The sequence below is a fragment of the Tauraco erythrolophus genome, chromosome Z, assembly GCF_009769465.1.
Source record: "Tauraco erythrolophus isolate bTauEry1 chromosome Z, bTauEry1.pri, whole genome shotgun sequence".
Classification (NCBI taxonomy): Eukaryota; Metazoa; Chordata; class Aves; order Musophagiformes; family Musophagidae; genus Tauraco; species Tauraco erythrolophus.
This window is the reverse complement of record NC_141496.1, coordinates 53,185,737-53,329,915: the sequence shown is the minus strand read 5'-3', so window position 1 is coordinate 53,329,915 and position 144,179 is coordinate 53,185,737. Positions and strand designations below refer to the sequence as shown.

The following is a 144,179-nucleotide window of genomic DNA, read 5'->3' as shown; positions in this document are numbered from 1 at the left end:
CCATGAAACATCAATTCTGTCCTAAGAAATCCAGTGTATAACCCCACTACTGCCCTGTTCCCTCTTCTGTATAAATGCTCTTTTGTATATAGGCACTTTCAGGAAATTGCCCTCCTCCTCCCCCGCTTGCTCCCTACTGTCCTGCTCTGGCTCGCACCCCCTCCCAATCAACACTAATGAATAATTTTATTTTTGTTGGAGCACTTCCAGCTCCTCCACGCGTTCCACTCTAGAAACAGTAAATGAAACCCTGTAGCTCTGGCACACTCCTCTGAGCTTTAACACACACACACACACACACGCACACACACGCGCACTCATTCAGACAGGGAAGTAAGCAACATCAAGCTTATTCCCAAAATAATGACCTTTCACTTCTCCCCCACACAACTTCCTCTTTCGCTGAAAAATACAGTGCTTCCAAATTAAAAAAAAATCTTCCTCTTTCGATATTCTACCACTAGTGTTTTAAAACATCGTTTCTTCCACCTATCAGTGTTTCGAGTCTGAGTAAATTACCATTGCCCAGCCAGATAGACATCCCTGGATGCCAACACTGCGGTCATTTCATATCCAGCGAAATCGGCAGCACTTTGGATGATTTTGCCAAGGCATTTTTCCCTCCCCTTTGAATACCCGAAAGCTAAAGCGACCAGAAACTCTCCTCTGCGCTCACGAAAGCGGCACTGGCAACGCAAGCACGCACATCTTCTGTCCTGTGAAAACAGTTAAAGATCATACCTTCCTTGGGTTCATCAGCCTCCGAACTCATGGTCTCAGCACAAGGCAACGGGGACCAGACTACAGCTGACGTGCGCGCTGAGAAGCAGCCGCAAGTCAACTTCTCTGAAAAAAAAAAAAAAAGGAAAAAGCGGGGGGGGGGGGGGGGGGGGGGGGGGAAGGAGAGAGAGGGTTGGGATTTTAAGGGGAAAACTCTATGAATTCAGCAAATCACAACCAAGCTACTTGAAAAGGATCCGCCCCTTTCTCAGCTGCACACCAGAAACCGTCTGGAAAACCAACCAGCACCTTCAGTGAAACTCTCATTTCACTCGCCAGCCGTTGCCGTTTATGCATTTTATTCTCCCCAGTCTGTAGGAAGGGTGGAGTTTCACTTGTTGCAGCTTGCCAACGTGGTATGAGAAAGCAAGCTGGGGAGACCAAAAAAGCCCTGAGCGCAGAGCAGTGTCTGACTGCGGTAACTGACAATCAGATTGGGGCTCTCTCAACTTGCAGGGAAATCTAATTTAAGTAAATTATTTTTTAAGCCTAAATGGTACATTTCAACACTGGTTACTATCTGGAATTAGTTCTGTAGGCTCCATAATTACAGTGACTAATACAGGATGACTAAATACATGCTTAAAGGACGAAAAGCAGCAGCTTTCTTTCAGGTAGTTTAAGCTAAGTAGTTTTTTTTTCCTCATGTGCATGGTACCGTCTACCCTGAAAGAAGCAATTCACCTTTTCATCTTGGAAAGACTATCTGATTTCTATGTGCTACAGAACCCCCTGCATCCTAGCAAAGATCATTATTTTTAACTATTACACGACATTGTTTTACAGCACAGTAAGAGAAGTGGGGTTTTTGTAGCCACTTCTCAACTCGCCAAGCATCATACATGCCTTTGGAGCAAAATCAGGGGGAATTATTTGGAAGTCTGTTTTCTGATTGGTACAGCCTTCAGTAAAATCACAGCCTGAAGGAACTGTCTTTTCCTGCTTATTCATTTAATATATTTTTAGTACAGCGAACAGGACAAAACCTCAGTGGAAACATGACTGCTCTGACAAAAGGAGAGGCGTGATCTCTCAGAAGTCCCGATGGCACTGCCAGCTCTGACACGCAACCAAATTCCCACCTAACTCCCCCTCACCAGGTTAAACATGCATGCCTGAAGGGCTGTCAGGGTCGTGGTGGGAGTACGGCTATTAAGTTAGCGAGCACGGTACTGCAGTCAAGTAGAAATAAGTTTATTTCAAGATGAAGTCAGAAAGTGCCAAAGCAGTCAGCTGTACAAAACTGGAGCACATAGGAAAAAAAATTAAGCATTTCAGATTGTAACATTCGGCCTTATTAATTAAAGTTTTTGGGAAGACTGTAAGTAGGTAGGATGGTCCTGTGAGTAAAAAGCAAGCACAGAGTCCGGAAGGGCAGTACGAATTCTTCAGCCATGGCAAAGTTGCTTTGTGCGCTAGGGTAAACACTGCTTCAGAAGATGAGTGAGTAACTTTTGTCCTATTTTGAGTGATTCTATCGACGATAAGGATTGTCCTTTACCAGGCACTTCTCCCATGCCTAAGAAAGACAGATCTCATTTTAGTTAAAGGCTCTCAGGGACACTGGCAATTTTTTATTTTGCAATGCACACAACTCCACGGGTCCCTTAAGGACATTCCTCAAGAAGTTAACTGTCTTCCATAGGCTACATTTTCTCTGGCAGTGTGGCAAAGCACAGCAGCTGCATCGTTTAAAGCACAGAGAATCAAAGAAAATATTACTCTAAGCAGTATCACAGAGAAAAAGGAATGACAACACTAGACTAATTAAAGAAGCCACATTTTCAAGGCAAAAAAAAAAAACCAACAAAAAACACCTGGTTTGGGGTAACTACTGGATAGTAGATTGAAACCATTCAAAAAACCCCCACAGAGAATAGAGGAGGAACAGGAAGAAACACGGTGTCAGTCTGGATGAACTGCAATAGCCTTTGGGGTCCTTTAATCAAAGGGAGTGTTGGTAGAGAGATAAAATAGCCAGAATATAACCCACTATCAAGAGAGCCCTGCGTGAACAAGATTTACACAATAGATGGATGTCTTGTTATTTTAGACGACAGATGGACACGGAGAGATAGTGATCCTTGTGGTTAAACGACAGTAAGTTCTGCAAATTAAGATTTCTCAAATCTCTCAGAAACTTCAGACCTCTCTGGACAGATTACAAAAACCCAGTGATTTTGTTTTGTTTCTTTCCTACAGGGTCAAGATCGTATCTCCTTACTCAGCCCTGTTCCTCCTGCATACAGGGTCTCAATTCGGATTTCGGAAGTGGTTTTTTATGTTTTATTTTGGTTGTTATGCTTCTTAAAAACACATCTCTCTGCCAAAAAGACCCCAACCCGATGAAAGAGAGTTTAGGTAGGTAATTTTCTGATTTTAGGTTAAGCAGTGACATGTAATAGCACTCGATCACAGGGACATTATCACCTTCTTCAGAGTCTGCACCTAATGAACTCCAGTAATTTACGTAGAAGGCCAATAAAAGTAACAAAATAAGGCTGGCAGAAATTAAAGAGAGTCCGTGGACAACATCAGTGCCCAGATAAGAGATGACACTACCTCACCTGCAGGGAAGAGCCAGTTATCGATGCACCCAGACTGATTTTTGGATCCCATGATGAGTTAACAGCTTGGAAGCTTGAAAAATCTCTTTTCATTGTATGAAAATCTCTTTTCATTGTGCATGTGCTATAGAGTAGGAAGGACAAAACAAAGAATGACAAAAAGTCTAAGAATACAATTAGTAAACATGGCTAAATTTCATAGGGCAGATTCTCTTAGGGGAAAAAAAAAAAACAAAAACAAAAAAGGAACTTCTTAAAATGAAGGCCTTAAGGCCTGTCACACATTTGGACAGATGCTGTCTCAGAGGGGAGGCCAGAACACCCAGAGGAAAATTAAACCTTTTGTGTGGTGCATACACAAATAACCAGATTTACATACTAAGTTTCAGTGACTGAAAGTCTAAAAGCCACGAAGCTGGGTAAGACAAGGGGGTAGAGTGAAGTGTGGTCCTTTACACTCTCTCTGCTGAAACAAAAAAAAACTTCTGGTTTTACTTTACAGAAAACTTTTTGTTTTGGTTTGGTTTTTAGCTCACCGTTTGGGAATTGTTCCTATTTCTGCTAACACTAAGGCAAAGTTACGATACAAAGAACAGGCTGTAGCCAGGCCTTGGCTTACGACAGCAATGTGCAGGGCATTGTGAAAGGATGAGTAGATGTGTCAGCACATCCCCAGCCCCAGCTAAAAACCTTTGTCATGTTTTGTGTCTCAGCGCATGCTGAGACAGCTCTGTGTACAGAAGCTTTTTCTTACTAGACATACAGGTGACAAATCCTATTACATCTGTTCTAAATATTTGAAATAAATAATAAAAATTATAGTACCCCAAAATGGTGCTATAATTACTGCCAAGAAGATTCAGAGGCTGAAGTGTCAAAAAAGACTGTAGTGTTTTGGTTCACAAAAAAGAAGCAGCGCTACTACACGAAAAGTATCAGTAAGAAGCTTTCAAGAGGAGGCAGCTGCCATGGAAGCAAGAACACATCTCCTGGTGCAAAAAAAAATCCTACACAGCCCTACAACAGTTCTAGAGAAGGAAGTGGTAACACTTCAGACATTATGTATTAATGGTGTTTTTTAAAAAAGTCCTCCCATGTTTGGTTAACTTAATTAAAGCTGTCTGATGATAACTTCTGCTCTTCCAGAATGCCACATTCAATGGATTGCAAACCTTTGAAGAATAAAAATAAGGTCCGTGCCCCACTTCAACTCCTGCTACAGAAGATAGCTACCATTTCCTCTTTCTAAGCCAACTCCATGTCTTTTGCCAGCTGCAACTACACTGAGTTATCTGAAGCCACATGAGAGAACTCCAACGGTCGCTGAGGAAATCTGGGTTTCCCACTCTACTCCCAACTGTGAAACGAAAGAGGTGTACAAGTACCCTGAAAGACCATAATACACATAACTGCAGGTACGGTTTCTTTACGCTATGTCAACAGCCATGCTGTAGAGATTTTCCTTCCAACAAATTAGCAAGGATGGAGAATGTTGTGTGGATCAGTGCTGAGAAAGTAGAAGTGTTGCACTACACTGTCCCATGTAAGACTGTATAGTTAAACAAAGCATTGGTTTTTACAGTTGTCCTGGTTTCAGCTGGGATAGAGTTAGTTTTCTTCTGATTAGCTAGAATAGCGCTGTGTTTTGGATTTAGTATGGGATTTGGTATGAGAAGAATGTTGATAACACACTGACATTTTTAGTTGTTGCTAAGAAATCAAGGACTTTCCAACTTCCCATGCTTTGCTAGCATGCAGGTGCACAAGAAGCTGGGAGGGAGCACAGCCGGAGCAAGCCACCCCGACTGACCAAAGGGACACCATATGTCACACCATATGACATCATGCTCAGCATATAAAGATGAGGGAAGACGAAGGAAGCGGGGGACATTTGGAGTGACGGTGTTTGTCTTCCCAAGTAACTGTTACTCATGATAGAGCCCTGCTTTCCTGGAGGCGGCTGAACTTCCATGGGAAGTAGTGAAGGAATTCTTTGTTTTGCTTTGCTTGTGTGCACGGCTTTTGCTTTACTTACTAAACTATCTTTATCTCAACCCATGAGTTTTCTCAGTTTTACTATTCTGATTCTCTTCCCCCATCTCACTGGTGGGGAGTGAGTGAGGGGCTGTGTGGTGCTTAGATGCCAGCTGGGGTTAAACCACGACAGTCCTTTTCGGTGCCCAATGTGGGGCTCAAAGGGTTGAGATAACAACAGATTTTACCATAGCGTTAAAACAAATTTACTATAAGCATTCTTTACATTTCCTTGATATTGCTAGCCGGAATGTTGTTTTATTTGCTTTCAGAGTTGTTTTCACAGTTGTATTATATAGCACCTTATTGGCTGTATATGCTGCCCGGCAGTGCAGCTGCCATCTCGAGATGTTGGATTAGGATTAGTGATACCATTTTTTTGATTAAGGGAATCACTGTGTTGTGATGTGTGGTGCTTAGTTGCCGGCTAGGGTTAGAACCACGACAACAGTACTACTACAAAGAAGCTTTTCAACCAGCTGTTTTCATGGCGTAAACTCAAAGATACCATACTGAGATGTATAAACTAGGGGTTAAGTAAACTTTGCCATTTAGCAATCATGCAGTAATATAAGGAAAGCTTACACCATCTCTCTTCTGTAGCCCCAACAAGTTGTACCTATTTGTGATACAAGAGGTTTGGGTTGACAAAGTTGCAACCTCTTATGCTCTTTAATGGGTGTGGATTACAGGCATGTAACACAAGTTTTCACACAGGACAAGGAGAACATTGGATACTGTCCTGAAGCACTCACACGTATTATTTCTTCACATGTATCATTTGCAAAATGTAATGAGAAACGATGTGATACACCTGTCACTGTAAATGCATTTCACCAATTCTCAAATGTTTGAGTTCTTCTCTAAGTAAAGTTCTGAAAGGGAACAAGATGCAAGATTGCTGTATTTCAATCCAAAATCTCCCTAGCAGTAATAAGGGCAACAGGTCTGGTCTGCGCACGTTTATGGAATCTCCAAATGCGCTGCCCTATCAGAAGGGCCACAAGACATTTAAACAGTATATAAGAAAAAAGGTACGAGATAATACTTCATCGAAAAAAGAGGACAAATTGTTAAATTCAAAACCCTGGAAGACACAGTGAGATATCATTAGGAAATTAACTGCAGCTACCTCACTTGCAAGTGGTGCCTTGTTAACTTGTAGGTTTTACCAGAAAAATCTTTTTATAGAAGTTACTGATTGAGTAAGCAGTCAAAGACAACGCAGAAGTGTGTCCTTGACTTGCTCCATTAGTCCTTTTCTGCACCTCTTCCAGTACCACTACGACCTTTTTTTCAGGCATGCAGATGCACAGGGAGAAGAAAGATGTGGAGAGAGCAGCACAGAGTCACAGAACAAAAGTGGAATTTCAGTTTTCTTGCACTGTATCTAAGTTGTTCTGCTTTCAGTTATGCACTTAAACAGTTACACACAGACATTCGAACTAGCAAACCAATAAGCTATTTTAAAGTTATTTCCTAACCTAGAGGTAGAGCAACACCATCTGTAGTTGTGTTACTTCTATTATTGCAAAACAGAGTGCAACATGCACTGTCTGTGTATTGTGAGCACAACAAAAACAAATTCCAACTCTTACACAATTTTGTTAATTTGGGGTTTAATGTTATTTTACAGTAAAAAGAGGACTTTTGCTTAGCTGTGTGATTTTAATAGCACTGCTTACACAGTTCTGACACTAAAAGGATTAGGTACAGTAGCCCATCTGCTGTTGCTGTAGCAACAGACTTTACTCCAGTCTGTTGCTGCAGCCAGACTTTACTACTGATTTCTATTTGTTTTATGACCTTCTACCATAAACCACACAAATATCAAGATAATCTAGACAGTGCTTAGCTTTTGTCTGATGTCAGAAATACTGTTTTCAGCATACAGCATTCGATATTTTCACAACTTCAACATCCCAGTTATCTACAGCACAGAATTTTTAAGCAACTTATCTTCACAGGCATAAACTACGTACCAGGTACTCTTTTAATCTTAGGCAAATTCAGTCCACTGAAAGCTAGAGAGACAAAATAAATCAAGACATTAGCAGCTTGATCTGTAAGCCAGATCTGGAAAATATGGGTAGTCTTGGTTTTGGCCTGATCGTCAACGCTTGCTATTCCTTATCATTAACTCGTTTTTTCCCCTTTGCACCACAGACTTCAGAGCAGGTCAGGTGATAATGCTTGTGGCACTTGCTGAAGCACTGACAATACTTTCCACCTGTTGGGTAGATCCATGACTGACACTCTGGTGTATGTTTCTACCATGTGGTTAACGGAGCTCAAAGGGATGAGGTGATCCCTCAACAGCTTCTGCACTATGCTTCCCATCCAGAACTTCATCCTCTTCTCTCCCCTCCTCTGTGCTGCCCTTCTTGCCTATTTTGGTACCCTCCTGCTCAGCACCCATTCTCCACACTGCTGGTGGTTTTTCTGAGGCCTGTCTATTCTTTCATTTCCAAACAGCAAAGGCAATATATGCTAAACCTAGTGTCATACAAACTCACACCACACTGCTGGTGCATCCTTCAGTCAAAGTAAGCAAAACCTAGGGCTTCACCATACTGTAAGCTGTACAAAACTATGTCTGAAGACCTCCTTTCTGATAACGAAGTGGCAGAATAAGCAGCAGTATGGGATGACAAATGAATTCACAATGACCTCATCAAGTTAGGGATAGGAAGAAGCAGCATGTAGGGGATAGATCTTCGTTTCCATGTGAATGCAGTAAAACTTGCCTTACAGAGGCTCCTCACCTCAGCTCTTCTCCCTCAGACAGAAAATGGACAGAGAGAGGGTAGGAAGATACAAGCACAAAAGGCTTCATAAAGTTGAACCTGCTTAATATTGAACGTAACTTTGCTATAAAATTTCGAAGTCCCATTAATCTCATCTGTAGAGTTTACAGTGCCCATCTGTACAATCCCCACAATCATGTCTTTGTATTTGCAGTGCTGACAGCCCAAGAAGACAACATAACAGTAACCACCTTGCAAACTGTCAAGACTACTGTGCAGTGTGCATCTTCCAAACCCGTGTCTCAGTTACAAACATGTGGAGACTGTTGGTTTCCAAATAGCGACAACAGTTGTTTTTAAGCTGCTGTTACCTCTACTCAAAAGCTTTGTCGTTAAGAGGTGAGGAAACATGTTCATTAGCCTCAAAATGCACCTTTCTTCATCAGCTTTATCTCCATCTGCCACTAAACATCAGGCATTCAGCCACAGCACAGCCTCAGCACAGCACTGGAACACTGTCTTATGCTGATCCACACCTTTTGGCCTCAAGAGGAGCATCACTTGTCACAGAACAGCACACTGCCAGGGTACAAGACTGCGCTCAGCTCAGAACAGGTTTCACTGGCTTACCCTTTTCCTTTCACAACAACTCTGCAAATTCACACACAGAGCAACACCATGACTTCTGAGATGTGAACTCTGTTGCCTTCACTATAGGTATCACGCTGTACAAAACCACTAATAGTAACAATAGTTATTGTAGCAAAATGGATATCGTGCACTGAGAGGTGCTTACTTATCCAGCAGTCACCAAGTACCGAAGACAAGGTTTCAGTGCAGGAGCAAGTATAAAACAATTTCTCAAGGGCAAACATGCCAAATAATGGGGAATGACTTGGTTGCTATCCGCAAATAGGTGGTAATCGATGGTGATTGCTGAATGTTCAGGAGTTCATGGAGGACGTGGCAAAAGTTAAAGACAGATAGCCCATGGCAGGGGGGTTGGAGCTAGATGATCTTTAAGGTCCCTTCCAACCCTAACCATTCCATGATTCTATGATTCTATAGTCAAGGTTAGCTGTCTTTTGAGGGCCTTTCACCAAGGACTGCCACAGGTACTGATACAGGCTTATAGCACTGTTTCTCCAGATACCAAAAATTTTACTCTTGATTTTAATTTTTCCTTTAAAGGGAACACACACAGATTGCTACTGCCAACACAGCTATGCCAAGCCAAGGGCAGCACTGGAGAGAATGAGGCAGTGATGAAGAGACCTGCATGAGCAGAGGTAGGAAGGTGCAATCCTCCAGTTTGGTAAAGAGTACAGCAGACCTGAGCTAGTTTTGTCACACAGGAAAATAAGCTTCTCAGCGGCAGTTTGATAAAATTCTTACGAAATGGTTGTGTTATTATATGACACTGCAGCCTTCACAAAAATGAAAGAAAGGTGTAAGAAAAAATCTGAGGGGCAGAAGGCCAAAAAACATAAACATGAAAAAACCCTGTACCAGAAACAGAAATCACACAATAGTGTCACAGATTTCCCAGATGAGCGGGAAGTCAATGTGCTATATAGAGACTGACAGCGTCTCCACAGGCCATGAGCAGAACACCAGATCTCCTCTCAGTAAGACATAAGAAAAGCGGTATTGCCAGATACTTACGCATCTAAACACAGTGTTGGAACAATTTTTATTGAAATGGGATATTTTAATTAAAAGCAGAAAATCTAATATCACATAGCCAAAAGTAAAAAAGAGCTTGAAAACAAAGAGCCTGATCTGGAGTTAAATACAGCATGTTTTAAACAGTGCAATGCTGGAGTGTATGGCTAATGGCATACTATGGCAGTGATGCTGACAGAACAGAAAATTGAGTATTACCTTAGAAAAGGAAAGTTTTTGTTTGTATAGAAGTACTGCACATATGGGAAAACACATGTGTCTGGTTTTGTGAGGGCTGTGTTCCAGTCCCAAGCTAAGGATCCAAGTGTTCTGCTGATGTGTAACAATGAAACTATGCCCTTTTTCTTTCAGACGCCACAGCCACTGATCAAGCAAACAGTCAAAACACCACTTACATATCAAATGCAATCTTATCTAGATAAAATTCCAAATCAAACAAAACTAAAAAATACAAAGCTATGAGAATCTCCTTTTAGTTCAAATTTATTGTAGAGCGATTTAAATGCATATTAAACGTAGACAGAGTTTGCTCTTTAAAAATTCAGTTTAGCTATAGTTTACATTCACAAGCCAGATGTACCTAATTATGTGGTGTTCATTCAAAGAACCATATTGATTTCTGCATGTTCCAAATCGGTTTTAAATCAGTTTATTATTTGCCTAAATGGTAGACTGGAGCCACATTAAGAATCTGGAAAAGTACAGGGAAGAACTTGATTTCTTTGGGGAGAATATTAACTAAGACTATGCTGAACAAGTGCTGAAAAGTCAGTTCCCAATACCTAAACAAATTTAAAACCTCATCATTTATAGAAGCTTTGGAGGGAATATTTTCAGCACTTGCTTCCCCTAGCCTATGGTGACATTTTCGTAACTAAAGCACACCTGGCAGATTGACACTTTTAGGGTGGTCCAGGTAAGACTGACTGTCTAACAGAGTAGCAGCATCATCCTGCTCTCCTTTTCCACCTACTATGCCATCACAGGCATGTGGTATCGACTTAAGGAAAATCCCAGTTATAGATAACCTTTAATACTTGAGTGCTCTCTTCAACTCCGCTCTCTTGAGACCTCACCTGCAGTACTGCATCCAGCTCTGGGGCCCCCAACATAAGAAGGACATGGAGCTGTTGGAGCAGGTCCAGAGGAGGGCCACGAAGATGATCCAAGGGCTGGAACACCTCTGCTATGAAGACAGGCTGACAGAATTGGGGTTGTTCAGCCTGGAGAAGAGAAGGCTCTGAGGACACCTTCCAGCAGCCTTCCAGTACCTAAAGGGGGCTACAAGAAAGCTGGAGAGGGACTTTTTGCAAGGGCATGTGGCGATAGGACAAGAAGCAATGGCTTTAAAGTGAAAGAGGGGAGATTTAGATTAGATCTAAGGAAGAAATTCTTCACTCTGAGGGTGCAGCACTGGATCAGGTTGTACTCAATGTTGTATTTTTATTGATTGCTGTGAGTTCTAATAAAAATAAAAATCAGAATTTTTGCTGGAACCCAATCGAGTTTGTTTAGTAGAAGCATGTCTAACCTTTCCAGTATTTTATGTACTTTACAGGAAATTCATACTTTAGCTCTTAGAACACTTTAGCAACAATAACAACAGTTTGTACTCTGGGGCTAGGCCAAACTGAATACCACTTCACAGGGTTATTGCAAGACTTTCATGAACTATTTCAAGTACTCAGTTTCAAAAAAAAAAAAAAAAAAAGAAAAAAAGAAATGTTGATAACAAGATCTGAAAAAGACTTCCTAGTCTTTTTGCTCAACATCTCGTTTGCTGAAAGCTGAATTATGGCACATATTTAAGATGATTTACTGTTCAGGTGGCTGGTCTGTTGGGGCCATGCTACCACAATTCTTCCTAAAGGCCGAAGACTTTACAGCGTGTTTCCAAAATCTGAGACTTAGTATGGGAAACAGTTACTATCTTTGTCTGCTTTAGAAAATAAATGGAGCAAGATAAAGAATGAAGACTACCACTGACTGTGCCACTGCTGGCGCACAAGGGATGGGGCACTTTTATCAGAAATCCCACATAAACTTTTCAGTGTTGCACAGAAGTAAAGCCTCAAAAGAGGCTCACCCGCTCCCCTCTGCGCATCCCACACCCATCTCACTCGTGACATCTGTCGGCCACTGGTGTAGGTCACAGAGCATTTGTTGCTGGTTTTGGCCAAGGCCACGAGGTGGCAACAGCGTCCTGAGAAGAAACAAGCAGGTCTTCAGGATTGTGTTTTGCTCCAGTGTAGGGAACAGAGCAGGACGAGCAGCAAAGGGCTGGTAAAAAAGTCAACGCGTAGCCCGGCGTTAACATTTCACATTGCAACTCACACAAAAAGGCTGAAATGTTTCGTCTGTACATGCTGGAATGGAAAATCTGGAGTACTAAACGCTTCTGACGCAGTGGCCGTCGCCTGAAATCAGTTGTCAACACACCAGGTGGCAGGAGAAAATGTCATTTTTTCCTACCCCAAATCTCAGATATGTTTGAAAAAAGACTTAAATCTATCTAGAGGACGTTTATACGAAGACATAGTGGATATACAGCGGTAACAACTTGGCTCCATGAATTTAAAACCATGTGAAAATTTCAAGTAAGACTTCAAGGCAAGGCCAGAACTGTGCTACTGTCCTGGTTTCAGCTATGACAGAGTTAGTTCTCCTTTTTAGCAGCTAGAAGAGCTCTGTGTTTTGGTTTTAGTCTGAGACTTGCTCTGAGAAGAATGCTGACAGCGCACTGATGTTTATAGTTGGCACTGAGGTCTCCAGGACTTTTCAGCTGCCGTGTTCTTGCCAGTGTGCAGGAGCAAAACAGGATAGGGGGTGCACGGCCGGGACAGAGGGTCCACGACTCTCCTCATGATTTGTACTTAGACTCAGGATTGAGGGCCAAACTGGCCAATAGAGTATTCCATATAATGCAGAGTCATGCCCAGTATAAAGATGAGGGTTAACAAGAAAGAAGGGCCTTTGCTCTTCCAGAGCTCTCATTCTCGGAGTGCTCTGTCTCGCTCTATTTTTGGGCCTCTCACTTGTCCATGATTGTAGTGTCGGTACATACCTCTTTTGGGATCGTTAGTCCATGACAGGACGGGTCTTGGACATTGGGTGGTGGGCATTACACTGTGCATCACTTGTTTGTACATATTATTATTATTATACATGTATATATTCATATATTAGCAGTAGTAGTATTAAATTGTTCTTATCTCAACTGAGGGGTCTCTTTCCCTTTTCCCCTTTAATTCTCTTCCCCATCCCCTGGGGGTGGGGAAAGGTGAGCGAGCAGCTGGGTGATGTTTAGTTGGCAGCCAGGCTAAACCACAGCAGATACTCATGATGCTCATCTCTTGCCCTCAATTTCTGCCTGTAACGACTCGGTTCAGCTCAGCTCTGCCTGGATGTTTTTCCTTTCCCTATCCTGCCTTGCCTTTCCAGAAATGGGATAATGCGGCCTTTTTTTTTAACTCCCTCAGAGTAAAGGTTTTGAGATATCTACAACTCACCTTCCCAGTTCCAAAGTCAGTGGCAGCCTTTCCTCTCTCCAGACACACAGAATTGTTTCACGTGCAGAGACGGGATAAATTGGGGGTACAGTGAATGAAAGAAGGGTCTGGACTAGAGTAGGTCTCCCCTATTTCAGGAATTGAAACAGGAAGAGAGAGATTGTTCACACTGTAGTCATCTCTGTGAAGAAAATGTCACGCTGAAACAGGACCTAGGTGTCCAGCAAGGTACAGACGGGGTGAAAGAGCAGTGGAGATGTTGGTGTGGGAAGGGAGAGATGAGCCCCAGCCCTCATCTGACCATCAGGAATCCTGACGGCCTCTTGCCTAACGTGTAGAAGTGATACAAGGTCTGATGCCAAGAAGTCACAAATATCACCGCTATGAAGAATTAAAATGCCCACCATAACCAAGGAATGCCATGGATAAAGATTGCACATACAACTCTCACGAAGCCTGCAAACCACTCGCAAGTGTTACGTTTTTCTTTGTGTCACTTCCAGGAAAAGACAAAGTCTCAGTAATTCTACAAGAATTCAGAAGAATTTTTTTGTTTTGAAAATTAAGAGCAACTCAAATGGTGGAGAAAGGATGGTTACCTAAAATTAGATAACAGTAGTCATTTCTGTCTACACTGTAAAACCATAATTACCTGGGGACCATCCCCCATAATCTTTTTATCTCAAGTATTAGTCACTTTTATTTTTTATGCATGTCAATTAAAAACTTAGCAGACATTTTAAAAAAATCCAATTAATTTATAGTAACAGAAGCACAATAAAACAATTAGGATATGCTAGTTTAATCAGTGTTGGGCTGAGACACCTGCCTATCATGTTTTCAGAAATCTAAGAAAACAAAACAAATAGTAAATCTACGTTTTTTCCTTCCTGGTTGCCTTAAAGCACTTCATCCTAAAGGTATGTACAAATGCATTCACATTCCCCATGAAAAAAGATGAAGCAGGAATTGCCACCACTTAAAACATTCCCATTATTCTAAACAATCTAAGCAGTTAAGATTTTCCCCAACATCTTGATCGATGTTTTAAGTCAATGTAGAGTTACCAAGTTTTTCACCTCTGTAAGTGAAATTAAAAAAATAAATCTCCATTCTCTATCAAATGCCAGACGTCCTGCTTGTCTTAACAGTTAAACTAGAAGAATGGTCCTAAAGAACATATTAACTGAAAGCAATAAAACATCATCTATTCAGCAGAAAGCTCATATTCTATTCAAATTGGATTTTTATATCCAAACAGACTTACTTATCTCAGTGCAGTTGACTGCAGGTAGAAAACAGTAGCAAGTCTAGCCGATGAACAGAAAAGCAGAAGCGAAATGTAGCATTATGAGGCCAGGCTACAAATATATTTGGCTCAGAGCTAATGCAATGTGTTCCCAAAACACATCATTCCAACACCTACATAATGCAACTTATTTTTGACATCAGGAAAAAGCCAGCAGAAGCTTACCTGACAGTAAACAGTGAACGTGTTTGGGCAACATAATGCTAAAGCCATCACATCTCCTCGTTTCACAGAACCATAGAATCACAGAATGGTTTGGATTGGGAAAGACCTTAAAGATCAGCTATTTCCAATCCCCCTGCCACAATCCTCTGTGGTTTTTACTCCACAGTTTATACTGTAAAAGCAGACTGATCTTCAAGCTTGTGACCAATTCAAGATAGCTCTTCAACAGTCACCGCACAAATAATCTAATTTCTTCACAAAATTCCTATGGAATTTAAACACAGCGGTCTTTACATGTAGATAAACTGCAAATCTAGAAGTAAATGTATCAGTTTATCAAACAAAGTGAATCAGGGTGTAAAAAAGAGAAAAACTTTACTGCAAAAATCACAGGCATAACAAAAACCAGAAGGATAGCCAACTCATCAGTAGTTACAGAGTTTTGACTCTGATGACTGCAAAGGAAGAAACAGAAATTCCTATTTGTCATAATGGATTTCTGGCATTTATTCCAATACTAATCAGAAATAGGTGAAATACAAAGACTTAATAGTGAACAAATAGGGAAGTAATGAAAAGAAAAAAAGAACATACTGCACTAAAATATACAACATCAATAAAAAAAATCTGTCTCAATATAGTGTTAGGAGAAAAACATTGTCAAAAAGTTTTTTAAGAAATTGCTAATCAAAACTCGTATTTTGTGACGATTGATTTCTGACAAACACTGCTGCTTTGGCTTAAGAGTTGTGAACTGGATGCATTTTCTTATTTTTCTAGTTTTTAAGAAGCATGCAAGTACACTCAGCACGAAATGCTGCATTTTTAAGTGATAAGGTATAGCAAATGTCAGTATCCCCCATGTGACTTTGGGTGACACAGGTTTCTGCGGAGTCTTGACTGATGATGCATGTATATGCACACATGGACACAGCGCCTGTGGGGTACCTATTGTCTATCTATTTTTCCAGATCCTTTGAAATATTATATCTATTAATATTTATTTTTCAAAAAGTGTTACACATCAATGTCGCCTCCTTCCTTTACATACAGCTTAAAAATTCTTTGCAGAATTATCATGCACACAGGCCAATGTGCACAACAAAACCCAGGAACCACTCATAGTCAACAGCGTTTGTGCAACAAAGATCTGAAAGAAAGTAATGCATTTGATGACCACAATAATTTATGCTCATCTTATCTGATCTCCAACTCAGAGCTACTTATGGCTCTTCACCAAATGGTTTCTAAATTAAATCAGAACTGAAATGGGTTTGAGATGCTGAACCTTGACCGAGACTTGAAATAAGAATTTTTTATCATTTTGAAACTGTACCTAATCTCAGTATATAAAGAAAAAAAACAAATCCCACAACTAGTATTTAGACTGAATTCATGTATTAGCAACCTCCATGTATCAAAAGGCCTTGCTTCAGAGATGATAGCTCCAGGAGAAGAATTGTTGGGCGAAACAGGCACTGCCTTTCCGTTCAAAGTAGAGTGCCTCTCTCCAGAGAGAAGCTAGGATCTCATGCATATCAACTTCTCCTACTGATCCTCAGGCAAGCCCCTACCTAACCTACTAGTGGTTGTGAATCCCACGTAAGCTGGCGAGCTCCCTTCAGGGGTCCTGACATCCGACCCAGGGCTGTGTGCTGAAATTCCTCAGTGAACAAGACAGCAGCTTTTTCCTCCCCAAATCTCCCCTGAGGTATAAAGCAACAGATTTCTGATTTCACACAGTAAAAACACTGTAACTAGAAATGCCTACTCTAAAATTGGCTGTACAGGGAAGTTAATTATTCACAGGTGTTTTACACTAAAACTCCAACTAGACATAAATGTTATTTTGACTAAATAAGAAAAACGAAACCACGTCTTCTGTATCTGAGCAGAACTGCCAACCCCCAACAAATAAATGCTACCTGTTTCTGCACTGAACCGGAGAGTAGCTATTGATCAAAGTGTCTGATAGGCTTCCACCAAAAACAAAGTTAGCAGCATTAGGAAAGATAAAGTTCATGTAGTAACAAAAAACATGACAGTTAGCATCTGTGAAGGCACTTGCAAGGCTCTTGTTTAACCGTATTTGTAATGCCTCATATTCCCTCAAAAAGATACATGTATTTCTATTTTTACATGCATTTTAGTGATTACAAAGTTTTGGGGACCAGTTTCATTACAAAACTAGGGATGAGGACAAGGCTGAGGTCGTTAATGCCTTCTTTGCCTCAGTCTTTAATAATAAGGTTAGTAGTTCCCAGGTGAGCCGGCCTATGGTGTCTGAGAGCAGGGAGGGAGAGCAAATCGAAGCTCCTGTGATCCAAGAGGAACAGGTCAAGGATCTGTTTCACCAGCTGGATATCCACAAGTCTATGGGGCCTGACGGTATCCACCCGAGAGTCCTGATAGAGCTGGCGGATGTCATTGCCAAACCCCTGTCCATTATCTTTGGGCAGTCTTGGCTCACTGGGGAAGTTCCGCTGGACTGGAGGCTGGCGGATGTTACCCCCATTTACCAAAAAGGGCGGAAGGAGGATCCGGGGAACTACAGGCCTGTCTACAGTCTGACCTTGGTGACGGGCAAAGTCATGGAACAGGTTATCTTGAGTGCTATTAATGAGCACATACAGGTTAACCGGGTGATCAGGCCCAGTCAACATGGGTTTATGAAAGGCAGGTCTTGCCAATCAAACCTGATCACCTTCTATGATGGGGTGACCTGCCTGGTTGACAAGGGAAGGGCTGTGGATGTAGTTTTCCTTGACCTCAGTAAAGTCTTCAATACAGTCTCTCATAGTGTTCTGGTTGAGAAACTGATAACTGCTGGCCTGGATAGGCACACCCTCCTTTGGGTTAAAAACTGGCTGGATGGCCGGGCCCAAAGAGTCACCACTGTTAAATGGGGCTAAATCCAGCTGGAGGCTGGTCACCAGTGGGGTTCCCCAAGGCTCAGTGCTGGGTCCGGTTCTGTTCAACATCTTTATCAATGACCTGGATGAGGGGATTGAATGCACCCTCAGTAAGTTTGCGGACGACACCAAGCTGGGAGGCTGTGTCGATCTGCTCGAGGGTAGGGAGGCCCTTCAGAGGGATTTGAACAGACTGGATAAACGTTGGGCTGAGGCCAATGGCATGAGCTTTAATAAGGCCAAGTGCAGAGTCCTTCACTTGGGGTATAAAAACCCCAAGCATCGCTATAGGCTCGGGGAAGAGTGGCTGGAGAGCTGCCTGGCGGAGAAGGACCTGGGGGTGTTGGTTGACTACCGGCTTGATATGAGCCAGCAGTGTGCTCAGGTGGCCAAGAAGGCCAATGGGATACTGGCGTGTATCAAGAACAGTGTGACCAGCAGGAGCAGGGAAGTGATCCTGCCCCTGTACTCGGCACTGGTGAGGCCGCACCTGGAATATTGTGTCCAGTTTTGGGCCCCTCGCTTTAAGAGAGATATTGAGCTCCTGGAGCGAGTCCAAAGAAGGGCGACTAAACTGGTCAAGGGGCTGGAAAATAAAACTTATGAGGAGCTGCTGAGGGAGTTGGGGCTCTTTAGCCTGGAGAAGAGGAGGCTGAGGGGAGACCTGATTACAGCCTACAAATACTTGAGAAGGGATGGTGGGGAGGTGGGGGAAGGGCTCTTTACATTAGTGATGGGTGATAGAACAAGAGGAAATGGGTATAAGCTTAGTCAGGGGAGATTCAGGTTGGATGTTAGAAAGTATTTCTTCTCTGAAAGGGTTGTCAGCCACTGGAATAGGCTGCCCAGGGAGCTGGTTGAGTCCCCATTCCTGGATGTGTTTAAGAAAAGGGTGGATGTACTGGTTAGGGATATGGTTTAATGGGAGATTAGGGACGGTTGGACTGGATGATCTCTAAGGTCTTTTCCAATCTAGAAAATCTATGAAATCTATGAAAAACTATGGAATTTATTTTTAGATCAAATGCTTGTTTTGAATGTTAATCCTCAAGGAATATATTCAGCATCCTACCCCAAGGCTGTGGTATCATTCTGGTGTGGATAAACTTTCACTTATGATGAGAAAGCAACATTAAACAACCGCCTACCTGGTATACAGTTCAGAAATATTCCTAAAACGTGCATGCTATCCACAAACCACAGTGCTTTTCAAATCCAACTCTGCTATATTCCTAAATGTGTATGTTACCAGCAACCAATACCTTCTAGAGATACTGTCCACTCACATCGCGACTAAGCATGACTGGAGCTGCTGGGACAGGAGATGTGCACACATCTCCTCTCTCCAGGAGGACACAACGAGCTGGAACATGCTGCTGCATTCTCACTTTCTTGACAGTCTTTCAATCTCAAAATCAGATGACAGCACTTGAGGCAGAAAGACAGGAGGCTGTGAATGTGAATAAGGAATATATCTGGAATAACCTCTAGTGATTAACGAACAGCCTCACGTCTCCCTCAGGCGAGTGCTCATTCATGTTCACCCTCTTTTTCCTCCAAAAGAAACAGCAGACTGCTCATGGTTGCAGCCTTGAAAGGCTCCTCTGCAAAAGACATCAGTGCCCGATTAAGGTGCCCTTAGGTGAAAAGCTATCCCTGATAAAGGAAAATAGTAAGGAACCCAAGTGAGGCCTGACAGGAAGACACAGGATATTGTTTGCATAGACTAACACTGCATTTAAAATTGACAAGTGCACCTCATGAGGCTGAGAAACCCAGACTGAAAAGGTGGCTGAAAGTCTGTAAGAGAAAAGAGGAAGGATTCAGGAGGGGAAGCTGTCCCAGCACTCCAGGGATTCCTGAGCTTTTTTGAAGAGACCAAAACGCATACCTCAGGCTGAGCAGGGAAGGGTATCCAACTGCAATCAATAGGGAATCAATAGGCTCAGAAACATAAAAGCCATTGCTTCTTAAAGTAAAAAGAAAGGTAAATCTTAGGAATTCAAAATGTGTTGTCTTGAACCTTTGGCCTGGGTCTCTAGCAGCCCAGATTTTTAACTAAACTGAGTTATCTTGTAAGATAACATCCCAGAAGTCAATGACTTCCTTACACAGGAGAAAGATCTCGTACTTCTGTTTATGTGATACATTATGGCTGTTAACTGTCAACAGTAAAGCATGTCAGCTGTTGAGTTGGAGGGAAAAACGCTAGACTGCTGGAGCTGCTGTGCAGAGCTATACAGAAATGCCGTGCTCCAACCATCCAAGTGTGCTACCATCCTGAGGAGAGTGACTTCCATGTTATCTGAATCTGGATGGATAGTTCCCCAAAAACCTTGTCTAACTTTGCATCATTCAGAAAGAATTTAAAATTCTCAGAAGGGCAGCGATCACAGTTATCTTCAGGGACTGTTGATGCCTTGCATCAATTTATGTGGAATACGGCATGAGATATTGTGTCAGCTGATGACATCACATATTCCACTATAGTTAGGAAGGATGTCATAAACGTAAAAAGCGATGTTCACGATGAAACTGCTGCAAGTAAAATGGAAAACGTATAACCTGTGTCCAAATGCAGAAAAGAGGAAGAAGAAAAAGAAAAACACACCACATCTGGCAGGTGTTCAAAGATGTAGTGGTGAGACACAGATGGAGGCAAAGACAGGAAGAGAGCTGCTATCAGAAACAGCACTGCTTCCTTTTCTGAATACATGGATGAGTACAACTGGTCACGACGTTAAATAACAGAGGCAGAGTTTGTGGTTCTAGAGAAGGTTAACTTCTGGTGTAGCTTCTTTCAGAGATGGTGCAGAAAATGAAGAACAACTCCTCAATGGCAGAGAACGTTTGTCAGATTCCTCAGTGTGCAAACTGCCAGGCCTCGTGGACTTTTGTACACCCAGTTTAAGTGCTCCCTAACCCTAAGCCTGGAGCAAGGGCAGAGTACCTCAGTCTTTGTCACCAGTTCCCCTGCCCCATTCAGCAGCAGGCTCACATTTTCCCTAACCCTCTTTTTGCTGTTTATGTACTTGTAAAAGCCTTTCCTGTTGCCTTTCCCACCCCTAGATAGACTTAACTCCAGGTCAACCTTGGCTTTCAAGGTTTTCAGCTATCCCGGCATGCTCAGACAGGAGCTCTGTATTCCTCCTGGGTTACCTGTCCCTGCTTCCAACTCATGTACATTTCTTTTATACGTCTGAGTTCAGTCAGAAGCTCCTGGCTCATCCATGCTCCTGTTGTCTCTGCTCATTTCTTGCTTGCTGGGATAGGTCTTTCTTGAGCTCAGAGGAGGTGATCCTTGACTATCAGTCAGCTCTCCTGGACTCTTCTCTCTGAGGCCACATCCCATGGAATTCTTCCAAGCGGAGAGGTTGAAGTCTGCTCTCCAGAAATAGAGGTCGACGGTCCTTCTTTTTGCTCTGCTCTTTCTCCTTAGGATCCTGAACTCCACTGTCTTATGGTCACTGCAGCCAAAGCTGCCCCTTACTGTAAAGGGAGAATGCCAAATACCCTGAGGTTAGTCAGAATCTCAGGGACCTTTGGTTGCACACACTTTTCCAATTTCTCAGTTAGTTCTTTTCTACCACCACGATCTGTGGGACTGCCAGGATTTCTAAGGAGATACTACACTACACTATTCTATACTATAGTCTGTGACATGGGACAAGTCAGGGTACTCTGCTATTTGAGCTAATCTTACCATCCTTTGAAGGAATCGGAGAATTTTCTCACACGGCATAGGTGTTTTTTTTTTTCTCCTCATGTTAGTAAAAGATCCAGTGGTCACAACAGTGTCAGTCATCATCTGTCTGGCAACAAAGAAGAAATCTGCCAGGAGGCAGGCTTTCCTTTGCACTGTTTCCTTAGCCTACCTTTAAACCTCAGAACACATTAGGCTCTTCGTTAGGAAGAACACACATTGCCTACAACACTAGAAACGTCCCGGTTCATACAGTTTCAAACTTGAAGGTCTGGCTGGCTGACAGCAAAGTAAAGCCTACCAGTGAAGGATATGCACTAGCAGCTTTTGCTGCTGTGAAACTAACACTTTTTTTAAAACGCAGCTAAAAGTTTTCCTCACTTCAAGGAATCACTTGTGAACATAAAGAGCAGCTGCACCAAACCACGCCAAAGGTCTGCTTGTCCCAGAACTCTACCTTCAACTCCCAGAACTCTGCCTTCAACAACAGCCAAAAGGAGAAAGAGCGTAAGAAAACTACATCCACCCTCCTGACCACCCACAGCTCAGGATCCATCAGAGGCAGAGATGGCTTGTAGATAATCACTTGCAACACAAAAGAATTTGAGAAAGCACTGGAGTTAATAAATAAAAATAGATAAAAATATAAACAGGAAGGATCAGGAACACATTTAAGAGTTCATGGATCTGTAACTTGGGAAATACATTTCGTAACTCATTAGGTTTAAGCTTTTAGTTTGCATAGCTAATGTGTAAATAACAGAAGACATCATCATATTAATCACTATGCATTATGACAGCATTTACTTAAAGGATTTACATGGGAACTACTCGTATACTCAAACATCAGTGCAACTTTTTCATGTTTTAAAGTTATAAATGCTTTATTTGTTATTTGCTGGATCCAGTCCCAGTATCAACCTATTGTTGTGGCTTAACCCCAGCTGGGAACAAAACACCACGCAGCCCTGGGGGGTAGAGAAGAGACTTAAAGGGGAAAAGGCAAGGAGACTTGTGGGTTGAGATAAGAACAATTTAATAATTGAAATAAAACAAAAGTGGTAATGACAATAATAAAAATAAGAATAGAATATGCAAACAAATGATGCACCGTGCAATTGCTCCCCACTAACTTGACCAATGCCTCTCCCATCCCCAATTAGCGATCACAGAGAAATCCTGAAACCACAATCCCAAAAAAGAGAGCAAGCTTCCTAGCCAGCCCTCATCTATATACTGAGCATGACATTGCATAATATGGAATATTCCATTGGCCAACATGGGCCTAAGCCCAGAGGTTGTGGGTCTGTTGCTCTGGCTCTGCTCCCTCCCAGCTTGTGCACCTGCACACTGGCAAAACATGGGAAGTTGAAAAGTCCTCGATTTCTTAGCAACAACTAAAAACATCAGTGTGTTATCAACATTCTTCTCATACCAAATCCTATACTAAATTCAAAACACAGTGTTATTCTAGCTACTAAGAAGAAAATTAACTCTATCCCAGCTGAAACCAGGACACCTAGCTACATGTCCTTAATATTACTCCTCTGTGGAATTAATCAGAACTACCTATTAGGATCCTAGACCAAATTTATTCTTAGTCTTTAAGGACTAACACTTAATAATTTGTTTTAATTTACAGTAATTAAAGGTCCTAAAAAATAGGATTTATCTGTTTGTACTGTAAAAGTAAACCTGAAATTAGAACAAAAGTTATATTAATTTGTAAAGCATTCAAAAGGTCTACTTTTGTTCATTTATGTCAGGCAAAAGAAAAGGAAGCTACTGAAACTACTATGGTCTTGTCTGTTTTTCCACTTTAAAAAGAAAACTGGTCCAGACACTATCATGACATTATATATTAACTCAGTTTGTCCAAGGACTGTGCCGCAATTGTTCTATCTATTCAGCTGGGATCTACTTTTTAGAAATAGCATTGCGAAACAATGCCAGGTCTCAAGGGATTTGAGGTAATTCAGTGACTTTCTACAAATCTTCTGGGATCTCCAAAGGGCTTTCTGATTCCGTGGAACAGATACGTAGATGCCCAACCACTCTATCCCGCAAGTGCGGTGAAGAAGCACCATAGACACTCCAACTAAATCTTCAATCTTCAATTGCTAAAAATGACAAACAAAAGATTTTTCACTGAGTAACTTGAAGCTTCTGTTTGCCATGAGTTTGTAGGTGTTTTGGTGGACAGCAAGGACATCATCAGATTTCTTATGAATCTGACTTGGTGCTTCAGCTAGCTCTGTGACTGAGGACTCAAAAATGCACGTATCTGTAGACAAAGTTGTGCTGGTTTACACAGTCTGTTCCTGAGGGGCAGCTGTTAATCTCAAAAATCTGTCAACAGCGCATGAAAAAAAATCTGCCTGTACTATTGGAGGACACTTCTTGCAGAGCTTATTAATTCGATCTTTGGAGTCAAACCAAGCTCACATCCTGTCAGTTTGGAGCATGGCACATGCCTGTTTGCTTACAACTGAATCTATCTATGGAAATCCTTCACAACAATAGACAGGGGTAAGAGCTGTTTTTCTGAGGTTTTATATGTAACGACACGATCAGCATTAAAACTGCGGGGGTTAAGTTTTTCCAAACTAGACATTGTTCTGCGACTGGCTGAGCATTGGTCTGGTGGTGGTAAAAGATTACTTTTACATTACTTGTTTCTTCCTCTCTGCCCCATCTCCACCTTCACCTACTAAACTGTGTTTATCTTGACTCATGAGGGACTTTTTACCCCCTCACTTTTGTCCTTCTAATCCTCTCCCCTACCTGCTGTGGCGAAAATGAGCGAGTGACTCGGTGGTGACTTCGCTGCTGGCCAGGGTCACCCCACCACAAGCAGGAAAGACTGAAAAAGCTCCATTAGTTGGTACTTACTTTACTACTTCTATCTCCATCCACTTTGGCTGCCACAGATAAGCTCTGCGAGGCTCTGTGTTCTAAACCAAAATTCATCCAACAGAGATCCCCACCACTTCCCAGCACCTACTTTCTCCTGGGTATTCGTCCTAGACAAATACGTTTGGGGCAGGTCAGATCAGGATTGTTAAAACAAACTAAGCTTACATAAAAAAGGGAGAAATTCTTCAGCACTATATTATGTACTACTAGATAATCGTTCTTAAGAATTAGGAAGAAAAAATCCACAGGAAAACACCTCAAATAAGCAGACTGTTTTAATCACCCAAAATAACTCCTGCTACAGCATTTATTTTTTCATTTTACCTGAGTGGTCACAGATGAGGAAACTAGCAGTGTGAGTGTATGCAGCGGCATGAAAAAGCATGTACGTTAATCCCAATTCTTATTCTGTATCCCAGCAACTACATTAGACACTTTCTTTTTTCTTTTCTATCTGAGGATATCAGGCCAGAAAACATTTGAGTTTGAGTACAGATTACATGATCTAGATATTCATTGCTAGTTACAGCTGTGTACACAGTCCCCTTATTTTTTTTTTTTAAAACTATCATCAGTAAACACTTTAGCCTGCTCAATAAAGACATGTTACAAATCCCTAAACAATTTACTCTTCAGCTGCCTCTTGAAGAAGCTGGGAAAAAACCTAAACAGTAAAATCAGACATCTATGTCTACCAAACCTTCAACACTCTGGTTCAGCAGATAATAAAATGCAACTGCAATAGGGAAGCAAGTCACAGCATCTTCACTTCCGTGTATTGTCCTGATTTGTTCAAGTATTTGTCACAACTAATGCTATTTTAAGTGATCTTCTGTATTACAGCTTTTTGAGAAGCAGAGAACTGCAGCAAATAACTCAGTATTCAGTCTAACCAGTTCAAGAAATAATATAATTCTAACTTTTGCATAGATTTTGAAACAAAGACAGCAAATCAGGATTAAATACTACCCGTTTTCCTCCCTTAGTTAATATTTTAAATATTTTTAAAATTCTCGTGCTTCCTTCGCATGCACTGACTTACCATTTGCATTGCAAAGCTACACAGAAACAACTAAGCAACTGCTAAAGCAGCGTATTTTTAAAACTCTACATGGTTACTAGCATAAACATATTCTGACGTACACATGTATGTTAGCTACACATTTATATACTGAGATGAACAGACATTCCTAAGAGCTAACTACAAAATTGTATCACTGGACATAGCTAAATAAAGGCTGATTAATGAAAAAATCTCAGTGTCCGGCACTTTTTATTTTTCTGTGCATCTACTGTGCTTACACATTCCTGGGACAAATCTCCCTGCATTCCAAGGCAAATCTTCCCTTTACTGTGGCAAGCTGCACTAATAAATGTCAAACACTACAATGGCACAACATACACGTTACGGGTCATAAGTGTTACTCAAAGGCAGTTCTGATATGCAAGTTTACATATAAGAAACAAAGTCAAGCTGTATTCAAATACTCAATGACCCAAGAAAAAAAAAAAATAAAAATTGGCTTAAAAAGAATGAAACACTTTCTTAAAAATATTTCAGAATTCAAACACTCTACAAAATTCCCTAAAAATTTCTTATGCACAGATGTTGATTATAATGATTTAGGGCTGAATAATTCAGATCTGTGATTTAGGAAAACTACAAAACAGCAAACAACAAAGGGGAACAGAATAAAAAAGTGACCTGACCAACTACAAGCCTGTTAGTTTACAGCAGCATTCCAGGTGATGGAAACCTTTTTAAAGAAAGAGAGGTTAATGAAACTGAAACATAATTCAGAAATGGTTATCTCAAAAGTAGGTCACATGAAAATAGCCTACTCTTTCCTGATCTAGACTTGTTACATGGAAAGTTACTACTGAACAATAGATGACTATTAGTGCATAGTTGGACAGTGGATTTGCTAAAGGAGAAATGGCAACAAGGAGTACTGGAAAGGTGACTATCAGGTTAAAAGGTGGTTTCTTCCACAGTTTACGTAAGGCTAAACCTTGCAACATATTTAACCAAAACTTCAGTAACAAAACTTGGCTTAAAAGAACCTGAGAGTTTGTGCGATGCCTCCCACAAAGCTGAGAGACATCCTTAGCACAGAAAGACGAAACATGCAGGAAAAAGAGAACAAATTCAAGCTGGGATAGTTTCAGTGAAACGGGATACAGATCAGTATTTCTAAGTGCAAAGTCAGACTGAGAGGCTTTTATGAACATGAACTCTTAAGTATTGCCTCCAAATGAGATGGTTGCGCAATTCCCAGCCCTCAGAATTGTTACACCAACTCTGTCTTCTCCTCCCACCCCAGCCTGAGAGCTGCTTGTGGTGGCATAATACTCTGTTTAGCTGTACAGCACACCGGATTGCAGAACTGATACACAGAAAAAAAACTGCTGGGGCGGGGCGGGAAAGGCTAACAGATCTCGTGATTGCGTTCCTCAGTCTGATGAACACGAATGTTTCTGCTGACACAAGGAAGGAAATAATACGAGCACAGGAGCAGGACTGAATGACATTTTTGGCAGCCAAAGATACGGGTGAAATTAGTGCTTACTCGCTTGAATCCCTCAGCCAAGCAAGGATATCATTAACTGGAAACAAGAAGAAAAGGTCCTGTGCCACAAATCATGACAAATCCACCAATCTGTTACTGCTCCGAAAAAGATAAGACAACAATGACAGCATGCAGACTCTCATCTGCACACAAACGATGACACAGACACTTGGTATGCAATTAAACAATAAACCACAGCTTCAGCTCTTCCATGGAAACTCTAAAAAGGCACGAACTGTGTGGGCTTAAGAAGGCCTTGTTTCTTATCCTATACCCAATGGTAAGTGAATATTGTAATCCTTTTAAAAAATTAAGAGACCAGATAGTTAAAAAAAAAGTTCCAGTCACCTCTTTTCTGTTCTGAGGTTAAAAATTTATTAGCTCGCATTACAGTATTTCCCGCAGTCATTCAGCCCTTGACCACAGATACCAGTCCAGTGCTCCAGCTGCATCTGCCACGCCTAATCCTTCACTGCTTGATTACACAGGGACTCCTGCATTTGAAGTAACACTCACACGTCTTCCCAAAAAATACTACTCTCAGAAAGCCTATTTCTCAGCCCAAGTTTCTATTACATTCACTCAGACATTAAGTGTGCTTGGTAAGTGTGGGACATTGCCAGCCCCCAATGGCTTTTCCTAGGTGCACCACATTTCTTCTGTCTACTCGCCCTGCACCCAACCTGCCAGCGCTTTGACCGTCTCAAGACCCAAACTCAGGCCTGCCGCGACAACGTCCCTAGCTTGGCTGTCATTGCATCACACCTGCCTCGTCAGCATCAGTGACTGATTCCATTCATTTCAGCAACCACTCCTGTTCCTGCACAGCACCGAATTCTCCTGGTGGAGGCGGGCAAGGAGACAACACCAGAATCAAGCCCCACAACAGGCTGGGATCGCGCCAGCGCAATGCTCACCCCACAGGCTTCCTTAGAGGCTCACATACTCACATCCTATTGATGCTTGAAATGTTGTATTTTTCAATATGAACAAACATCACTGAGCTTCTCTCCCGCTGACTGGCTATTTATCTTATTAAACCAGGCCTTCTTCACCCTCAAGCCAACTCTAGATGAGCAGCTACCTCGGCAGCACATGCTGAGAATAAACACTGCTTAGCCTTCTTCGCTTGGAAATCAGGATAACTTGACCTGTCCGCAGGTTTCTCACCATTCTTGCATTAGCTCAAACAGATGAATCCTGCCAATGACGGCTAACGAAGCAGTCCGTACCGCTTCTCACATGCAGAAAGTGAAGGGGCCAAAGACGCTGCATCTCTTTTTGCTTCAGTCAGGACTTCGCAGCCTTGAGCACGCATCTGGGCTCAATCCACACAGAACCTCGCAGCCCCATATGCCCTCAAGCTCCAAAAGCATCTGCTACACCATGACACACATTGCTCAGAGCAGCTTTCACAGCTAAGCACAAAGAAAAACGCGTCCTGCCGTATGTTTGCTAATAATGTGCACAACAAGCCGACGGTAACGCAGCCATGTGCACCTGCGTGTTGATAATTAGTCTTCCAAGTTGTACCAGAAATGCTGCCGCAACACAACAACAGTTAACACCAAGGTGTGTCTATGCCTGTGGCACCACGAAACCCTTAGCAGACGAGCCCACCAGGCTCTTTTTTCACTAAAAAGAAAAGAGAAAAAAATCACAAGAAGTAATTCCAGTAGAGACAGAACTCTTATCTAGAGATGCTGTTTATGACACAAGTACATGTTTGTACGTAAACAAAAGTATCTATGTACCTACACTGTTCAGGAGAGCAGAATTCAAACCAGAGGAAACGCAAAGGAAGAGCACAGCCGTTGAGGGGAGGGAGTGCTCATTCCGTGGCAGCAGGCAGAAGAGTTTGGTTTATTTACTCTTTCAACAAGCAAGCTCATTACAGACCTCAGTATAAAAACATCCAGGGGCTGAGCAGCAGGCAATGGAAAGAATTATTCCAGCCCATAGGCTGATATGAAAACAGGTGAGAACAGACCAGCCACAAAACAAGTAAGACTTCAAACAACAGACGCCTCCAGTGCTAGAGCAATTCTCCACCTTGCACAGAGGGTGCAAGTGCCTGCACAGATTAAAATGAAGTTTGACCGCAACATGAGACACGGTTGCTTGCTACAGGGGGACCTGAAGCCTGTGATTCACAAGACAGGCTTCTTCCAGTTACTTCTTCCTAAAACACAGCCACCACCAGCCTGACGAAATCGGTATGAGTGTAGACAGGACCAGGACAAAAGCAGAAGACCTCTTTCTTATAAACCTTCTCTTATCAAGAATTAGGGGATGTCTTTAGAATTAAGGCAAAAATTGTGGCAAGTGTCATCTGATTTCCAGTTAACAGCATAAAAATTAGCAAAACATATTTAGCGTGCCTCCCAAGGTGATTAGCGATAAAACATTAGAAAAGATTCTCTATGAATCGAAGTGGATAGTATTCAATATTTTTTGAAGAACAGCACTGACTGAAATTCATGTCCGGAGACATAATATTATTTTTTAAAAATGCACAGCCAGTGGAAATAACAAAATTGCCCATCATTAGTTTGATTCTCATTTACTTGATATTATTAATATCACTTTTTAAGTTAAATTTCTTTAAATTTATCTTCCTACTAAACTACAACCAAAAAACCCTACAGTTAATAAATCATAGACACTTCTCTACTCCTGCCATGTCAAAAATTATTTTAACAGGCTTCAAATATTATAAATATAGTTTCTCTTTCAGGAAATAAGTTTGAGAAGTTACTTTTTTTTACAGTTTCTATCTGAAAAACAGTGCAAGAGAAGAATCTGAGTGAAAGTGGCAGATGACTGCAGCATGAGAGCTGGTTTCAGTCTATGACTGGAAAAGTTGTGCTGGTTTTAACACGCATTGGCTGAAGCAGTTTCTTAACAGTTCAGATTCCTGACTTCAGGTCTCCAGTAAGAAAAGCAGTATCAGTCACCAGGAGAATCATCTCCTTGCATAGTCTCTACAACAAACATATTCATTATTTTGCAAGAGGGCAAACAGCTGCACGTCCTGGAATGTGCCTTAACTAGTCATCTTCACCGTCAGGTAACGTTAGCAAAGCTCAATGCATTTGAAACCAAAACTGACATTATCCAAAGAACACCCTGTAAAATTTTCTTATTATATGGCTATTGAAAAGTATGCTTCCTTACAGCTATGCTGTGCCAGATGCAGTTAACACAAGGAGGTGCTTTAATTGCTGTTCTGAGTTACTCTTAGAATTTCATTCTAGGCTATGCAAATAACTTGTCAGCAAGGTTACAAATTTCCATAATTTTACCTCTGAAAAACAGGTTTCCAATCTACATATGCTACCCAAACAAGCGTGAAAGGGCTGAAAGTGCTCGCTTCCCATGGCTGACAAACACGAAAACGGCGTTCTCGCAGGACAGGAGAGGTGCATTCCCTGAAGCAGCACCTTCCTATCCAGCCTATAAAGTGGAACCTGTGAATGTCATACTCCAGGAGTCAAGTCTGCATTTCTGCAGTCAAGCTTGGCTTTACACATAAACAAGGACTGTAGGAAAAAACTCACCAAAATAAGAAATACTTATAAAAACACACAGAATCTATTCTCAACCCACGTTTTCTGAACATACATGTAAAAACCAATCCCTTTAAAAGGTGCAGTACTCTGCACTAAACTGTTTCTTTCTCCAAAAGGATCTCAACAGACGACACCCTTCTATTTAAAGCTTCCAGGAGTCATATGTAGATCTGAAACCATTTCACAAAAAAATACAAAATTCTTAAACACAGAGGTGATATACCATAAATCAAAATGCATACAAAAGCAACAGGATGTGGAAGTTTTGTAGCTAAAAGTTAATTGAACTAAGCCTCGTGCAACCTGCATCTTCTTTTGCATTAGCTAGGAATGTCTCCTTTCAAAAATGAGACTCTGTTCCACATGCAGATATGTCATTCTAAACAGGTGAAAACCATAAATATAATCAAATCTTCCTTGAAAATACTGACTACATCCCAGTGCTGTAAAAGCCGTTGAGGCTGTCGCCTGCCATTGTTAAATGACCACTTTCACTGTTCTCACCTTACTTTTCCTTCCTAGAAGATTAAGGCCATACATCGCTCTTTGTAAAACTAAGTGTACTTCCACTGAAAGTAATACAGACTAGCAGGTTTTAAAGCAGAATAACTTGTGACTTTCATTACAGGGTCTTTCTTTCTTTTTGGAAACAGCTATTGCCCACCTGTAACATTTTAGCTGCACAGCTTAAGGACTGAGATGGGACCTGTAAATATATTGATGCGTATGCAAGGAAATCTAAAAGAAAAACAGGGAAAATTAGAAAACTTAAGCTGTTTTGCACTTTGTTATGCTAAAGTAGCTACGAGAACAGCTTAAACAATCAGTCAGCTCCCATGTACTTTTAACTCCAGAATAAATAAGCCCTCTATAATGTACCACTTAATACTGTACTTGAAATTAAAGATTTAAAGATAACATTCAGTACTTGCAAATATTAGAAATATGCAAAAATTATATTTGGATTTCTAAATACTAAATAAGGACACGTAAGAGAACTAAGTAAGATTAAGGGAATTCCCATCAAAACTATAATAGGATAAAGGAGAAGGACTTCAGCATACTGGTGGATGAAAAATTGGATGCATGCCAGGAATGCGTGCTGGCAGCCCAGAAAGCCAACTGTAACCCGGGCTGCATGAAAATAAGTGCGGTCAGCAGGTCGAGGGAAGTGATTCTATCCCTACTCTGCTCTTGTGAGACCCCACCTGTAGTACTGCATTCAGCTCTGGGGCCTCCAAAACAAGAAGGACAGGGAGCTGTTAGAACGGGTCCAGAGAAGGGCCACAAAGATGATCCGAGGGCTGGAGCACCTCTCCTATGAAGACAAGCTGAGAGAGTTGGGGCTGTTCAGCCTAGAGAAGAGAAGGCTCTGGGGAGATCTTCCAGCAGCCTTCCAGTTCCTGAAGGGGCCTACAAGAAAGCTGAAGAGGGACTTTTTGCAAGGTTATGTAGTGACAGGACAAAAGGTAATGTTTTTTAACTAAAAAAGGGTAGATTTAGATTAGATCTAAGGAAGAAATTTTTTCCCTCTGAGGGCAGTGAAGCACTGGAACAGGTTGCCCAGAGAAGCTGTGGTTGCCCCATCCCAGAAAGTGTTCAAGGCCAGGTTGGATGAGGCTTTGAGCAACGTGATCTAGGGGAAGGTGTCCCTGCCCATGGCAGGGAGGTTGGAACTAGATGATCTTCTCAGGTCCCATCCTATGGCACCAATCATTCTTACCCAGCTGGACTGAGCTGACATAATGACTAATCAACTCAAGGTACCTATCCTGCCTACAAGAGGCAGGCCATTTCCTCCTGGCTGCGGAGGATGCAACAGCGTCCTTGGTGCCGCAGCCCAGGCTGGTGAGCGACAACATCCAACCCAAACCGTTCTATGATTCTGATAAAAATGGAAGCACACAGTCAAGCAAAAAAAAAAAAAAAAAAAAAAATGATAGGATGCTACAGTTATCTCAAGCAAATTCAGAGTTAAAGTTTTGCTAAAAAAATATTGGAAGTGTTAAGAATGACAATGCAGAGTCTGAATGTCTTAAGCAATTTTCTTAAGTCCTGTAGAGAGAGATTTACAGAACAGGGGGTAAAAAAAAAAATTAGGTTTTGAGAAGCAATTTACCTTGTGGTCCCAAGCACTGAAACGTTTTAATTGCAGTAATTTCTGTGTGTTATTAATGCAGCAGAAAACACTGTTTGGACATACTACATCGACTTGGTGTACGATAACTATACACAGCTGTTACAGAGAAATTTAGAGAAACCTGCCTGGATTTGGCACGCTGCAAAAAGTCAAAAGAAGATATATGAATCACAGGGAGAAAGACAAATTTTAAAGCACCTTGCATTTAACAGATCAATTCAATAAACAAGCATTAAAACCAGGTATCTGAGAAATCTTCCTGTTTATAACAACAGTTAGCTTAGTATGAATGACGTCTTAAACTGTGCATAAAAATCGATGTTTGTCATGTAAGAAAACTACCTCAAATTATACTCAAGATCAAATATTACCAGTTACCGAAAACTCTTTATCTAAATGATTGCAAAACACAATAAAAATCAACTACTCCTATTTGTCAATGTGGAAGGAATTTTTACTCAAATGGAGAAGTCTGAAGCCTTCCACTCATGTTGAGTAAAAGCAGCTTAAAATTTCAGAGAACGATTTCTTCCACCAGACTCCTTTTAGCTTTGTTTAGATTTGTTCAAAACAGACAACACTTCAACATCTGTAAATATACCTACCCTGGATCATACAACCAGCTGTACAGACACCACCTATAGCTGCCATTTACTTACACATACACTTACACATCTCTACTGTCAATAAGATTTTGTGTACTCAAAGAGGAACCAATTTTCCTTTTATGACGATTATTTCTTACTGGGTCATCTTGGGCTGCTTTCATCTTACACTATTCAAATATCTCTAGGGGTTTTCTGGAGAAGAAGAGCACAGGAAAGGAGAATTTATTACAAGTCCTGTAGAGAAGGACAAGGGGAACTGAAAGACAGATCTAGTTAGAGTCATTTCTATGTACCTAGGTACATGTATAATGTCAGAGGTACCACAAAAATAGATGGGTGTAAAATTTGTTTACTTCCTTTAAAGCACTGGAAAAAAAAGAGTACTAAGGCAGCAGGCAAGTTATTGCCTGTAGTCTTTCCACAGTTAATGAATTTCATCTTCTTATTTCACCAACTTATGTTAGAACAACTTCATTAGTTTATTTCCCCATTTTCTCTTGGTTGTTGAGATGGGCTGCCAAAACATCGTTACTCTAACTTTTTTCCTAAACTACACAGATTTGTGAACAGGATTCTCATTTTAAGTATCAGAACTACTCTGTCAATGTCTGTTTATAGCTAAAAATCAAATTATGCATAAATACCACACCTTGAAATAATTTTAAAGAGAAGAAAAATGAGGTTATGTTTTTGAAGCACCTCACCAACTTTCATTGCCTCAAAACAACCTTGCATCCAAAGTTTCATTTCAAGATTCAGATCCAAAACAGGAGTTAGTTTTGGATGCTGCCACATGTGAAGCATTACCGAATAACCACTGCACAATAATTGCATCTGTACAGACAGCTATTTCCTATTTCTATCCCTACTGTATTCACCCGAAGTTTTCAGATACAGGAGCATAACGTTTGGGACACAATCACCTGGTGCTGTGCTCTGCTGCTGGCTCGGCACAAGTCGAGTCCCAGATGTCGGAAGTAACAGGAGTCAAGAGAGCCCCTCACGCTTGGACATACCCCACCATATGCCTCTACCATCTTCCACATGGGTACGTGTCGTGGTTTTAGGCTGATCCAGCAACTAAAACTCACACAGTCTCTCCTTCTCCAGTAAAGTAGAGAGGAGAGAAAAAAAACAAAGGGACTGAGGGTTGAGACAAGAACAGAGGGAGCACCCACCAACCATGGTCCTGGGCAAAACAGGCAGAGCTTTTCTCAAAGCAAAACAGTTTATTAATGATTACTTAGAAGGACAAAGGGAAACAAAACCGATTACTTGAGAGGACAGAAAGAAACAAAACCAGATCTTAAAACCGACACCTTCCCCCCCCCCTTCCTTTTCCTCCCGGCTCTACCTCCTCCCCCCAGCAGCACAGGGGGCAGGGACTGGGGGGGTGCAGGTCAGTTCATTCCGTGCTGTTACTGCTGCCTCTTTCTTAAAGGAGAAGGAGTCCTTACACCCTTTTCCCCTGCTCCAATGGATCCCCTACCCACGAGGAAAAATCCACAAACTTCTCCAGCGTGAGTCCAGCCCACTGGAAACAATCCTTCTCCACAGATTGCTCCGGTGTGGGCTTTACCACAGTCCCGGGTACTTAGGGAGCTGTAGCCACTCGCTCCGGCGTGGGTTGTCACGCAGACTCCAGATGCCTCTCTGCCTTGTCGTGCACCCCAACACGACCATCCTCAGGCTCAGGCATCTTCTCCCCACGGGCTGCGAGTGGGTCTCTACTCCACCGAGGCCGTCCTGGTTGCAGGGGGGCCGCCTGCTATCTCACCATCAGCCGCAGGGGAAACTCGGCTCCGGCACACCTCCTCCCGCTCCATCCTCACTGACCTGCTGTCGATGCGGCTGTTTCTCTCAGATCTCAGTCCTCTCCAGGTGAACTCAGCCCAGTGGGCACCCCGGGAGTGGGATGCCCCCGAGTTCCCCAGCTGGCTCCGCCGCCGCCATTCTCCGTGGGCGGCGCCGGCCCGACGCAGGCAGCTGCCCGGCTGGGAGTCAGGGAGCGGGGGCAGTGCCCTCCTCCCTTCTCTGCTCGATCCTGGGCGAAGCACCTTTTCCGGTTCCCTTGTCCTGCCTTAAATAGGGCAATTCGCAGAGGTGCCCTATTGGCTCAATCCCGAGGGGGATGGCAGTCTGATCTGGTGGCCAGAACTAAGCCTAACCCAGTTCCAAAACCGGGGAGGTCACAGGGACCAACCTGCCACCAGAACCACCCCCCCCTCCACATCAAACCATGACAGTACGTTCAACAGTGCATCTCTTACAATCGTCACAGACAACAGGGGTGCTCCAGCTCTCAAATCATCTACACGTAGACGCAACTTTTGTATGAGAAGTTCTGAAACTTTACCACCATGCTATGTAAACAGACATAGCAATCAATGTACCACCCAGGGAAATACCGTCAAACTGTTGTTTGAGAGTTACCTGTTCCTCAGGCAGACCCATTTAGGTGATCCTGTCTTCAGCTGCTTGTAAAGGACTGCGATGCCAAACTAAGGTGACCAGCACTGGTGACTTGAACAAATGGTCAAAGATGCTCTGTGGCTACACATGGAGAAGAGAGCAGATAACATCATGATATGCTTTTTAACTTAAAATTCTAGCAGGGCCTAACAGGTCTTTATATGTTTAATTTTGGAGAAAGTAGTTGCTTTCCTAGTACTTTCTTTCAATAAAAGAGGCTGAGAGTGGGGTGGGGGGTTATCCAGAGCACAGGATTTCCCAGCTCTGACTACGCAGGGCTTCTGCTAGCCCGACACAAAGCTTTCAGCAAGCAGCACTCGATCCATCACTTGAAAATCATCATTACAACATGGTCTTTTTTAAGGCACAAACAAGCTTAAGGCGTGTTGTTTTCAAGGTGACCCTGCAGCAACACTAAGCACCTGAACAGACTGCCTCCAAATTAGTCAGGCACAGTAGCGCTGCCCTTGAGGGAACTTCAGTTGAATTTACCTGAGCAGAGGAAACTAAGCAATGGCCACCACTCCTCACACCGTCTGTGTAGCACCAACTGAGAAAATGTTTGTTTCCCTCAGCTGCGCAGCATAATCTCAGATGACTTGTACTTGGTGGCCCACCTGAACACAGGAGAGACAACTACCCCTGTCTGATACTGGAGCATTACCGAAGGCAGAGCGTTACTCCAGGTAGACAACCACAATCTGATGATACATGCTGGGGCTTTGCAAGGCACTTTATGTGATGTGCCTGCCCCCCTGCAGGAGACACTCCCAGAAGATGGGGGCTGCCCACAACAGTCGCGGTGCACCAGGTGCTTCTGCTCCATGTGTCCTGTGGTCCACGGCACCACACCAGCTACGGACCCTCACAAAGAGCCTCGCCCCAGATTTGAGCTTCAGCTGATGGCACAGGTGGGGTCTGCCAGCTTTCCTGTTGTGAGTGCGCGCTCTAAAGCCAACAAGGAATCAACATGTTTTTACCACAGTGAAATTCCCTGAAGTGTTTTCAGCTCATATCAACTCAAAACGGAAATAATATCTAGAAAAGCTTCAGTTCACTGATTCTATCGCTTTCTCATAGCAAGCCTTTAGTTCACCGAGCACAGAAAAAACTGCACTGTCAGATAGTTTCAGACTGTCACGCTGGCTATCTAAACCACTTCTGTAGCATGAAGAGGCTTTGAAAGACCTCTCCCCTGTCTGGCACTGCTGTCAAATGTTTTTCATTACCTTTATGTTACCTTACTATGATGTTATCCAGCTCTTCATGCCCGAAAAAAAAAATCCTTAAACATACATGAAACTTTTATTTTCAGTCTTTTGGTTTTGGTCTCAAGAAGTTTATTTAAGCTCCTCAAAACTTCTCCTTATCCCTATCCCACTATTTTATCAAGTTCTGAATTCACTCCTCCTAGCTAATTATTTATCAGTTTGCCTATCTGTTAATTGCCCTTCTTCTCCCTCAATGTATTTATTGCCATGAAGACACAGAACAGTCGCTTTCAGATTTGTGCTGCAACTATTCACTTTTTAAACAACGTGGCTGTAAGACAAATAGAGGTGAAATCAGTCATAACTGCAGTTTTAGCTATGGACTCCAGCGCTACTCTTCTCACATACACTTGTAATAGACAGTTAGATTGTTAAACGGTGCAGGCTCCATTTAAGATTGGCTAGTATAGAGGTCAGCTCTCCAACAATTTTAAAACTAAATTTCAAAGTCTACTGTAATGATACTGTCCTGGTTTTGGCTGAGGTACAGCTAGTTTTCTTCTTAGTAGCTAGGATAGTGCTGTTTTGGATTTAGTATGGGATTTGGTATGAGAAGAATGTTGATACCACATTGATATCTATAGTTGTTGCTAGGACATCAAGGACTTTTTCAACTTCCCATGTTTTGCAAGTGTGCCGGTGCAGAAGAAGCTGGGAGGGAACACAGCCAGAGCCACGGACCCACAACTCCTAAGTCAGGATTTGAGCTTAGGCTTAGTATTGAGGCCCAAACTGGCCAACGAGATATTCCACATCATGCAATGTCATGCTCAGTATATAGATGAGAGTTGTCTGGGAAGCTCTTTCACTTGTTCTTTTTTCTGGGATTGCAATTTCAGGATCTCTCTGTTTCGGGATCGCTATCTGGGAATGGACCAGGCATTGGTCAGCAGGTGGCGAGCAGTTACTCTATGCATCACTCCTTTGCATAAAATAATAATTTAAATTGTAATAATATAACATTATTATATTATATTTTACTGCAATTATTGAATTGTTCTTATCTCAACCTACGAGTCTCCTTCCCTTTTCCCCTTCAATTTTCTTCCCCATTTCCCAGCGGCAGGGGAGGGTGAGTGAGCGGCTGCGTGGTGTTTCATTGCTGGCCAGTTAAACCACAACAGATACATTCCCTCTCCCCAAACTCAGTCACCTACACACAACCTCTTGTGCTCGAGCAGAAAACAGGGCTCGTTTTCTGCCATGGTTTCCTGTGTACGTAACAGCAGCACATACTCTGGTTTTAGGTCTCAAATGCTGACTTCCCATCAGCTGGACCCAAACACTCTGAAAATGTTTTCAATACACTATGTTCTACGGCCACTAAAAATAAATACCTGCCTCGATACCTAGAAATGGGTACTTCTTGTAAAGCAGAATCTTTACACAAACAAGAGGTTTATTTTTTCAAAGATCTTACATTTTAAAGCAAGAGATTAGAAAATGAGTATGCTGAAATACCTGTAGGTTTTTTAGAAGTTTCTCAGTAACAAAAAAACACTTACACAAAGCATATTGGAAAACACAGGCAACAACCAGCGTGTAGGGATGACAGAGAATAGGGACAGCACTGTACAACTGCAGTTAATAGTAAGGGCCACATTCTGTGCTCTTCGTATCCTGATGTCACCTGGAACACACTTTCAATAGATCAATCTTTTTGTAATAATCCAGACTCCAGTACTTTCTCCTATTCAGCCTAACATCTGAAGAAGAAATATATAAACTGCCCATCATCTGAGACTACATTTGTATAAAAACATACACAGTATTTTATTGCCTATCACTGACTTCACATCCAGTACTCGTCCTCTTCTATTCCCCAGTTATCCTCCTGGTACCAACAACAAAGTCCACATTTCAAGTGCCTTTAAACGACCCACCTGCACATTCAAAAAGACTCGTACAGCAAACACTGCTGGCAAATCTGCACAAGAGCATTTGGTCACAATCAGCATACTTTCTGCATCATTGACCAGTGTGTTTTGCAGACCAGCACAACACAAATTCACAGCTTGGACTACAGAAATTTCTCTACGATTCAAAGATTAATCACATTTCTGCTATTATTCAATGCTATATGTAACTTTTGTATGACTTTTCAAAAGCTCCAAGCATAAATGGATTTGCAGATTTCTTTTTCTTTAACGTGAGGCTAACCTAATACATTGAAGTACTACAGCAAACATTTTAATGGATAAGAAATTAAGTGGATTTGCCTGGAAATAATAAATTGAATTCACAAAGTAGTAGATAAGACCTTGATACGAAATTCATGGAAATACAGAAGTACAATATAAACTGCTTCTAGAATGAAATCTTTAAACAAGAAACAATTCCACCTATCAGTATGTTGTCAGCTACTGGGGAAAAAAAAAAGGGCTGGCAGCTAAAAAAAAAAGTATCAAGATCCCCATTCCACTATTTATAGTAACAGATGTGTTTTACCTTATTGCGTTATTTCATCAGACAGGAGGCTACAGCATTCTGTCATTTATGCATATTATTATTAAGATTAAATACTGCTCAGCAATACAAGAAAAGAAAACTACAGTCAAACAGAGAAAAACCATTAGCTTCCCCTCAGTGTGTTTAAATTATCTTGAAACTGCTGGAAACCACAGGAAGATGTTCAGATACACGCATCCTGATTCCACTTGAGACCTCAGCAGGAGATATCCCCACAAATGAACCTCATGCATTTTATATAATTGCTTTTACTAAGCAATTATAAGAAGTTATGGGAGGGGAAATATAAAATATTAAACCTATTATCCCACCAATGCAGATCTGTACCTTAGCTCTCTGCAAGACAGTCAGTTTGCATCACAAGGTTAACAAAAAAATAAAACAACATAGCTTCTCGATTTTGTTACACAAAAAATGCAGCGATGATTTTTGTTACACAAAAATTTCAAGAACAGCACAGATACAAAAAGTTCTTGAGCTGTATTATTCAATTTTTCACTGTAATAACAGCCATAATTAATCAGCTAAAAAGAAGGGTTACCAACTGCTTTCTTCTGACTTGACTTACAAAGTTTTGGACAGCTAAGCAAACATCAAGACTCCTAAAATAAGCTCAGCTTTGTCTCTCTTGCTCTACTCTCTATTTACATTCTTCTTTTCTTCCTTGTATCTTATGCAAAAGGCTTCTACTTTTTAATCTCATAAAAAGCATAATTAAGTTCCACATGCCACTAACTCCCCCCAGCTGTTTACAAAATCATTCCACTCATGCCAAAAAGAGAACACAGCTAAAAGTGCTAGCAATACCATAAATAAGATCATGCCTAGACTACTTGAGAAACAGGTTTTATGTCTGGAATCCCAAACATCGCAAGTTGGAGGCGTAACAGTAGCAAATTATTTTCATTAAAGTAAACTCGACAATTAAAACATATCAAGGACATAAAGCTCTAAGTAGATTGGCGAGGTATCCTCAGAAGAGGAATTTTACCTTTTTTTTTAAATAAACCAATTCTGCAGTTAGTAGTCATAAAGACAGTTGTATACACAGCAGAATTAGATAAAATCTTAATATGGACATTTATTGACTATAAAACATGAAGGTGAGCTGTAATTTTTTTAAAAAAATATTTGCTGAACAATTTTTTAAATTTTTGTTTCACCTTGTAAAGAAGCATGAAATACAAAATTCAGCTGAAGTGCAGCTGATTAAAATGCAGAGTTTGTGTTCCCAATTGAGGAGGAGGGATGTGGGATGAGCTGAAGGTGGGCAAGGGTTCCTCCACAGACTTGAAAATTACTTTAATACACTAAAGAAAATAAACTAAGCAAATACACAAAACAAATACTCTTCTACAAAAAAGTGGAAAGATATCATAAATAAACACGTTTGATTATGAATACTCGGAATTGGCTCAACAATCAAAGCTTAATTACGGGCTATTTAACTAGACTTATCTAGGTTTTTTTATGCCTGCACATACTTACCACTTGGAGAGTATCTTCTGCAGCAGATGAGTCAGAAAGTCACAGGTACCTTCCAGTGCCAACTAGTAGTTCTCTACAACATTCTGAAACTACACTAAATAATCTAAAAATCTACAAAATCTTTTGGGAAGGATAGAGGTATGTATTTCATATTAGTTAACCACAGTGTAAAGCAGAGAGCTCTAAAAACTGACCATTTCATATAAAACTGTGATGCTTTATTAATACTAATTAACATAGCAGCAACTTCCTCTTTGTTCCTCAAAGCAAAGCAGCACCAAAAACACCTTAGTAGCTATCTGTACAAAAATAACACCAGAATGCTTTCAGTAAATCAAGCGGCAGCTATTCACTTCAGACACTGTAACAAAAAAGTGGAATCACATTTTAGGAGCATTTCACAACTGATGTTCAGTGACGCCAATGACTTGGTTATGTCCCGGATTTCTGCAGAACTGGCAAAAGCAGGAAGTTAAGGTTTTGATTCTCTTAGGACTGAGTGACAGCAGCAGTATCCTTCTGCCCGGAGCACTGGCTAGCACAGCCACAAAACACACTTGACTGAGAATGTTCCTTATTGCCTGAAAACTACTTTTAATATATTTTTTTCAGGATTTCCAGATTAACTTCCAGAACTTCGGCTGTACTTGTAGGTAAAATAAGTTCTTCAGGCAAGTAGCATTTTCTGCAGTAATAACAACATACTTTTGATAGCTTAGTACTGCCTATCGAATTGGAAGTGGCTGAAACTGCTATATGGGAATTGGATCCAAAACAACTTACTTCAGCTAGAAACTAACGGGAGATTCATCTTCATGGAGAATCAGAGTAGTTACAGACATTGTATTTCTCTGTTAATCACTGAAATGTGGTAGCATTTTGTTTGACAAACTCCACTTAAGCATGTCTTTGAATAAAATTATCTCCTTCTTAAACCTTTTTTTTCCCCTAACAGATGAAAGATTCTCGTTGACTTCCTGGATCACTTACTACTTTATTACTTAAAATGCCCTTCAAGACAGCCAGTTTTATGATGTTATCCGTGCGTCATACGTATGCTAGAGAGGATAGAGGGCTTGAAAGTCAGTTACTAGTAACTAGAGGTTTGTTAATTCCTTCACAGATTAGGTATTCCAACTTCAAAGCTCAAGGGACAAACGTGTTTGAAGACAACCACGTGCTGGTATGCTTTCTCAGTTTAGATCTTATTTTCCCACTTCTCAGTACCTTACAGTTTAACATATTCTATCGTTTTACATGTATTTGCTACACAGAGGAACAACACGGACTATAGTTATGGGTTTTTCTTCAGTTCAGCTATTTAGGACAGCCAACCCTAAACGTGTTGGAGCCCCAGTAACTTTTGCAGACAAAACATCAAACAAGAAAAAACCTATTGTCTCTATAAAAACACCTGATTAGCAGAAAGTTAGATTATAAATATCAGACAAAGACACTAAGAGAAAGTAAGCATGTAAAATCTTCAACCATCAAACACCATCCACTTTTGTTTGAAACAGTTTGCTTTGCTCTCCCATTTCCTGAATTGCTCTCAAGACTAGCTCCCTAGCCAGGGTACAGCATTCAGACGTGCCCCCCATAAAGCTGTGACAATAAAGCAAAAATTAAGCCATTCACTGAGGAAGGCTTCAGCACACCACACAATAAAAATTTTGCTGTTGATCCAGGTAATAAATATCAAATTCATATGCCAGACATGATCCCCACCAGGTCTTTCTGAATTCTGGGGCCTCCAGACAGAGACACGAAACGGGACAAATACTCTGCTGTGGATGTAGAGAGCCCAGCCCACTGCTCAGACACACCACCCCCAGATGATTTAACAACTACCATTCATGGTCAGACACGTATCCAAATAACTACCATTAGCAACCACTGCACCCAGCCTGGTTTCCACAGGGTAACACTACTGTATCCTTCACTGCATTATTGCAAAAATTGGAAGAAAAAGCTGGGTTTTTAACATCTCCAGTTTTGCTGATCCTATAATATAAACTGAACTTCAAAACCAAATCTTTAAAAATACCCAACCCTATTTCTGGAAGGAAAATGAGATCTTGGATTAAGCCAGGCATATTTAGTACCAAAATTCACCTATTAGGAGATACGCTTTTAGTTAATGAGAAAGCATTGAAAGAAATGCAAATTTTGGTACTGGTATCTTCTGGACTTAATCCTCAACATGCATCTTATTAGCTTACCAATGCCAACTAATGGTTTTATCATCTAAAAGGCCTGTAACACCTCCAAAGTCCTTGTAAGGTTTGCTCAAGAGCTGAGACTCTTATTTTCCATCATCTGGGTTTCTAAGCAAAACCAGAACTGAAATTAAGGAATAGCTTTAACTTGCATCGTTTAAAGGGTACATATTTTGACTGATACTCCATCTCACGCACCCACCTTACTAAATTCAAGGCTGCTGCAGAGCTCCCAGCAACCACCACAGTGAAATAAAGAAAAAGAAGTGATGTTTTTGGCTCCAAGCAACAGCGGCAGCAGTTGGTTCAGAAAACAGCACCTGAAGCGCATGATTATCAGCTTTTAATTTATATCATGTCTCTTCTTTGAGACTTGTTAGAGGTGCTAATGAAAGGGGCATGTGCTACTGCTCTGCAAATTACATACCTCATCTCAGGGCACAGAGCTGACACTTCTCAGTGGGGGTGAGGTCGGTCTAAGCAAAGTATTACTTGAGAGTGTAAAAATGCCAAGCGGAACTTCTTGCTCGCTTGCTTAACTGACAAAATGCCATCTTGCCTTCTACTTGACCACACAAAACATTTATTCTGGGTCTTATGATCTGAAGATGCTGGAGGCAGAAGGGAAAAAAAAAACGTGGAACTAATTTCAGGTCATATTCACTTTCTTTGATTATGAAGCCAGTCTCGAATAAAGAGGGCTAGATTTTTTGCTACATCACAGTTGAAAAATGTTTCTATTACAGATCAAAAAGACAACATGGCTGCTCATGGCTGTGAGCAGCATATAGACACACACACACTAAAAAACCCCAAACGATCTTAAAAAGTCCCTAAGTTACTTTGCCATTAAATCATCAGCTCTTCAAGCACCACATTCTGTTTATCAATACTCCAAACAACACATAAGAGTACCAGAATTTGTTAAATTGAGATACATATCACTGGAGTATGTCTTGATGCTTGTTCAAGATAAACTGTATCTAAGGTATACTTTTCCTGTGAGAAAATTCTTCTGATGTACTTAATATTCAGTTAAATTTTGTTTTCTTCATCAGATCAATCTGATCCACAAAACCTAACTTAGAAAAGGATAAAAAATTTGCCTGTGGAGGAAGATGATAGTATTTTGAATGATGTACCTAAAGGTGGGAAAATACAAGAAATGGCAAGAAACGTACCTACAAAGGATGAAAAAAAAAAAGAATAAAAAAAAAGAAAGTAAAGTACAGTCCATATGCCTTGTATTATATCTCAATAGAGTAAAAACTATGGAAAACATACTACCAACCATTTAGATTAAGCAGGTTTTTTTTCCTTTTGTCTTTTTATTGTTCACATATAAGAATTAATAAAAAAAAATACAGGGAAATTCTAAGCCAAAACCTCTATTAAGAGGTAAACTCAAGAGTGAGCATCTGCAACCTGGAAGAAAATTTGCCACAAAGACATAACTTCTCTCAAACCAGCTACTGTTCACATATCATGCTTTGTTATTCATCACTTTTGTTATTTGTGTGAAAATAATCTGTAGGGATGCATTGTCTGCTTTAAAGTTTATTAGGCATTTTACCATCCATCACTTGGAGGACTCGTCTTGATGCACTGAAATAAGAAGCTGACCAAGGTTGAGATTTCTCAACCATTTGATTATTTCCCCAGCCATTTGATGCATCAATTATTACTCTTTACCTAGCAGCAAGAATTATAGAAAACTCAAAACAGGCAAAATTAAGCCACAAAGTACACTGAAATCTAGGTTTAGTCAGATTAGGCTATATTTAACGGAAATGAGCAGCTTCCTGTTGTCAGGGCACCATGAGCAACTTCCATTTCAAGCCTCAGTGTCTTGTGCTTCTGCAAATATCTGCACTGTAACTTTTATTTTGATAATATTCCATGTGAAGTTTGCTTCCAGGTTATACGAAAATAAGTATGTAAATGTACTAGATCATTTTAGTTCCTTCTTCCTACTTCTAAACATGATCCAAGTTCACCAAATTTTGTCTTCCAAATAAAGGTCTTGGGCCTCCTTCCACTGCAAAACTCTTCCTCTCTGTTTTTTTTTTTTCCTTACCAATTCCTGTTTAGAACCTCAAGAAACTTTTATGCTGTTTATTTGACAGACAGCAGATGATTCCTACCTCTTAGAAAACAGACTTATGGGATGAAGCAGTGAGGAACATCCAAACACCTCTCCTAAAACTGGAGCAGCTTATTCCCTTGAGGAAGTTTTTTTCTCCCCCTCATTATCATTTTTTTTTTTTCACACGAGGCAAAGGTGAAAGTGTATCCTCCTCATGTAACACGCAGCACATGCATTACCTGCCTGTTTATTTAAGTTAAAACTTTGAAGGCTGCAAACATACGACGTTACATTTTTGCGTTACTAATCCATGGCCACAATATAAGTAGCATGATGAAGAAAGGAATGAATTCAGCCTAATTTCGAGTTGTAATAGCTGAGACTTGCACTGCCTCCAAAGTTTAGTAAAATGCTCATGAATCACTGCAACACAGAAATAGTAATCACAAACTTCCACCACAAAGAAATAGAGACTCCCACCAAAAGCCATAAAATGGAAGATTTATAAGCAACGCACAGCACCAACGGCTTCTGCTATGTTTTCAAACAACATTCATTCGCCTATCTAATGTGTTTCCCACCACGGCAACAGGAAGAGAGCGCAGGGTCAGGACTCGGGCTGGGCACGCTGCCTTTCTAGACAGGGCACAGCCTGACCCGTGCTGCCCCTGCAACACCCGCCTTGGGTCTGCCAGTGAGGAACGGTAGCTCTGGACCTCACAGAGATGCCCAGGAGCAATTAGGCTCAGACCAGCAACGCTTTTCAGGCCGGACCTGTGGTGTGCGGCGGCCGAAAGGCTAGTCTGCTGTAGCGAGGGCTGCAAGCGCCCGGATCCTCTATCAGTGCTCTTCCCGGGCAAGTCTCCTACGAGCGCTGACCAGCGACAAGCAGAGCGGGCAGCAGCCAACGCAGCCAGCGAGCGCAACCGGCGGCTCCTCACCCGGCGCATTGGCTGCTTGGAGAAGTTTGGACCGGGCAGTTCGTCACTGAGCAGTTTCAATACTCACTTACGCGAAATGATTCGCGAAGGAGCGTAACTGAAACAAGACACTTGTTTCAGAGCGAAACACCATCTGGAGCTCACTGTGCCTTACCGGTGCGTGCGGGCGACCACGCACCTCTAAGGGACAGACGGACCGCCAGCACGCAGCGCCCGACCGTCCATCCAGGTTTCTGAAAGGGAAAACGGCGCACTGAGCCTCTTATTTCACTGGCAGCACGCAAACAAGGTACAAACTAAGTTTACTGGCGGAACTTTTCATAGGAGTTTTTCAAAACCAAACTCGCGTGTCTCCGAAACGCTCGTCTTTCACCAGCACCTCGCAGGACCCGGCAGCGTGACCGCACTCGTCGCCCCGGCCTCAAGAGCTACAGATCTGTTTCGTGCGTGCGCAACCACACCCTGACAAGGGCAAAACCGGCAAGATTTCTGGGGAAAAAAAAGCAGAAAACTGCCCCGCTGCCCGGGAAGGGCGACAGAGGGAAGGCAGGCGGTTGGGTTTCCCCCCACGTAAATCCATGTACAGCTTCCACTCAAACGCGTTTGTGGGTGACGAAACTCTCAACGCCATGGCTCTCGGGCAGCTCCCACCCGGAGCCGCTCCCAGGTGGTGCCGGCGCGGCGGCGCGGCTCCGCAGCACCGAGAGCCGCCGGGGCAGGAGGCGGCAGCGAAGCGCGGCGGCCCCGGCACCGCGGGGGCTTCCCGAGTTGCGCCCCGGCCACCGCATTTCACCCCTTCATGCCGAGCCCCGAGTAACTCCGGGGTGCGGTCCGGTCCGGTCCAGTCCGCCCCAACGCAGGCGCCCACGCCGCCCCCTCAGCGGGGAAGTTGCCGAGGCACCGCCGGGCTGCCAGGCCCCAGCCCGCCCTGCCGCTGAGGCGCGGCCGGGCGCGGGCTCGCCCCGCCGCGGACCGAGCTGCTGCCATCGCCCGCTCCCTCCTGCAGGGGACGGGGCGTCCCGATGCGGCGGGCAGCGGGACCCCGCGCCGCCGAGCGCGGGCACTTACTGTGTGGGCGCGGGGCGAGGGCGGCGGCGCCTCCTCGGGGCTGGCGGCGGGAGCGGCGGGAGCTGCGCTACCGAGGCGGTCCGGGCGCTGCGGAGGCAGCGCCGGCTCTTCCCGCCGCGGGGCGGGGCGGGGCGCGGCCCGGCCCGGGCGGGGCGGGCGGGAGCGGGGCGGCTCTGCCTGCCGCTGGCCCCGAGGAGGGGAGCGGGGAGGCCGCGCACCGTGCCCCCCGCCCGGCTGCCCGTCGCTAGTCCCGCCCAAACTCCCGCCGGCACCGGTCTCGCCGAGCAGCTCGCACTGGGGCGGGAGGCAGCTCGGTTCGACCGCACGCCCGCCGGGCACACGCCGAGGAAAGCATCAGGCGGAGGAGAGGGGGTTGAACACGCCTGCAAAGGGCATCAGATTCGGGGGTAACTCTTTTCTTCGGTTCTTTCCGTGCTTTGCTACCAAAGGAGTTAGAACTATTGCGAGGGAAAACCCCACATAAAATTCTTCGTTCGTTCTACGGAGCTGCACGCCGAGGTATTTTTAGTTTTCGCAGCACCTTGCTGCCTAGTGTGTAACGAGAATAGGGGCCCTCATCTTTGTATCTCTTCTGGAGGTGGGGACATTAGAAAGGTGGAGCACCCCAAGACCTACACGAAGCAGACAAGAGGCTAAAAAAGTTAGTTGTGGAAGAAGTCAACTGAAAGCACCATCACTACATCCACCTCATTCCACTGAGAAATGACTTAGAACTAATTACAACGGATGGTTAGGCACTGATTTTTTTGTTGTTGTTTTTAAAAGAAATCCACACACACAAAAAAACCCCAAAAAACAACCACCCAAAACATCAAAAAGCTAATACAAGGAAAGCTAAGGCATTAAAAAAAAAAACATAGGGAAGAATAAAGATCAAAACCGTGCAGGTTTTAGAGCTATAACTGAGGAGGAATAAGAAACACCAAGAAACTTGGTAAATCAATATCTTTATTTTATAGAAAGTAGTTTGATCAGTGTGCTGAACTTGCCATTAGAAGTGGTTTTGCTATTTTTAGTAAAAATAAACATTTGAAAAAACTACCTTGGAGAACACATCGTCTCCAAGCCTTTTTCCTTTTAATCATTGTTGCTTTTTTCATACCTATTGCAACTAAGCTAATGCTGGGTGCTCTTAAGAGGAAGGGAGTGGTACCTAATGTAGGATATCTCAGCAGTTTATTTCCTGTAACTGGTGGCGAGGTTCCTAAAATGCAGTAGAACATGTATAAGCTCACCTTGTGCCACAGCAGTGTGGTACAAAATCTGCATCTATTCTACCTCTCCATCTATCCCCAAACATCCTGCAACATCAGCTGTCAGCTGAGAATTTTCTGGTTAAAAGTCACACAGCAAGCCAGTTTAAGTACCCAGATGGCCAGAGTTTTAACTCTCACAAGTCACTAGAGTTAGATCATAGATCTGTTTGAGGTAACTTAATCAATTAGCAACACAAGAATGACACACTCTGATTGCATTATGTATTGCTACATAGACAAACACAGTCACAACTGCTAGTCCATGGTTTTTAAAAGGGACATTATCAACTACAAGCTAAGTTACATTGTCTGGACATGGAATTATGTTGATCAAGCACTGGTAAATGCCAATTTTAAGTTCAATTTGTGCACATGGCTACTTCAAGCACAGAACCCTGGGTAGCCACTATTACTCTTCTGTTTGAGTAACTTGCATAGCAACAGGGAGAAAGCATCAACTGCCGGAGGACAAAAGTCAGTAGACCTTAAGGGCAACAGCTGGAAGAGTTTTGAGTTCAGCTCTTCCCCAATGACTAGATTTGAAGTTGAGAGTGTCCCTTTGAAAGTTTCAGATACAACAGAAGTTAAATAATTTTAGCTCCATCATTACAAGAAAGCTACCGATAATCTGACTTACAATAATTATTAAACATCTATTAACATTTTACAAGCAAACAACTGATTCGTAAACGAAGCAGCAGCAACATGGAATCCTAGAAGGTTGAGTTTCTGTAGGATTTATTGGGAAGATTATGAAGGTGTGGCAAATACATTTGATTTTACATAATTTAGTTTTGAGAGTAGCTTATGGTAACTACAAACGTTGTTCAAAATGCCTGCTCACAGTCAGTACTTTTCTGGTATAAGCATAAGTTCGCCAGGATTATTCATAGTGCAGCTCTACTCAGAAAAAATGACGACAACATCGTACGTCTTGGCAAATTACATACAGAAATCTGCTCAGCTCGCAGATGATAGGACAGCTTTGAGTGATTGCCAGTACAATAAACTGAGCTTGAAATATTAAAGCTGATGAGATATTTAAGGACAAAACATCAAGGACATCATTATGTAACGTTGCCGGGATTTTCGCACATTTTCCTTTTCTGAACGTAACTTTGTTAGTTCAGTGGGTACGTAAAACTAATGCATGTACATAAGCAAGCAGCTACAAAGTCAGGGTTTCAGTTGATTCTCAAGGAGTGTGCTACTGTTAACTCCATTGTTTTCCTTCTTTCGTAAGAATAAGGAATATTAGAAACTCAGCCACTGAGCAGATACGACATATGCATTGGGCAAGTATGTTTTGTAAGGTGGTATCACTTTTAGTCAGTCACTTTTCTGGTCCATCACTGTACTTAAACTGTTTTGATATCAATTTTGATTTCAATCTATAAGTGTTGTGGAAGAACAATTACAATTGAATCACTGAACAGCTGTACCAGTTTGAACTGCTGTCACTTCATGGCAAAATATTCTCATTCTTTTTATTGCACAATTTGAAAAGTCAGGTTATGTGCATAAAAACCTTCATAGTGTTTGCACTGCAACTTGCAAAACATACATTTAAAATGACCTTAATACATTTTACAAAATCTTTTTAAACAACGTTATATTCCTAAGAGAAAAGCATCCTGAGAATGTTACAAAGTTCGTTTTACAAGCCCTTCATTTCTGCTAAGCTTTATTTATCCCCATAGTTCCTAATTTGACAAGTTTATTTTACAGTTAATATCTTGGTGCTATATTTCACAAAATATCTTTTAACAAAAAGTACACCATTGGCATTCAAGTAGTCCAGCCTCACATCTAATTTACAAATTAAACTTTTGTCAAGCTCTCAAGTCAGGAAAAGCAAACCAAAATACTTACAGAAACACTTCTTAGCTAACTAAAAAAAAAAAATGTAGAGGCTTTGTGCATTAATAATTTGGTCAAACATTTAAGTTAGGCAGTTTTAATATTTTGGCAAAAAAAAATATCCATCTATCCTTTTCAAAACTTTTTTCTTTCATTTTACATCAGATACAAACATACAGTACAAAGACTGACAGTACTGTTGAACTTTCTTCCTTTTTCCTTTTTTAAAGTACTTCAGAAACATAGACAAACACAAACATAAGTGCTAAGAATTAACTGAGTATCTTTGGGCTAAAGAAAAGTCTTACTGGAAAAACTGTAAAAATAAATTAGGTTGTTTTTTTTTTTCCCTCTACAGACATGTAAATAAATAGTTTATTAAAGAAATTCTAGTGCCATATTCTAAAGCAGTATCTTCCTGTATCTTTTTGATCAAGACTAAAGCTTCACACATAATCTTGACTGTTTACCAGGAAGATATCCATTAATATTTACATATTTTTGTAAAGGGAGTGTTCAGGGTTAAAAATATATTTCTTTTTAAAAGGTAAACCTGCCATCCTGATGGCAGTGATTCAAGCTATAGAACAGAAGACAAGTTACAGAACATCCTTCAGTTTCTTATACCCTAGCATCAGAGGAAGGAGATCAGGCAAGTTAAAGAGGTAAACAGCCTGGATTCCAGGAATGGAGACAGACAGTGGCTCGTTATATGAATGCTTGCATGGCCAGAAGGATCTACTCATACAGGCTTTGTTTCCCTTCTGCACATAGGTATACATTTTTATTGTTGGCTGACTAAATAAGTTGAGAAGAGAGACAGTTATGGCTGCCACAGTGAAAGAGTAACGTTATCTAAGGTTTCCGTTTGGATGGACCTGCTTTTAGAAGGCTGCCAGATGTTGAATATAAGGAGAGGCCATGCCCAGATGGCACACGCCAGGTGGGAGTGTAACCACTGGGTAACCAAAGAGTACACCACTTCAGTAACATCTTAATAATATTCTAAGTATATAATTCAGAGTCACGTATAGCTTTCATTTTAGGCAACGGCTAAATCTGAAGGACCTTGTTAATCTTTAAGGCATCAGTGCATCAGGGGCTAAAAGCTCTAGGTATTAACTATGGGGGGGGGGGGGTGGGTGGGAAGGCATCTTTGTGGCACAAGCTATCATTGTGTATCTGCTTTGCTGGCTAGTTCCAGGAAAAAAAATATTTTCAGGGATGGCAGAAGGCAAATGTTATACACTGTTCTGAGAAAAATATTAGATCATAAATTTCACATCATTTTTTAACACATCATTTAAAGGGCTGAATCTATCAGGCAAGATTCTCATCTTTACTGTTCCATCAGCACCACAGGAGAATATGTGATTTGCCGGTCCTGTCTCAATTTGCATGACTCCTGTTCCGATGTTTCTGAAAAGAGACTGTCGAGCATGCTCATTGACGAAAGTGTGAAGAAGATTAAATGTAGACAGACTCCATACCTGAAAAAGCATCAAAACATGAATCTCTTACAAGGATAATTACCATGATCTTAAAATTCACCAGTAATGAGTCATGGAGAAACTGGACTGCATTTCGCATTCATTTTTCTGACACTAACTGTAAAAGAAAAGATATATAGCAATCTAATGACCCAGTTGTTAATATTAATTTTCTATAATAAGGAATATATACAGGGACTAAGGTATGACTAATGTTTCGTAATTTGGTTAGTAAATCTGAAAGTCGGGATTGAGGACAAACGCAGAGTGTGTGACATATGTGATTATTCCACACCTGTGCAAGATTCTTTTTGAATTTACACATCATCACCATCTTCATCTCTGTTCCCTCCTGCTCATTAATACCTTTATGTTGCCTTCAGCAGATCCAGTGACAAAGTATTCTTCCGTAGGATCAACAGCAATTGCTTTGACTGGAGAATCATGACTCTGGAGTAACTGTTGCTGCTGTTTTTGGCGAAGATCAATGATACAGGTAAAGCCTTTTCTGCCTCCAGATATCAATAGCTGATGCTTTGGAGCGTATGCTAGCACAGTTGCTCCGCTATCATGACAGACAAAAGCTGAAAGGCAAAGCAAAGTAATTTAAGTAAGCACACAGTACTAACTTCAGTTTCACAGTACTAACTTTAATTTTCCATCAACATCTAACGGCTCAAGACAAGCAACAGTAACTGTGATGCTGCAATCCAATTGACCACAACCAGTCTATTTACTGCAGTACTGTATACGTGTAAGCCCACGTTCACATCAGACATCCTGAAGTTGCAGTATTCTCAAACCAAGCAGTTACAATCTGTATGAACAAAATTTTACATCATTTTTTCTATCACTGTGTAATCACAAACTATTAAGCCTTGACCAGAAACAGATTATTTTCAAACTTTCCAATGCTTGTTATTTTAAAGTCTATGTTTCCCATAAGAAATATCCTCTTAAATTACTTGCTCAAATATCTTTTAAGTTTCCACAGGTTGTTTAACTTTCAGTTTGCTGCTTTTCACATTTGTTTGGAAATGTCTACTCCCCGAAATGAGTGGAGGAAGTGAATGAAGATTATAATTACCAGAACAAAGCTCAGTATGTCTGAGACTAGACACTATGAATCTTAACAGGTGGCGTGTGGCATGTTGTACTTATATAAGTTCAAAGGGTTTTCTAAATTTACGTTTAGAAATTCCATGTCTCACACATTGACTTAAGCGTTCACCATACTTCAATTACAAGGAGTTCACAACTCTCTCTGAGCCTATTTCTGTATTTCAGATATTGAAATGTATTTCTTTTCCACTGCAACAAAATATTAGTAATAAAGTTATTATTACTATATGTATAGTAATATACTATAATATGTATTACTAATACATATATCTATTACTAATACATAATATGTAATACTAATACATACATTATTACTACTAATAATATGTATTACTATGCAATATATTTATTACATCTCAAAATGCACGCTTACAGGAATAATTCTTCTAAAGCGTTTTTATAATACTCTATGTACATATCTATACATGCACACACACAGAGAAAGGATCTAAACATTCCACAGTATTTGGCATAATAGATAAAAGTGCCTTAGAACTGGACAATCTTTGAAAGCAAAAATGCACTACTTCACAAATACAGCAGTTAAGTTCATCTTTTAATTCAACTCTGAAAATTAGTACATAATTAAGAGATATTATTTGTACATCTGCTTGTTCAATATATTAATAAAAATCACTGAGTATTTTCTAGAAAATTTTGTGCTTTTATTCACATATATACGCACCTTCAGAGAACTGTTTTATAATCATGGCTTTGCTGAGGACAGGATTTTCACAGAGGCAATTAAATACTTAAAATTTATGAGTACAGACAGCCATAGGAACTTTGAATTGAAGGGTGTGGATGCATATCCTGCAAATATGTATTGCATAACTGTGTTAAAAACTGCAATTTTGACAGTGTTATAGCTATTTTCTTCTCAACATGATAGACCATGCAGGAGTTGCACAGAATTTTTTTAAAAGTAACAGAAAAGACAGATGTCTGGCTGTCACGGGTTGCACTTGTGGTGCAAGGATACAAGGTATGCAAAGGAAGGTGCTCATGCCCAGGAAACCAATCATTTATATATAGCACTAAATAATTTCTCAAGAATCTGTTTTTATATTGCTGTTGGTGCACTCACACAGGACAGTGAAGAATGTTTTACCACTAATATTAAAATTACTTCTCTCAATAACTTTTCCATAAAGACAGAAACACATACATATTTTTTACTGTGATCAAGTATTTTGCTCTACGTATTTTACTTACCATGCACCAAGCTATTTGTAGGTGAAACCAAAGTATCCCAAAGACAAATATTTCTGTAGAAAAAACAAAAAAAACCCCATTTAATTCAGTGACAAATGTTCTAAAGTATTTTGAATACTTGAAAAGTCACCTGAACCTTAAAAAGACTGTTTCAGGCGTAAAAGCACTGTGAGCAGACTTTCCATGATCACTTTTGAGCAGACCCCAAATTACTTTCACAGTTATACTCAAGAACATGCCCTCTACACAATTGTTTGTGCCTGGTTAGTCTCATAAAGGACTCATATTGAGATTACAGTCTTTTATAGCTCAATTCACCTGAATGTTAGCAGGTTTTGCTATTTGTTGATCAAAACTTACTTGTAAGAAACTAAGTGTGAAATGAAGAGCTACACACAACTCCCTACATCTATAAAAATAATTTAAGACAGACTCATATGAGTAGAATAGACCAGAAAAGTTCAGTTGGAAGGAACCTACACAATCATCTAGTCCAAGCGCCTGAGCCCTTCAGGGCTGACTGAAAGTTAGAGCATGTTATTAAGGGCATTGTCCAAATGCCTCTTAAACACTGACAGGCTAGGAAGCCTGGTCCAGTGTTTGACCACCACCTCGGTAGAGAAATGCTTCCTCATGTCCAGTCAAAACCTCCCCTGTCGCAGCTCTGAAACACTCCCACACATCCTGTCACTGGATATCAGGAAGAAGATATCAGCATCTCCGTCTCCACTTCCGCTCCTCATATGGAACATGAACAGAGGATTTGTGCTTCCCTATGGAACCTCTGTTAGTAGGCACATAAAATTTAGCTGCAAATATTGCTTTTCTCCTCCTCCTCCAAAGAAAGAGAGCAGAACTACACGGTGTTCTTAAAATGCTTAAGCAGAATCACCAAAAAAAAGGCGAGGGGCAGAGAGAAGGTGGGGGCGTGGAGGGCAGGGAAGAAAGGAGAGAAAAGGGGCCCTTCACACTTCATTTTTATGTATTATCACAGCAGTTCTTACCTGTTGTCCGAAGACGACCCTGCTGTGGCTATCAAAGATGATGAACTGATGAAAACAAAGTCATTGGTTGTTTTGTTATGACACTGCCATGTCTGAAAAAATTGCAGTTTAGAAATTAATTAAAAAAGAAATGGATTTTGTGTGAGCAGACCTTACCTTCCTCAAGAAGGTAAGCTGTTTCAAAAACAATTCGAAGAACACAGGACATAAAGGTACGTGTATGCCTTCTGATACTCTTAATTTTTCATGGAAATATAATTTTCAGTCCCGCATTATTGATAATTAATTAACACTTGACAATTATTGACAAGTCTCAAAGAATACTCAAGTTTTCAGATCTAACATTGCATTTTCTCTGACTTAATAAGTATGATTAGGATTTAAGAACTTGTCTGTTGTATGGATCCCAGGATGGCAGCAATATATTATTAAATCTTGATTACTACTGCCTATCAGCACAATCCTTGCCCTCTCCTAATCACTCTAAAGGAGGAAGGAAAGAGAGCACAATACAAGTTTATGGAAGCAAATTTAGTTTTCAGCTTACCAAATATGGTTTAGGTGAAGTTCCAGTAAGTGGACAACATTTCCAATTTGTTTGATATAAACTTATATATCCATCAGCATCAACAATTCCAAACTGAAAAAGGATATATTAACTGTAAATGCATATGTATGTATACAGAGAAATTATCCACAATTCAGAGAAACTACTTCAGATTTGATGAATGTGATGTTTCTGCTAATTTACAATTATTTGGCAGGGGTGGTGTGTGAAGAGGAATAGAAGAGGGTAAGCACAAAAGCATTCTGTCTGTTACCTTATTTCCTTGGTAATTGAATCTCATTCGAGTTACTCTTGAGTTGCCACCAGATCGGAAACATGTGATTTGCTGTGCATGACCCCATTCAAACATTCTTACACTACCATCTTGAGCGCCTGTCAGGTCTGCAACAGAAAATATTTACATGACTTTCCATAGTTGGTGTAGCAGTTGAGCAGGAAGGTTGCCTCCAAACTTTTAAGAAATCTCACCCCAGCTCTCAGCATCCTCAAAATAATTGTCACAATAGTGCCATAGTAGCTGGCACATTGTAGGAGTAATAGGAGTAGCACTGAAACTTAAAGCTGTGCTATTCAAAGGTTATTTTCCTACACTTACTAATTATTTAATTAAGAACTGTATTTAGATGGTACTGAAACAAAAAGCTATTTACTTGGAGATAATAGTGTATCTTTTTCCTACTATCTTTCGTGCAAGTCACAAATAAACAGAAATACAGTACTTTTTGCTGTAAAAACCAGCACTGTTTCTAAAGGCTATTCTATATCCCTCAGTATTATTTTTTTTTGAAACAAAAAATAGTTTCAGTAAAATAGGGCTTATAAGCAAACTTTAAAACGTATAATAGATTGCTGTGTGAGTACAAAATAGCAGCATACGACGAAACTGGGCCAATAAGTAAATATATAATCTTTAGATAACCTTTTTCTAACAAAACTGAACTTACAATATGGTAATGTTGGATGAGAAGCCATTCTTCTGACGTTATTAATAGCCTTCTTGAGCATCTGTTCAATATACAAAATAATAGAAAATAATTAAACAATACTACTGAACAAAAAGTTACTCAACTAGAATAATTAGTGATCGCAGAGAGTTGTTTCCTATTAAAATGCCTATTGACATCAAGTACTGGGTTTAGAAATTCAGACAGAAGTCAGTTTCTTCCAAGACTAGCGCAGATGTTCATACTTTTGCAGCTTTATACATCTAGGTAAATATTAACTTTTTGCTTCAGAGATTTATGGATCCAAATATAAACACTCCTTAGACTGCAGTCTTACCTCTTTTCTTGCCAATTCCTTTCTGATTCCATTAAATTTATTGGAATATTCCTGAATATTGTAAGATAAGCAAGAGAGAGGCAGAAGCATGTAAAGAAAGAGGTAAACAAACTTTAACAGAAGTAAAAAATAGAAAGGAATATATTTATTTTCAAGTGTAGTTAATCTATTGCCATTGATTGAAAAGTGATTATTTGAAGCCATCCAGAATAAGCAATATATCTAGCAACTGGTAAATACAAAATTCTTCAAAAGCCTTTATAATTTTGCAAATACAGTTCCAATGGATTTTCAGTAGCACTTTTGTTCCTAAATTCCAGACTTTGCTTTGAGAAAGGTACATTACCAAGAACGCTGTTTTCCTTAGTTTATTAATTCCTAACTGGGAAGAGTTCATCATATGAAGAAGACTGGAGACATTAGACAATTAAGATAAAAATCCCATCTAATTAAATTGTAAGTCCAATGTAAAATAGGAAAGATACAGCAGGGATTTTTCATAAGGGAAATGCATCTGTATTTTCCTTATATGTCTCTTCCCTTCTTTCCTTTCTAGCAATGTATGCCAAAGTTAAGTTTTCATTCTTTTATTTCCTGCTAGTTCTCCTCAAAAGCATCTGGCTACTTTGAGGATGGTCTTTCCTCAGAATATTGCTGGATTCAGTTCACTCATGCATTCATTATTTACTGAACACCTGAGAAAGAAGAAGGTGTAAGTTTACATTTGTGCCAGGTGTTAACCTTAAACAATAACACAAATAGAAGTTTGTTGCCAGAGCACTCACTTTCAACACAGCAGTTCACCACTTACTAAGCAAGCATCAGTATCAAGCTGGCACTGAACTACTTTCACAGCATAATTTCGGTTGGAAAAGACCTTTAAGATCAAGTCCAACAGTGACTTTCAACTGTTAAAATTTTGTACAGTATTTTGCCACTGCTTTGCCACTGAAACACTACATAGCAAATCAAGTATTTTAAGTATGCCATTCTCCCCTGGCCTCCACTCATATCACGGTGTCAACTGGAAGAAGGTATGAATTACAATTTTTACTTGCTTCATAGCACTACATACGATCCAAGGAGTTGAAAAGCAATGTTCTCCAAGTTTTCTGTTTGCAAACAAAAAGAAGGAAAAACATTTGGAAGGGAAATAATTGATTTTCTTGCTAAGATTTCCCAGGGTTTAGATTAGTGGAGTAATTGAAATCCTCTTGATTACATTTTGGAAGCAGATTTAGATCTTTCAATTCTCAAAGCTTTATTATTTGTTAAAGAGAAAGCATTATGCCTTTTGGTTACACAAGCTTATTTCAAAGCACTTTCCCAAAGATAAAAAATAAGATCTTCAAATACGTATTTCCTTTTCTTCTCTAAATACTTTAAATGACAAGGAAAAAAGCTCAATAGTTTGGTAAAACATTGGTAAACAAAGGAAGACAGACATTATAAGATTTAGGAAAAGACAACAGAGAATTATATTCGTCAAACATTAGTGCGTACACCAATCAGTAAATAATTAAATACTTTGCTCTCTAAACTTACTGTTTATCTTTATGTCTAAGCAGAAGCACAATTATTTATGCTCATTCTATTTCTTCACCAAAATGAAAGGCTGTGTTGCATTTTACAGCTACTGACTTTACCCAGAAGACAATGGAAATCATCTTCCTTCATTCAACAGATAAGCACGCATCATGATCCCCTAACACCTACTGGATTATGCTTTGGGAAAACGCATGCTTAGAGAAACGTGAGTTTGAAAGACTATAATAACACAAAACTCTGGTGCAGCGTTCCTGATTTAGAAGCCAAGTATCATTATCAAATACAAATACTTCCATTATCAATGTAACTGACATTTGATACTGCTAGCCCTCAGTTTCCTCTTAACGATAGCTGATGGCTAGAACACTGATTTCTCTGTTGGAGAATGAGGTGCTTTGGGCCTAATGTACAGTAAGAGTGAAGAATAAAAAAGCTTAAAATATGACTGACCAGTTAAACTGGTGAATATTGGCGTCAGTCACACCAGTTGGGAAGACAAGCTGTTGAACATTACCTGAGTTTCAAAGCTGACAGTATGTACTATTTACTTTAGTGATCTCTTTGAAACTGTGCAAACATAACTGTACTGAAGAACCTGGTGGTGAGCCTCCTTACTTACCTCGTATGGACTGCGTAAGAGGAACAGTGAAGAAGAGTAACAGAAAAACCTTAGAGCTAATAAAAAGTTGTTAACTGTCTGAGTGTCTTAAGTCCAACTGCTTCACTTCCATAAACAAGGGAAACTGAGACAAGAAGACTGAAAAGCCAGTAACAGTAAAGAACAGTGGACTGCATCTACTATGTGGACTGCGAATTATGGAAAAGCAAAGATGGGAACAAAGATAAAAAGCAGTATCTGAAGAAACAAAGTAACAAATACTAGCAACAGAAAGATTTTGATGAAGCTGGTTTTCCTCCAGATTTGAGTCCTTCCACAGTAACACTATTTCCTCCCAAGAATCCCTACATCTTTCTTCAGTTATTTCGTCCTTCATTCAGTACCTTTGTCTCCCCTCTCTAGTGTGCAGACAACATTGTGTGCTGGGGCTGCTTCTCTGCCACAGTGAAATAGTATGCCAAACAAAACCTAAGTCCAAAGTTTAACAGCAAACGCATTCAATGCAAGTATAGCCTTATCTCTTTAGGGAAGAAAGTTTTACTACGTTTAAAATAGAAAGTCATGTAAGAAAGGTTTACATTAATAGATTATGCAATTACTTTGCTAAGAGGTATACAAACACGCACAAATTCTATACATACGTGTGTGTGTGTGCATGTATACAAATGGAAGTGCGAGGAAAAAGTGTCAAAGGCATTCAAAGAACACTTCCAGAAGAGACCTGATTCTGATACCAAAGCTGCAAAACTGGCAACTAGGATTAGTAGTTCCTAAACAGAAGGGAGAGGTGTAGGTGCTGGCACATTGCTCACTTCCATGTGTGAATAACATTATCATTCTTATAATGCTTATTCCTTATTTACTCCACCTAATCATCAAGTATTTTCAAAAATGAACTACAACATGAATTAACATGGTTCTTTCATTTTGCCACCACTTACGGACTAGCTCTGAGCTGTTAAATGCCACAAACAGCAGCCAAGTCACAAGACTTAATGCATTCAGTTATCTAGGAAAACTCCACATCTATGTGCAGGTAGGCTGAGAGATACGGGTGTCTTGTATGACCATGTCAGTCCAGTTAAGTGGCTCCAAATGAGCATCTATCCAGCTAACTAATCAAAAGATTTGTATTATTAGAAAGCATCTATGCTGCATAGGAACTAAGGTAAGTGTGTCAACAGCCAGACTAGAATTATCATTCAATCTGAATGAAATCTGAGCTAATAGCTTTTTGCTCAGGGCTAAGCTTCACTTCAGGCACAGACTCTATTTCTAAAAGTAAGATCTACCCTTGTGCAGGTGCCACCTCTATGATAAGAAGGATCAATTTGTTCATGTGGACATAGGGGTGTCCCTCACTCTAGTTTATTTCAGAAATGCTGAATAGCGAAACTGATTATCTCCACTAAAACATCTTCAGAAGTGAGACATTTAATAATGCTGCTAAGTAGAGTTATGCCAGAACTGCACAGGACTTCAAAGACGACATAGCTGACAACAGCTTTGGAGATAAACAGTCATACATCAGCACCATGCGTAGTTCAAACTGCGCATGATGTTTGTAGTTGGTCCTATTTCTGCAGTCCTGCCTTCCTTGTTTTTCTTGTGAAACCAAGAATCCCCATTTTTCCCAAGTTTAAGTTGCTCAGTTTCCGGAGTTCAACTAATTTTGCCATCCAGAGGGACCTTGACAGGCTGGAGAGGTGGGCCCGTACCAACCTCATGAAGTTTAACCAGGCCAAATGCAAGGTCCTACATCTGGGTCGTGGCAATCCCAGGCATAAATACAGACTGGGTGGTGATTGGATCGAGAGCAGCCCTGAGGAGAAGGACTTGGGAGTACTGGTGGACGAGAAGCTCAATATGAGCCGGCAATGTGCTCTTGCGGCCCAGAAGGCCAACCGCGTCCTGGGCTGCATCAAGAGGAGCGTGGCCAGCAGGTCGAGGGAGGTGATTCTCCCCCTCTACTCTGCCCTCGTGAGACCTCACTTGGAGTACTGCGTCCAGTTCTGGAGTCCCCAACATAAGAAGGACATGGACCAGTTGGAGAGGGTCCAGAGGAGGGCCACGAAGATGATAAGAGGGCTGGAGCACCTTTCCTATGAGGACAGGCTGAAAGAGTTGGGGCTGTTCAGCCTGGAGAAGAGGAGGCTCCGGGGTGACCTTATAGCGGTCTTCCAGTACCTCAAGGGGGCCTACAGGAAAGATGGTGAGAGGCTGTTCAGGAGGGCCAGTTATGATAGGACAAGGGGTAATGGTTTTAAAATAGAGGGAGGTAGGTTCAGGTTGGATATTAGGAAAAAATTTTTTACTATGAGAGTGGTAGAACACTGGAACAGGTTGCCCAGAGAGGTGGTGGATGCTCCATCCCTGGAGACGTTCAAGGCCAGGTTGGACAAGGCCCTGAGCAACCTGATCTAGTTGGAGATATCCCTGTTCCTTGCAGGGGGGTTGGACTAGATGACCTTTGAAGGTCCCTTCCAGCCCTAACCATTCTATGATTCTATGATTCTAATTTCATTTGAAGCCTCTGTCCTGCCAGCAAAATCTGCTTTAGGAGTTCATTTGCTGTCCTTTCTATAATCCATGTTCATACTAATATACAGTGCACTAGAACAGTACTTTGTACTAGAGCAGAAGCTGGTATTTACTCAAATAAAAATTGGGATAGTCTGGAACTCAGAATGAAACTTAAGATTATGCTTAAAATAAAAGCTACCTCGATATTTCACACAGATATTTCTACCCAATCTTTACAAATTTATATCATATCCTGAAATCTCCTGAATACATGCTCTTCAGATACAGCATTTGGCTTCAAGTCACTTCAGAACAATTTAAGCTGCAACTTCTTACCCAAACTCTTACTCTTTATTTTTAAATGATTTATCTTAAGTAAAGAAAGCATATATGGCTTGATTAAAAACCTTGCTTGTTTAGTTAGCATATCTTAAATTCTGTGCAGTATTTTAAGCTATTAATCAGATGATTATAAAAAATTCCAGTTCACTTTGATTACACAGAAAAGCTACATTTACTTACACATTAATTGTAAAATGTAACCAACAATACTGAACAGAGATAGAGTACATACAGGTAATCTTTCACAAGTGACTTACCACAGATGCACCCCTGCCAGTTTGTGTACTACCAAGCCAAGGCATATTGATAGGTGTGCCGGGATTACTATGAGTATAAGGAGTGGTTCCCTGAACATTTACCAGATCATCACGAGCATGTATAACTAAGAAATCATCAGGCCTATAAATGAAACAACAGTATAAGTTAGATTCCAAACAACAACATTATATACTGTGCTTTGTTACACTGATTTATACACAGTCAAACTGTGATACTGGAAACATAGAAAGTATACCCTTTATTTTCTATTTCCACATCATCATCAACCCAGGTATAGATTTGTGTAGCCAAAATTGCAGAAACATCTAATTCTTGAATGTCATGACTCGATGCTATGGCGATGCAGTTCCGATTTGCCTGAAAAAAAGTAACACACACAAAGGTAGATACAAAAGGAATAGTCAAATGTTGCTTTTTATAATTTTCTCCAGTTATGGTACAGTAGTTCACAAAAACAAACATTCAATCAATTTACAAAACCAAACATTCATGTCTACAAATTTATAAACTTAAAACTGTCTAAACTTGACATTTCCCTTTTATAAGTTTATTTGCACCTGGAATAGCATCACACAGTATTTGTATTTTATACCTCTCAAGCAGCTCTAGTTTCTCCTTGCTTTCCTCAGAGGATAAGCAAGAAGTAACTATACTACAATGGTTGCAATCAAACTCTCTTCCTTCACTTCTTAGGGCTTAAATGGTCAAACAGAAGAAGAAAAGATGACTTCCTGGTTCTCTTGGACAGTGAAGGAAAAATACTCCTACACACAAGCTTAAAGAAAAAGTAGAGGCCACCTCTCCATTCCCTCAATCCATTGCACAACAGAAAAAAAGGCAATTGGTAGCAGAAGTGTTTCATTATGAAAGATAATTTTGAAACGCTTTAGAGAAGCAAGTGCTAGGAGTTCAAGCTGTAGCAGAATGGCTGGCAAAGGATATCTTGCCCATTCACAACAGACTACCACCTGTTGGTATGGTGGAAGTACAACACACTTAGACTATCCTACCTCCTTTATGCTCACCTTATTGACTGCAAAAGCAGTAATGATGTCAGACTCTTTATGGATTATTCTTGCCTTGCCTCCTGGGTATCCCAAATCTGTTTCTATCTGTATTTAAAAAGTAAAGCATATTTAAATGCAAACTTCTAAGCAACACTGCTTTTAACTGGAAGTACGGAGACCAAACACTGGATTGTATGAAATTTCATATAATTTTTTTTTCTCCTCAATTTTAATTCTAAGAAAATAAGACAAATATAATCTGTAATAATTACAGTAAAACTGTTTCATGTGTAATAATCTAGCTGCCCACTGCCATGATGAGATTATCACAGCAACACAGAAAACATTATTTGTTACAGAAGTCACAACACTGTGTTCATTCTCAAGTTTTTCAGAGATGTTGAAAACCAGTGAGGCTACATGCACACTTGGGAGTGTTGATAATAAAAAAACAAGTCTTGATATTTTGCTCATTAAAAAAATTTGCTAGGTTTTTTCACATTCTTAGCAAACACTTTTCACCACTGAAACTGATAAAATAGTCCAAAAGAAGGAGCAGACAATATCCTGTGCAGGAAAATAAATTTGAACATTGTCAGCTCATCTATTCACCATTCTCCCCAATTATATAAATTTGGAATCCTACACATTCCAGTGCCACAAACTTTTCACTACCACATTTTCTTCCCCTCTGCCCACCATTAATGTGATCTGTTGCATTTGAATCTTGTCTACCTGTTTTTATTTTAGAAATGCATTCAGGTCAGCACACAACAAAATTCCAAACTCTACGAGCACTGTAGTACTCCTGTTCAAAATTTAAGAGCTCAGCATTTCAAGTATTAAACTGACAGATTACAGACTTCAGTCTGTTGTAGCTATAAAATAATTTTACAGGAAAAAAAAAGTTATTTTCAAACAAATGGTGACATAAAAATTCAAACCTGAATTACAAATGTAAAATTTTGTATTTTCTTCAAAACACAAAGAATTATTCCAGAACTACCACTTCCCAGCCTCTCCCCTTCAATTTCTTAATTCTCTGGTCTTCCAAAGATTTAAAGATGGATATTTTAGTTTAAAAACAGTAAGATGGTGCTGTCAAAGAACTGCAAATAGTCTTTTTGAAGTCTGAAAAAAGTCTGCAGCTGTTATACACCACAAAGTAGAAAACCTTTTTTAAGACTACAACAAAATTGATACTCCAGTGATTTTATGTATGTAAAACCACACAAAACCGCAGTGACAAACAGCTATAGAAACATGATCTGTGTTACGTGGTGAATGAACCTGCATGAAATTAAGAAGCCTTTTTCTCCAGTCAGCTCCAATCACCTACTTGCTAATACTGCTCTACTTCATAATTAGTAACAAGCCCAAGGATATCACAGGCTGTTCTCACTTATGTCTTCTCACTACTTCCATAAAAGAAAGCCTGAAGAACACAGTATTTGTTTGCATTCCTAGGCATAGTATTACACCTTTTTAGTTTCTCATACCAGTCTTTCAAGACAGTTGCTATAAAGTTGTTACATGGGTTCATTTGTCACCATCTTAAAACTAAGTAAGGCTCAGTGAAAACTTTCGGTAGCAAACTAATATCACAATAAACTGCCGTAATTTCAGCTAACCACCTTCTCTTACAAGTAACTATTCTAGCCATCTCATACTGTTGAAGGGTCCTGTATGCACTCTGTTCCCATAGTACTACTGAATTTTTGTTACTTGGGCAAATCTCAAGTTTTCACTTGGCATAGCTATAGAATTCGATAATACATATTGTTCTTACTTGATTGTTTAATCCAGTTGTCTAAGATACATTTAGTTTCAGATCAGCTCTATAACAAAACTAGTTTAATCCAATTTCTTGAAAAACTGAATATTAAGTATATTTGTTATGTCAGTGAAGATTTTTCTAAGGGAGATCAGCTCCACTTCAAAAAGATACCTCATACTGATGTAAGGTCTACTTGATTTGAGCATTACTACGATGTACCTTATTGATGATGGGCTCCTCCACCACAGAATTTTTCATGGTTTCATTGTGCTCCTCTAATGACTTCACCAAGGAAAGAACAACCACAGAACAAAGAATAAAAGGTAAGACATAACACGCAAGGCATCAAGGAAATCTTAACTCCTTGTTGTCTACCCGAACACAGAACAACTGAAACACAACTTGCATGTTTATACACACATACATATGTATTTTATGTAGTAGTAACAGCAACTATATCAAATTCTAAACTCTATATTCAGTACGGAAGACACTAATTTACCTATTCTGTACTGTGACAGCATCTTGTCTATCTCAAAAGTCAAGCTTCTTGGAAAATAAGTGACGTCCACTGAAATTTTACACGTAACAAGCAGACATAAAATAAAGCCAACACACCTATGTTGTGTAAAGCTGTCAGTGATCTTGAAAACATATAAAGCACATCTAAAATATTCCAAAATACCTTTCCATACAGCATAGCAACATGGCTGCATTAACATAAGACATGATCAGAAATGGTGCATGTTCAAAGGACAAGGCAAAAGGAACAATCTTCCTTTTAACTGCAGCCTATAGTGAACACAGTTAGCCATAAATAACAAGCTAATATCGTAGTTGTGACAGGACAAAGATTAGCTCATACAGAACTCTTTGCTGCCATGGCTTTACTACTCATGAATACTCTTTTTCTCCTGCTTGTTTAATTTGTTCAGATCTGTTTCATTCTCCTATGTTTCTGGTACTTCATAATTTTCCTATAATACAAGTGATTCTTCTGAATTATTTGGAATAAGGGTGAGTAAGAAAGAAAAGGAGCAACTGAAGAGGGAGATAAAAAAACAAAACTTCATTTACAGAACCACAACTTCAAAACATTTAACTGAATCTGGAAATTGGAATCCAGTTAGACATTGGGACAAGCCATCAGGGACAGAAATATTAACTGTTGAATGACTATTTTTCTTATTAAAATTGAATGATAACATGATAGAAACCAGTGGATAAACTCACGTTAACTATGACAGGGATAAACTAACTTCTAGAACTTTGACTGATCACGTTATCATTTTTAACCTTTGAAATTTTAAAAAGTGTGCCATTCTATTGAGGCAGCTTTTATACTGATGTTAACAAAGAGGATGACTGTAGCTAAGTGGTGTTAGTTGTCAGTCTACAGTCAAAGATTAATTATTTTTGTTTTCAATGAAACAATGGACAAAGATTTTTCATCTGAAACACTCTAGATTTAGAGTCATGGCCAAGTATATTATGCACTCATGTGCTAGAAAGTAAACAAGCCAGCCAAATAACTTAAGTAAAAGCTCATAGATTGATCTGCAACATTTGACATGTTTTATACACCATACTAACCTCGCTTAGGCATCGCTTCTTTGTAAAAATATTTCTGATAAAGGTTTCCTGGATTTCTTCCTGTTTAACCAAGTACTGCCAGAGTCTCTTCACAGAAAGTGCAACATGACTGTTAGATCTACAGAACAAAGTTAAAATAAATATTTACATCATGCTCATACTTATAAGAGACTACAATATCTTATATTCTGATCAAACTATGGTCAGAACAAATGGTGAGGCAGAACTACAGCTCCCTAAACACTGTACAAGACCTATTTATTTGGAAGCATTCTGGTACCATTTTCCTGATCAACCTACATGTGAAAGGAGGTGCAAAAGGAAGGAGGAAAAGAACAGGTAGCGTTTTCACCTCCTGTCTTGGGACAAGTGAGAAAAATCTCTTTTAGATATGACACAACAATAAGATCAGCATACGGATAAATTTTTATCAGTCCATCTCCTTCTTTACAACATGGATCACTTCTGTTTATTGCTAATGAGCCCTTCTATCACATGGACAAGAATGATCAACACTTCCTGTTAGGAACACATCATCAGCTGTGTAACATCTCTGAAACAACCATGACACTTCAGTAACAAAACTGGAAGGACGGTAGAATTAAATCAGAAAAATGTTTATGTATGGTCAAGCAAAACTTGTAAATACAAATATAGCTTGTTACGGCAGGCCAAAACCCATCAAACACTGAATTGCTTTAAATCATAATTTAAAATAATGCCAGGCAGCAGATACATGCTAAACGGCTCCTTTTTAATCAACTCAAGTTACAAAACTAAGTGGCACAATTTTGAAGATACTGTAACACAAAAAGACAGACCTTCTGTTCATTCTGCAGCCACAGGTGATAGTAAGATTAAAAAGCTAGAAATCTATTCAAAAAGTGACAATTTAGAAACTGAGAATACAGCATGCAATTATGTAGAGTCACAACTATGCAAATATTATAAATAGTAAATATTTCTTCTCTGATTTTAGGAAAAGATACCAAAAAGAACATAATTTTATTCCCTCCAAAGGTGGTACAATTAGTTAATTCATAGTCACTCATCCTTAATTATCTGTCAGGGCAAATTTCGTAGAATCACAGAATGGTTTGGGTTGGAAGGGACCTTTAAAGATCATCTAGTTCTAACACCCCTGTCATGGGCAGGGACACCTTCCACTAGATCAAGTTGCTTAAAACCTCATCCATCCTGGCCCTCAAGACTTTCAGGGATGGGGTATCCACAACTGCTCTGGGCAACGTGCTCCAGTGCCTCACCACCCTCTGAGGGAAGAATTGCTTCCTTAGATCTAATCTAAATGTACCCTCTTTCAGTTTAAAGCCATTGCCCCTTGTCCTATCACTACACGCCCTTGCAAAAAGTCCCTCTACAGCTTTCTTGTAGGTCCCTTTAAGTACTAGAAGGCTGCTAGGTGTCCCTGGAGCCTTCTCCAGTCTAAACAACCCCAGCTCTCTCAGCATCTCTTCAGAGGAGAGGAGCTCCAGCCCTTGGATCATCTTCATGGCCCTCCTCTGGTCTCACTCCAATGAGTTCATATCCTTCTTGTGTTGAAGGTCCCAGAGCTGAACACAGTACACCAGGTGGGGTCTCACGAGAGCAGAGTAGAGAGGCAGAATCACCTCCCTCGACCTGCTGGCCACGCTTCTTTTGATGCGGCCCAGGATACAGTTGGCCTTCTGGGCTGCCAGTGCACATTGCCAGCTCATGTTGAGCTTTTTATCAACCAGCACCCCAAGTCCTTCTCCTCAGGGCTGCTCTCAATCCATTCTTCATCCAGCCTGTACTTGTACTTGGGGTTGCTCTGACCCATGTGTAGGACCTTGCACTTGGCCTTGTTGAACTTCATTAGTTTCTCACAGGCCCACCTCTCCAGCCTGTGAGGGTCCCTCTGGATGGCATCCCTTCCCTACAGTGTGTTGACCACACCACACAGCCGTTGACCGCAACTCTTTGAGTGTGACCATCCAGTCAATTCCTTACCCACTGAGTGGTCCACCCATCAGTTCCATGTCTCTCCAATTCAGAGACAAGGATGTCACGCAGACCAGTGTGAAATGCTTTGGCTAAGTCCAGGTAGATGATGTCAGCTGCTCTTCCCTTACCCACCAGCGCCATAACCCCCTTGTAGAAGGCCACCAAATTTGTCAGGCAGGATTTACCCTTAGTGAAGCCATGTTGGCTGTCACCAATCACCTCCTCATTTTCCATGTGCCTTAGCATAGTTTCCAGTATTTGTTATTCTTTATTTTATTGTCAACCATAGTTTTTCCAGAGACACTCAAAATCACTACCTTAAGTTTCAATAAAAGAACTTGTCATGGTTTGATGTGGAGGGGGGGTGGTTCTGGTGGCAGGAGAGGGATTTTGCTCCCTGCGACCTCCCCGGTTTTGGAACCGGGTTAGGCTTAGTTCTGGCCACCAGATCAGACTGCCATCCCCCTCGGGATTGAGCCAATAGGGCGCCTCTGCGAATTGCCCTATTTAAGTCAGGACAAGGGAACCGGAAAAGGTGCTTCGCCCAGGATCGAGCAGAGAAGGGAGGAGGGCACTGCCCCCGCTCCCTGGCTCCCGGCCGGGCAGCTGCCTGCGTCGGGCCGGCGCCGCCCACGGAGAATGGCGGCGGCGGAGCCAGCTGGGGAACTTGGGGGCACCCCACTCCCGGGGTGCCCACTGGGCTGAGTTCACATGGAGAGGACTGAGATCTGAGAGAAACAGCTGCATCGACACGACGTCAGTGAGGATGGAGCGGGAGGAGGTGTGCCGGAGCCGAGTTTCCCCTGCGGCTGGTGGTGAGATAGCAGGCGGCCCCCCTGCAACCAGGACGGCCTCGGTGGAGCAGAGACCCACTCGCAGCCTGTGGGGAGAAGATGCCTGAGCCTGAGGATGGTCCTGTTGGGGTGCACGACAAGGCAGAGCAGCATCTGGAGTCTGCGTGATGACCCACGCCGGAGCGAGTGGCTACAGCTCCCTAAGTACCCGAGACTGTGGTAAAGCCCACACCGGAGCAATCTGTGGGGAAGGATTGTTTCCAGTGGGCTGGACTCATGCTGGAGAAGTTTGTGGATTTTTCCTCGTGGGTAGGGGATCCATTGGAGCAGGGGAAAAGGGTGTAAGGACTCCTTCTCCTTTAAGAAAGAGGCAGCAGTAACAGCACAGAATGAACTGACCTGCACTCCCCCAGTCCCTGCCCCCTGTGCTGCTGGGGGGAGGAGGTAGAACCGGGAGGAAAAGGAAAGGGGGAGGGGGGGAAGGTGTCGGTTTTAAGATCTGGTTTTGTTTCTTTCTGTCCTCTCAAGTAATCGGTTTTTGTTTCCCTTTGTCCTTCTAAGTAATCATTAATAAACTGTTTTGCTTTGAGAAAAGTTCTGCCTGTTTTGCCCAGGACCATGGTTGGTGGGTGCTCCCTCTGTTCTTGTCTCAACCCTCAGTCCCTTTGGTTTTTGTTTTCTCTCCTCTCTACTTTACTGGAGAAGGAGAGACTGTGTGAGTTTTAGTTGCTGGATCAGCCTAAAACCATGACAGAACTTTAAAAAAATCAGAAAATTTTGTTTCTCCTGATATTGCTTTGGACCAGAGATGCACGAATTCTGACGTGTACCCACAATTTCACAATGGATGAGTAAGTCTAGAAACTCACATTATACATTTATTGAAGTTATGGTCTATCACATGCACTAACGTCATAATACTTAATGTATATTAAAGATACTATAGTCTGTGTTTATAGAAATCAGACTCACCTGAATGGAGTGTTTGTAGGCTCAAGCAAAGTTTTATGGCGAAGCAATGCAGGACCAGCAGCTAGGGCATCTTCAGAAGCGTGAATTGAAATATAATGTTGAGGTGGACCCCCGTATAGCTCAAGACGTCGGAGAAGAACTTGTTCCCAGCGTTGTAGTGTTTTCAAAACTGCATGGCATATCGGGGAGCTAACTGGAAGCTCTAGAAAGAGAAATGAACAATCATAAAAATCCTTCCGTCTCCATGATAACCTTGACAAAGATAATTTCACAGTGTAAGGCTGAAGTGTATTTTAAATATTTCCAAAAGTAAGCTTTATTCAAACCTCAACTTCATATTTGCAAGTATAAAAAGATGAATTGCTTTGTGCTGTCATTGCTAAATACAGCAACAGACTTCTGTAATGCTGACAGAAATTAAATATCATGGAACGGCTCCTCCTGGAAGCTATGTCAAGGCATATGGATGACAGGTGATGACAGAAAGGCAATATGAATTCACAAAGGACAAATCTTGCCTGACTAATCTGGTGGCATTCTATGATGAACTGAATGTGTTGGTGGGCAAGGGAAGAGCAACTCATATCCTCTGCTTTTGACTTCTGTAATGCCTTTGACATGGTCCCATACAACATCTTTACCTCTAAACTGGAGTAATATGGATTTGATGGAGCAACTATTTGATGAATAAGGAATTGGAATATCTCCACCCAAAAAGCTGCAGTCAATGGCTCAGTGTCCAAATGGAGATCAGTAACAAGTGGTGACTCTCAGGGGTGCATACTGGGACTGGTACTGTTCAATATCTTTGATAATGACGTGGATAGCGATAGTAAGTGCACCCTCATCAAGTTTGCAGATAACACCAAGATGAGTGGTGCAGTCCAGAAAGCCACCCATAACCTGGGCTGCATCAAAAGAAGCGTGGCCAGCAGGTCGAGGGAGGTGATTCTCCCCCTCCACTCTTGTGAGACCCCACCTGGAGTACTGCATTCAGCTCTGGAGCCCCCAACTCAATAAGGACACGGACCTGTTGGAGCAGGTCCAGAGGAGGTCCACAAAGATGATCCAAGGGCTGGAGTACCTCTGCTATGAAGACAGGCTGAGAGAGTTGGGGTTGTCCAGCCTAGAGAAGAGAAGGCTCCAGGGACACCTTCCAGCAGCCTTCCAGTATCTAAAGGGGGCTTACAAGAAAGCTGGAGAGGGACTTTTTACAAGGGCGTGTAGTGACAGGACAGGGGGTAATGGTTTTAAATTGAAAAAGGGTAGTGAGGCATTGGAATAGGTTGCCCTGAGAATTTGTGGCTGCCCCCTTCCTGGAATCATTCAAGGCCAGGCTGGACAAGGCTTTGAGCAATGTGATCTAGTGCAAGATGTCTCTGCCCACAACAAGGGAGTTGGACTAGATCATCTTTAAAGGTCTCTTCCAATGCACACTATTCCTTAATTCTATGATTCTATGAAACAAGGAGTAGGAAATATGTAACTTAAATTGCAAAAAACCTATTGAGTTTCCACCAAGAAATAAATCCTATAAACATTCTTGTATGACTAAGAGGCAAAGAAATAACTAAGTATGCAGAGTCTCCTGCTAACTATTAGCATTCCTTCTCACCCGCTCATCTTACCCACCCACCATGTTATTTCATAAATATACCTGTATGACAGACAGTATCAGAACAATTATTCTCACATCATGGAAAGATTAAGGACTTTTGAACTAAAAATGAAGCTACAACATACTTATTATTCAACACACTACTGATTTTAAATGTGGTTATTAAGTAAGAAGAAAGAGCTCTGCTGCTTATTACCTGAAAGATCATGTCCAGTCAAAGGGTAGAAAATCTTCAAATTGTGAAGTACCAGCTGCACCATTGCCAATCTCATCAGTGACCAGCTAACAAGAAAGCACTAGTAAGTCATTTACTAATAGGAAAATAAACTTCTCACTGATTCACAACTAGGATTTAAATTTAGATCTTTAAATCCTCATTATAAACTGCTGAAAACTAAAACCGGTACTTCAGAATATTATAGATACTTTGAATTTAAAAGTGACTATACTATGCATTAATAAAATGAGTAAAATAATCATTGTAAATTAACTAAGTCTATGTAATGCACTGCCATGAAATATCAAGTAACTGGTTATTATCTCAAAAGTAAAAGGCCAGAAATGCAAGTCTAGCCATTGCAGAACATCTTGCATTCTAAGAGTTACTTACCTGTACGAATTTGAATTAGAATGCTCTTGATTATGTGAATTTGATGCAAACACATCTCCATCAATATCTTCATCATCTTCGCCACTTTCCTGACTCTCTTCTGAATCATATTCCACTCGACTTTGCGACGGAAGAAAAGGCTAAAAATTTAAACAGTATTCCTTATCTTCCAGCCAACATTTAGTTTTAAATTATCTTTTTTTAAAGTGCATCATTATAATATTTAATGCTTTTTATAAAAAAGCAGGTATATTATCTTACTCAATTTAGTAAGATTTGGAGTTTGTACCTCATGAAAAGGGTAACTGTCCATAAGCATTGCATACTTTAACAGCTTAACTATTTTTTACCCTACTCAAAATTCTAATACTAAAAATGAAAATACTAACCATTTTCCAATTCTGATTTTGCTTTACTTTCACATTAAATGTATCAAATCACATGTAGGACACACAAGCTTGTTTTTTGTCAGACTGAAGTCAAAACCACCAGTGTATTTTCTCTCTAGTTCTTCCAAGGGCTGAAAGAACTAAAGGAGGACACAATCCTATTTCCTGCCTACAGAGTTCATTATTTATGATAAGCCCACTATTAGCGTGCCACTGTGTTATTCATTATTCTCAATTTCTTTTTTTGTCCTTGCTCCTAAAATATTGTTTACTTATTTGTTTTGCTGATACGGCTAGTATTTAATACAGAAATGTGCCATACAGCTCCATACAACTACGTCACTTTCTACAAAGGAACATCTGCCTCAGCAGACTTAACAGAAGGCAACATAATTTGATTCCTAGTAAGTATATCCATTCATTTCACCTGTTTGAAACAGGTAACAAAAAGCTTCTTGCATTTCCTTGTTCATCCAAATAGCTGATCCATAATTATCTATACATTTGTACTCTGCAACTGTAAAAAGCAACATGTTTTGTTCATAGTATTGTCTGATAACAAATTAATTTTGTACCAACAGTTTAAGAAAACTGTTTCAAAAATATCTATAGGCAGTGTAATAAAAACAGGCTGCTTCTATCACACAGCTAAATCAATACCTAGAATACAGACTAAGAAAAAAAAAAACTATTCCAGAAGTGATAAAAGATATTTGTCAAAATAGCAAAAAATTACCTTTGCAATGAAATAATCCCAAATGCTAAGCTCAGGAGGAATAAATCTTTCTTTGTAAGACGGAGATTCTTGGTCTGCCAATGGCAATGTAGGCAACTGAGAACTCTCTTTTGGAGAGGTTTTTGATGAAAGCCTGTAACGTTTTTGCCGTTTCTCTCCATCATCTACAGAGGAAGAAAATACAGTACGTTGCTTTAAACCATCTGCTCCACCTCCCTCCTGCTTTTAATAAAGGGATTTATAACAGAAAGAAAACGTCTTCTTCATTACAAGTTTTCAGAATTTTATCTTAATATTTCTGTAACAAATAAACATAAAGAATGTTAATCCTCAAATATGCAAACCTAATACATAACTAGAATTCCAGATGGCAAAAACGCCCAGCACAAATAATATTAAATAGTTGAGTAAACCCACAACTGCATGAAAAGCTTCCTTCCTACGTCAAAGATGACAGATAACTGCAAAACTAAACTTTAATAAGCACTATGAATACTGATCATGCTTGTTTAAGACAACTTAGAGTCTTGTCTTTCAGAATATACGGTGCAAATGTCTATGCTTGATATTCCTTCTCCAAGTTTCAACTCTCTTTCTTCTTCCAGAGGACGTCTGTACTTTTTTCTAAATGGTACTTTTCTGATAAATCCATATGTCCTGACAATATATATCTGCAGTAAATATAAAAGATCCCATTTTAACGAATATAATCCAATATACACCTTACCAAATAGGGAAGGACTAATTATTTGTAATAATACTCTAACTCCTAGAAGTTGAGGGGTTGCATCACTTACCCCAACATTGACTTTTTTCAGAATAAGAAGTGTCTAGGAGAGATTTATTTTAATTACATTCTTGATGATTACAGTAATCAAGGAAATAGCTTATCCATTTTATCAGAAATATCTTAATACAGTTATATCACAAATGAATGAACAAGCAAGCCTCATTTCAGATCCCTTATTTTCCATACTTGTCAACTTCACAAGTATGGAAAAAGTAATAGTTTACTTAAGAAGAGGCTCACAATCACCTGATAACCTAAAATCATGCCAGTTCTTGGTAGGTGAATTGTGTTCCAATACAGCCTTTCTGTTAGTAGAGAAGGAATGGTAGTGATTGTCAGTGACCTTCAGCAGTAAGTTAAGTGTTTTGGCTCTTCAGAACACTTCTGAAGTGGAAGGCACGAGGGAGAAGGGGAATTATATTTGGAGATTTGAGACAATATGGCAGCTTTCATTCATCTTCCATTACAGGCAAAATGGACTTAAATCCATTTCCTACTGATGGTAATTTTTTTTATTTTCAAGTAGATACATGTAATGCATGGAGATTAGTTTCTACAGTGAAGCAACTGAATGACTTCAAGACTTAGGTAAAACGAAGAAGGCTAAAACATAAAAAAGGAATAAATTTTTTGAACTGCCTTTTGAAGTCCCCAAAATTTCCAACACCCATTTAACCAAGTACCAAACATTTACTATTTTCTTAAGCATTTAAAAATCTCCGTTTTCCAAATAAGGTTTGAAAACTATGACATCACCCAAAGGAATAACAGAACTTAAGTTGCACTCCAGTCCACTTCTTTTTTTCCAATGCAAAAAAAAAGTTAGAGAAGAAGAATATAGAAAAATTTTTGTTTGTTTCATGTTAAGTGGGATTTCTGCTTTGCTTAGAGCCATAAGACCAGGTAGATAGTCATAAAAGATTGCATTTAAACACTTCTTAAGTAAAGGGGAATATGGATTGTCTTATGATTTGACTCCTTGGTTGATGTAACAGCACTAGTAAGTAGGCTCCAAGAAAGCAAATCTGCAGGCTAAGAGTTGACCTGGAGATTAGACATCTCTATCACTGAGTTCAAGCATCAGCATGTTGGGCAAGCCAGGTTGCAAGGATGAACTAATAGGAACATCACAAACACAAATGGGTGCTTTTGAGTCTTGATAGATACTTGAAAGATTATTTCCTTCAAAACTCTTATGGGTACTCCAATAACTTGAAAACAGAAGGTCTAACACTGGACAAAAAAACCCAACGATGCTCATTTAAGAACAGTTACATTCCACATATAAGACCTACATGCTCATAACACAAACTGAACCAACTGCAAACCCTGAGGGCGGGAAGATTTAAGTTGATTTTTTAAAAAAAAGCTTTTGAGTTTTTTCCAACTCACACCTATTTTTATTTTTTATTTTTCAAATGGACAAATTCTCTGTATTCACAGTCACTGATGGTTTTCTTTTTTTTTTTTTTTCCATGATTTCTGGTCATTTTTGGACCAGAAAAAAACATGTTTTTCCAGGATTTTCAAAAACATTTTTGACCATGTATGAAGATGACCATTACCACCACACGCAGCTGAACTATAAAATAATTTATACATAGATTCTAATGAAAGCTGAAGACAACATCTCATCTTTCATCCGGAAACTGGGATATTTAAACAGTCTGTGTCGCACTACTACACTGTATCATCGTGGTTTTTTTCCCCTTTTTAGGGATATTATTTGAAATCCACTTACCTGTACTAAAAGTCACAAATATAATAGATGAAGTACAATTTATTTTCATTTCCTTATTTAAAACTCCTCAGCTAAGAAAGAGCATGCACATGCATCACTATGAATTTTTAGCAATTGCTTGGAAAAAAAAAAGAAATTCACCAGGCATGAAATAAGGAGCAAGTGTTGCATGATACAGAAATAAGCATGTATATGCTTACAGGTTATTTTTCTAAGCAGAATTCAAAAGCAAATGCTTTACTTTACAACAGTACTTTTTTTTCCATTCTGTTGGATTATTCTTTGTATTTTTAAGAATATTGCAGGCTAACCATTGGAAAAAAATTGAGTATTTAAGGCAAATGAAAGTACAACTATCTAAGTGGTTAGTAGAAATACATACTAATAATGCCAATTTCTTTTTTTTGCATTCTGAAAATCTTTAAATAAATTTAAACATTCATTTAAAATTTGACTTTGTCATTTGGGATTTCAGATCATCAATTATATTCACTTTCAAATTTCTCATATACTTCTAGTTAAAACTCTTACATGTTTTTTTGTATTCAAAATATTTAGCTATGGTCCTATTTTATTTGAAAGACAAATGTAAAATTTATGTTATTTTCCAAGAATATTGAAATATTTCAGACAGGGAAAATGCTTCTCTTTCTGCCAAGATTCAACATATGCCATGATAACTAAAAGACCTGTTGCCCATGTCACCTCCCTCCCACCTTCCCAGGAAGAGCTAAAAGGCAGATCTCTTTCAATTTAAAAAAAAAATTAAATGCAAGTCAGAGTTGCTGTGTTTTACTGAAGACTGTGTGCAGTCATGAAGCATCAACAACCTAACACCCTATGAAAAACCCAAGTCTTCATTAAGAGACGTAAAATGATGAAGACCACCTCTTACAAAAGCATCATTCCTGAATGCAAGCATCAAATATCAGCACTGCTGAAGTCCAGAACAGAGTGGAATAACAGACACATGACGAAGAAATACTGACTTTTTAACCACACCTTGAATCATTTTAGTAAGTGTAAAGCCCTGAAAAGGCTTCTGTAATTCTTTGGGAAGCTATGAAAGCCATCTAGAACAGAAGCCCAATGAAAGTCTACACTGCTGGACATTTCAATTTCAAACCTGAAAAGAATTTGCATTTTGCAAGGTTACAAACCCTGAAGTTTTCAATATGACATTCTATTTAATCACAGGCAATAGCTCATATTGCCAAGGTGATGTATTTAATGAATTAGCATTCAACAGTAGCAACTGCAATTTTCCATAAACTGCAGTTTGATTACTCTATGTTCACAAGACTGTAAATTCTGTGTGTTTATGCACCGTTTCATAAATAGTGATTCACTGAAAACTTAAAGTAAGCATATATTAAACTCAAGATGTTTCTGAAGATATTATCTACATTGTGAGCATTTCAACAAATGGTGAATGGAAGACTCTTGAAAAATTAGATAAACACAACAAAATACTTGGTGGCATATACAAACTTTTTTGGCATTTCCTGATTCGACCATCTAAGGCTTCTTCTACTGAGCCAAAATAACTCCATCATTCACAGTGCAAACACTTCAAGCCAAATTTCTAATCAGTTTTAATGGCTGACTTAAATAAGAATAAGACAATAATAGTGAGAAGACGAAGACTTTAATATAGACTAGAAAGGCCACACAAGTAATGAAGTACTCAGTACTCCAGAACACTGTAAGAAAGCAAGTTCAACATTGCAGTCTCTAATTCAGAGCTGGAATTCAAGGCAATTATTCCCACATTGATGTCAAAGTTTCCATTATTAACAATATTGCAGATAATTCTGCATTAAAAAGGAGCACTTCAGCATGGCTGCTGTAGGTCCTCACACAAGCTGGAAGGCTTTAAAACTTGAGGAATCTGTATCCTTTTATCTGTTCTGAGATTAAGCCATTCCTGCATCTGAAGCCTAAACATGAAGACTCTTTACTGTTGTTTCTGATTTGCTGGTGAAATTGAGTAGTAGATACATGGCACTGTTAATGTTTCTAGTCAGAAGTGGAACGTTTCTAGTCTGAAGCACTACTAATGCAAGTTCAGTTTTTGTTGTTGTTTTGTTATAGATTCTGGATGAAACCTACCTCACAGTACATACAGGAAGCAGATAAATGCAAGACTTCTAAGGGTTTGGTTTTTCTTTACAATAGCCTGTGCAAAACTTGCCCAAATACTAAATTCATCTTCTTAGATACTTGGTTGCTCTAAGTAACACATTTATAAAATCCGTAATGGCAGCACGTTTTCTAGGAGGTCATAAAATGTTTGCGGAGAACAATCAAAAGTTACAAATTAATTTAGAGGATCTAACAAGAGCTATATATGCATAAGACTGACAGCAGGACTGCACATCCTATGGATAAATTTTATGTGCACATTCTCATTATCAAGGCACCTGTTTCTCAAAACCTCTGGCATGCCAGGCAAAACTCATTACAGTAAAAGCTGACAGTTCATTATTTCTCCCTACTAAAGTACTCAGAAATAATACATGTTAAAACTTTTTTAATTGCTTGGAAAGTCAGGACAATCAGAGGAGAAAAATAACTTGTCTTAATAGTTAAGTATTATCAGATTTCCAATTTTGTACATCTGAAACCCAAAATGACTACTTCAACTCTATTAAGTGTACTCGTAAAATACTCAAGTTTAGGAAGGAGTTTTGCATTTAGTCTACTCTTGTAGCATGACATAATTAAGTATACAAAATGAAGTTATGGATTTCTAACTGTTAAAGCAAAATTCAAACTTTTCCTTAAGGAGCATCTGGATAACAGAGAATTTACCATCTCTACATAGACTTAAGTTAAAAAACAGTTTTCTGAGGCAGTTTTGAAGAAAAACTACATGGTAAATATGATTCTTAAAAGATCTACTATAACCAACAATAGGGTTATTTTTCAGATGGTAATTGCCTCTTTGAAAACAAAACACACCCATAATTTTGAAAGATATTGTAAATTCTCAAATGCTAATCCAATTTGTCAAAATCATTTGCCGTAACTGCAAAACCAAGAAACATGTCTGGAAAGTATAGCATGTCACACAGCTCTAAGAAGCATTCAAACTGCTATGCTTTGTCCGATCTTTACGGTGAAAGAGGCAATAAACCAATAGTTTTTCATACAAACTAATTCCTAACAGAGGTCAGGATTTTACAAGACTACCAGAAACCACTTTTTGGTTCCTGTTTTTCAGTTTGTATCTAAAAGAAAGATCATATTTACTTAAGAGAAATTTTACATCCTGAGCTATTATATGCTCGAGTGAACTACAGCAAAAAGCAGATAGGGAAATCACATAACTTTGTTGACCAGTACTGTACATAGTAATGTAATCACTTAAAACATGTTTGATTCTTGGAGACTAACATCCACATTCAGACAAAGCGCTAAAGGACTGGAGGCGGGGCAATGAGAAGACATGCAGGACTTACAGTGTTATTCTATTAGAGTTTTTAGTGTTAAGAATTTTTGGCTTTTGATCTCTATTTGAGAGAAAACATTTCACAAAAATCTAAAAACAAACTTAAGAGAAAAGAGTCTAGTTATGCATAAAATCATATTATGGAAGAACGGGCCATAGTTGACTGGAATGAGCATTCCAGTCACTTCTCAGTGATCATTTCTGGGTGTCAGAAGAAAAAGTAAGAGATGACAGTAAAGGCACAAAAATATACCTGATTTTAATCTGACTCCCCTGCTTCACTTGGGGTCTATTTTTTTTCTCCTTTTTTTTTTTTTTAATTTAAAGTGACAGAGAACAGAGAAGGATGTTTCTCCAAAATTCTTTCTCTCAAATTTATTCTAGATAAACACTCATTAAAAACAAATTAATGGACCTACAGATCCTAGAATCAGGCAAGTTGGACCTAGTTCAATCCCTTGCCTCAGAAGAGGGCTTACTCAGGTAATAAGACTAGTTTGTTCAAGTTTTGAATAACTCCAAAGATGGAAACTCCACAATCCCTCTAGGCCCCGTTTCCAGTGTTTGATTATCCCTACAAATTCGTAGTTAGAAAGGTCTCCTTCTCGTAAATTGTCAGTTGCAGATTCTTGATTCTTCCAGCAAAAGTTGCGTTAATTCTGCAACCAGACAGCCAGCATTAATTTTTAAGAAAAACATGCAGTAGCAGGCATTTAGTATACAGTTCGAAACATAATTCTATGTAAAAACAATTACCTTATAATTTTAAAACAGTAGTAGCAGCACTATTAACACATCTTAGTATACAGTTACCAACATCTATAAAATTTAGAATTGTCAACAAAAGCCAGTGATGTCTCTTCCAACAATTCTGATGGGGCAAATATATTTAACTTAACAAAACTATAACAAGAAATATTTATTCAATATCACAGAAAAAAGTGATCAGATTTAGACTAAGAAGTCACTTTTGCTCAAAGATCTCTGCTCTGAAAATACTCTTCTAAATGTATGACAAAGTTTGCATTTAAATAAACTACATTTCAGTTTTCCTTAAATGCAAGGTAAGACACTTTCATATGTACATACATCTAATAATAACAATATAATAAAAAATTATATAGTTTAAGTTATATTTTTATATATATATTCAGATGTGATGCACAAAGTCAGCATTGTCTAATTTTTTAAAGGAAGATTTTGTAAAGATAAATTTATAAACTATCTGTAGGATTGTTGTTCTTGGTTTTACAGACGTTCAACTAAATTACAAAGCACACAAATCTGTACCAGAAAAAAAAAGCACCACAGAATTCATTCTGGACCTCAAGATAATTTATAATAATCTGAGTTTAAAACTTGAAGGTTGTTTGCTTTCCTAAAGGGTTCTCAGGCTATCAAAATTGATTATCAACAAGACACCTTTTCTTTGTAATGTCTAGAATGAATACTTAGAAATCCACATGCATAATAATGCTTATATTCGAAAAGCAAAACAAGCAGTTCTCCAACAAAGATATGAAACACTTCTGATCCTTTCAAACCATGGTCAAAGTAATTTTAAATTTAATATTGATTTCAAATTAAGTGTAGTAAGAATACAACAGCACTGCCAATTTTTTTTTCCAAAGAGGCCTAATTCAACTGCTACTTTAGTTACGAAACTTCACTTCAAATTTTGATGTCATGGCTTGCAAACAGAAGTTTTTCTGTCTTTCTACGTATGCAAAAAAATTACACATAGCAAACTGCATGTAGAGGCCTGGTACTAAATCTAGTGTCTTGCCTGAAGATTTGGTAGGACTATGAGTACTGAAGGCGGTAAGGGATTTGGAAAACCCCACGCATTCCATGGAGAACACTACTACCTGATGTGGGCTAGGCATTGGGAAGTGCCTACCTGCCAAAGAGAGAAAACACTGTGTTTGTAAAACGGGAACATATTCCTGTTATAAGAGAACTGGAAAGCTTTAAGATTAACATTAAAAAGTAAGCTGTAACAGTACTGAAAATATTCTCTTCAAGTTGAACTTAACCCCCTCACATTACAGCAGCTGTGCTACTTGGAAACCTTATTTCAATGACATTCACTTCTGCTTCCTACTGTCTTCGACATAACATCTATGCCGATAATTTCAGATCCTTGTTTTTCTCTGCAGATCTAAAAACATATTGAACTCTTACTGAACACCACCTATTGAAAGCAGTTACTCTTAAGCTTTCAGCAGTCACGTTATTTTCGTAAAAAGCCCAGAAGACAAATATAAGTAAAACAACAGAACTTACCAGTTTTTGTCTTTAACTGCTGTGGTTCTCTGCCAGGCGTATGAGCTCCTCCTCCAAAGACAGCAGACCACATTTTGTTGTTAAGTGGATGAGCCATAATCCTATACAACTCATTACTAGAATGTGTTGCTAGGCCATGGATGAACAGACTCAGATAGACCGCAGTCAGAATTTCACAAAGTAAAACTGTGAGACCTGGCTGGGCTTCCTCACCAGCAGAACTCAAGAGACGTATTAGAGCTGTTATTCCTGTTTATTAAAAATAAAAAAATTAAAAAAAAGAAGAAGAAAAAGCATATACGTTGTGTGTGAACATATCCTGGACTATCATGGGTATTTTAACTGGCAACCTGCACTATTTAATACCTTCTAGCGTAGAAAAATTCTAAGTTTCAGAGGAAACTGAAAACTCCAGGAGAAAGCGGCATATTATTTATTTTTAACAGTTTCTCATAGCTTTTCAAATTCATGTTTTGGACTAACAGTTAAAGAAACACATAGCAACTTTTCAAGAATAAGAGGGAAAAAAAAAAATCACAGAAGCAGCACTCACATTTTGGGGCGTATCTTAAATAAAACTGACAGCTGTAATTCAACTCCCTCATACTGAAACTATGACACAAAATTCAGTTACTTTACCACATCTCAAGCTCTCTCTTTTCTGGTTCCTCAATTCTTTCAGCAAAGGGTTAGTTCTTTATTCTCTACTTTTAAACCAGTGCCTTGCAGTATATTAAATATAAAGCATCCAAAGCTTATACTTAATAGAAAAATACTAATCTGCTCATTAACTCTCCCATGGCGTTTGTTTCACCAGTTAGGTTTATAACTCCAGCATAACACTAAGTTAAAATGCTATATTCTTGCTTTACAGTGGTAAACCCAACCAAATATCATTGGCATCAACTTGAACTATGCATTGTTTGACAGATGTTCTTTCACTTCAGTACTAAACATCTTATAATGTTTTTACGCTTCCACAAAAAGTTGCACAGTTTCAGATGTGGCTCCAACTGTGTCATTTTGTGCACATAAGTGAAAATACAAATAGCACTGGCCAAAGAATTCTGCTTTGTGTCATATCCACTCATTTGCACATAAAGCGGGTGAAGCTACTAAAAAAAAAAAAAAAAAATAGAAATCTGTTCAAGGTGATGTCACCTACAAGCACAACTGCTAACAAGCCCTTGTCTCGTTCATTAGAAATTTAACTCTGCAACTAATGAAATAAGGAGAAAACAGATGACAATCTGATTTCTCTCTCAAACCTGCAGATTCAGTGACAGAACATATTGCAGAAAAGAAAAAAACAGTATAGCATCAAACACAAAGACTGCTTAAGGTTCTCCGAAATAGTTTTTCTATGTGAAATTTTTGTATTGAACAAACAAATCCCATAATATGACAGTGTATTTCTTGGTTACGCTTACATTAACGTTAGTGCTGTAAACTGAAGCTCATACAGACATATATTATGCAGGTTACACTACCTCTAATGTGAGCCACGTAGGTTCATTAGCATAAATCCCAGCACATGTTAAGAACTACCTGAAGTTCTACGTGAGTTTGAGAGCTACAGCAAAACATAATTCATTATAAACTTCTTATTGTCAACAGTTTCAAGTTAGTTCAAAAGTTGTACATTAGCTACAATCATTCTGAGATGCAGCACAAACTAAGGTAGCCTTTCAAGTCCTTTTGAAAAGTAAGGAAGCAGAAAAACGGTGAGACTGATCTGTGGCCTGCAGGTGGAGCAAGAAGAGCATGAGACAACACTTCACTCTACTTTCCATTTACTAGCTCTTTATTAGAGCCCCCACTAACATTTTTTTTGCAAGAGAAAGCAATATGAATCAACTTGACTTAGTGAATTATCAGAAGTACTAGCTTACAGCTTTTGAAAAATGAAGATATAACTTCATTATAGGAACTTAATTTTACCACACAGCTGTTAAAAATACTACTAGAAAGTTCAGAGCATTGCTACATGCTCTTACAGTGGATCCAGACAATTAAGTTTTCCTTAAGAGGAAACAAACAAATCAACTCTAGATACCTGGCCACTGAGCAGGTGATGTATTGGGAGTCACTGTTTCTTCTAAGCTTGTTGTTCTTAGAGAATGGCGTTGAGTTAATAGCACTGTCTGATACACTGTTCCAGTGAACTGATTTGCTTGAAATGAGCTACAAAACAGAAAAGTGGGATGTCATATTTATAAAAAAAATGTTACATTTAAAACTATTCAAGCGATAGCCCTTTCTAAACGTAAGCAGGTATGAGCACTGCCTTCTGGTGCACCATCTATCATACCATCACTACAGCGAGACAGCGTGTTGACCATTCTCTAAAAAGTATTTTTCATAGACCTTTACCTGTAGCTGTGGCCATCACAAAGACATTGGTAGATGCAAGCAGAGAGCGACGCTGCTAAGGTATGCATTACATATATCTGTAAGACAAAGTTTCATAGAACATATTACTCTCAAGATGCAGAGTGGTAGCATCACAGCCCTTTATGCATACAGATTCGTAACAGTGGAACAAGCGCTGAATATGGAAGGTACAAGCACTTACGGCAAAAATTACTTACAAAGCCACCTTCTCTTCAGAATTAATTTCAGATAAATCAATTCACGTTGCAATGGAAGGAATGGGGAAGCACTCACTCACCCCACCAACACCTCATCACAGATCAGCTCTAGTTGCATCGTTTTCAATTAAGGAACAGCAACATATTAAACCTCTATGCAATTGCAGGGTATAAGTGATTATACTCTAAGTCAGCAGCAATACGCAGGCTCAGAATACAAAGGCTTTGCTTCAGAACAAAAATGACAAAGTAGCTTTGTTTTTGACCAATTCTTGTGCAGTTCTCAGATACACCCACCCCATTTACTCAGTATCACACTGATCACTGTTTTTATCATAGCTGACACTTTTCTTAATGTATCACAAAACACACTTACATAAAGAGCTAGAGAATCTGTTGATGAAAAAGATTCAGTTAAAAAAAATTAGTTTATTATACCTCTTTGTCTGTTCCCTCTGAAACAAAGCACAAAGGAACTGAGCAACCTTGAGTGTTCTCTAGAAATTCCTAGTACAAGTAAACATGATTTGGGACCTAACATAAAACTTGAGGAAAGATTTAACCTAACACTTAAAAGTTTGGCTTCCAGTCTGAACTTAAATACAGAAGAAATCTTACAGAAATGTAACTTTGAAAAATAGACTACATTGTGCTGTATGAGCATACATATTGTTTCACATAAAAGTCTGAGTTTACTGCACTTTGCTGACAAATTTTATATTTCAAAACTTACTTTTATTTGGGTCTAGGACTGAAATGGAGAGTTTACCATTAATATAACAGAAGTGATCAACATATTGTCATAAAGACAAATGCGACACTGAGTGTAGCATGACACGTTTTCTGTAACAGTCGTCCTCTTGGACAAATATCCAGTCCTGAGAGAGGCAGCTGATCTCCTTCAGCTTGTTGAACCACATGCTTAGCACCTCAACAATAAGTGGACATTATTTTAGCCCAAGATAAGTACTATAGAAATATTTATGTCCCACAGTTTTATTACTTGTCACAGGCAGGCACATTAGAAAGTTTTCATGGTGTTAGAAAAAGATTCATGACTTTGGCAAACTGGACAATGACCACAACAACAAACCCAAACAACTATAAGAAAAGTACACACCTTGTTGTTCTGAGTATCTGGATGAGGTGGAGAATCAAGGTTTATTATGGCATGTAATATATCATGAGTTAAGTTACCAAGATGTAGCAATGGATTAGCCACCACTGTTTTGGCACTAGCTGTGCAAGCAAACAGGAGAGGTATGGAGCTTTGCTCTGGTGGAGGGCTGGAAGGTATCTGTATTGGCTGCTCCTAAAACCAAGCAAGAAACACACACACAAAGTGATAGTACAGCTTCCTAAAGAGAACAGAAGAACTTCTGAAAGAGGGGAAGGAGATTCTGAACCACAAAAAAAAACATAACTTGCAGAAAACATAAACACATTAGAAACACTGTGTCATGGTTTGATATGTGGGGGGTGGGGGAGGCGGTTCTGGTGGCAGGAGAGGGGCTTTGCTCCCTGTGATCTCCCCGGTTTTGGAAACTGGCCAGACCTGGTTCTGGCCACCAGATCAGACTCCCATCCCCCTCGGGGTTGAGCCAATCAGCGCCTCTGCAAATTGCCCTATTTAAGTCAGGACAAAGGAATCGGAAAAGGTGCTTTGCCCAGGAGCAAGGAGAAAAGGGAGGAGGGCACTGCCCCCGCTCCCTGGCTCCTGCCAGGCAGCTGCCTGTGTCAGGCCAGTGCCACCCACTGAGGATGGCGGTGGCGGAGCCGGCTGGGGAACTCAGGGAGCGCCCCACTCCCGGGGTGCCCACTGGGCTGAGTTCATCCGGAGAGGACTGAGATCTGAGAGAAATAGCCACATCGACACCAGGTCAGTGAGGATGGAGCGGGAGGAGGTGTGCCGGAGCTGAGTTTCCCCTGCAGCTGGTGGCGAGACGGCACGCAGCCCCCCTGCAACCAGGATGGTCTTGGTGGAGCAGAGACCCACTCACAGCCCGTGGAAAGAAGATGCCAGAACCTGAGGACGGTCGTGTTGGGACGCACGACAAGGTAGAGAGTCATCTGGAGTCTGTGTGACAACCCATGCCAGAGCGAGTGGCAACAACTCCCTAAGAATCCAAGACCATGGTAAAGTCCGCACTGGGGCAATCCAATGGGGAAGGATTGCATCCTGCGGGTAGGACTCACGCTGGAGAAGTCTGTGGATTTTTCCTCGTGAGTAGGGGATCCACTGGAGCAAGGGAAAAGGGTGTAAGGACTCCTCCTCCTTTAAGAGAGAAGTGGCAGTAACAGCACGGAATGAACTGATCTGCACTCCCCCAGTCCCTGCCCCTGCACCGCTGGGGGAGGAGGTAGAGCGGGAGGAAAAAGAAAAGGGGGCGGGGGGAAGGAAGGTGTCGGTTTTAAGATCTGGCTTTGTTTCTTTTTACCCTCTCAAGTAACCGGTTTTGTTTCCCTTTGTCCTTTTAAGTAACCATCAATAAATTGTTTTGCTTTAAGAAAGCCAAGTCAGTTTTGCCCGGGATCGTGATTGGTGGGTGCTCCCTCTGTTCTTATCTCAACCCTCAGTCCCTTTATTACATTTTTCTCCTCTCCATCTTACTGGAGTGAGAAACTGTCTGCGTGGAGTTTAGTTGCCGGATCAGCCTAACCCACGACACACTGTTACATTTGTAATAAAAACAGATGCATGTTATAACAGGAAAAGTTCAACAATAATACAAAACACATTCAAAAAAATCTACAACAAACCTGAAAACACAAACTAAGCTCCTCCACATACCTGCTGAGATTCCTGCAATAGTAGAATTAACTCCATTCTGACAGATGCCAAACCTCCACCATGAGAGCCATGAAGTATACAGTAACTAAGGAACATTCTTAGAAGAGACTGGTATTTCAGAAGCCATTGACGTCTTTTCTGAAAGTCCTCTTTTTGTAGCGTATTTTTTTGCTGGTCAGCTAAGTCTTCAGTGTTTTCATGTAATGTAGCTTCCTCTGGCATCACACTAATTCCTGTCTGTATCTCTTCAATGCTATAATCGCAGGTCTTTTGAAGAGCTACCACTTCTCTTTCAAGCCACTGATAAAGCTGATACCTCAACTTCCCACCATCTACCTCATAACCAGTGGACAGTGTACGAAGCTCTCCAGTAAGAATTTTCAGACATGCTCTAAACTTCAGTTGTGCTGAAATTATATCTTCTGATGGACTTAGAGTATCTTTGTCATCAACTACACTAAAAGATTCTGTATAACTAGAACTTGTTTCATATAATTTTTCAGTTTTCTTCAGAGGTTTTAGCTCTTTCATTACCAGGGAAGAATCTTCACTCTCATCACTTTCATCACTGTCTGACTGTAGTTTCAAGTGTTCATCTTGAAATACCACACTTGGCTGGCTCCAGTCAAAGGAAAGAGTTGAACTTGAATGTCTTCTTGATGAAGACGATGAACCTAGACCATTGAATACTGGCTGTGACCAATCAAAAGAGGAAGATTGGTCTTTTGTTTCCAACTCTTTAACTGGAGAAGATGGTGAGAAATCTTTACTGGTATCCATTAAACTAGGCGATCTACAGAATGACTTTGACCTCTTGACAACTTTGGGCATCTTTGATAACACTTCTAAGGCCAACATAGGACAACCAGCTTTTAGATGAGCATATGCAGTGGTGAAAAACAGTCGTCTTTCGCCTAGGTTGATTTTGTCAGCCAATCCATTTTCTACTGTTAGGCAAACGCGTGTGGAAGATGTATCAGAAGAGCCAAAGTGACGTCTCAACAAGAGAGGATGTGTTCTTAAGTAGTTATAGAAGTTAAACACTGCAGGGTTACAACTTGATAAGCCATCTCCTTCATCTGAAAAGATATTGCATCATGAAGAAAATCTACTATTCTGTATGAAATTTACACATCTGCAAAATTCTAAGTTTATCAGAAGGCTACTAGGTATTAATATTCATTCCACTGTTTACTTCATTGCACCTCCCTTTTCATCTTCCTTTGCACCTTTATCATTTGAATATCTCGGGAGGGAGGACATCACCAAACCTAATCATTACTAAAAAGAGATGCTTAAGTGGGAAAGCAGGTAAGATCTTTAATTTAAACCAGCTGCCACTTCTTTTCCTTGCTATCAGGCCAGTTATATGTTCAAGTAGAACTTGAACAAGACCACATTCCAGTTCAGTTCAGATTTCTGAAGTCTCCATTACTAAATAACAATAGATGTTACATCTTAAAGATGTTTATCTAAAAAAAATTATTTTTTAAATTTTTGCATTAGTATTTCTTGTCTACCTCAACAAAAAAGCAACTTATAAGAAAACTAGAAAATACATAATATTTATACATACTGATACATAATATTTATACATACTGATACTAATATTACATACAAATAAATTTTTCAGCAGTGCAGCACCTATACGTTTTATTTTCATGTCAAAAACCACAACATGAAAAACCCTGAAAAGATACAAGCATCAGCACAGGACTATTCACACAGGTTTCGAAGAGTCCGGGGTTAGCTGAAGTATCCCTTACTGTTTCCACCATCAATAGTTATGGCACAACTAACTGCAGATAATAGGAAAAGGTACGTGAAAGAGCATCTTTTAAGTAAGAAAATAAACCAAAAGACCACAAACACGCCATTGAACTGAATAAAGAGTTAGAATATTTGAATGATTTAGGTTGGAAGGGACCTTAAAGATCATCTAGTTCCAACACCCCTGCCATGGGCAGGGAAACCCTTCACTACACCAGGTTGCTCAAAGGCTCATCCATCGTGGCCTTGAACACTTTCAGGGATGGGGCAGCCACAGCTGCTCCTGGCAACCTGCTCCAGTGCCTCACTACTCTCAGAGGGAAGAATTGCCTCCTTAGATCTAATCTAAATCTACTCTTTTTCAGTTTAAAGCCATTGACTCTTGTACTGTCATAGAATCATAGAATCATAGAATGGTTAGGGCTGGAAGGGACCTTCAAAGGTCATCTAGTCCAACCCCCCTGCAAGGAACAGGGATATCTCCAACTAGATCAGGTTGCTCAGGGCCTCGTCCAACCTGGCCTTGAATGTCTCCAGGGATGGAGCATCCACCACCTCTCTGGGCAACCTGTTCCAGTGTTCTACCACTCTCATGGTAAAAAATTTTTTCCTAATATCCAATCTGAATCTACCTCCCTCTATTTTAAAACCATTACCCCTTGTCCTATCACAACAGGCCCTCCTGAACAGCCTCTCCCCATCTTTCTTGTAGGCCCCCTTGAGGTACTGGAAGACCGCTACAAGGTCACCCCAGAGCCTCCTCTTCTCCAGGCTGAACAGCCCCAACTCTTTCAGCCTGTCCTCATAGGAAAGGTGCTCCAGCCCTCTTATCATCTTCGTGACCCTCCTCTGGACCCTCTCCAACTGGTCCATGTCCTTCTTATGTTGGGGGCTCCAGAACTGGACGCAGTACTCCAGGTGAGGTCTCACGAGGGCAGAGTAGAGGGGGAGAATCACCTCCCTCGACCTGCTGGCCACGCTCCTCTTGATGCAGCCCAGGACGCGGTTGGCCTTCTGGGCCGCAAGAGCACATTGCCGGCTCATATTGAGCTTCTCGTCCACCAGTACTCCCAAGTCCTCCTCAGGGCTGCTCTCGATCCATTCTCCGTCCAGTCTGTATTTGTGCCTGGGATTGCCATGACCCAGATGTAGGACCTTGCACTTGGCCTGGTTAAACTTCACGAGGTTGGCACGGGCCCACCTCTCCAGCTTGTCGAGGTCCCTCTGGATGGCTTCCCTCCCTTCCAGCATGTCGATGGCACCACACAGCTTGGTGTCATCGGCGAACTTGCTGAGGGTGCACTCCATGCCACTGTCCACGTCACCGACAAAGATGTACAAGAGGGCCGGGCCCAACATGGACCCCTGAGGGACACCACTCGTGACCGGTCTCCACTTGGACATTGAGCCGTTGACCACTACTCTCTGAGTGCGGCCATTGAGCCAATTACTTATCCACCGAGTGGTCCATCCATCAAACCCATGCCTCTCTAGTTTAGAGAGAAGAATGTCGTGCGGGACAGTGTCAAAAGCTTTGCACAAGTCCAGGTAGATGATATCCGTTGGTTGACCCTTGTCCACCGATGCTGTCACCCCATCATAAAAGGCCATCAAGTTGGTCAGGCACGATCTGCCTTTGGTGAAGCCATGTTGGCTGTCACCCACCACCTCCTTGGTCTCCATGTGCCTTAGCATGGTTCCCAGGAGAATCTGCTCCATGACCTTGCCAGGCACAGAGGTGAGGCTGACCAGCCTGTAGTTACCCGGGTCCTACATAACCTGTCACTACATAACCTTGCAAAAAGTCCCTCCTCATCTTTCCTGTATGCCCCCCTTTAGGTACTGGAGAGCTAGAAGCTCTCCCTGGAGACTTCTCTTCTCCAGGCTGAACAGCCACAACTCTCTCAGCCTGTCTTCATAGCAGAGGTGTTCCAGCCCTCTGATCATCGTCGTGGCCCTCCTCTGGACCTGCTCCAGCAGCTCCATGTCCTTCTTGTGCTGGGGACTCCAGAGCTGAACACAGTATTCCAGGTGGGGTCTCACGAGAGCAGAGTAGAGGGGCAGAATCACCTCCCTCGACCTTCTGGCCACGCTTCTTTGGACACAGCCCAGGATACAGTTGGCTTTCTGGGCTGCCAGCGCACATTGCCAGCTCATGTTGAGCTTCTCATCCACCAGCACTCCCCGGTCCTTTTCCTCAAGGCTGCTCTCAATCCATTCTTTGCCCCGCCTGTACTTGTGCTTGGGAATGCCCTGACCCATGTGCAGGACCTTGCACTTAGTAACATTTAAAAATGATTTTACACAGAAAGATATGACCAAGATGGAAAAACGTGAACACGGTATCCCTTATTTGCTCAAAATTATCCTGAGGCATGTAACTTCTACTGAAATCAGTCTTTAAAATGAATTACACAACTCTAGGGATTCGAGTCCTCATTTATCCCCATCAAGTCTCTTAGTAGCCAGGACTGAAACAAGCTAGCATGTTAACTACTAGGGACTTCAAATATTAACTTCCTTGAGAACATTAACTTTTGGAAATAATACAACTGATTCTTAGAATACCTATAAAGCTAGCAAGTGAACAGGGAAAAGAATCACTTTAAGAGACTTACATGCTATTTCAGGCACCACGTGGGCCTCCTTGTATCATGCTAAATATCAAAATCTTTTCTATGGCAGTTTATCATTGTGGTCAATCATTCTTCCCAAGGACTAAAGCTACAAAACACCATGTCTTCCAGACCCTGCTACGTAACATTGCAATCAGAAATTTCTTCCTAGCTTGTGATGGAGTCGAAGTAACTAATAAAGTTAATTTGCCTGTTCATCTTTAAGTGGTGCTGGAAAAACAGCTGCATCACTGCAGAGTCATTCTCATTATCTTGATATTCATGTACTTAAAGAATAAATTAAGTATCCATTAATGGGATATAGGATAATAATAACACAGTCACTACATTTACTATAAAACCACATACATTGCTACAGCAAGCTATTTTCTAGCAATGGTGAGCAACTGCGCAGTACCTGGTCTTGTTCAGTCTGCACTGTAAGAAACTACTACTTAAATGAACAAATAGTTAAAACCAAGCTAACAGGAAAAATACTCATATTCTTACCTCCTTCATCTTCAACAGAATGTTTAATCAAAGTGTCAAGAGCCTTGCTATAATCTTCCAAAATCCAGTAAGCCATACTTCGCAGAAAAGGGTCACAGTGTATGTTTCCTAAGCTCTCTTTTCTATGAAATGCACTTCCCAAAATTCTCTTCTGTAGTACAGATTTGTAAGTACTAGATACTTCAAACTCTGACTCATAAAGTCTTGATATTACAAGAGCCAATTGAATGTCATTCAGTTTTTCAAGGCAGACCTAATTGAAAAAAAAAAATATATATTCACAAGACCAGACGTTATAATTTCTCCTCTGGTTAATCACAAGACAGGAAGTGACACGAGTCTGTTCAGATTGAGATACATAGGTCTATCAATTCCTTAAAAAATTAGCAGGAACTATGCAGAATAGCTGTGGTCAACTATTATATACAAGATCTGATTTCCAATTTCTTCTGTTTAAGTCTAACATGACAATAGATCTTTGAAATCAATTGGCTTCAATAAATCATCATCATCAGTGTGCACGTGCCACCTCCTGAAGCGGGATGTTTTGGTTCTGAAGCTTTACAGAACAAATCTTTCATTATCAGAGAGATGAATTTCCTCCCACTTTTGAATTCAAACAGACCCAGGAAATAATTTTTTTAATGAAGGGATTCTAGGAGCCAACCCACATCACTGCTTTTTAGCATTCATTTTCAGATCTGGAACTTTCTAATGAAAGCTATGTTGTCTTCATACACGACTGGTCCGACAATCTGAAAGCAGGTTAACGGTAGGCGCTTCTTATTATTATCATGGAGAAATTCGCCATGGGACTTTTTAGTATCACTAATATGAGAGCTAAAACAGAATCAATATTTAAAGATCAAAGATTTTTATTTGTCATTCATGGGGGAGTGGGAGCGGGGGCGGGGAAGAGCACAAACAAACCAGAATCTTCAGGGGTTGTACTACTGCAAAATGCAAGTCACGTGCAATATATTTTTTAGTTTGGGACAATGTAACAGTCTTAAACATAAAAAAATAGTTCTTTATTTTATTACCTCCACTGCATCTTTTAAGTGTCCTGCCAACAAGAAAAATGCTGCAGAATGTTCAAAACGCTGTTTGCCAAGCAAAGAAAAAGCATTCTTTAATGCCGCTTTACGCCATCTGTCCTCAGTAAAGTTGTTTCCAAAAAACTGTGTCATTTTAGTATCTTTTTGGGACCTGCATGTTGAACATAATTGATAAAAATATTATGTATTTTACTAGATGCATTATGGCTCTTCATTTCTTCAGAATTTTACACAGACCTTTTCATTAGGAAATACAGAGGCTGCCATCATACCGGGCACATGGAAAGCTTCATATTTAAAATTAACAAAAAGTTTAGTAAACACAAATATTAATTATATTTTGAGTTAACCTGATACAAATACAGAAAAGCTCATTTCTCTCAAGTGTGCTCTTCAGATCGACAATGCAAATTACTTTTTAAAAAGTTTGCAATGTTGAGCATTATATAATGAAACACCAGTTTGAAAACCAGACTTAATTCAGTCCTCTGACCTTAAGATAAAATTTAGACCAACAAACACTTTTCTAAAAGACAGCCACATCATTCCACACACGACACAGGTAGTCCTCAAAAGAATTAAGCACCGATTGAAATTACAATAGATTTGAGACTAAAACTTGAAGCATCTACCTTCAGAAACAGCAACTAAGCGACTAAGATATTGAATCTCAGCTTTCAAATGGTAATGTTAATGCTTCTTTTTAACTACCATCACATTCAACATTTTTCCCAAAAACTACACCAGAGTATGAAACTCCATGTAAGAGCTTGCATGTCTCCTACCTGTATAATCCCCAGATCACAGCCTTCTTTTTCATTGCAAGGTAAAAAATGGCTGCGTCAAGTGGATCATTGTTTCGCTGAAAGGCTGCTTTAGCCACCTGTGAAGACAGTTCAACAGAAAAAAAACCAACCAAAATTTAAATTACTCTTAAATGGGATTCCTGTTGCTTCTGGTACTCCATGCCCCACAGTACTCGGAAGTTCTCTGTAATACAGGATCCCTCCTCTCACTACAGGTCTGACTTAAGAATGAGTGAAGATACCACAACTTCAACTCCTTGTCTTCGTTTGATATCATTTAGCAAATGCTTTTCTGGTTCTAGAAGCCTTTTGGCAGATCAAATGGGAATGCCTACATCTGAAACCAGTTCCTGAAACTGTAACAAAATTAATTTATTAGTTGCTCTGCTAATCAAAGGACAGATGGCATCTTGAAGAACAGGCTGGGACCAGTTGCAACAGGAGAAGAGTTGTTTACAAGAGATTACTTTTGGAGGTTGGAAAGGAAAAATGGGTAAGTGGCAGCAAGAATAGTCCAAGACCCATGTAAGGTAACCTTAAATGCAGGCCCAGAATACTTGGAATTTTTTAAATGCAAGGCAGGTAAGTTTCGTAAAATGATGATCAAATGCTGAAGATTGAAAAGGAAAAGTAGAGACACGCATTTTACCACTTTGTGCTTTGTAGTCAAAGTATCTTGTGCATGTCATTTTCTAGCTCAACACACTTGGCTTTTCCAAGAGCTTAAAACAAGTGATAATAAGGTTAGGCTTATCACCACATCTGTGATGATTAAAATACATATTTTAAAAAAACAAACAACAAAACCGCACCAAGCCAAAACAAAACAATAGAAGATTTTGGTATTATGGAAATGTATTAATTTGCAAGACTGACATAAAATATCTTGTGACCCCACTTGTGATAGGTTTCTAAGGAGCTACCTTTTTCTGTAGCTTGTTACCTAATTTTGTCGTAAAAACAACTATATGCTTAATCTGCATCTTGAGCATCCACGATAAGCACTGTACACCGCCACTTGAAAACGGAATATCTAAAAGCCACAAATGTACTTCACACTGGAATTTGAAACCTAAAGTATTAAAAATAGTTAAATACAAAAGTTCATTTTCATACAATAAACTATATGTACAAAAAACCCCACAGCATGAAACATTCAGAAATGCTGAACATATCTAAAATTAAACCCACGTAAATAGAAGGTAAACACCAGATAACAGCTGTTTGAAAAAAGTTTTATAATTTTGTTTCAGAATGCTGTGTTTACCTTTTCTATGCACTTCCGCAGGCTATGGATGTTTCGAACCCACCATCCTATACCCATAGCTCTGAGTTCTGGCCATGTTGGATCTCCTTTTTGCACTGCTGGGAGCATGCTCAGTAGTTCTTCTTCCGCTACTGAATGAAAGGCCCAGGCAAAATGACTCGTAGATAAGCCTAGATAATAAGCCATTGGGAAAAAGGAAAAAAAAAAAAAAAAAAAGGAAAAAAAAAGAAAGGGGATTCATTAATAAAATAATCCAGAATCTGAAATCGGGGGAGGAGGGGGAAGAAGGGAGAAGTGAAGAAGGTAGAATTGTTTATTTTTTATTTCTAAGTGCATTGCTGATGAGGCAACAGAAGTTTAAGAATATTTGTAAGCACTGGATACCAAATATTAAAGAAAGCTCATACAGACAAAAACATTTTTTTACCTGTAAACTCTTTATGTAAGTTTGCAAAGAACAGAGTTACTGACTGAAGATCAAAATATACTTATAGTGGGTGACATTAAGGTTAACCATGATACAAAGCGCAACATACTGATTAAACTTTTCAAAGTTTTGAAAGGTAGGTTCACTAGTTTGACTTGGATTAGAAAATGCAAAGTTTCAGATAATGACAGCAGAAAACAGGTTTAAGGACAGACAGAAAAGAAAACTGGAAGAAAAAAAAAACCACATGAAGACCACCGCAATTACTAAGCAGAAGCATAGCCAGCTACGGATAATTGCAATTCTAGTGAGGGCCAGGAGATACATCTTTACACAGCGGCACATTCAACTGCACCTCTGCAGATGCCACGGAGGCACTTCTTACTCTCAGCAGTTTCTGAGTTCAGCAGAAGCAAAAGTATCTCAACTGAAACATATTCCATCAGCGAGTTAACTCAGCAGTAGTCTGTTGTAGCAGTCCTAGCAAATTTCAATCTGAAATATAGCTGAGGGGTGACAAGCCATGTGACTGGAAATGCCATCAGCTGTCATGATGACTAACAAAAGAGCAAAGAAGCAATCACAGCCAATTCTTTAGATTTGATTAGGCCTAATCAAATCTCTCTCATTCAGCTGTTTGTAGTATCAGGTTGGAACTACTTAAAACTATAGCAAAGAAAACTATTTGAAATAGTTCACTGGATAATTACAGTAAGCGTATGAAAAAAACATTACAAGTCTGAGTAGACTGTAAGAATTTTTTTTTTCAAATATGCATTAAAAAACTAACTAAATACGTACTCTATTTTCTACTAAATTATTCTTGCAGAAGGTTATTGGAACAACATGCTACTGGTTCAGAAAAGCCAGTTCTTTTAGGGAAATAAAAAAAAACCCACCTAAAAACATTCTAGGAAAAAAATCCCTTCAGTTCCAAGACCTTTATCTAAACCAAACCAGAGATTTTCTGCTCTAGCATATATTCATCTCTAACAATATTAATAAAAAACAATAACAAATAACTCATTGATTCTGCAGAGGCATGTCAACAGCAGAGCAATCATATGTATAGCTACGTCACTAAGATTCTCCTCATCTAATAAAACGCATCAGGTACCTTGGTGAAGCAGTTGAGCTCGATATACAGGAGGAAGTGAAGTTGTTAGAAATGTGTGAAGCCGAACAGCCAATAAAAACTTTAAGCCACACTCGTCAAGAGTTTCTCCACCTGGAATTAAATATTTTTATATACACTTTAGAGAAACTACTAAAAGTAGCTATTGAGTGTCTTGACAGAAGAAATACTTTACAATTCTGTGACTACGAACGCCTTAAATTTGTAAACATAATAGTTTTATTTATACTTTTTCCCTTCGAGGAAAGAGAAAGAGGAAAATTTCAAATATAAAAGGTTTTGAAGTTATTTGGTTTTAATGCAACCAATAGAAAGTGTTACTATGAAAACTTATTTCCCAATTTTCTCTACATAATGCAACAAACATTGACCATTAAGAAAGCTGGCCCTTCAAAACTGAATTAGAAACAATTACAGTATGTGCACCCATGGACTAACACTAGCACTAACAGCTAGCAATACAAAATTTGATTTTACAAAAGTCTGAAGTCTCAAACTTTAACAGCAAATACTGTGACGACACAGTAAATAATAAAGGCTGTACTACGAAGCAAAACTATGACATGCTTTCATAAGCCACCAACATATTCCAAAATAGGAAAAAACTCCCCCAAAAAAGTTGTGAAGCACAGTAGTACGCTTCACTTGGAAGAGTCAGCTTACCCTGATTTCTGTCTCTGCTTTCTCCAATGTCAGTACTGGTAGTAGCAATTGTATCTGCCAAGGCCATCAATGACATCTGCTCCATCCTAGTCAGACCTGGCAAGCTTGAATGAAGCAAGTGACGAGAAAGAACTTGAGCATGCTCCGGTCCAAAGTAAGTTGGGCTATACTGAGAAAGATCGATGACTTTTGGTTTCGAACTGTCTTCATCTGCATCAAATGTTACAAGTTCATCTGTACTTATAACAGTATTTTGAAAGAGATCTTCATAATTGTCATTGGGCGTATCTTTTTTATTTTGACTATTTTGATTATTAGACTTCTCTGAACAGGAATAAGATGAATCGTCATCTGCAGCAAGCAGAGCATACAAAGGCAATGGTGGAACAGAGTCTATTTCAATATAGTCCGTAGTCTCAGTTTTGCTGAATGTTTTGGGATCCCTTGCAGTACTTCCACTAGCACTGATAGACAAAGATCTGAGCCTCTTATCATGATTAGGTTCAGATTCATTTATAGCAACAACTTCTCCAGCAATGCACTTTACCAGATGGGACAGAATGGCTTTTGCTCTACGTACTTTACCAAGATCCATGAGTTCCAACAGTTGATATGGATGATATTGAGGTAAAGTGGGAGACAACGTATGAGCTGCTTCAAAAAGACCAGAATCTTCCATTTCCATAGACAGATCACAGGCAGATCTTTTTCCACTAAGTTTCTGTGCAAGGCTGGTCATAGATCTGGTCACGGTTCGCTTTGGTGGATGCAGACCTGAGGCAGCTGACTGGCTTTGTCTCATTAAGCTAGTCATACATGGTGCACTTCCACTGTAGGAATCTGTACTAACTAGTTCCTGCTTGGAAGGAGATTGCCACTGGGAATAAACATGCATTTCACAATCCATTCCAACTACAAGAATGCCATCACGCACCCAAGACAAGGAGACTGGAAAAGGAGGTGATCCTTCTACAGATGAAACCAAGTCAACACAACGCAGCAGGACAAACCTAGAAATGGCTGTAGCCTTTGAACTGCCACTATGGGAGATGGTTACAATCTCCTTACCATTTTGTTCTTGCATTTTCCCAGACAGTTGACCAAACATATAAAGTCTTGATCCAATTCCCACTGTTAGAATATGTGAACCATCTTCCCTAGACATCCAATCTAAGTGTACCAAGTGCTTAGTGCTGGGCATAGTATTCCCACCATGAGACAGAGAAGAGTCTTGTCGGTTATATGCCACTAAGTTACTATCAATACTAACACCAGAGCCTAACATGGTGCCTATCTCGTCTAAATGAAGAGTCTGTTCTAGAATCCAAGAAGAACCTCCTGTAGATTCGCATTCAAAAATACTAACATGCATCACAAAATCATGAGAAAGATTACTATTTTTAGATGTTACCTGCTTGTACGCTACTGCTAATCTGTTTGTGTGTGCACAGCTAACTTCAGTTGGCCTTCCTGGAACATTAATAGCACTACTACTAAGAAGTCCATCCTCAATCAATAATGGCCATTCTTCCCACACATATGTAACATCACTATGTGCACTATACTCTGGCATGGAAGAAGCTGACGATTCAGTCGTAACTCTGCATCTCCAGAATCGAACTTTTCCATCAGAACATGAAGTAGCCAGCAGATACGGTGCACGACAAACAGGATATATGGAAGAAGAACTCAGATGTCCTAAAATTAAATAAAATACACTTTTACTGGGAAAAATACTAAAAAGCAACTGAAAAAGTAAAGACGTTTTTATTCAGTTATTATTTTATTTTTCTGAATTTGAAAAATACTAGCTCTTCCTCACAACAAGGGCTGTCTGCAGGGCCTCACAAAGGAGACAGGACAAAAATACTATGAAACCATTTTACCCTTTGCTTCCATTTCATGCTCTAGAGAAGAGTCGAATTATACTGTTTAAACCTGAATATTAATATTTATCATCTCTCCCATCAAACAATCATTTCCCATTCAGAAATCTAAAAATCTTTATAAAATATTTTTGGAATGAGTACTGATGCAAGCCTTAAAATTTAAGTATAGATCTTACATAAAATTTCATGAATGACTGCAAAACCAAATCTGCATTTCTATAATTCCTTTTATTGCAATGATCTAGAGTTCCTTAAATATAATACCTTATACTAAAATAAAGCTTTTTATTTTAGTTCCAGGATAGACTATAAAGTCAGGGGAGCAAGTTTTAACAATCCTTTTGGATCCATCTACAGGTATTTTAACAACAAATACCAAACTTACTTTGTTTCTATTTTAAGACCAGAGTCAGAAAGGCAAAGATGCCTTATGTAATCCTGTAAAAAAAGATTACAAACCTGCTGATGGCTTCACACTTATTATCTCTACTCCTTCTGGCAAATTCAACTCTTGACTATACACCATTTTGGAAGACAGAGTAAGCCAGCTGGTGCTCTGAAGGTTTGCTCTACAGGCCTGATACTTTTGAGTGAAAGGTGATTGGATCTTCTCTGGATCGGGTGAAGAATACAATTCTTCTGTCTGTGTTGTTGCTTCAGGTGTATTTGAATCTATCTTTTCATCTAAAAAAGTTTGCATTGTTAATTTAAAAAAGTAAATTATTTCTTTTAACCTAAGAAGTAATTTCACTCACCTTAAAATTCCAAAAAGACAGATAAAACATGACTTAAAATTTTACTTTTATTTCAATAAAATGCGTTTTCACATTCAGATTCAAAGACAAATGCTAGCAGACCTCAGATTAAATATTTCTGATATTCTAGAACTGCTGAGAAGTTATAGCTTTAAATAAACTCTTCAGACTTAAAACAATCAAACTGTAACCAGAAACATCAAAACTGCAGATGAAAGAGGTATGCATGTGTTTATCCATGGACATTAACACTTCACAAAGCAGAAAATATCTGCAGCTAGGGAAAATTAAATGAAGACCTCCAGGTCTTATCTTACAAATTGAGAAAGGTATTTTTCAGAAAAGTTTTGTTAATATCCGCTTAAAATGTAGGATCTCATGCATTATACGATACAAACTCTTCGTTACTTTTTTTTTAATAATAAAACTCAACAGTTCAAGTATGAATTTGATTGATTTGCAACATGATAGGTTGCAATAGGTTGGTTGAAAAGCCCTACCAGTAATGAGGCATCATATAAGTAGATCAGAAAGTTTGGATCTTTAGTCTTCTCTCCAACTTATAAACTAATATTTAAAATGAAGAAATTCTGCCTTTGAAAGCAACAGTAAGACAAATACCAATTTCATTTAAATGATGGAAACATGCATTATAACAGATTCCTCTGGTATTTAGTGAACGCCAGATTTATGTATTCTTAAAATGTTTAAATGTTAGCAGAAAACTACTGAAGTATATCTTAGCTTACTTAAAAAGTTTTATAGTTTTTGTGGTAGTTTAGTAGTCTGAAAGAGAACCAGCAGACTTCAGAACTTCAAAATTGTTCATAATTGTAATTGTATCTCTGGTACTTAGGAGATTGAGACTACGGTCCAGTTTAAACTTTATGTGTAAACTCAAAAACTGCAGAACAAAAACTTCTGAGAAGCAAAACACCTGAACTGTTAGGCTGTATTAAAACCAGAAAAATGTATTTGCCCTTAGAATGTATAAAAAATATCAAACTTTAGGCTCAGGCTGAACTCAAAAGCTTCAGCATTCTGAACTTCAAGAAGTAATTAAGAAAGAATGCATTGTGATGAAAGCTTGTAATAGAAGAATTGCAGATTCTTTTCAAAAAGATGAAATACAACTTAAAATACGCTGAAGAGCATTAAGTATTCATGAGATAGTGACTCCTTTTTTAAAACAGAAAGATAGAAGGAAAAGGGCTTACCTACTGAGACAGGAATTGACTTCAAATGCAAATGCCACATATGTAGTAATGAACGGTTTTGAGTATACTCAATTACTATTAAGTAGAATTTTTCAGAGAATCCGTTCTGCTGGTTTCCTGATGAAATTTAGAACAGGAAGATCTTAGAGGTTAGTCACCTGAACGCAGAACTAAATTTTGCTGCCTAGCAAAGAATCGTATTAAGCTATTGTGAACTAATACTGAAACGCAGTGGTCCAACTACATGCAACTCTGCTGATTAGTTTTCTCAGTATTTTATTGCAAGCAATAGCCACTACAATTACAGGCCCCCACATGAAGAACTGTCGATGTTTTCTTTTAGAGAGGACAAAATATTTGCCTGAATTTGCTGGGTACCAGAATGTACTCTCAGCTCGAAACTCTGTCTTTTACATGCTTGTCTCTTACAGACTCTCAGCTGTCTGTTATTGGCAGCTTCAACAGTCAAGACAGTGAGCTAGACGGAGCATTGGCCTTCAATGAATAAAAAGTACACAAGTTACATCTAAAGAAGAAAAGTCATGTCAACAGTTGGCAAAGTCACAGCCTGGTCTAATGGACAGGCTCATCCATCGCAGCCCAGCCAGACTGACTACATAGTCTGGAACACACAAGAGGTACAACGCTTCTCCCTAAGAAATTATTTGCTACAGTTTCACCCCAAGAAAAGACAGTAGGAGCTCATTTCTGGAGGGTGTACACGGACATTGTGCTTCCTTAGCGCCAAAGCAAACCCATTAGGGCCAGGAAGGAATAGTTAGTTTAGCGACCTTTTTTCCATGCTTCCTCTGATCCTTCTCCAGGTGTGTATCTACATAAAACATGATCAAGAATAAGCTACATTTGCCCTGTGGGTTTGACACCGAGTTGCTTCCGCTACTACGGAAAAACGCAAGTGAATTTGTTCTTTTTTTTAAAAACAACATGAGCTAAATAGCTATATGCTTTATTAAAGAAGAAATAGTGAGGGGTTTTAAAACTGAAGAGCTTTGAAGTACTAGCAAATACTTTCAAATTAGAATGTATGCAAATGATACACTTCTAATTTTTTCAAAGGGTCCATTTAGCCCAATTTCTCACATGGCAGCAATCCATACAGACCTTCAGAACACATACAGATGCACACAGCTGCCCTTTTCTAAGATCAAAGAGCTTCCGTATTTCTTTTGAAGTCCTTTCTGTATATCATACTCAAGATGCAAACACACAACAAATTGATGCTGTAGAGTAATACTTCTTTTTGATCTCTATTTTGTTGCTAATTTTCAACATCCCATTTGCATTTTTTGACCGCTACTGAGAGCTGGGTTTAAATTTTCATGTATTACCTCCATTACTCCAAATCTCTCTCTCAACTAGAAACAATTAATTCAGAATTGATCACTATGCATATACAGTTCAGGTACTATTTTCCTAGGTGTCTCCCACTTAACAAAACTAGATTTTGTGTACCAAGTTATTATACAACATTTTGACACTGCTCCACAACTTTCCTTCCTTTAATTCAGCATTCCCTTTCCTATTCCAGACGACTTGGTATCACAAACTTTACTCTGACCCTTTTTTCCACACATTGTTTCACTGGAACAGAACAAAACAACCACTGACCCACTCTACCAAGGAAAACTGATCATTTACTCCAAAGCAATTCAGATCTGCCCTAAGACATACAAATTCACACACTACTCATAGTATTGTATTTTATAGTTGTGTTTACGGGAATTTGTCTGGCCTGTCTTTTATTATACAACACAAGGCCTGAGGAAGAGTATTCAGGTGATGTAAAGGATGAACACCCATCATGAAAGGATGCAAGTAAGCCTTGTCTATGTCATACCCTATGGGTACAGGCTTTACATTTAAAACTCTCTCCCACTCGCAAAAGAAAAGTATCAGCAACGGAATGTTTAATACAGTACATGACGGGTATCTCACAATTTAAGCTACTTTATCCAATATTTAGTTGTGCACCACTCTTAAAGGAAGCAAAACAGCCATAAGTTTCATTAGACTAGATTTTCTTCTTTGGTATATAAAGATCTTAACGTAAGGTATTTGACCTTAAAATGCTAACAGCTATGTAACAAGGCCTTTTTCCTCTGTGGAATCAAAAACATAATACTTTTTGACAGTCTGCGAAAAAGAATTCTTTACCAGAGTCTGATAAATCAGGTATTTCCTTCTCCTGGTTATTTAAAATGAAGTCTTCTTGAAAAACATGGAATAACTGCGTTTTTCTGCCATGCTAAGAAAGCAAAAACACACACACAAGTGAACATCATAAAGTGTACTGTTTAAGGTTGCCCTCCAACATGGGAGCTTTTAACTTGATAGTTAAGTTATACACATCAATGGAAGATTTCTCAAGAAAATGCACTTTCATTACTAATACTTTTTTTTCATTTACAGGTACTATGAAACCAAAAGCAAGTATATGTCAGAATCAGTCTCTAAACACCTCATCTTTACCTGATGGAGAGCTGTAGGTATAGTCTTATTATTAACACTTTTTAAACAAGCTAACTATGGTGTAAAATGAGTACTGAAAAAGGTCTTACAAGCTCTGTGATAGCATCCAGTTCAATGATACATCCTGGGCGAGCTGTAGATTGCTGACTTATGATGTTAAAAACTTCACCAACATATTTCTGTTTAAAAAGAGTTAGAAGGATGGTCTTGTTAACTCAGCTTTGTGCATTTCTGAGGCACAGTCTGCTAGGTAGGTGCAACATCACTAAGCAAATGTTAACTAAAGCATTAAATACAGACTGGTTGCAATCCACCAAGTACACACATAACATTCCCAGTTTTATTAAGAGCCACGTTGTTTTCAATAGCTGAAAGGTGGCAAGAACTAGCACCTCTCATCCGGACCACCTCACGTTCAGCAGTTTATTGTCCTTTCCCCAAGCTGCATTGTCATCTCAACTTTTCCTTAGGATGGACAACGCACACACACAGTTTGCTGCTCTGTTATTATTCCTTTCAGTGCAAGTGTTTCAGAGGTATTCCCTGACCAAACATGACCTGCCTCAATATCCGAAGTTTCAGATTAAATGTAATGCAGTATGGCTACAATGTGAAATACTCAGCAACTAGTTTAGTGCTACCGAATGAAGTTCCAATCTTCAAAATCTTCACAACTTTTCACTTACAGAAATTTCTGGATTGGAGAGCTCACACAAAAGTTTCTTAGCATCTATTACAGCTTGATATAATCTCAAATGCTGTCCATCACTAGCCACAAAGCAGGCACTTGGAGAATTGCAGTATGCACCTGAAAAATAAGAATGTACAAAGTGCTCAAATATTCAAACATCAACTTGCTCTCTTTTTTTGTTAAGAGGCGATTTTGAAGTTATGAAAGAAAACAATATTGCATAAGAAAAATTCTCCCTTATTTATTTATGTTCGCAAGCAAGAACTACAAAGTTTAATGTTGCGCTCAGCATCCAAATCTAAGTATAGTAAAGGAAATAAGAATCCCATTTGCAAACCAGAGCAAAATCTGCCTCTGCCTTTAAGTGTTCAACATGCTCTGAAGTATCCACTAGCATCTAAGAACTTTATTGCATCAGTTCCTAAAATATCAAATATATAAAACAAGGCAGAAGAACACAGCAATTCTTCACACAGGAATAAAGAATTTTCAAGTATCAGCCGCTTAGAAATTTGTAAAACAAAGGACCCATGTTTAACATTTTTTTCAATGCATTAAAGTACATCTACATTACCTATTTAATAACACCATTAGATAATATTTCTTTTATTCTAGAACACTTCACAGATCAGGAAACTAAACTCACCAAGGCAATAGCTGGGTATAAGTGTGGGTAGCCATGCAACATTAGAAAAAGCTGAAACATGGAGAGAATTGATCCGAGCAAGTTCAGAAACTCCACCAGAAAAGGACAAAGGCCCAACAGGGTCAACTCTCCAAAGAATAAGTTCACTGTAAACCGCATTGGGATCCTGGGATGATACATCTGCATTGGCTCTACTCTGATGTCTTACTGGTGACTCCTGGGACTTTAAAGAATCATTTGCCTGTTTTGCATTCTCAACATCCGGTGAAATTAGAGCATTGTGATGTGAGGTTGTAAGCAGCAGTGGTAATACTGAGTGGCAAGCCAAGTCATTAAGATGAAAACGGTGACCACAGTATCGGGATTTATGTGAAATACTGAGCACAGTTGAAAAAGCAGATTCCTCCGCAAAACTCACTAGCCACTGGTTCAATGATCCATCTGCGTGTTTGGAAATCATCATAACATTGGGCGTGAAGATACTTAGTTTTAAACTGTTGGTTGATTTACTGTGTCCAGAAGAGATAAGCATAGATGAAGATCGTGTAAGGCCAGGAGGCTTATGTTTGCCTTGTTGAATAGCTAAGTCAACATTTTTGGTACAAGCATACATCACTATACTTCTGCAAAGAGAGTTTGCATCACCCGTCGGAAATGCAACAGGAATTCTTGAGACAAATGACACCTGGAATTTTAAGAAAGGGAGAAGAATTAAGTATTCAAGTTATTTTTCTCATATTTATCACTGAGTAACAATGCATAATCCAGAAAAAAATAAAGTACCTGCACCTGGCGAAACATGCCAGGCTGGTATTCATCTAGCCAGTCCACATGCCATACCAGCAGTGAACCATCCATAGGATGTATACTGAATAGCATGTCGGCATTTTTACTCCATTCAGAAAGTAGTACTTCAATTTCATGATCAATAATAGCAGAAGATAAAGGAACAAGGCTCGAATTCAGAGCGGTTTTCTCATCACCCAGTTCCTTCTTTTCTTGGTTTCCTTTTTGTTCATCTCCATTTTCATCAGCTTCTGGAACACACATAGACATATATATATTATATTCAAAAGTAGAAGTTTAGTAAGCAGTGTTATTCAGGCACTGGAGCACCTTTTGAGCCTTTTACAAACCGCTCATACAAGCACAAATTTAAAATAATGAAAAATTTAACCAAAAATCCTCTACTGGACCTCGGTCAATGACTAAAAAGCCAAAATACTTTATACTGCACCTTAAATTGAAATGCTTTTATTTTTCCCCATTTATAGAAATTTTTGCATGCATAACCAGAACAGAAGCAGTCTTTTCCAAACATAATATATTTAAATTAATTGTCCATATTATGTCATAGAAGAAAGCTATTTCATTTAGGTGTACATCAATAATAAAAAAAAATAAATTCTAAGGTTGGACCTACTTCCTTAAATGTGCTAAAATTGAACACACTTTCACACAGAGGCCTCCAGGTCAGCCTGAGTAAGTAATACAGTTTTCAGCATAAATAACTCAAAATCTCTGGAACAACCATAAACAAATTCAGAATTTCTAGAAACAGATTTTTAAAAGTCACTTAGGTACTTCCAGAGCATAAGGAAAGGAAATGCATAGAAGTGTTACTGTAATCTGTCTATATACTTACATGTCAATGTGCCCTCCTCTTACTTCACGTGAAAGAATGTTACAAATTACTTTGTAAGTAATGTACTATGATAAGACTTTTACCTTCTTCTGATCTGCCATCCATTTGATTAGATTCCTCAGTGACAGTTTCAGGAGAATTATGTTCAAAACTCTTTTTAAGTTGTTGCAAAAATACTTCCATGGATAAGGTAAAATGAAGTTCTTTATTGTTTAGCCAGTGCACAACAAAAGGTCCACTTTTTTCTTCATTTTCACCAAGACTCAGAGATGTGATAGAAGGTAGCAGAGGAATATCTACCAGAAAAAGATGATGAAATTTTTGAAAACCAAGTAGTTTAGACAAAATTAATTTTAGAAAAATTATTTTTAAGCAGAAAGCTTACCACGAAAAATAAATACACTACGCGTATCGCCACGAAAAATAAATACACTAAGCGTATCGCCACCTGTCATCCATTTCATAAACATCATCTACTTTCAGTACTAAATTGCTCGACTGTTTGTGATGGTTTCATGTAAAGGGGTTCTGGTGGCAGGAGAGGGGATTTGCTCCCTGTGACTTCCCTGGTTTTGGAACCGGGTCAGACCCGGATCTGGCCACCAGATCGGACTCTCATCCCCCCTCGGGGTTGAGCCAATCAGCACCTCTGCGAATTGCCCTATTTAAGTCGGGACGAAGGAACCAGAAAAGGTGCTTTGCCCGGCAGTGAAGAGAGGAGGGCGCAGGGCGCTGCCCCCGCTCCCTGGCTCCCGGCCAGGCGGCTGCCCGCACGGGGCCTGCACCACCTGCTGAAGATGGTCACGGCAGAGCCGCCTGTGGAACTTGGGGAGTGCCCCGCTCCTGGGGTGCCCGCTGGGCTGAGTTCACCCAGAGAGGACTGCGATCTGAGAGAAACGGCCACACAGACACCAGGTCAGGGAAGATGGAACGGGACAAGGTGTGCCGGAGCTGAGTTTCCCCTGCAACCGGTGGCGAGGCAGCAGCGGCCCCCCTATAGCCAGGACAGACTCAGTGGAGTAGAGACCCACTCACAGCCCGTGGAGAAGCCACGTTGGAGAAGAGAAGCCTGAGCGTGAGGACAGTCATGGAGAATGGGATGCACAACAAGGTAGAGATGCACCTAAAGTCCATGTGACAGTCCACGTCGGAGCGAGTGGCAGCAGCTCCCTAAGAATCCGAGACTGTGGTAAAGCCCGCACTGGAGCAATCCGATGGGAAAGGATTGCATCCTGTGGGTAGGACTCACTCTGGAGAAGTCTGTGGGTTTTTCCTTGTGAGTAGGGGATCCACTGGAGCAAGGGAAAAAGGGTGTAAGGACTCCTCCTCCTTTAAGAAGGGAGCGGCAGTAACAACATGGGATGAACTGACCTGCACTCCCCCATTCCCTGTCCCCCTGCGCCGGGGAGAAGGTAGAGCCCAGAAAAAAAGGAAAGGGCTTTAAGATCTGGCTTTATTTCTTTTTATCCTCTCAAGTAACTGGTTTTGTTTCTCTCTATCCTTTCAAGTAACTGTTAATAAATTGTTTTGCTTTATTCCCAAACTGAGTCTGTACTGCCCGGGACCATGGTTGGTGGGTGCTCCTTCTCTGTTCTTGTCTTGACCCTCAGTCCTTTTATTACATTTTTCTCCTCTCCACTTCACTGGGGAAGGAGTGAGAGAGCGGCTGTGTGGAGTTGAGTCGCCAGATCGGCCTAAACCATGACACTGTTACTGTAAGAGATGTTCCACAGGGAGGCTCTTTGGTATGCTCACATTAGGATCACAGTATGGTCCTGTGCTGTTACATCTTCATGATGTAACATTGTTCAAGCAAGATAATTTACCTTGTCTTTTGCTACTAGAGCTCAGTATGAACCAAATAATTTAAGCAGAATTTCCCAACATTTAGTCCACAATGAAAGCTGTACTAGGTACACACTGTAATCCAGGACCACGTATGACGGGGCTTACACTAGGAAAAATCAGTACCAGTGATTCCATAACACCACCACATAAAGTCAGATTTCTGATTCCTATAGATTCTGTTACTATTTTACATTACCCTGTGATGCTACCTGGTGTCCTAGGTGGCTCAGAAAAACAAAGCAGTAATCGCAAAGTAAATTAACAGAAGCAAGTATCAGACTGCTGCAGAGTAACATCATTTAAATCACGGATGGTGGGTAGTTTACTGTTATTTCCTCAAATGGGCCATATAGCAACGTGCTAAAAGCTCAAGCTGCATTTAATTCCCACCTAGAAGTCTCCATATATATTCTCATCTCCTCCTCCCTATTTATGCAGCATTACTTAAATTCCACGCCCTGGGAGAAAAAATACTTTTTACTCCCATTCTGTTCCTTTCTAAAGCTAGTGATGGTTTTGAATTACTTACCCTCCAGTCTAGCCTAAGAAAACAGTAACCAAGAGCAGAGAGAAGAAAGGACCACCATGACTACCAGCAATTTTGTGTGGGGAGGGGATGCAGCAGGGGAGGGAGGCAACAGTAGCATAGAGTATTTAAGAAATATAGTCTGTCTTCCTAAAAAGGCCAATTAATGCCGGTCTCAAAAATATCATAATACATCGGGTAAAAACAGAACTTGGAGGAAAGAATTCTGTTGATGTCTCTTCGGAAGATGAAACTACAGTAAACGTGAATAAGAAGGTGAACTGTAAAGATCACTTTCCAGATTAGATTATAAATCTATGTACTTTGAGTATATATATCAAAAGATTGCTAAAGAAACCACTTTTTTCCCATTCTCCTACCTCAAAACTACCAACTTTTAACTGATGCTCAGACCTGGACAAAATCCTTAGTGAATTTCTATTTGCTTCATAAATCACACTCTTCCCAGAACACTTCTAAGGTCTTTGCATTCAATAACTTTTTCTGGATTTGTCTACACATAATTCTGTCCAAACAAGCACTGCTTATTCCTTTCACTAAATTCCACCAAGGCTGAATACTAGTTTAAATAACACTCTAGCAACAAAAGAAGGTCTACAAGAAAATGAGTTTAAAACTTAACAACAGAACGCAAATATAATAAAAATTAAAAAGACATTTATTATTTCATATGACAGCGTTATTCTTCAAAAAGTGAACTGAATGAAAGATAAAGCTGCTATGGCCTTAGTTCTTATCAAGTACTCTGAATGTTGTAGTAAGGGCAAATTTTCAAGTGAGAGATGATAAACCGATTTGGTTTAAATTAAATGAAGAAAATACAATTAAGTTTTCAGATAAAATTTAATTTCAAAAGGGCAAACTAAAAGGACTACCTAGATAATGTGGTTAGACTGAGGTACTTAAGGACTTGATTGTGAGGGAGAACAGGTATTTCTTCAAATTAAGATTTAAGATGTGAAAGTTACTTTGAACAGAGGTTCTGCATTAAAGAACAACCCGTTATTTTCCAATCTACTGAGCTAAAGACCAAGTGATCCAAAAGACAGTATCAAGATAGATAATATTAATACAGATAACATAGAAGGAATACAAGATTAAAATGGCCAAAGACAACTGTTGGACACTTAGGAAAATATTTTACCATTCTCTTCCAAATTATTCCCATTTTGTGAGCTTGTTCTTGGGAACATTTATATTGCTAAGACTATTAAAAGAGAAATTGAAGTTTATTTAGTTATTATATATAAACAAACAAGGCAAGAAGCACATTAAGAGTAGATATAAAAAAGATAGTTAAAGATTATGTGCTAGCCATGTGAAAAGGTTAGCTAGCTCCTTGCGCAATCTGAAGATGCAGAAACCCAGAGAGAACTACAAATGTCCAAGAAGCTTTGGAGAAATTTTCCTTTATGACATTACGTAATAAAATATGTAATGACTGGAGACATTTGTTGTGAAAATAGGATAGCATTGATGGTACAGCATAAAAATGCAAAAAGTTTCCTTTTGGTAGGCTGGATCTGATTGTAATCATATCTGTCACAAGAAACATGAACCAATACTAAAAAAGGTGAAGACTAACTCTAATCTTACGAGAAAGTGTTTACAGATTGCTTAGCCCAGCAACCAATAGGTCTTTACAATCATATCAACGACTGTAAAGCTACAAACACGAACTAATCATTAGTCCCACATGACATCCTTGTCTCTAAAATGGTGAGACATGGATTTGACCGATGGACCACTCGGTGGATAAAGAACTGGATGGATGGTTGCACTCAAAGAGTTGTGGTCAATGGCACAATGTCTACATGGAGACCATTGTCAAGCGGTGTCCCTCAGGGGTCTGTTCTGGGTCCAGTGCTGTTCAACATCTTTGTCAGCGACATGGATGACGGCATTGAGTTCACCCCCGGTAAGTTTGCCGATGACACCAAGTTGCGTGGTGCCGTGGACTCGCTTGAGGGAAGAGATGCCATCCAGAGGGACCTTGATAGGCTTGAGAATTGGGCCAGTGCAAACTGCATGAGCTTCAACAAGTCAAAATGAAAGGTCCTTCAGCTGGGTCGGGCCAATCCTAGGCACAAATACAAACTGAGCACAGAGTGGGATGAGAGCAGCCCTGAAGAGAAGGATTTGGGGGTGTTTATAGATGAGAAGCTCAACATGAGCCAGCAGTGCGGTCATGCGGCCCAGAAGGCCAACCACATCCTGGGATGTATCAAGAGAAGCGTGGTCAGCAGGTCAAGAGAGGTGATTCTGCCCCTCTACTCTGCTCTTGTGAGACACCACCTCAAATACTGTGTCCAGTTCTGGTGTCCCCACCATAAGAGAGACATATATTTGTTGGAGTGTGTTCAGAGGAGGGCCACAAAGATAATCCAGGGGCTGGAGCACCTCTGCTATGAGGACAGGTTGCGGGAGCTGGGATTGTTCAGCCTTGAAAAGATTGTTCAGCCTTCGGGGGGACCTAATAGCTGCCTTCCAATACCTGAAGGGAACCTACAGGAAGGCTGCAGAGGGACTTTTTACAAGAGTGTCCACTGATAGGACAAGGGGAAATGGGTTTAAGTTGAAGGAGAACAGATTTAGATTAGATCTTAGGAAGAAATTCTTCAGTACGAGGGTGGTAAGACTTTGGAATAAATTGCCCAGAGAAGTTATGGATGCCCCCTCTGTGGAGGTGTTCAAGGCCAGGTTGGACGGAGCCTTGAGTAGCCTGATCTAGTTGAGAGACGTCCCTGCCCATGACAGAGAGGTCGGATTAGATGATCTCTGAGGTCCCTTCCAGCCTATGCCATTCTATGATTCTATGATTAATGCCTTTAGGTCAAAAATCGGCCTTTCAAACAAGGGTAAGCAGGAACAAAAATATATTTTAAAAATCCTATTCATAAGACAGAGTTTTACTAGTCTAAGAAAAGGATTACATAATATGTTTGCTCATTAAATCCAGACACAGGAAATCACATCACAGCAGTAAAACTAGAAATGCAACATTGAATGGCCTTTCTTAAAATTCAGTTTTTCAGTGAGCAGACATGAACTTCATTTTCAGCATACACAAACGATTATGAAGACAGAAATATTAGTGACTACAGGGGATTTTCCTTAATGCTTATCAACATATTGCTTCAGTGCAAGAGAATATTAAAGTCTATGGAACACCAGATGAAGGAGTGTTTTGCTTGGTTCACAGAGAGAAGTACAGCGATATGTCATTACTTCCGTCACTTGTGTCAGGTATTCATCTTAAGAAGCTTGGAAATTCTTGACTTATCAGCATACTCCCAATATCACATGCAATTTTCAGTAAATTTGGAACTCAGGTTACTTAGTATCTCAGACCACTGTGAATGGCAGTTAAAGGACAACCACAAATGAAAGACAGGATTATTGTAGAGGAAATTTATTCAAATCATTTCATTACTGCGCAAGAAGGTTCTTCCATGCATTAGATGAAACCAACATGCTAGCAATTTTGCATAATCATGTAAATACTGTACAAATGCACATGAGCCAATTAAGCTTACACATACAACACAGACCTAACAGAAATTGTAGCTCACCCTATAGTAAGGATTTACCACACTTCTTACCTGTGGCTGGATTGATACTGGCGGCAATATGGAAGTGACAAAGTGCATTTGCATGAGGAGGGATGTTCCTGTGAACTTCGTGGGGATCTTGCTGATGTGGAGCATATCCAGTATGTGCTACAACTGCACTCGACCTCCTCCTTCCTCGTCGGAAGTGCCTCAGGTTTAACTGCATGAAGAATAAGGTGTCATTTTTAATTCCTTTCAAAAAGAAAAAGCAGATTTCATCTGTAAGTGGATTTCTAGATACTAGTAAATTAAATTTTTCAGTTTAAAAGCTACTTTAAAGCATCACTGGAGTTTCTTGCAAAAAATTACACTGCTCAGGCTGTGTCTGCAGTAGAGAGATACCAGTGACTTCAGATTAATTTAGGAAGGCCCATACAGTACCTTGACATTGTTATCTGCTTCATATTTCGGTACACAGACAATGTTCAAACAGTTTTTATACTTACACAGAAAATACTATTGTATTTCATAAATGCGTATCAGGCTTATTCTGGATTCTGAACTAAAAAAGCAGCAATCTTAATAATCTCAATTAAGAGACTGAAAATCTGGATCGGTACTGATAAAGTCAGATCCACAGCATGTCCATTCCTGTCATAAGGGCCCAGTGAGTTTTACGGTCTTCCCCTCTTTATGCAAATAGTCAGATGTTTCCAAGGGAAAAATAATATTCAATTTTTAAGATGGACTATGCCAGTATTAAAAAGTCTTACTCCACATACTGCACAATTCAAGGTCACTGTGCTGTAGATATCTATATATGAACCAAAAGGTACAAGAAGGTACACAACTTAGTATTAAGTATGATATTACACTCTCTGCATTCCTTTTCACTTGCTATCTTTCACATCTTACAGAATCAGAATGGTTAGGGTCGGAAGGGACCTCAAAGATCATCTAGTTCCAACCCCCCTGCCATGGGCAGGGAAATCCTCCACTACACCAGGTTGCCCAAAGCCTCATCCAACCTGGCCTTGAACACCTCCAGGGATGGGGCATCTACAACTTCTCTAGGCAACCTGTTCCAGTATCTCACCACCTTCAATGTAAAGAATTTCTTTCTTATATCTAACCTAAATCTGCCCTCTTTCAGTTTAAATCCATTGCCCCTTGTCCTATCACCACACAGCATATACATATCACAGTATCTTACCACAGCATGCTCATGTAAAATAACTTTCTCCCATTTTTTTAAGTAATTGTTATTTCTGATGCTAATGTCACCTCTTATTTTCAACAGCAACACGGAACTGTCTCCGATTTCCTTTCCTCTCCCCTCTTTGAATATGTTTTATTTTGCTTTGTTGTGCCTTTCAGCCTGTCATATTTTTTATCTGTGCCACGTGTGCTAAGAAAGCAATATGATCGTGCTAAATACATCGCTCCATTAAGATGAGCACAATACCCACATACTATCTACACAGCTTTGTAGAAGACCACTGATGACAGAATCATAGAATGGTTTGGGTTGGAAGGGACCTCAAAGATCATCTAGTTTCAACCCCTCTGCCATGGGCAGGGAAACCTTCCACTACACCAGGTTGCCCAAAGCCTCATCCAACCTGGCCTTGAACACTTCCAGGGATGGCGCAGACACAACTTCTCTGGGCAACCTGTTCCAGTGCCTCACCATCCTCTGAGTGAAAAATTTCTTCCTTCTATCCAATCCACTTCCCCTTGGTTAGAAAACAGTATCGAGTAAGAACCATTTGCCTTACGGATACAGATTATGAGCAGTGTGCTCTACTTGAGGATTATAGCAGAAAGGCAACCAAGGCAACAAGTCTTTCTCCCCTCCATATTATCACTGTTTTTCCAGTTGCAGAAGTGAGAGAACATCCCACAACTTCAGATTAAGCCCCTACCATACATTTTAAGGCAGCATTATTAGGGGGTTTCACATAACCTATATACAGTATGTGCTCCATACTGTTTCTAGTCCTTTCAGCTCAACACTGCAAAGCACTTTGCTTCAGTGCTTTGCTTTTATCAGAGCAAAATAGGCAGTAGTGACATAGCGACAGCGTGTCTTCTAATGTGAAAGCTCAGTAGGACGGCTGCCAGCTTAGCCTTCCTAAGGAAGATTTCAAGTAAATTTACTCTTTTACAACATTTTATGCACATCTATTATATAAAAGATTTCAGCTTATGATATATGTTTGAGTTACTAGTTACAATCCTATCTAAAATTAGGTGCGTGTACATGCATTTATTCTCACTGTTCAATTTTACTTCTTACCTCTAAAGCATTTTGCACTTTACTTGAAGTACTTCTCTTGAAGTTATTTGTGAAGTTGGCTCCTTCACTCCAATTGTTGTGTCCTCCACCATACAACAGACTGTCATTGGGTAACAAAGTCTCTGCCCAGAGACGACAAACATTATCCTTACAGCAAGTCAGGAGTACATTGCAGACAGCACCACTAATGAAGGAAAATTTAACATGTGAAGAAGCTGCTTACTATCACATAGCATCAAAATAAAGCAACAATACCAAATAGTTTTCCATTATCAGTTTTCGAAATTGCATCAAGTAACTTAAAGACACTAAAGAAAGAAAAACTCAACAATACATTCTTAGGAAAACAAACAATGTATGAAAGGCTTTCATTTCTATTCAAGTATCTGAATATAAATTACCTCAAACTTCATTACACAACTGCACAACACCAAATCATGGATTTCAATTACAAGAATAAGTCAGAGCTAGAATAGCAAAATTTATGTTTTTCTTTAATAAAGTCTTTCACATAAAGAACTAATGATATTCTGGGTATGTGTCCTCAATTCCCCAGATCTTACTGCTATATAGCACTCAGAAAATTATATATCCAAAACACAGAAATCAAGGTACTACCAGGAATACAACAGCCAATTTAAACTACAAACTCTTCTTAGTTATTATTTTTCCAAATGCAATTTGTGTTACATATATATCAAAAAAATCCAATTAACTTAAACTAGGCACTGAAAAAAAACTATGCAAATCATCAGCTTTCCAGTTTATGTAAGTTCACAACTTATTTTTAGCCAACACTCAAAAACTGTATTGATCATCTGACTGGACTGTCCAGCAGCAAACTCCCTTAGGCATCAAGGAGTACGTGGATTTCCCAAACCGATATAAGGACTACAGTAATGGCTTTCTGAAGAGTCTTCTACTAAAAGGCTGGTATAAAGGACAGCATAAACTTGCTCAAACACACAAAGGTATTGTCCTCATTGCGGCTGGGATAGAGTTAATTTTCTTCTTAGTAGCTCGAATAGCACTGCTATTTGGATTTAGTATGGGATTTGGTATAAGAATGTTGATAACATATTGATGCTTTTCAGTTGTTGTTAGGAAAAATCAAGGACTTTCCAACTTCCCATGCTTTGCTACTGCGCAGGTGCACAGTGAAGCGGGAGGGAGTCAATACGATATTCTGTGTCATGAAACATCATAGTCAGTATACAGATGAGTGGTGGCCGGGAAGCCCTCTCTCTCTTCTGGGATTGCGGTTTCAGGATTTCTCTTTGGCATAACCAGCCAAAGACAGGCTGGGCGCTGGTGAGTGGGTGGGTAGCAACTGTGCTATGCATCACTTTTTTGTGTATTCCATTCTTTTTATTACTATGTTTGTTATTATTACTTTTAATTTTACTTTATTTCATTTATTACATTGTTCTTATCTCAGTCCAAGAGTCTCCTTCTCTTTTCCCCTTCGATTCTCTTCCCCATTCCCCAGGGCTAGGGGAGAGTGTGTAAGCAGCTGTGAGGTGTTTAGTTGTCAGCTGGGGTTAAACCACAAAAGGCACGCAGAATTCCAGCATGCAGAATTCTAGTGGCTACTCTTTGGAATAATATGGCAAAAAGATGTTTGCAGGGCACAAAATTGGTAATGTTACTTCAGTTTGAGACTGCAGCTACTAGTGAGTACTAGGGACAGGAAGTTCAGGAATCATCGGAACACAAAAAAAACCATCAAACCCAAAATACCAATTCCAAATTATCATTTTAATTCCATTTCCAAATACGGTTTCTGACAGAGGTCTAGTTTTGTACTAGGTAGAGAAATGAAATAAAAGACATTTTATTTTATTTTTATTCAGAAATATCTGAAAGTTTGAGAAAGGTGACATAAAGATTCAGGACTTTTGAACTGCTCCCATTCCGTTAGACAGAAAGAGAGGAGCAAATAGGGATCAAATGCACGACTAGTCATTTAAAGACAGTGCAATCATAAAAACGCATAGAGAGGCAATTTTGCAAGAGCTGATTTTATATTTAGTCCAATCTCTAAGCCAGTCTGTAGGACTCCCTTTCTATCTTTCCAGTTCCTTCCCATGCAAAAGGATACTTACCATCCTTTCAAAAACTTCAGTGTGAAGGAATTATAAGAACACACACAAGCAATATACAAAGTGTGCAAAAATCAACTATTAACGGAAGTAAACTGTACAACTTGCATAACTGTTGACTGTTCAGCTGGCAAGACTGTACAGTTTGGGTTTTTTGGGCAATTTACAAACCTCAGGTTATTAGAACTACTGACCGTGGCATGAATTTACTGGTCTTCCTCCATGAAAACGCGTTTACTGATCGAGGATGAGCCAAATAAACAAATGAAAAATCCACTTCTTTTGCTTGGTTTTCTGGACTTGCACCAGGTGGTGTTACAGCTGTTCTCCAACTGTCTGTATTGTACCATACTTTCACAAGACAATCATCCTGGGGAAAAGGGGAAAAAAAAAAAAGACAGTAAATAAGACTATATTGCATAAGAACATGATGCACTTCAAGTACTTCCGGATATGCCTCCTGGGTTTCCTTCCTTCTTTACATAAAATATTCTTCTATTTACTGTACATGACTTTCTGTCATCAGAACGTCAAAACCTGCTCATAAAAAAAGCACGGTAGCAGAGCTTCCTTTTAATCTCTCTTACCATTATTAATTTGGATTTAATTTTGCTCCTTCTGATTAGCTGACAATTTCTAACCACAGAAATGCAAGCTGTACTCCTTGAGCTGGTATTCAAATGTTAATACAACTTATACTTTGACAGAAAATCCCCCAAAACCTACACACAAAAATGTAAATGTCAGGAATACAAATAAAGGTCAAAGATGACATCTCGAAAATCAAGCTCAGTAATGCTCAGCCTTCTTTTCTTAGATGTGCACATAAATAAATTGAAAAAATCATGTTTCTAATGTCCTTGTCCTTACACCTTTAGGAACCAGGCAAATTAATCTGGATCTAGATTCACAAGTTGATGATCAATTATTAAATATCAATGGTACTGAAATATTGTATTAACCTGAGTATGCTTAACATGACCCAGTTGTGGGGAGGGGGAGGTTGCTTTGCTGATCAGCATCTTTTCTCATAAAAAAATTAAACAAAAAAAAGAAGACACAGAAACCCAGATGCATTTTAAAGATTCTGCAGGCAGGTAATGAACTTAGTCATTCATGGTAAAAAAAAAAAATCTTATATTAATTTCCCTACTTAGCCCCACTTACTTAGTAATTGTGCTTTGCATGAGTTTATAATACACAGTAACACAACAGGACATAAGACATTCCGTTCAAAAACTGCATGGATATTACCCCTACAGAAGCTATTAGCAGATCAATTTATGTTTCCACAATTCAATCACAATGTAATATTAGAATCCATTAAAACTTGACTTTTAAAACAAATATTAACTCCATAAAAAAATACATATGGAAACTAGTCAAGTGGAATGAGTTTACCTAAAAAAAAAAAAAACGAACCTGTATTATTATTATATTATCTTTGTCTCTTCCTTAAAGACAGCAAATGCCTTAAAAGTTAGTCTTCTACACAAGCATAATGATCTGAAATGGCAAGCTTTTGAGGAAAAATCAAACACCTAAAACTAAGCAAAATGTATGTTACTCATCTGTTCTTGATGCATACAACTGAATCATGAAAATAAACATTACAACTACCTTTTAAAGCAAGATTTATTTGCAGGCTCAACTATCCCTGAATCTTTGTGCTTTGGGCATTTATTGAAGGACATTATGATCTAAACAGGAACAGCAAAGTTCCACACACTACTACTAAATCAAACACTGCTCTAACCAACCTTTATGAGCACATACTAACTTTCCATTCATGCTTCCAAGATGGACTAGACCAAACTGCACAACTGCCTGTCATTCTTCAGTCTGAAACTCGTTCTGCCAGGTCAATACTGATCTGGAGCCTGTGACACTTAAACCAGGTTTTCACTAATCTCAGGAACCGCATTGTCCCAATTAACCTTACGTACTAGCATTTTGTTTCATTTTTAATAATTCTGCAGTCTCTGCTAGGTTCTTCAGTTGGTAGCACAAATTGGTGCCTACCGGCATCTGTTAATCTGTGTTAAAACTGCTTAAGTTTTCTGTTTCTTTTCTAAAAACAGGAATCTGATTTTTTTTTCCCTATAATCTACTTTGATAATCCCATAAATTCTGATGCAATGGGTCTGTATATTCTTACTGGAACTTTTTGACCAATGCCAATGTGGCTCTCCCCTCAACTGAAGACAGCAGTATTATGTGCAGAAAATAACTACTCATTCTACATCCCTTAACAAGTAATACAAATTCTCATACGGATTTGTCACTTTTTCACTGGATCCTGTACATTATCTTGATTTCTCTTACAAGACCTGGACATCAAGTTTCGTGGTACAAACAAAAGACCACTTAATGTTTCAGGAAATGAAAAGATATGACAGTGACATTTTGCTTTAACTTTTTTTGCTTACTTTGCCAAGGGGTTTTATTGATTTTGCTGATAAACCACTTAAAGCTGAGCACACAGAATTAATTAGTCTGTAAGACTGGCCAGAAACACTGATGTTAACAACATGCAGATATACCTGCAGAAGGTAATGTGAATTCTCTTCTACATGCACAAATAGGCACACAGACACAAAAAGATACTAAAGAGCTATTTTTGATTAATGTTGTTACGATAATAGTGAAATATGGAATATATCTCCCTCACTAGAAAGGTATCCAGCAGGGAGCCCTCCACAGATCTCTTCTCTTTTTGACGTCTTACGATTTCGTGCTGATTAAAAACAGGTATTTTAAAATAGTAAGCAGTGAATATTTGTTGGGTTCCACCCCTCTGAACTACCTTTCTGCCAGATTCTTATTTACCAACACCTAAAAATGCATAGAGAGATTACTGCAAATACCACACAAAAATATATAAAAAATAAATTTTTCATTTAAAAGGTGAGGGTTTTTTTTAAAAAAAAGTGGTTTTGTTTGATTTCCTTAAATAGCTTATTTGGATTAGTAAAAAACAAATTAGAAAGAAATGCTTACCTTTCCAGCAGTAGCAAAAAACTCCCCGTCTGGTGAGAATTTCATTAAACAAACTTGAGAAGCAGTTCTATGAAATAAAGACAATTAAAAATAGAAAGTAAGTTTTAAGAACTTTTTCCAAATATTTTTTTCCCCCTGAACTCATGAAAGTGATCTTAGATGCAAGTGTCGATTGTACTGTGGGAAACAACTTAAGCTTTAACAAAGTCCAGAGGACTAGGAGGTAAACTTATGTGCAACACATGGTTGTGGTCACACACAAAACCCAGAAAAATCAAAAAGCTGTAGCTGACGGTGCTACAATATCCAGTATTCCAAAATACCATGAGAGAAAACCAGCTGCTAACAGATTAAACTCTATGCAGATATGCTCTACTTCTACTTCACAATCATTTGGATTTCAAATTGATTTCTGCTCTCCCCATACTAACTTTCAACTTATGTGAAAGACACCTCCATTTCTCGTACTTCCTACAGCTGTAACACAAGAAAACAAAAAGACATAAAAAGAATAATGTAGTTAAGAAGCATCTGAAAGTAGTTTTTACATTAGCAGTCACACTGGTAAAAGATGCCAGGTCAAAATCAACTAAAGTTATGCACGTGGTTCATTGTTGCTGTTTTACTTGCATTGGAAATACTAATAAATGAGCTTCCGTTACAGCTTGTGAAACTCTGAGCTATCGCCTAAGTGACAGGCTTATTAATGTCAACAGAACACACAATCATTTAATTGTGCAGCATGAGTACAGTGTATATTTTCATCCTGAGTTTATCAAACACATGTAATAAGTTGTAAGGCCTAACTATCAGGAAGGATTAAATTAGCCATTAGGTCAACAAAAGCATGGTGCATTTAGTGTGTGCAGTAACAACAGCAAGTCAATCACAAAAGCTGCACATCAAAGCAAGTCAATTTCCACCTAGGTTTAAGCACCGTTCCCCTGTTGGTGCTTGGGAATGCCTCCTTCGGTTATTAAAAATTATTCTGGCAAAGGGCAGTACTGCAAAATCACTATCTTCCAAACTTCTCCTTAAGAAAAACCTATTCTAAATCTAACTGAGGTACAAATGCCAGAAGACATACAGGCATGAAAGGAGAACTGACAAAGCAAGTTCTGTTGACCCTTTCCAGGACCTCCTAGTTCAAAGCACACAACGCTCAGCTCTCTCTCATCCACAGAAGAGTTTAAAAGAGGAAAAGAGGTGGAGAGCTATGAAGACTTCTGTAAGGTTCATGATACAAATGCAAAATATATTATTAAAAGGACAGAGGAAAAGCAGTACACCTGTATGACCTTGACTACTGTTACTACAACCCCAGAGACTAAAACCATACCCATGACATTGTATCTACAGGCTGACTCCTTCTCTAATTAAGCTGAGAGATGAGGGTCCAATGGCGTCTCAATAAATTGATTAAGTCTTCAACTTCCTTTACTTAGAAAGCAGATCATACTCACAGGAATTTTTTTCAGTTGTCATTTGGATATCTTGGGATTTTAACCACATCCTTGATAAAAGTTAGAGTACACATAAAAAGGAACAACTGAAGGATTAAAAAAGGATTTTATCAGGTACATCCAGGGAACTACCCAACTAAAGCTAAGTGCTTCATAAAGAATAATTTCAGGTGGGTCCCTCCAGTCAGCCACTTCAGGAGACTTCGTTAAGGAGACTGCCATATGGTATGTTGTTTCCAAGAGAACAGTGCACCTGATGCATTAGAAAAGTCTTCCTATGGCAGAAAAGACCATGATTTAAATTGTCTCGTACTGAAGTACTAAACTAAAATTCTTCTGAATGTACCAGCACACAGACATGAAGACTGAGGGCCTGTGAGAACCTAACGTGCAAGGTCCTGCACATGGGTCGGGGCAATCCCAAGCACAAGCACCGGAGGGGCAGAGAATGGATTGAGAGCAGCCCTGAGGAAAAGGACCGGGGAGTGCTGGTGGATGAGAAGCTCTACATGAGATGGCAATGTGCGTGTGCAGCCCAGAAAGCCAATCGTATCCTGAGCTGCATCAAAAGGAGCGTGGCCAACAGGTCGAGAGAGGTGATTCTGCCCCTCTACTCTGCTCTCATGAGACCCCACCTGGAATACTGTGTTCAGCTCTGGAGTCCCCAACACAGGAAGGACATGGAGCTGCTGGAGCAGGTCCAGAGGAGGACCACAAAGATGATCCAAGGGCTGGAGCACCCCTGCTATGAAGACAGGCTGAGAGAGTTGTGGCTGTTCAGCCTGGAGAAGAGAAGGCTCTGGGGTGATCTTCCAGTACCTAAAGGGGGCCTACAGGAAAGCTGGAGAGGGACTTTTTACAAGGGTATGTAGTGATAGGACAAAGGGCAATGGCTTTAAACTGAAAGAGGGCAGATTTAGATTGGATATAAGAAAAATATTTTTCACTCTGAGGGTGGTGAGGCACTGGAACAGGTTGCCCAGAGAAGTTGTGGATGCCCCATCCCTGGAAGTGTTCAAGGCCAGGTTGGATGAGGCATTGAGCAACCTGGTGTAGTGGAGGGTTTCCCTGCCCATGGCAGGGGGGTTGGAACTAGATGATCTTTTGAGGTCCCTTCCAACCCTAATCATTCTATCATTAAAATGATTGTTCAACATGAATAGAAGAGTGGCATTCAGATGCAGTACAACAGAATGCATCTATCTTCACGTGACGCTCCAAACATCCAGAATAAACACAGAAAAAGTAAAAGTTGTGTGAAAGAGGGAAGATGCGTGAGAAGGAAAGAAAAGTGCAGTACATTGGACATAATAGGAAATTTATTTTATCAGTCCTGCAAGCACAATAATTTTCAAATATGCAGATTTCACCTTACTACTTCTACAAGGAACAAAGTCTTACTGGGATAGTCTCAATACCAGCCTTCCCTCAGTATTTTACTAGTGTTCAATATAACTGAAGAACTGTCTAAGAAAATAAACTATCTCAAAAACAATTACAACTGATCTTGTAGAAAGAAAGAAATTTCACATATTCAAGGGAAATATTATTCAAATTAATCACATATCAGTAATATTTATCAAGTAACAGTATAGATAGGATTTCACTGAACTACACTAAGTATTTCATCTGAAAGGTACAAATCAGCAAAGGAAAAAGGAATTACTTGTCTTTAAATGAGTTTCTTACTTGCATTGCCATATACACCTCCATTCTCCAAGTCCAATATCTGTTCTTTCAGGATTGTCATTGTCAGAAGAGTTTTCCGAAGGAACATTGGACCAAAGTTGAAGACAACTGGAACCAGTCAAAAGGCGAGTGCCTAAAACAAATATTTGTAACAATATAACTACAAAACAAGTAGTAAAATACAGACTTCTATAAAGAGAGTTAAAAAACACTTTGCAAAGCTGAAACTTCAGAACAAAATATACCAGATATTATCGCAACACCTTTTCTACAGCAAAGTTACCATAATAGCAGTGTGCCGTTTACACGTTCCCCTACACGGATATAGACTGAGTCAATCTTGCAAGAAGATACTCATGCATAAGACATTTTGATTTGAGTATCTGGCAGTTCAAATACTGAAAATTCATCAAATTTTCAAATTAGTTGTTCTCTAAAAGAAACACCTAGAGCTACTGTAAGCATCTTACTTTCACAACAAATACAATTTAAGCCACGTTTTTAAACATTTGATATTGCTGAGGTCAGGATAATCGAGTATGACCGTACAGATGCACCTAATGTTTTGGCTCTTCTATAACAAGTGACAAAATGTAGATTTCACTCCACTTTGGTGTTCTCTATCATGCTAGGACAAACCAAAAATCTGTTCCTTGTCCCCAAAGAACAGTGAAATTTAAATAAAAAAAAAATAGTTGCAGTTATCAAATAGTCAAGTGTTTCTTTTATTCTATTCTTACCTGTGGGATCCCATGTTAGATTATGAGCTATGGCTTCCAGCAAGATTTGAGCATTCTTCTGCCACTGATAATGTAATGTCTGAAATTTTAAGTATTCACAAACATTAGTATTAAAATGCTTCCTTCCCCTCCTTTCCCTTTTTATAATATAAAAAGCACATCTTCACTGCACTCTCCAACTTTCATGAAGGATATGTTTAAAAATACATTACTGCTCATCCAATAAAAATGGATTCATTCTGATTTTTAAACAAAACAGCTTTCCAACAACCTGACCATACAAATGGAAGTTTCTAACTTCTTATTTTAAAAATACAGCTTGAAAAAAATTCAGTACACAAAATCATCATCAGAATCTGACATTTTTTTAAAGGGAAGTCTGATTTATTTTTTGAAAAAAAAAGGTATTTCAGAAATGAAATACACTAAATGCACCTGGTGTTTGGAATCAGTAGTATCGTTGAATTAAAGTATTTCAGTAAGGTCAATCTAATGTATACAATATTTCCCCCTTTTTTTGTAACATACAACAGGACAGTCAACTATCTTCGGATTTTGCATCATTACTTTATTCACTGGAACAAGCTGAGGATTAAATTCACAAAATATTTATCTGCTCCATTTTCCATACTAGGTTGCAAAGTTTTGATGCTTTGAATTATAAAAGAAACTAAAATCATTACTGGAAACGATATTAAGAGCCAACAGGGATCTTTTTCTTAACTCACAGAGACAGGTATTTTTAAAGTAATCGTCCTCCATTCCAAAAAAATATCAAACCAATACATATGAAAGTTAAAATATAGCAACTAAATCTTTCAGAAGCCTGGTAGAAACCATTAAGAAGTATCTGCAGATAAGGATCTAAATTAAATAATGAAATATTTCTAAAGCTGTGGGTTTTTTTGTTTGAGTATTTGGTTTGGTTTTGGTTTGTTTGGGTTTTTTTAGATTTTCAACATTCTAGTAAATGAAAGACAGACTTACAACAATCTAAATATGCTGGGAATTATCGCATAGAGGTTAGCTACAAGAATGAAGTAACAGAATATTTCTTCAATTATAAATCTTTGAAAGCAAATCATGGGTAGAGAGTGCTTCTTCTACTGCTTACAGTTACTACGTTAACTTCAAAGTTTCAAGGCAAATGTAGCATTTACCCACATAGAAAAACGTTCAGGATGGATTCAACAGCTTCGACAACCAAAAAAAAGAGCAGTTCCTCTAAAGAGTTCATATGAGTATAGGAGGTCACATTTTATGATTATTTCATTCCATTGCTTTCCAGTGGTATAAAATATTACATACATATATTGAATACCAGTTATTTAATTAATATATAAAATACCACTGGTTTACAAGTACATCAGGAAACATATGAATGAGCTGGTTAGTGTAAAGAAGGGAATCCACTATACAGCCATATAAACAATTTAATAATACAGAGTGACCAAACCCCTGAAGAGGGAGACAAAAGCTCCTTGAGCAATTGCTATTAAAGCCCTCATTATAGTCAAACTGACTTTAATTAGACTCTAATGCTTCTAATGATAAGAGTAATCCTCTTCATGTAAGAAGCATGGTAAAATAACTTGCTCTAAATCATTAAGATAATTAAGATTAAATTAAGATTCGGTCCGCTAACACTAAACCACTGTCACCGAAACTAAGCCATGCTATCAAGAGAATAAATATTGTTCTTATTCATCATTGTGGCACTAAAGTATAAGCATTCAGATACTGTAAAAAAGCCATAGACTTTTTGAAATTATTATAGATTTGACTAAAAGCATGCCATTTCATAGATCAAAGTTAAAATAATAATTGTAAAATACATCAGGATATAAAGGCTACACAGGATGGTTCACAAAGGAATCCCTGTTGTGACGGCTGTACTCTTTGGAGAGCTGAGGCGTGCACATCTTTTTGGGTTCTGGAATATTTCAGTTATGAATTGTAGGGTTAGATTAACCAGTAATACGAAGCATCATAACAAAACCTGTTTCAAATAACACGTCTCTGCCCTCCTCCCACCATTTTCACTTCCCAAGGACTACCACATCTCTCGATTTTATTCTAGCATCAAAAGAAGCCATCAAAGAAATCTCAAAGCAAATCAGAAAAATGAGTCAGGCTTTATAACGGAGTTCGTGAATTGAGGAGTGATGAATTACTTACATTATGATGACCGCTGTTCTGCTTCAAGAGGTTAACTGGCTCAAAGATACAAATCGCATTTCCGTAAGAAGCTGCAATCTAAAGACATTTAAATTTATATGTACTTAAACACACATAGAAGAAACAAGCTATAGAACAAATAAGAATAAAATGCAAATTGTTGATCCTACTTTCACCCTTCCTTGCAGATAAATTTGAAGCTCACACCCATATTCCCTTTCAATAACAGAAAAATGACACCTAGCAAAAAAAATGAAGCAAACGCTGACGACTACAAAAACACAATTCTTTACTTACACATTAGTCTCGATGAACTAATGACAGTACAGGTGGACATGAGCTTTTTTTTGAAAAAAAACAGACCTATTATCAATACTCTTTCCACATTAAATTAGGTAAACACTCAAAGAAGTCTGCCAAGTTCACATTCTCAGAAACAGAACCAGCATTGGTTCAGGGTGTTTTTGTGGACTTTTCTAGCATAAGAACATGCTACGTGATAAAAAGTTAATTCAGAAGACTTGAGCTACGCAAGCTAAACACCCAATGCACAAAACTGCAAAACATAAGAATGATAAATGCTAGCATAACATACTTGAAAAAAGTTTCAGCATGGTCAGCTTTAATTAGTATTTCAAAGTCTTATTCGATCTGTGTTATTAGCCACTCCAAACTTGCATTAAGACAAAAGTAAAGAGTATTTTATCTGAAGATATCTATATAAAAGCAAGCTTAAAAGACTCGCTAATAAGAGCCAAAACAAGCCAATGTATGTTAAAGACCTCTGGTAGAGAGCTCTAGAGAGCCATCACAAGGTAATGTTGTCAAAAACTACCCCGAAATACAGATTTACAAAATGAAGGAGATTGCATAGGCCATGCATAATGGACACCCTGAATTCTGAAGTGACGCTTGATGTTAAAAGGAGCACACCTACAGTTCTGATATGTTATAAAAGTCAATTTCCTATTTCTGTGAGATTCTGGATCAGAAAGTATTCGCAGTTTTCCTTTAATAATATTAAAGAAAGTCAGAGTCACTTTATAAAATGCATTTTAATTTCAGCATTAGCCACAACAGTTTTAAGAAAAAAAACCCAAACATTAAACCGTCATACTTAAGTTGTTAATATTATTTACAGATCAATTACAGATGTGCATGATCTGTACATTTGTACAGATCTGTACAGATCCCAAAATCCATAGATCCATACCTTCAAGAGAAAGCATCTGCATTACAAAGAACAGACAGCTAATTAAATTTCTATCACACTGACAACCTAAACATCAGTCTGACCCAAAAACGCCAAGAATAATTTTGTCACAGTTGCAAAATGCCTAAAGAAACTTTTTCCTTTCATGTCAGACTAATACTTGCCCTCTCTAATTCTCTTTAACGATCTCAATTTCTTTATTCTCGTAATTCCCTCCACATTCCAACAGCAACAAGTTTATGTAAGCTCATATTGATCAAATTTTTCCTTTCTTCCAAGCGTGGACAGTTCTTCCATTTTTTTATTGTTCAGTGGGTTTTTAAGACAAATGAACATTGGCACGCCGAAAGTCTTAACAAATAGTGTTTAGAGCAACTGCTATCCCCTGAAAGTTGCCACAGGCTTCCACAATGATAAAGCCACTCAGACTAGTCTTCACTGAGCACCATGCCACCAAAAAGAATAATGCAAATTTGTGTGTTGAAGAATTTCCCAAACTACCACAGTAATCATCCAGACATCAACCAAACACCTACTGCAGTCTTAAGTCCTGCCATAAGACGTAAGAAGTGCAGAGAAGCCTCACCGAGTCATAAGGGGGAGGTTACGGTCATTCCTAGTGACAGACAGTGGCAGCGAGCGCACCCTCAGCAAGTCTGCGAGTGACAGACACGAGCAGAGCGGCTGATTCACCAGAGGGAAGGGAGGCCACCCAGAGGGACCCTGACAGGCGTGAACCTCATGAAGTTCAACAAGGACAAGCACAAGGTCCTGCACCCTGGGCAACCCCCAGTATGAATGCAGACTAGAGGAATGGACAGATTGAGAGCAGCTTTGTAGAGAAGGACTTGGGGGTACTGGTGGACAAAAATTGACCACGAGCCGGCAATGTGCACTGGCAGCCCAGAAAGTCAACTGTATCCTGGGCTGCACCCAAAAAAGGGTGGCCAGCAGGCCAAGGGACATGATTCTCTCGCTCTAATGAGACCCCACCTGGAGCACTACATCCAGCTCTGGTGTCCCTAGCATCAGAAAGACATGGACCTGTTACAGCAGGTCCAGAGGCAGGCCACAAAACTGGTCACAGGGATGGAACACCTCTCCTATGTGGACAGGCTGAGAGAGTTGGGGTTGTGCAGTCTGAAGAAGAAAAGGCTCTGGGGAGACCTTACTGGGGCCTTTCAATACTTACAGGTGACTTACAAGAAAGATGGAGAAAGACTTTTTACCAGAGCCTATAGTGATAGAACAAGGGCTAACGGTTTTAAACTAAAAGAGGGTAGCTTCAGACTAGATTTAAGGAAGAAATTCTTCACTCTGAGGGTGGTGAGACACCAGAAGAGGTTGCTCAAAGAGGCTGTGGATGACTCACCCCTGAAAACATTCAAGGTCAGGTTGGACGGGGCTTTGAGCAACAGGTTCTAGTGACAGATGTGTCTGCCCACAACGGGAGCAGGGAGTGGGCTAGATCATCTTTAAAGCTCTCTTCCAATCCAAATCATTCTATGACTTTAAAATTCTTACACCGCCATATAAGAATAAGGCATCAGTCTGTGGGGCAATAACTTTGTCCATCCTCACCAATTTGTACAAAGTAGGAATATAACTGGCGGCATCAGCAAGTGCACAGTCAGCAAGTTTGCAGATGACACTAAATTGGAAGGTAATGTTGATCTGCCTGAGGGTCGGGAGGCTCTACAGAGGGACCTGGACAGACTGGATCGATGGGCCGAGGCCAACTGTATGAAATTCAACAAGACCAAGTGCCGGGTCCTGCACTTGGGCCACAACAACCCCCTGCAGCATTACAGGCTTGGGGAAGTGTGGCTGGAAAGCTGCACAGCAGAGAAGGACCTGGGGGTGCTGGTCGACAACCGATTGAACATGAGCCAGCAGTGTGCCCAAGCAGCCAAGAAAGCCAACAGAATCCTGGCATGTATCAGAAACAGTGTGGCCAGCAGGAGCAGGGAAGTGATTGTCCCCCTATACTCAGCACTGGTGAGGCCACACCTTGAGTACTGTGCCCAGTTTTGGGCCCCTCACTTCAAGAAGGACGTTGAGGTGCTGGAGCGGGTTCAGAGAAGGGCAACAAAACTAGTGAAGGGTTTAGAGAACTTGTCCTATGAGGAGCAGCTGAGGGAGCTGGGACAGTTTAGTCTGGAGAAGAGGAGGCTCAGGGGGGACCTTATCGCTCTCTACAATTATCTGAAAGGAAGTTGTAGGGAGATGGGGGTCAGTCTCTTCTCCCACGTTGTGAGTGACAGGACGAGAGGGAATGGCCTCAAGTTGCACCAGGGGAAATTTAGGTTAGATATCAGGAAAAATTACTTTACAGAGAGGGTTGTGAAGTATTGGAACAGGCTGCCCAGGGAGGTGGTGGAGTCCCTATCCCTGGAGGTGTTTAAAAACCGTGTAGATTTGGTGTTGAGCAATATGGTTTAGGGACCCTGACAGTGCAGAGCGAATGGTTGGACTCGATGATCTTGAAGGTCTCTTCCAACCAGATGATTCTATGATCAGGTTCTCATTTTACAAAGTTTTACTATAATCCAAATAGTTTCTTGACATACTTATGTCTTCTCCCAGCAGGCCTCCATATTGCATAGAAGCCCTCAACATTTTTCTCATGGATGAAAAGGCCTGTAACTTGTACTGAGTTACATTATCACTAACTACCAAAGAGCAGAAAACAAAACATAGTTCCTCTGAAAAGAACCCGCACACTGCCAACTAAAGAACAAACAAACTCCATCATAGCACAGTTCATGAAATGATAAACCCTGGATGCAAAATTGAGCTTTCACATTCAAAATAATTAGTAACTCTACTTATAAAAAAAAAAAGTCTTTAAAAACATCTTATTCAACAAACTTGGCTTTACTTATCATGTAAACTAAATGAAATTTTTAATTACTACCTACATTTACTTTGACATCTGCAAAATAGTTTGTTCCATAAAGAAAACATTTCATATACATTGTAACACTGCAGTCACCAGCCATGATGCAAACAACTTTGATTAAACATTTCACATGATCTGAAGCTAGGATTACCTTCTGTACCCTATTAGATATTTGTACAATCCAAACCACGAAAACAATTAAAAGTTTTGTCAGGTTATCATTAAAAGTTTTGGGCTTAATTGTTATGTTCTCTAAAGGAAGTGGAAAGAGGCTGGTAGCTTTCATTTTGTGGGGGAAGATTAAGTACTGTACCAACTTACAAATAAATTGTTGATTACCAACTTGCCTACAACCAGAGGCAAGAAACTTAATTCAGTGGCCTAAGATTAAATTGTCCTGTTTGTGAAGTGAGTCATTGCAAATCTATGGGAGGCTTATTAAAAAGGCTGATATACATACACATACAAACACATGTAAATAATAAACACACACACACATGCTTTTTTGGGTATGATTAAAAATTGTCATCCACTTTTTTCCCCTGATCTCATTCTTGGAGACAGAGAAGTAAGTTTTTCTTCAAAATTAGACTAGAAAGAGAAAAGGTGGTGCCATGTTGCCCCCACCCTTCAAAGCCAAGAGAACTTAAAGCTGTTCCTACTTCAAAGTATCTTCCCACGGCACCAGCTTCCTAACGAACTAGAATTAGATTCAGAGGACAAGATCAGAGAAAAATTTCAATTCATTACTTTAGAAACTAAAAAATAATTCTTTTACAAACCAATTCTGTCATCCAAAAGGAGAACGACAGAGACCCTTCAAAGAGATTAAAGGCCAGCTATTATGGAGAAAATGCTTGATAGCAGCTTTCCGTAAAGTAAAAAATTAAAAAGGTACATAGTTCATAAACTACAAATTATAACCAGAAACATTCTAGAAAGATTCAAAATTGCAACCTAAATAAGCTGCATTATTTCCATTCTGCTTCTTCCTATAGATCTTAAACAATGAAGAATAATCTGTAGGTAAACTGAAGAGAAACCTGTGTGTCAATACTGTAAGAAGAAATTCCACCCTTCCAACAGTGAACTGGAAATGTATCGATCGGTATGGTCAGTAAGTAGATTCCTAGCCATTCACTGCTTATTCACATTCATTCACAGCACTCTGCAAATACATCTAGTCTAATCGCTAACAGCAAACAGAATCAACTTGCAGAATCAAAATGACCGCATAGGTCTACTTAAGAAATGAAAAAGTTCTAAAGCTTAGTAAGACTGATAGTTTCAGATATCCGTATGTGTTAATTTAGATTTCATGGACAGTTTGTCATTTAAATGCATACAGAACTGCTACTGTGCAGTCACGATGACCCCGTAAATTTGCAGAAAAATTAAGATAAACTGTGATATGTGACCTGCATGTGTATTTCAGCATCTGTTAATATACAGTCAGCAAACTCAAAAATCCTTTCTACTTAACAGTAGCTGATGGAGAAACACAGGCAGTCTTTACAGCTACAAGGTACCAGAGACACAGAGGAGAATACTTCCTCATTTTCATTTATGTTCCTTCACTACCAGTGCAAGACTTCATCACTCAAACATTAAAAAGCAGGAAGAGAGAGTGGCTGGGCATCCTCGTCATAGATGTCACATGTAAACATCAACTGGCTTCCACGCAGAAGTCTTGTCTCAAGGTGGACACCAGAATCTAACCAAAGCTCTTGCCAACTCATAAGGCTTGTGGTGACATGCAGAAGGCTCACATTATCTCCTAACTAGGACAGGCTTAAAGAAAGCAACAAAGTAAAAAACTCCTCTTCTATGAGCCAACATGCATCAAGCCACAGTTCCTACTCAACTGGTAAATAGCTTAATAACTCTGTGACATCCCGACGGATAGAATTACCTGGTTATTTCATTTTTACTGTGACAGAACAATTATTATCTCTGTAAAAAGGACTTGAAACTTAATAGTGTCTAAAATACAACACTTCTGATCCCGTTTACCTGCATAAGAAAAAGAAAAGCTGGTAATTCAAGAAAGTAAAACCCTGTCCAAGAGCAATTTTAAGCCTTTATGAATTGCTTGAAAGGGATGTCATTTTTCTGGATGACCTGAAAGTGACTTGTGGAAGCCCTCACCTGCTGCCACTCACTTACAAGTCAAAGTGTGTCAATGACACGCCCAGTAGTGTGAAGCCAGAGAGAATAAATTACCTTTGCTTCCATCTTTTAGTCAAATTCTTGTTATCTCCTCTATGCATCCCTGTGTGTCTCTGTATCTTCCTGTGCAGCCCTACGTACGTTCTACAATTTCCTATCTATGGTTACTATTTCACATTCACTGTGCTACTTACCACAAATAAAGACAGGAAGCAATCAGCCATTTTACTATTCACTCTTGCATGTTTGCCTTCACTTGCAAGTATCCACTCTTGAGGAAGTGCTTATCATGACACCGCTAGAGCATTATTAGAAACACTGCTCTACGTACCTTCCCCTGTTGCATTGAACAGTCCACACATCCCACTTGAATGTTTCCATGTTTTGCTCCAGGGATTATCTGTAATCTTTCAAAGTCAGTCCCCAATACCACAATATCACATCCTGATGCATATGCCTAAAAAGGAAAAAAGAAACAAGAACTGAGTAAAGCTTTAGCTACTTACAGCATATTGGTGAAGTTGAAACAGAACAGTCCACGTATCCTGTCCAAGTAGAAAACTATTGACACAAGTAAAGTGGTATTTGCAGGGATGCAGATGTCTTCAATTTAAATTGAGCAACAGAAGTGGCAAATCACTCTTTCTCCATTCTTAGAAGTGCATCACAACACTTGCATAACAAGCAAACAGCAGCTCAAGATAGAAGAGGCAAAAAAGATGAAGTTATGAAAACATCTAGGAGAAAAGAAAAAGCATGAAGTGTTAAGTTCATGCAAAGTAGGAAAAAGTAATATATTTCCTAGACTGGAGATAGAGGCATTTAAAAATAAATTTTTCAAAAGAGGGAACAGAACCAAGGAGCTAAAATGGTACAAAGCACTTAGTAAGGAACTTAGTAAAGGAAAAATTCAAAAGGGTAGCATAATGAAGCTTGGTTATAGAAAAGCAAAGCTGTGCTTTCAGACTTGTTGAGTCTCCTGTTACTTGCATTCTGTGAATTAATTTTATTTTCCCTTAAATTTATATTGTCAGTAATACGCTCACAGAGCCAGCTGTTTGAGTACTGTCATGATAAAGGCAAAATTTCTTCCTATCTTTTTGCAAGTTTTGTTACAAACTGAACACAGATTAAAATGGAGAGAAAGATTAAACATTGGTGAAACTCGTGGAAACAACAGTGAGCAGAATCACCCAATAAGCATAAGAACATAGCATTCAAGGATAAAAGTCCTAGAATAAGCAACATACATCCACTAAAAAGTCAGAGCCAGGAAGCCAGCAACAAAATTAAGAACACAAACAGCAGAATTCTGTTAGAGAGCAAGAGAACAATAAAAGGGTCAAAAATACCATTTTAGTTGGCCAAAAGATTCAAGAGCGGAACAGTCTCACAAAAACTGCAGATGGAAGATTTCTGTATATTGACATAAATGATCATAACCTACAACCAATCCCATCAATTTCTAGTATATTTAATAAAAAACTTTTGATTTGGTAAAACCCAGAAAACTGGAACGCTAGGTTTACAAATTTGCAATCTGATTATCATGTTTCCAGGTGTTTCACGTGAAAGAGTACTCTCACCAAGCCCAACCTGGACTATCATACCATTACATACATTAAACCACATAAATAAAACTAAAAAAAAAAAACAAAACCAACAGATATTTTGGTCCAAAGTCAATTTTCCCCACAAAGGGTTCTGATATTTCACAAAACAATCTTACCTAGAAGACTGTGATTACCATTCTCAGCCAATATTCAGTTACTACTTTCCAACCAACAGACCACCAGCCACCCTCAAAATAACCTGATAATTGAAAATGCTGTCTATAATGTTTCAGCAGACTAAATATAACCATATATTTATTTACAATCATTTATTACTGGTCAGGTTTTTGAGCCCCTTCCTGTCCTGTCCCTTCTTCACCTTCAAGAAGGTGTTCCTCACAGAACATTTTCAACTTCAGTTAAAAAACATCTCACCTGGTGACTCACTACTTAAGTCCGTAGTCCAACAGGCAAATGTTATTCAGAAGTACCATGGATACAATTTTTCCCAAAGTCATTTTGTTGAACTTAGTGTTCCACATGGAAGCAATTTTAAGGAATCAAAAAAAGTGCTTCGCTTTAACGAGGTAACATGGCTTTATTAAAAATGACTTTAAAAGACTGAAGTGCCAAAGACACTATGAAGCCCACTTGTTCTTCAGTATCCCCCCTCTAGGCCTCACCAGCACTTTACAGACCTACTAGATTTCTCCCATCTGGTTCTCTCCATTTCTAGCTTCACAGGCACGTCTGAGATCACATAGCATGACAACACTACAGCACTTCCATTGGGGTGAGCAAGAACTGGCATATATATAGTAACACATACCATTAACACTGATGCTGAAATCCATCAGCTAACAATTTCAATGGATCAAGAACTCAACCAGTTTTAACATATAAAAAAAGTCTTGAGTACACTTGGCATTTTGCACTGGGAGAACTCTAAGGTTAACTATCCAACATTACACACTGGAGTCTTTAGGAACTGCCGTATTCAGCAATGTATTAGGAACGCGGACTTAAAATAGTCTCAGAACCCAGGCTACCTCCTGCTAACCCAGGCTGTGCTGGACAGCAGTAGCTCAAAGACATAAGCAAACATCCTAGACTTGCTGTTTGCTGAAAATGTCCTCTTTATGAATACAAACTCTTGTCCAAGAGCTGTAGCTCTTCCTCCCTTTTGCTATGTTAAAACATGGCCGTTATTTTATGTTTAACACCCATTTCTTACCTAGCTTCATAAGCTGTGTGTTTAAAAAGAGTTTGTCAAATCAATGATGAACTTTCTGAAGAAAAGTTGGGAAATACCTTCTCATCCTAGTGGTTCTCAGTTCTAACAATTCATTATAAATGCACTTGTAAGAATCCAGATGGGGGGGAGGGGAGGGGAGCACAGCGAGAGGAGTGCCCTTTAAAAAATCTTATTCTTGGAAGAAAAATACAGTCGTTCCATCCTTATGTTCTAGTAATTCTCCACATTACCTGAAAAAAATTGACATTCAGGTAAAAAAAGAATCATTCTGACATCAGTCTAATCAGATGGATTAGATCATACTTGGTCACATTGACTTCTCAATAAGCTGCAGAACCACTGACCCTATCCTAAGTCTGTACAGCTGATCTGTCCCCAAAGACATAGAAAGGGAAACAAACAAAAAAAGCATTTGCAAAGAGCTTCCAAATATAACTACAGCCAAGCAGAAGGATGATGACTTGGAGGTTATTTTTGACACGTAGTCAATGTTCACCTGTAGAAGAACCACAATTTCAAAGACAAAAGGAATGCGGAGGGGAAGGAAGCTATATATTTCAAAGAAAAAAGTGTCTGGATATAAGGTAATGAAGCTGTCTGGCATACAAAACTGCAACAGGCTCCCTTTTCTACTGTCGCCTACCACCCCAATCCTGTTACACCTCACCCTGACCAGACACTTTGGGAGGGAGTGTTCCCCTCCTCCTAAGGTGTCCTTCCTTTGGTTCTCTGTTGTCCCTACTGCAACTCATCCATTTGACTGTCGGTGCAGAGAAGCCTCATCTTCATACACATCCATGGAAGCCCGACTCCAGTTCTGAACGAGGAGGTTTCTAAGCAGCAGTATGCCACAATGACATTTCTCTAAAATAAGAGCACAAAACAAACTGCTGGACTGATTTTACACTTGCATTTTTTTTTCACCTCAGAAAATTGTATGAGGTATTTTAGCACAGGATAACGGAAGTCGGTACTCAGGAGTAAGGGACACTTTCTATACCCCAACAGTCTCTCAGACACAACAAAAATCAACTCTGCCTACCAGTCAACTTTGTCTACCTTTTACTTCAAGATTTGTCCACAGTAGTTCACATGTCACTCGTTTTCATTTTGTCAGAAGCTACTGAGGTTATCGTTTTTTAAGCTATGGAAACTAAGAAAAAAGGTAAGTGAAGTGTTCTACTACATGCAGGGCAAGAAGCAAGTTCAGAGTACATGTGTTTCACATTCTATACTCGTGTCTACATTACACGAGGCCCTTGGGGAGGAGGAGGGGCAGGGCACACAAAATGCTGCCATACAGTTCAACTAGGAAAGAATTCCTAAATATATATTTATTTTTTAAAAATAAATAAAACCCCGTGATGCCTTTTTAGAGCAAGCAGAGCCTCTAAGTCTGATTTTGGCAAGCCATAAAAGCCTTTCACCTTAAGAACGTCGTAGAATATTTACAAGAAAGTTGTCTCTGCAGGATGGGACAAGCAGATAATGTTGACATTATGTTCTTAGAATGTTTATTAAACAATGTTTTGTTCCTCTGGTGCACAAATAAACAGGATAGAACTAGTTTAAGCTGTGTGAACATAGACTTCACTAGCTGTTGACATAGCAAAACAAGCCTGAAATTAGGAAGTGAAAGATATTTCAGGCCTGTGAAAATAAGTGTGATTTTACATGCAGTACTGGGTTTTCACACAATTTCTATCCATCTTTTAATCAGATGTCAGCTTTTATTTCATAGAGTCACATTTCTTTGGAGAAGATTAACACATATTTTAACAATAACAGCGCTTTAAAAGCATGTTAGTTTTAACTGAAAATAGTACAGACAACTATACTAATTATTCTAATTTCTTTCTAAAGTGAAAGCCTGGTATACATAACTCTCAGAGAATGGTACTGGTAAACCAAACACTACTCTCAACAGAAGAAATGCAAATGAGCAGTGGTCATGACCTCTTACAGAGCACAGCACCTCTAAAGCAATTATTTCCCTTATACTGGACCTTGTCTATATATTTCTCTATCTACTGACATACAAAATTTTTGCTACAGTTTCTGCCACAGCTACGTAAGGACCGACACATCATCTTGCACAACTTGCACAAACTGTGTGTAAACTCTCTCTCTTACATGAAGGGCACAATTACACCTCCCACAAATTGCTAGCTATTATCCACACGTGAATGTAGTACGTGTGTGCGCAGATACGCATTTATAAAGTTTATGTATACATACACACATATATAAAAATAGATGCAGAGAAGTGTTCAAGGCCAGGTTGGATGAGGCTTTGGGCAACCTGGTGTAGTGGAGGGTTTCCCTGCCCATGGCAGGGGGGTTGGAACCAGATGATCTTTGAGGTCCCTTCCAACCCTAACCATTCTATGATTCTATATATGGGATGAACATACAGACTAGAAAGATAATGCAGACCTCTGTGCTGGGTGCAAGGTCACACAGAACCACCTACCAAAGCAGACCAAGGCACCACATTTGACTGCTCACAGTAACTTAGTTGGAAATGTCCTCTCCCTGCTATAGCTATACTGGAAATTTACCAGTACAACCACTCACATTATCTTTCGCTTCTTTTGTTTTGCAAATGATTCAGTTACTGTATTGGAGGTAATTCTCAAGCCACAACAAGGCCTTTTTTATCACTGATGGGTTTCAAGGGTTCCTATCTCCCTTGCAAATGAAATTAAGCAAGCCCCAAAGGCCAAGATGCCACCAGTCACAATCAAAATGACCCATTAAAAAGATTTTATTGAAATTCTATAATAGCTGAATAACATTTCTATCACATGGTTGAAAGCAGAAGTTTACAATAGGTATTTTTCACGACTTTTATCAACCATTATACCTTAGGAAAGAGTCATTTTCCAGTTGTTTTTTTTTTTAAAAAAAGCTATTTTGAAGACAAGGAAGAAAAACCTATTACCAAAAAATCAGAAAAACTCATCTTTGTTAATTATATCAGGTACCTGTTTCTTCTGCCGGATTGAACATGTAAACATAATACATTCTTAGTCTGTGAGGGCTAAATACTGCTTATATGCAACACAAACAGGCACAGGTGGGAGAGGAGTATTTCCTGTGGCTCGCTTCTCTGTATTTTCTCCCCACTCATCAGCTCTGTGTAGAAGAGCTAAGAAAAATTTACAACAAAGGTCATTCTTATGAATAGTACAGGCAAAGATTAAAGGCAAATAAACGTACTAAGTGGGTGATACTGCAATAACGTCTGTATTTTTCTCCTTTGCACAGAATGGTCAAAATCAAAAAGCACAGTTGCCATGAACCACGTGGTACCTCAGTAAATTATTCTATAAAAAGAAAAGTCTACCCTTGCAAATATAAATTTGCACTAGTTTTTTTAGTATGGTCTCTGCCAATCCCCATTATTGCATCAAAACTTAAACTACTCTAAGCATTGCACTTAAATATCTTTAATTTTTAAAGAAAAATATTTATTTCATTAAGAAGATTCATTCAATTTAAGAAATACAACTCAAATACAACTGCAGCAATAACTAGTACAGCGGTATCCTACATGATGAACGTCATGAACTGATTAAACAAATGTTTTTTTACTGAAATATTTCAGTACAAAAAACCAAACAAAAATAACAACAAAAAAGCAAAAATGTATTCAACTGTGGATGAGGGTACAGAAAATAAAACTATTCAATTTCAGGAGAGGCACAGAGAGAGTAAACAGTTAAATTCTGACTTCTGAGGGTTAACTTCTCATTCCTTTAGTGTACCACCCATCAATACTGCCACTCTCAGCAGATAAATAACAGGCATGCTTCTTATGGTATCTTGATGCTTAAGAGTCTTTTATCTATATATATAGAGAGAGAGAGAGATAAAAAAGACCAAAAAAAAAAAAACACAAAGCATGCCAAAAAACTCTTTATCAGTGTTCTCTCCAAGGAAGCTCATGCTCCACTTGACACTTCACATCCTAAAAAAAGAAGACCAGAACAACAAACCTTCACACCACTAGGACAAGTATCTCAAATACCATCTTAAAACAGAACTGTACATATTCAAAAAGGTTCATGCAATTCAGTGGGTATGAGCACCTTTTACAAGTTTCACTTCCAATTTTTCACAGTTTAGGAGAAGAACCTGTTATTTTTACCTTAAAACTGTAATATTTCAGTACTTTGCACCTTAAATATTATATCAGTATATCTGACAATATTCTAGGCCATACTGTATCAAAAAAATAATACATCAAGGTATTATAGACCAAGTTCTCTTGTCAGATAAAGGTAACTCACCCCACCTGTACAGTACATAACCTTGAAATACCAACTCTTACGAGTTCTCAGCTATGAAAACTGGAAGCATAGAAGTTTGCTGAGATATGGGTTTTTTTCCATTTCTAAGATATCGTTCAACAGTATTTATACTTACTAATGCTTACATCATGACGTCAGATACGGGAAAACAACTGTCCATTTTTTGTGTTGGACTTTCAAAAGGTTAAGTCCACCATTACTTTCTAAAACGGTAGAAATTAGCTTTGGTACCTTTCACTTAATCCTCTGAGCAATCCTGTGAACTTAACATAGCATAGTAAAAAAAAAAAAAAACACACCAAACCACAAAAAAAAAACCACACTGAAACAGTCAAGGATATTTCTATTATCAGTTTAAACTTGAGGAAAAGAAATCCATTCATAACTTCCGGGGAAAGGGACAAAATAAAGCAAGATGAATGTGTCTATAGGAAACATTGTAGTATATTTATATCAAAATAGCTCTTCTAAAACAGAAACCATAGAAACAGTTACAGAAAACGGCTCTTCCCAATCATTCCTTTCAGCCCAAAGAGAGATTCTTACTCTTCTTACCCATTGGGGAGCTCTAACACTTTTGATAAGTGAGGCCATGACATGCAGAGAGTGCTTCTGTGACAGTGAACTTGAACTATTTCCCTCAAAAAAGAACTCTATCAAAATACAAAACTTATGAGAACATACTTCAAAAGCTTACCAGCATTTCCCTGTAAAGTAAACCCTCTTGTCTCTTACCAGATGGTTTCCCATCACTGGTGGGTCATTAATGTTTCTGTATACGTAGAATCAGATAGGTTGGCACAGTTGGAATTTGAAGTCCTAATTGCTGCAGTTTTCTAAGAAGTCTTCCAACATGAACTTATTTTCAGGATTCATTTTTTTGGAAGTAAGCACATCACCAGCCAAGGCTGTAGGTAAGTGGACTTCGCAAAGCCAGTCTAACTCTGGGGAAACATCTCTCAACGTGCTTTGCTCTGAACACTGACTGTACCCCACCTTTCCAGCACTGACACTGCAATGCCACCAGGGAGGGAAGCCAGATGACTTTAACTGTGTACACCAGACGGGATAGGAGAAAAAAAACGTTTCTTAATTCTTGCACTTCTATCTATCATTCCCCTATCAAACGACAAAAAAAAAAAAAAAAAAAATCACACTATGCTTTAATCAGGGGTCGTCAGAAAAGGTATGGTTAAATATACTGAAACGTGGTGCACTGGGAAACTTTGCTGTGTCTTATTTCATTCCTCTTCAGCCCAAAACGGATGGCAGAAAGAGTGTATTTCGGAGGGGTGGGAAGGAAGAAAACCCCAACAACAGAAGTCTGTTTACAAAATAAAAGTGAAAAGGAGGAAAACAAACACTAATAAAAGGCTTTAGCCTTTACTAAACACTGCAAGTGTTTTTTCTCCGCTCTAAGTATAAACACCGACAGGGAGGTCAAAAACGGTTTTAAAACCTTAAGGCCAAGGCACGGTATTTCACGATTTTCTTCGACCATGGCCAGTAAGGATTTTAATTACGTACCTGACGGAAAGCGAGCGCCGCAATTCCTTTCCACGGAAAGCCGCGCTCACCGGCTGACGTTTATGTAATCTTTCGCCAAAGCCACCATGTTCCTGCATTCGCCAGCCGCGCCAGGAACGGCCCCCGCGCCCCTTCCAGTGCTGCCCAGCGAGAAACGCCGCCCGTTCCAACCACCCCACAGGCGCTCCCGGCGCCTCCGGGCTCGGGAGCAGCCGCCGCTCCGGCAAAGTTTCGCACGCCTGCCCTCCCCTCCCCTCCCGCCCCCCGGCGCCGGGCGCCGCAGGCCTGTCGGGGAAGCGCTCCCCGGCGGCGGGCAATGCCGCTGCCGCCCGACGGCGCTACCGGGAGCGAGCCGCCTCGCCGCAAGGGCCGGCTGCCGCCGCCGCCGCGCCTGACGCAGCCGCTTTCGAGCGCCGGCTCAAACGCCGGGGAGCGCGGCGCAGGGACGCGGGCCCAGCGGAGACGCCGGGGCCCCGGCGGAGGACTCACCGTGAAGGGCTGGTCGTGCAGGCTCCCCACGGAGAAGCAGTTGTCCCCGGCGTTCACGGCCCCCGTCAGCACCTGGTGCAGGTTCATGGCGAGAGGGCGCCGCCGGCCCGCCGGCCCTCGCCGCTCGGCCGCCCCTCGTCCCACAGGCAGCGCTGGAGACGGCGGCGCATTACTGCGGGGCGGAGCGCCCCCTGCCACCGGCCGCGCCGCCGGCCCGCTCCCCGCCCCCGCCGCCGCCACAGCCCTCGCGAGAGCGCGCTCCGGCCCCCACCCCGCCCCCGTCGCCGCTCATGCGCGCCGGCCGGGGAGCGGAGAAGGGGGACGGTGCTGTCTGCGCATGCGCGGCCTGCTCCCGCCGCGGGGGCGGGGGCGGGGCGGGGCGGGGCGGGCGCGTGCCCGCGCCGGGCCGGCGGGCCCCGCCCGCACTGCGCATGCTCCCCGGGGCCGGCCGAGGTGACGGTGGCTCCGCGGTGAACTTGACTTTCTTAATAAAACAGCCCTGTGAGGAAGCAAGGCCGTTCTCCCTGTTTCTCTGAAAGCGCTTCATGTCTTGTTACTCGCGTTTCTTTCCGCTGTAGCCGGCTTTTAGCATTCCACAAATTACTCATAGAAACTTCACTGTTACTTGTGTTTTCCTCTGTAAATCACGGCTCCCACAGAGATTTTCGTTCTTACGTTATCCCAGCATCGGTTATCAGAGCCTCCTCCTGCCCACCAGGCGATCTAAGAAACGATACAAAATCACAATAATTTCATGACCCGCAGGCGTAACTCTTGTGCGTCGCATCCCACAGGGTTTACAAGGTGATACTGTGTATCTGTGCGCCGCAATGCTGTTTCTTTTTGTGCTACTGTTCCAGTCACTGTGCTGCTTTTCCCTTTAAGCAGGGTCAACCTCATACCTTTTCGGGACACCGTGTCTCACACACAATTTCAGTAAATTCAAGCCTCACGTCCTTTGAAAAGCAGATTGAAAAGCATCTCACCATCACATGGCTGCAATAATTCATGCAAATGAAATACAGGTTCCTCCTCGTTTCTAAAGCCTTCCGATGTGAGAAAAATCCATCGGATTTGGCACTGTTCGTATAGACATTCCTTCAAAGAGCCGTGGACTTCTCATGCTGATTATAAACTGCTATCACTCTAATCACTTTTGGTTTGGAAACGGTCAAAAAGCTTCTCAAATTATCCTGTCAATACACAGTGATCCGATCCTTGCCAGGAGCGCTGATCCCTGATAAGTGGTCTTGTCCCTCGGCCCGCTACAGGATCTCGTGAAGCAACCTTAGTGGCTCTTCAAGTTAACAAAAATTATTTTCATTGGGTTCTAAGCCAGAAAGTGAATTATGATTGAAAACAGTAAAATGCCCTCATCTGTGGTTTTTAGCATGGCTATCTACTCCTGGGCTCCGACTGTGAACCACTCTGGCTTTGGCTGCAGCCAGCTGATACTTCCTCCCATAAAGGCTGCTCTGGAATATGCTGGACAGAAAAGGTTGGAGATCCTGCAGAACCACATTGGTTTTTCAAGCCTTATTGACTCCACAGGTGTAAAGCACATGGGATTTGCAGTATGACGAGATAACAGGGTAACAGCAGGCAGCAATCCTAGACCCTGGTCTGAGGAAGGTGAAGAATTCAGAAAGAAGGGGAAACTCAGGACACAAAGTAAAAGAATTTAAGGAAGAGTTTTACTGATAACTGCTTTTTAATCTGTATCTAATTACAACACAATATGATATGTTTACAACCGACACACCCTAACATGCTGATATGGTAAGAAAGTACGGAACTTCTCATCTCCTTCCTAACCAGATTTTATCTGTGTGACTATTCAGATTGATATGTTTGGCTCACTTCATGACAGAAAGGACATTACCTTTTATCCTCTCCTCTGTGAATAGAGTGGGAGCCTATGTGATGACATGCCAGACACATGCATCCATATCCTGGCTCCTGTTGTCACAGGGATGGGTCACAGGGATGGGGTACTACCTTCCCCTTCCCATGTTTGCTGTCAGCAGTGAGCTCTCACTCCTCACTGCTGTTCCCTGGCACTGCTGCTGTGCCTGTTCCACTTCTCAGCTTGAGAGATGGCAAGAGCAGCCACCAGAAGTGGGACTTGGCCACACATTGGGACAATTGGCCAAGTAGGACCAACTGGCCTATTCTCACTTCTTTTGCAACATCTGTGAATTCAGCTACAGACAAATTAAGTACTGCTCATTTTATTATAGTATCAAAACGAACGTACTGTTG

At 39.8% G+C, this 144,179-nt stretch overlaps 1 protein-coding gene across 9 annotated transcripts; it reads right to left on the bottom strand.

Annotated features, from left to right (window-relative positions):
* Nucleotides 1-51,502: 51,502 nt before the first annotated feature.
* On the bottom strand, nt 51,503-142,016 carry DMXL1 (Dmx like 1). 9 transcript variants are annotated; one of them, XM_086628868.1, is made up of 46 exons: nt 141,918-142,016; nt 133,109-133,234; nt 126,494-126,571; nt 124,316-124,394; nt 123,576-123,735; nt 120,424-120,490; nt 117,618-117,793; nt 115,322-115,505; nt 113,074-113,242; nt 107,160-107,372; nt 106,215-106,492; nt 105,432-106,116; nt 104,781-104,902; nt 104,184-104,273; nt 103,780-103,870; nt 101,605-101,721; nt 100,092-100,316; nt 97,744-99,441; nt 97,063-97,173; nt 95,519-95,688; nt 94,231-94,328; nt 93,431-93,596; nt 92,388-92,640; nt 87,493-88,571; nt 85,822-86,013; nt 84,484-84,560; nt 84,167-84,294; nt 82,111-82,359; nt 81,611-81,724; nt 73,840-74,003; nt 72,715-72,854; nt 72,301-72,386; nt 70,487-70,688; nt 66,738-66,855; nt 65,364-65,426; nt 63,386-63,472; nt 62,596-62,717; nt 62,339-62,480; nt 57,050-57,100; nt 56,713-56,773; nt 56,022-56,149; nt 55,748-55,840; nt 55,201-55,292; nt 54,197-54,249; nt 52,226-52,443; nt 51,503-51,859 (listed from the first exon to the last, which is right to left on the bottom strand). In XM_086628868.1, exons 1-46 carry the CDS (start codon nt 142,002-142,004, stop codon nt 51,635-51,637), a joined length of 9,327 nt encoding a protein of 3,108 aa, XP_086484994.1. In that variant the 5' UTR covers nt 142,005-142,016; the 3' UTR covers nt 51,503-51,634. The 9 variants fall into 9 exon arrangements, with proteins under 9 accessions (XP_086484994.1, XP_086484999.1, XP_086484995.1 ...); XM_086628873.1 differs by lacking the exon at nt 57,050-57,100 and adding an exon at nt 125,126-125,130 and having other exon boundaries at nt 73,840-74,031; nt 81,685-81,688; nt 82,128-82,359; ... (2 more) ...; nt 123,576-123,708; nt 126,505-126,571; XM_086628869.1 differs by lacking the exon at nt 65,364-65,426 and having other exon boundaries at nt 106,215-106,468; nt 123,576-123,708.
* Nucleotides 142,017-144,179: the final 2,163 nt, after the last annotated feature.

Coding starts and splice junctions, on each gene's coding strand:
- DMXL1 (XM_086628868.1), bottom strand. CDS start 142,004: ATGAACCTGCACCAGGTGCTGACGGGGGCCGTGAACGCCGGGGACAAC. Junction 86,014..87,492: donor TATTGCAGGAATCTCAGCAG/GTATGTGGAGGA, acceptor GCTTGGTTTTAG/GAGCAGCCAATACAGATACC. Junction 81,725..82,110: donor GCAGTTAAAGACAAAAACTG/GTAAGTTCTGTT, acceptor TCTCTTTGGCAG/GTAGGCACTTCCCAATGCCT.